General features: G+C 48.5%; 4 protein-coding genes and 1 pseudogene across 5 annotated transcripts; 3 read left to right on the top strand and 2 right to left on the bottom strand.

Annotated features, from left to right (window-relative positions):
- Positions 1-1,474: 1,474 nt before the first annotated feature.
- Positions 1,475-20,570, bottom strand: SDE2 (SDE2 telomere maintenance homolog). The gene is made up of 7 exons (XM_062210472.1): positions 20,382-20,570; positions 13,856-13,973; positions 12,677-12,788; positions 11,573-11,742; positions 9,308-9,422; positions 5,038-5,512; positions 1,475-1,810 (listed from the first exon to the last, which is right to left on the bottom strand). Exons 1-7 carry the CDS (start codon positions 20,499-20,501, stop codon positions 1,589-1,591), a joined length of 1,332 nt encoding a protein of 443 aa, XP_062066456.1. The 5' UTR covers positions 20,502-20,570; the 3' UTR covers positions 1,475-1,588.
- A 16,144-nt stretch (positions 20,571-36,714) lies between these two features.
- LOC133773751 (small ribosomal subunit protein uS17-like) lies at positions 36,715-37,246 on the bottom strand. Its single transcript, XM_062211337.1, has one exon. It carries the CDS (start codon positions 37,228-37,230, stop codon positions 36,754-36,756), a length of 477 nt encoding a protein of 158 aa, XP_062067321.1. The 5' UTR covers positions 37,231-37,246; the 3' UTR covers positions 36,715-36,753.
- A 31,328-nt stretch (positions 37,247-68,574) lies between these two features.
- On the top strand, positions 68,575-91,494 carry LOC133773249 (histone H3.3A). Of its 2 annotated transcripts, none has more exons than XM_062210469.1 (4): positions 68,575-68,669; positions 70,186-70,336; positions 71,484-71,637; positions 91,432-91,494. In XM_062210469.1, the coding sequence occupies exons 2-4, from the start codon at positions 70,209-70,211 to the stop codon at positions 91,477-91,479; spliced, it is 330 nt and encodes a 109-aa protein (XP_062066453.1). In that variant the 5' UTR covers positions 68,575-68,669; positions 70,186-70,208; the 3' UTR covers positions 91,480-91,494. The 2 variants fall into 2 exon arrangements, with proteins under 2 accessions (XP_062066453.1, XP_062066452.1); XM_062210468.1 differs by lacking the exon at positions 91,432-91,494 and adding an exon at positions 77,030-77,556 and having other exon boundaries at positions 68,584-68,669.
- A 32,141-nt stretch (positions 91,495-123,635) lies between these two features.
- On the top strand, positions 123,636-133,445 carry LOC133773250 (histone H3.3A). The gene is made up of 4 exons (XM_062210470.1): positions 123,636-123,749; positions 126,135-126,285; positions 127,432-127,585; positions 133,007-133,445. The coding sequence occupies exons 2-4, from the start codon at positions 126,158-126,160 to the stop codon at positions 133,133-133,135; spliced, it is 411 nt and encodes a 136-aa protein (XP_062066454.1). The 5' UTR covers positions 123,636-123,749; positions 126,135-126,157; the 3' UTR covers positions 133,136-133,445.
- Positions 133,446-140,696: 7,251 nt separating this feature from the next.
- LOC133773404 (interferon-related developmental regulator 1-like) overlaps positions 140,697-141,344 on the top strand; it is a 9,779-nt pseudogene continuing 9,131 nt past the window's right edge.

Below are 141,344 nucleotides of genomic sequence, written 5' to 3'. Positions count from 1 at the left end.
GTTAAGTCACCACCTACAATGCCGGCATCCCATATGGGCACAGGTTCAAGTCCTGGCTGCTCCACTTCCAATCCAGCTCTCTGCTATCGCCTGGGAAAGCAATGGAAGATGGCCCAAGTCCTCGGACCCCTGCACCTACCTGTGAGACCCGGAAGAAGCTCCTGGCTTCAGCTTTGTTCAGCCCAGGCTGTTGCAGCCATTTAGAGAGAGAACCAGCAGTGGAAGTTTTTTTTTTTTTTTTGACAGGCAGAGTGGACAGTGAGAGAGAGAAAGGTCATCCTTTTCCATTGGTTCAACCCCAGTGGCTGCTGTGGCCGGTGCACCGTGCTGATCCAAAGCCAGGAGCCAGGGGCTTCTCCTGGTCTCCCATGGGTGCAGGGCCCAAGGACTTGGGCCATCCTCCACTGCCTTCCTGGGCCATAGCAGAGAGCTGGCCTGGAAGAGGAGCAACCGGGACAGAATCTGGCGCCCCAACTGGGACTAGAATCTGGGGTGCCAGCGCTGCAGGTGGAGGATTAGTCTACTGAGCCTGCACCATAGTGCCGGCGCCAGTAAAATGTTAAAAAAAAAAAAAAAAAAAAAAGGTGAGGGCCAGCCCTGTGGCAGTGATTTCCCCTGCAATGCTGGCATCTCTACCAGAGCACCGCAGTCCCAGCTGCTCCACTTCCCATCCAGCTTCCTCATGTGTCTGGGAAGGTAGCAGAATTAGTCCAAGTAATTGGGCCCCTGCCATCTATGTGGGAGACCCAAATGGCTACTGGCTCTGGCCTAGACCAGTCCTGGCCACTGGGTCCATTTGGTGAGTGAATCAGTGGTTGGAAGATGTCAATTACTGCCTTTCAGATAAAGGAATATTTTTTAAAATAGAAGGAAGTTTTCAACACAGCTGTGACAGACATTAGAAGGGTAAGAAGCAATTATTGTGGAGGCCAGCGCTATGGCATTGTGGGTAAAGACACCACCTGCAGTGCCGGCATCCCATATGGGTGCTGGTTCGAGTACCAGCTGGTCCACTTCTGATCCAGCTCTCCGATATGGCCTGGGAAAGCAGCGGAAGATGGCCCAAGTCCTTGGGCCCATGTACCATCATGGGAGATCCAGAGGAAGCTCCTGGCTCCTGGCTTTGGATTGGCACAGCTCCAGCCTCTGTGGCCATCTGGGGAGTGAACCAGCAGATGGAAGACCTCTCTCTCTTTCTGTCTCTGCCTCTCTTTAACTCTGCATTTAAAATAAATAAACTTAAAAAAAAAAAAAAAGTTATTGCTGTGGATAACTCTGTCTACGAACCTGACTACTAGGGGTCAAATGGATAAATTCTTTGAAAATATAACTTACCTAAATGACACAGTATGAAACCAAAAATCTGAATAGCTCTATATTTATTAATATAAAAAACCTCACAAAGAAAACGTCAGGGCCAAATGGTCTCACACACACTAATACCACACATGCAATAACGAAAAGGGAGTTAGAATTGAGTTATTAAAAAGTTAGTTTTATTAACAATAGGAATATTGGCTGAGAGTCCACGTTAGGCAGGTTCTAAGTGACAGACTATAAAAAAACAGGAAGCCAGCTCGGGTCCAGTTCATTTCTTCTTCCCTTTCACAGGTTTGGCAAATAAAGCTGGGTCGATCTGCTCCCTCGCCAGTCCTCTGACAGAGAAGAGCCTCGACGCCCGCTCCTGCAGAGTGCCCCCACATTTCAGTCCCAAGGCCAGCAGTCCACACTTGAGCCTCTCCAAACCCAGCGACTCCAGTTCTGCCACAGAGCTGAAGGCCAATAAATCTATAGTTTCCTGACCAAGAACCTGAGGGAAAAAAAAAAAAAAGAAGACATTTCATTTAATCCGCCACATCTTGCTATGAATTTTAAGAATCATCTAGATCTAATTCCGTATACATTCTTTTTAGTTTTTAAAGATTTATTTATTTGTTTTTTAAAAAGATTTATTTATTTGAGAGGTAGAGTTACAGACACAGTGAGAGGGAGACAGAGAGAAACGTCTTCCATCCATTGGTTCACTCCCCAAATGGCCACAGTGGCTGGAGCTGCACTGATCCAAAGCCAGGAGCCAGAAGCTTCCTTGGGGTCCTCGCACACAGGCACAGGGACCCAAGTACTTGGGCCATCTTTCACTGCTTTCCCAGGCCATAGCAGAGAGCTAGATCAGAAATGGAGCAGCCAGGACTCAAACCGGTGCCCATATGGGATGCTGGCACAGCAGGCGGTGGCTTTACCCTCTATACCACAATGCTGGCCCCATCTGTATACATTCTCAACGCAATTAATAAAATTGTTCATCTATATTTTCAGAAACAAGTATTAAGGATAGTAACAGAAGTTTAGAATCCCTGAACAGATTCTTAGTGTTGCTTTTTCCCTTTTATGATTTTTCCAATAAAAATCCAAACAGTAAAATACAACCACAGAAAAGAACAGGCACCTTTATTAAAAAGCTTAATTTTAATGAGATTCCCATGTCTCTGAATCTATTAATTCCACAATCCTAATGCTTTCTATTCTAATTGAATAATTAAGACTGTCAGAATTCCCACTTATATAATTCAACCAATTCAAATGCTATTCAATAGAAATGCTATTCAACTGTTCTATCCACCAATCCCCTTTATAGACTTTAAGTCAAAATTAATACTTCTGGTGCTGGGGCACGGTAGGTTAAACTTCCGCCTGTGGCTCTGGCATCCTGTGTGAGTGCTGGTCGAGTTGAGTTCCAGCTGCTTCACTTCAGTTCAGTTCCCTGCTGATGGCCTGGGAAAACAGTGGAAGATGGCCCAAGTGCTTGGGCCCCTGCACCCATGTGGGAGACCTGGAAGAAGCTCCTGGTTCTGGATTGGCTCAGCTTTGGCCATTGCAGCCATCTGGGGAGCAAACCAGCGAATGGAAGACCTCTCTCTCTGCCTCTGCCTCTCTGTAAATCTGCCTTTCAAATAAATAAATGAATATTTTTAAAAAAATTAAATACTTCTAATAATGGATGTACTGCAAAGAATGAAAATGTTTACTTCTAATTGTTTTAATGTATTCAAAGAACAGTAACTTTGTTACCTCCAAAAATATTAAAGTGCTTTGAGGACAGACTCACTCTCAAGTTGATCTTTGTTTTTTTAAAAAAGCTATTTTGTTAGATTTCTGGAGTGAACCTTGACTTATTTATGGCCAAAATCTAAAATGTCATGTACATGACTTTGGAGACCTGAACCAGCAGCTCTTAGTACAACACCAAGCCCAAAATTTCCATGAGTAACACTGAAAATCAAATCAGCTGGGGCCGGCACTATTGTGTAGCAGATTAGGTCACCGCCCGCGGCCCCAGCATCCCATATGGGCACCTGTTCCTGTCTCAGTCCCAGCTACTCCACTCCAATTCAGTTGCCTGCTAATGTGCCTGGGAAAGCAGCAGAGGTTGGCCCAGTGTGTGGGTCCCTGCACCCATGCAGGAGACCTGCAAGAAGCTCCTGGCTCCGGCATTGTGGCCATCTGGGGAGAGAACTGGCACATAAAAGATCACTGTCTCCCCCACCCTCTCTGTAACTCTGCTTTTCAAATAAATAAATACAATCTTTTTTAAACAAATCAAACCAGCTTTTATTCTAACTATTCCTTCACTCATTTTTCCAAGACTTGAGTGAAATAAAGCCCTTATCATCTACATCTAAGATAAAAATCACCCCCTTACAACTCCAGAGATGGTGTGAAGATCAAATTAGAGTCCCTAGCAAAAAAAGATCCATATCCTCCCCAGAAAGGGCTATCTATACATTCTGCTGATTCACCAGGGTCAGGGGAAGGTGTTGGTTAAATAAATGGTAGACTTTGTGTTTATCAAAGGAAATCAGGTAGTTTAGGTTTCATCTATTCTCAAAAGTAAACCACGAGATCACACAGTAAAATCTGAAGACTTTTGCTGGCAGTCAGTCCACTGTAAATGGTGAATAATGAACTCTTTCAGGAAAGTGTGTACAATGAAAATGACCTTTCAAAAAGGCTGAATGTGATACTCAAGATTTAATGATAAGTGAAAAAGGAGCAGCTCCTCTTCTATAGGAAAGACCTTTACATCCAACTATATCTCAAATGAGAAGACAGAACTGAGCAGCGAGTTAGTGACAGGGAAAACGAGGACATTTCTTCATCAAATCTAAGATGCCACCACGGTAATATGCTACAACAATGAAATTTTTTTTTAAACTTATTTGAAAGGTGGAGAGAGAAATCTCCCATCTCATAGTTTACTCCCTAAAAGTCCACAACAGCTGGGGCTGGGCCAGACCAAAGCCAGGAATTGGAACTCAATCCAGGTCTTGCACACGAGTAGCAGGGGCCCAACGAGCGGAGCCATTACCTGCTGCCTCGCACAGTGCACATCAGCAGGAAGCTGGACCTGGGAGCAGAGCCAAGACTTGAACCCAGCACTCTCACAGGTGATTCGAATCCCCCAAGAGGTAGCTTAACCACCAAGCCAATGCCTACCCTCCACCCATCCATTACTGAATGTGTTAGGAAAGAATAAACAATACCAATTAAGCTCTAATATGAGCTATACATCTAATTTCAGGAAAGCTAAAATGTGATGAAATACAGAACAAAGGACACCACCTAGTAGCAAAATAGTATAAATTCCAGAGTCAAAAAGAAAAAGCTTTCTACTAACACACATCTGGGAGGAAGCAGATGGCTCAAGCACGTAAGTCCCTGACACCCACACGGAGGCCTGGATTGAGTTCCTGGCTCCTGGCTTTAGCCTGGCTCAGCCCTGGTTGTTGTAGGCATTTCAGGAGTGAACCAGAAGACAGCAGATTTTTCTCTTTCTCTCTTTCAAAGAAAAAAAGAAAAAAACAAAACAAAACAAAACAAAAAAACACCCTTTTTGAGGGGACAATCATTATCTGTATTTCTTAGTGTTAAGCCATTCATTAAGCAATTGATGGGAAAGGCATATTTCCATTTTAATGACTTACTGGAGAGATTAAATTGATTCAGTTCCATTGACATCAACCCCTGAGAAGTACTCACTGTGTTTGCCGACTGGCTTTCCTCCAGCTTGGCAATGTTGGCAATGGAAACGCCGCCCGTGTCTTCTCCAGATGCCACCTTGGCAGCTCTGTCCCCTTCAGTCATTTCTTTTGTCCCAGCTGCTTCTCCTTCTGCGGGTTCTTGATTCTCTGCCTTCCTTCGCTCTTCCTCCTCTGACTCAACAGCCATCTCCCCTTCCACGTGCTCCTGGACAGACTTCTCTCCCAGCTTAGCTCGCAAGTCTTCTGAAACAGCCTTCCCAGAGTCAGGCACTGGGACCTGCAGTTCCTCTGGCGTACTCAACACCCTCGCCCTCTGAGAATCACTGGGAAACGCGGCCGCCACCTCAACACCATCACTGCTCTCTTTTGGAGCACAGGAGCTCATTCCTGAAGTACTGGGTCCTTCTTCACTGTCATCATCTGAGCTCTCAGAGCTGGACCCCTCTGCGGTCTCTAGCCCCTCCATGCCCAACCTGTCAGAAGCAACAGAAGGGTTTAACACCATTGACAGCTTCTACTTAAACCAGAGTTGCAGTTTGTCCAGGAAATGGACTCTGAATGAAAGTCTCTGCTAACTTCAGATGGAGGATGGGTAAATTACAAAGATATTCCAGGGACCAGCACTGCGGCATAGTGGGTTAAGCTGCCACCTGCACCCTGGCATCCCATATGGTCATCAGTTCGTGTTCTGGCTGCTCTACTTCCAATCCAGCTCCCTTCTAATGGCCTAGGAAAGCAGGGAAGATGTCTCAAGTGCTTGGCCCCTGCACCCACGTGGGATACCTGCAAGAAGTTCCTGGCTCCTGGCTTCAACCTGGCCCAGCCTTGGCTGTTGCAGCTATTTGGGAAGTGAATCAGGATACGGAAGATTTTTCTCTCTCTCTTCCTCCCTCCCTCTCTGTAACTCTGCCTTTCAGATACATAAATAAATCTTTATATAAAAAAAAAAGTTTCAAAGGCATCAATTTAACAAGAAAAAAATTTCAAAGACACTGGAACTCACCATTGCAAAGATCCAAGAGGAACTCTTTTTTTTTTTTTTTTTTAAGATCTATTTATTTGAAAGGCAGTGGTACAAAGAGGCAGAGAGAGGAAGAGAGAGAGAACGAAAAAAAGAGAAATGTCTTCCATCTGCTTACTCCCCAGATGGCTGCAATGGCTGGAGCTGAGCTAATCCAAAGCCAGGAGCTAGAAGCTTCCTCTAGTCTTCCACGTGGGTGCACAGGCCTAAGGACCTGGGCCATCTCCAGCAGAGTGCTGGATCAGAAGTGGACCAGAGAAGCCGGTGCTGTGGTGTAGCGGGTAAGACCACTGCCTGCAGTGTCGGCATCCCATATGGGTGCCAGTTCGTGTCCCGGCTGCTCCACTTCCTATCCAGTTCATTGCTACGGCCTGGGAAAGCAGTAGAAGATGGCCCAAGTGCTTGGGCCCCTGCACCCGCATGGGAGACCTGGAAGAAGCTCCTGGCTCCTGGCTTTGGATTGGTGCAGCTCCGGCCATTGCAGCCAACTGGGAAGTGAACCAGTGAATGGAAGACCTCTCTCTCTCTCTGCCTCTCCTTTTCTCTGTAACTCTTTCAAGTAAATAAATAAATCCTTTAAAAAAAAAAGGTAGACCAGAAGTGGAGCAGCTGGGACTCTAAATGGCGCCTACATGGGACACCAGCACTGCAGGTGGCAGCTCCATCCACTACACCACAGTGCTGGCCCCGAGGATCTCTTTTTTTTTAAAAGTTTTTAAAGTTGAGGCCAGTGTTGTGGCATAGAAGGTTAAGTCACTGCTTGCAACACTGGCATCCTGTATGGGCAGTGGTTCAAGACCTAGCTGATCCTTTTTATGTTTTGATTTGTTTTGTTTTTTGTTTTAAAGATTTATTTATTTATTTGAAAGGCACAGTTAGAGAGAGGAAGAGGCAGATCCATCCACTGGTTCATTCCCCAAATGACCTCAATAGCCAGTGCTGGGCTGATCTGAAGCCAGGAGCCAGGAGCTTCTTTCAGGTCTCCCAACACAGGGGCCCAAGGACTTGGGCCATCTTCTACTGCTTGCCAGGCCACAGCAGAGAGCTAGATCAGAAGTGGAGCAGCTGGGGGGCTGGCACTGTAGCACAGTGGGTTAAAGCCCCAGCCTGCAGCATCGGCATCCCATATAGGCACTGGTTCGAGTCCCAGCTGTTCCTCTTCCAATACAGCTCTCTGCTATGGCCTGGGAAAGCAATAGAAGATGGTCCAATTACTTGGGCCCCTGCACCCGTGTGGGAGACCTGGAAGAAGCTCCTGGCTTCAGATCGGTGCAGCTCCGGCCATTGCGGCCAACTGGGGATTGAACCAGCGAATGGAAGACCTCTCTCACTCTCTCTCTCTCTCTCTCTGGCTCTGCTTCTCTCTGTAACTCCTGTCTTTCAAAATAAATAAAATAGTTCTTAAAAATAAAAAATAAAAAATAAAAAAAGGTGGAGCAGCCGGGACTCAAACTGGTGCCCATATGGGATGCCAGCACTGCAGGCTGGGGCTTTAGCTCTCTGTGCCACAGTGCAGGCCCCTGCCACTCATGTGAGACCTGGATGGAGTCCCAGGCTCCTGGCTTCCACCTGTTGTGGCTATTTGGGAAATAACCCAGTAGATGGAAGGTCTCCCTTCCCCACCCCGCCCCATGTGTCCCTCCTCTAACTTTGCTTTTCAAATAAGTAAATAAATCTTAAGGTTAAAAATCTCTTAAAATTGATCTTGTTTAAAGCTTTAATCACCTATATTAATTTCAACTGCTGGGAATTAGAAAAATTAAGAGTCATAAAGAAAATCCCGTTTTTTATTCCTAATATTCAAAACTGGAAACCAATGAATGTGTCTCAAATGGAAAATAAACAAATCGTGATGTACACTATTCGTGACACACCCACACGATGCAATGACACTCAGCGATAACACGGAATGAGCTGGAATCCCACAGATGGCCCCTACTGGTGGAGTGCTAAGTTAAAGGGCCGCACAGAAGGCTCTGTGACTGCCAGGAGACGACCACACTGTTAAGAACAAACGTCACATGGTGGCCAGTGGATGCCAGGGAACGGGGGAGCAGCAGGGGACTAACTACAAGGGACGCACAGAACTATTTAGGCTGACAAAAATACTCCATCTTAACTGTGGTGGCATTTCCGTGACTACAGATTTCTCAAAAACAGAACTGATTAACCAAAAAGTTAGAGTTTCAGCATTTACAAATAATACCACAATAAATATGACTTTTAAAAAAAAACAAGTATTGTCGCTATCTTTTCTCTCAGGAACTTTTTTTTTTGGACAGGCAGAGTTAGACAGGTAGAGTTATAGATAGAGAGAGAGAGAGAGAGAGACAGAAAGAAAGGTCCTCCTTCCGGTTGGTTCACCTCCCAAATGGCTGCTACGGCTGGCACGCTGCGCCAATCTGAAGCAAGAGCCAGGAGCTTCCTCCTGGTCTCCCATGTGGGTGCAGGGCCCAAGCACTTGGGCCATCCTCCACTGCACTCCATGAGCAACCAGGACAGAATCCGGCGCCCCAACCGGGACTAGAACCCAGGGTGCTGGCACCGCAGGCGGAGGATTAGCCTAGTGAGCCGCGGCACTGGCCTTCTCTCAGGAACATTTAATTCCTATTTGTGAAAGCATACACAGAATTCTATGCTGAACTCACAGAGTTCCAAGATCTATGAGTAATAATTATCTTTCTATCCCCAAAGGGGCAGCCAACAGGGAAGCAAGATCCCTTTACTCTTATCACTTTCTAGAACTTGGCCCAACAGAACTGAGCGGGCAACCAGAGCAGCAGCCGCGAGAGGTGAGAGAACTTTCAGAAGAAGGGGTAAGGAAAAGTACAGTTATGCTTTTATCTCCAGAGCAAGAGTGCTGGCAAAGTGACCAAAGACCTCTACCATGCCTGTGAAACCCAGAGAAAACAGAACCACCTGGAAAGTACAGATTCATTTCCACCTAGAATTTTTCAGTTAACTCTTTCAACACCAAAAACAACTCAAACATAAACCTATTTTTATGTGATGTTTAATTGTAAGGAAAAAAAATTACCCTTTAGATTCTATTAATATCACTTCCAGCAGAAACCACTGTGAGTAGGTACTTGTGACAATATGTGAAGCTGGGAGTATGAAGCACTCTGAATTTCCTGAGCTTCCATCAAACTGTACTTAAACAGGTGTTTACGCCAGACAGAAGGAAAATATATCATCTCAGTCCTCAAAGATCAATTTGTAACGAAAATGAAACATATGCACTTACCAAAAGCATTTCCTTTTCTTTGCCCTGGCTCCTCGGTCTGTTTTTGACTGGTTAAACCGTTTCCGATTCTCACTTACTTCTGCTGAAACCAACTTGCTCGAAGCAGCCTGCATACCTAATCAGAAAGTTTAACAACTGTTTGTACTATTAACACTGAGCTTATGGAAACCATAAATAATCTAGATTGCTAAAAGAATTGTAACCTAATGTTCCGGACTTACATTTCTTAAAAGACATCAAAATTTTATATAATTAAAATGGGATTAATCTAAAATGCACAGATTCAAGTAACAAATAGTTCTGGTTCTAGAGCCAGATTTTTTTTTTAAACAAGTAATTCAATTTATTTTAATACAGGTAATAGGAAAAATGTACAATTCACTGCACAGTTATTTCAGGTAAGTGGAAAACTGAACAGCTAAGCACCCATATCTCTCAATGCCATCTAAAGAATAAGCATTATTCAGATCACAATTTAATTCCAGAATCAAGGGTGATCTTGGAAGGCATCAGTAGCTTTGCTGATTTTCAGAGGCTCTTTAAGTCAAAGCAAAAGTATCTTTCCACCAACACAGTTCATTTCAAAAGATACATCAATTAACTTTTTTCTTTTTTTTTTTGACAGGCAGAGTTAGACAGTGAGAAAGAGACAGAGAGAAAGGTCTTCCTTCCGTTGGTTTACCCCCCAAATGGCCACTACGGCTGGCGCACTGCGCTGATCCGAAGCCAGGAGCCAGGTGCTTCACCTGGTCTCCCACGCGGGTGCAGGGCTCAAGCACTTTGGCCATCTTCCACTGCACTCCCGGGCCACAGCAGAGAGCTAGACTGGAAGAGGGGCAACTGGGACAGAATCCGGCGCCCTGACTGGGACTAGAACCCGGTGTGCCGGCACCGCAGGTGGAGGATTAGCCAAGTAAGCCGCAGCGCCGGCCTAATTAACGGTTTTTAAATTTCTCTCTTGTGAATCTTTTTGTCAGCTGAGCCACGGCAGCCTGGATAGAACCAGATTTTTAAAACACTGATGTCCAATATGTAGTTTTAGGCTGACAAATTCACATCTAGCGCTCCTCAAACCTACATATTCATCCTCTCATGTCAGATATCCGCATATATTTGTCTTTCTCATTACATCATAACCTTTTCGACAGAAAAGATTCCTTTGTAATCAACTGCACTCATAGCAAGTCTTACATAATACTTCAGATGCTAAAAAATAATAAAATAAAAATTAATGAGATTCACTCTTAAAAAAACTACCATGGGGCTGGCGCTGTGGCCCAGAAAAGTTAAGCTGCCATAATAATGGTGGCATCCCACATGGTCACCATTGAGTTCTGGCTGCTTCACTTCTGATCCAGTTCCCTGCTAACATGCCTGGTAAAGTCGCACAAGATGGCCCAAGTGCTTGGGCCCCCGCCACCTACATGGGAGACCTGGATGGAAATCCAGGCTCCTAGCTTTGCTCTGGTCCAGGCCTGGCTATTGTAGTCATTTGTAGAGTGAACCAGCAGATGGAAGATCGATCGATCTCTCTATCTCTCCTGCCCCAGCCCGTAACTCTGCCTTTCAAATAATCTTAAAAACCAGCCCGATGGTACAGCAGGTTAAAGCCCCACCTTGCAGAGCTAGCATCCCATATGGAGCCGGTTCAAGCCCCAGCTTCTGCACTTCCAATCCAGCTCCCTGCTAATGCACCTGGGAAAGCAGTGGAGCAGTCTTTGGGCCCCTGTGCCCCCATAGGAGACCCAGAAGAAGCTCCTGCTCTAGGCTTCTGATCAGCTCAGCTCCAGCCGTTGCAGCTATTTGGGGAGTGAACCAGTGGATGGAAGACCTCTCTGTCTACCTCTTTCTGTATCTATGCCATTCAAATAAATAAAATAAATCTTAAAAAAACCAAAACCAAAACAAATAAACAAAATAACCTGACCTAAAGTTGGGAGCAAATACAGTGAGGTCTAGAACTCTGCAGACTTAGCCTATCCCGGAACACAAACACAAACGTGACTTGTACCTGGGGCCCATAGGTCAGTGGAACTCAGGGGTCAAACGTGACAAATGGTGTGTGTGCCTGTGCTGTGATATGTTCAGAAGGGGCAAAGTATACTGCATTCATTTATGAGGGGTGCATTCCCAAGGCTTTCGGAAGCTTCTTGGAAGTCTGTGGCCCAAACTAAGCTTAACTGCTTTCTGTAGGCAGGGTGGAGCCATCTGAAACTGCGGGCTTCAAGGTAGCTGCTGACCACACTACACCATCCTCACTCTCACCTTTGAGGACAGAGTCTTCTAGACGCTCCGCCATCTCATGGCACTGCTGCTGGTAGTCGGGGCTGGCGAAGCAGTGCTTGGGCTCTGCAAGCTTCCGTTGCAGTCGTTCCAGGCGCTTTTGCTCCTTTTCAGCCTCCCGCTCAGCCTGCTGTTTTACCCATTCCGCCATTCTGGGGAAGGGAGAGAAAGAAACATAATTGTGTGGCTATGCCAAACATGTGCCTACACATATGAAATGCCCACCAGACAAACCAATAGATTCTTTTTTTTTTTTATAAAGACTTATTTATTTGAAAGTCAGAGTTACACAGAGGGGAGAGGCAGAGAGGAGTGAGAGGTCTTCCATTTGCTGGTTCGCTCTTCAATTGGCTGCAATGGTCGGAGCTGCGCCAACCCGAAGCCAGGAGGCAGGAGCTTCTTCCAGGTCTCCCACACAGGTGCAGGGGCCCAAGGACTTGGGTCATCTTCTGCTGCTTTCCTAGGCCATAGCAGAGAGCTGGATTGGAAGTGGAGTAGCTGGGACTTAAACTGGCGCCCATATGGGATGCTGGCACTGCAGGTGGTGGCTTTACCACTACGCCACAGCACCAGCCCCAACCAACAGGCTCTTGTTCACAGCATGACATTCCCCCAGAAAAGGGTGCCATGCTTACTACCAGCATACAGTAATAGACATATCTAAAACTCAGACAGTTATCAAAATATGGATAAGATTCAATGTGACAACAGAGAGTATTTCAAGTTTACATGTTTGATATGCAGGGCATCTGTATAATCACTACAGATAAGAAAATCTATTTCTGTCTTAAAAAACAACAACAGGGGGCTAGCATTATGGCAAAGCGGGGTAATCTGCTCTCTGCGATGCCAGTATCCGATATGGGCACCGGTTTGTATCCTGGCTGCTCCATTTCCCATTCAGCTCCCTTTTAATGAGTCTGAGAAAGCATCTGAAGGTGGCCCATGTGCTTGAGCCCCTGCAGCCACATCGAAGACAGCAGCTCCAGGCTTCTGGCTTTGGCCTGGATCTCTCCATCTTTCTCTCTCTCTGATTTTGTCTTTAAAAAAAAAAAAAATCTAAATAAAAGAACAAAAAGAACTTACGCTTTTTCGTGATTCACATCTCGTAATCTCCTTCCACTGAGGTCCCGGCAAGCTTCCCGATTGGTTGTCTTCTCAATCTGAGCACCAAGTGCTCGAAGCATAGATCCAAAACCTGAGCCAATGTGTTTGGAGAAAGCAGATTAAAATGAACTCAAGGATGGCTGAAAGCGAAATCTGTGAAAACAGTCTATTTGACAAGGCTAATAGTCAAAGTAACCTCTACTTTCTTCCTTTTTTCCTAAGGAGATGGACAAGAAAGATGAAAGGACTCATCAACTTGATATTGCTTCATGTCTTTGGCTTCATTTTACATTTCTGAAATATTGTACCTGTACAGCTGGGATACTTAGAGGGCTTTACTCAGTAAAAGAGCCCCCACGATTCCCAAATTCAGAACTTAAAACTTATGGGGCCAGCACTGTGGTGCAACAAGTTAAAGACCCAGTCAGCAGCGCCAGCATCCCATAGGGGTGCCTGTTCGCCCCTGATCCAGCTCCCTGCCACTGTGCCTGGTAAAATTTTTCAATGAGTTTAAAAGGCAATTTTAAGCTGTCACTGGCTGATATGACAAGCTTCATTCGATATGCTTGATACAATTTCAATCAGCAAGGTGGTTACAGTCTTGAGATGTCAGCTCTCTGAAAGCCAAACCGAAACCACTTAGATTTTGAGAAAGCTTAGGGATTACACATTAGCACCTCAGGAGAAATAACAAAAACTACTCATACTGTGGTTTTGCTTTTAGTGTTTTTCTCTCTTGGATGTATCAACACAACCAGGACCTTTATGTACCCGCACTGGTACACAGCTGTGTTTCCTGAGGTGACTTTAAACCTCCCTTGCAACTATAATAATGAGACAAGATCCTGACAGATGCAGAACAGAAGACTGTTTGAAGCTATTTCTTCTATAGTCAGCCCTCTTCATCTAATCTCTCCCCAAGCATTACCCTAGGCTTCCTTAGAGCTATGTGGCCAGATGAAGTGGGCCTTATGTCATACAATTATTTCTTTCTCAAAAAGAATAAAAGAGAAAATATTAACATTAGGCAGGTAAATAACAATTTCATTAGGCAAACCAAGGCTGGCAAACTACTGAGACAAAGCAATTTGTTAATTTAATACATTCTACTCAAAACTATAGATGTGTATCAACTGCGCAATCAACAGTCATGCCTACCTCCTTTTCCACCATGAAGCCTGGGTTCCAAACTATACACAGCTCCATGCTGCACTGTGTCGCCGGCGTTAATGAGGGCTCCGTTGCATTTCACAAAGAAGTATTCCACAGGAATATCCTAGAGACAAGTTTGGGTTTTCTTAATGCCTTTTATGAACCAAGTTTCTTACAGAAGGGACCTAACTTACTATATTTTATTAACACACAGTCACAGCAGACAGTTTGTGTTCAATTAATATCTGTTGAATTCAAAATAAAAAGTACTAAGCCCAGTGTTGTGGTGTAGAAGGTTAAGCCTCCACCTGTGATGCCAGCATCCTATTTGAGCACTGGTTTGATTCCCAGCTACTCCACTTTCTTTTTTTTTTCTTTTTCGACAGAGTTAGACAGTCAGAGAGAGAGAAAGTCTTCCTTTTTCCGTTGGTTCAACCCCCAAGTGGCCACCACAGCTGGCGCGCTGAGGCCAGTGCACCATGCAGATCCAAAGCCAGAAGCCAGGTGCAGGGCCCAAGGACATGGGCCATCCTCCACTGCCTTCCCGGGCCACAGCAGAGAGCTGGCCTGAAAGAGGAGCAACCAGGACAGAATCCTGCGCCCCAACCGGGACTAGAACCCAGTGTGCCGGCACCACAGGTGGAGGATTAGCCTAGTGAGCCGCGGCGCCAGCTTACTCCACTTTCGATCTAGCTCCCTGCTTATGCACCTGGGAAAGCAGCAGAAGATGGCCCACATACTTGAGCCCCTGCACCTACACGGGAGACCCAGAAGAAGCACCGGATCCTGACTTCAGCCTGGCCCAGTCCCACCTGTTACAGCCATTTGGGGAGTGAACCAGCGGACAGAAGCTCCCTCATGTGCGCTTGCTCTCCCTCCTCCTCTCTCTGTAACTCTTTAAAATAAACAAAACAAAAACATTTAAAAAGAAAATGAAAAGTATTAAAAGAGGGGCAGGCATTGTGGTGCAGCGGGTCAAGCCAATGCTTGCAATGGCAGCATCCAAATGGGTGATCCGTTTGGGTTCCAGCTGTTCCACTTCCGGTCCAGCTCCTTGCGAATGGCCTGGGAAAAGCTGTAGAAGATGGCCCCAGTGCTTGGGCTCCTGCCACCCATGTGGGAGATCCAGAAGAAGCTCCTGGCTTCAGCCTGGCCCAGCCCTAGTCACTGTGGCCATCCAAGGAACACACCAGCAGATGGAAAATCTCCCTCCTCTCCCTCAGTGTAACTCTGACTTTCAAATAAATAAATCTTAAGAAAAAAAAAGTACTGAAAGCAAAAGTCATTTCATATGAAGCAGTCTGGGGACAATTTTTTCCTAACGTTGCCTGATAATGATACTTAGAAGGCTCAGTCTTTTCTGGTGAAAACAAAAGTGCTTTTTTTCTCCTTTAATAGTTAATCTGAGTCAAGGCAGCTGGGACCTGAACTAGCACCCCTATGGGATGCAGGCAGCAGCTTCATCTGCTATGTCACAGTGCCAGCCTCTCTGTGACTCTTTCAAATAAATAAAACTTAGAAATAAAAAAAAAATCCATGGAACTAGGAAGTACATAATTCAATCTACATCTAAAATATCAGGAATGCAGAAATCTAAACACCATTAGGAAAGAGAAAATATATTATTGGTGTCTTCCTGAAACAAACACTATTAGCAATTCATTCTGAAGCACACAGCTATTTCAAAGGGAACCATTCATCATTCAGTAACTTTAGTTAAGTACCTATTATTTGCCAGGTAGATTTCAGGTGTTAGTTTATTATAGCAAATAAAACTAAAATCCCTCTGCCTCCTGGAGCTACCATCCCAGTGGGGAAGACAAAGCAAACAAATTACACAGTATGCCAAGCGAGGATAAACAGGATAAGGGATGGGATATGTGGCTGATTGTGGCGGTGATCTATTATTTTATATAACCCATACAGAAACCTTCTCTCATCAAGTGACAGCTGAGCAGAGTAAAATAAAGTGAGGGAACAAGTTATCTAGGGGAACAGCATTCCACATACAGGCAACAGGAAGCAAAGACCTGAAGCAGAAATAAGCTCAGAGTACTCAAGGAACAGCAAAATGGCCACTATGACTGGAATAAAATGAGCACAAGGAGCATGGTAAGGTTCTAAAAGCCAAGGAGTCTGGATTTTACTCTAAATAAACCGATTGTAGGGTTTTGAACAAGTTCTATAATCTGAATGTTTTTAAACGATCACTCTGGCTGTTGAGTTGAAATTAAGACTTCAGGGGGTCGGTGCTGTGGCTTAGGGGGTAAAGCTGCTGCCTGAAGTGCCAGCATCTCATATGGGTGCTAGTTTGAGTCCCAGCTGCTCCACTTCAGATCCAGCTCCCTGCTACAGCCTGGGACAGCAGCAGATGATGGCCCAAGTCCTTGGGTGCCTGTATCCACGTGGGGACTCGGAAGAAGTTCCTGGTTCCTGGCTTTGGATCAGCCCAGCTCCGGCCATTGTGTCCATTTGAGGAATGAGCCAGCGGATGGAAGACCTCTCTCTCTCTCTGCCTTTCAAATAAATAAATAAACCTTAAAAATAAATATTTTTTAAAAAAGATCATAAACCAAAACCCTGGTGACTTGAAGGTTAAGACATTAGGAAGATGAAGAGGAAGCAGCAAGAAGAGACCGGTAAAGCCAGTAAGGAGAAAGAGAACTGAGAGTGATGTCTCCAAGCGAGAAAAGTGTCTCTAGGAGGTTATAGTTGTGCCAAATGAAGCTGACAAGCAAAGCAAGATGAACATAGAAACTGATCACTGGATGTGGCAATCACAAAGATATTAAGCCAGCGCCACGGCTCAATAGGCTAATAATCCTCCGCCTTGCGGCGCCGGCACACCGGGTTCTAGTCCCGGCCGGGGCGCCGGATTCTGTCCTGGTTGCCCCTCTTCCAGGCCAGCTCTCTGCTGTGGCCAGGGAGTGCAGTGGAGGATGGCCCAAGTGCATGGGCCCTGCACCCCATGGGAGACCAGGAGAAGCACCTGGTTCCTGCCTTTGGATCAGCGCTGTGCGCCAGCCACAGTGCGCCGGCCACGGAGGCCATTGGAGGGTGAACCAACGGCAAAAGGAAGACCTTTCTCTCTGTCTCTCTCTCACTGTCCACTCTACCTGTCAAAAAAATAAAAAACAAATAAACAAAAAAACCACAAAGATATTAATGAGCAAGATTAGATCTGCTTTGTTAGAATTATGGGAACAGAAGTCTAACTAGAATGGGTTCTAAAGGAGAAGAGCATTACATTTTAGAATTTTTTTCTGGAGTTGGCGCTGTGGCACAGTGGGTTAAGCCTCCACCTACAGTGTCAGCATCTCACATGTGTGCTGGTTAGAGTCCCAGCTACTCCACTTCAGATCCAGCTCCCTGCTGATGGCCTGGGAAAGCAATGGAAGATGGCCCAGAGGAAGCTCCTGGCTCCTGGCTTCAGATGGGCCCAGCTCCAACAGTTGTGGCCATTTGGGGAGTGAATCAGTGGTTAGCAGACCTTTCTCTCAGTCTTGCCCTCTCTGCCTCATAAATAAATAAAATCTTAAAAAAAAAAGAAAAGAAAAGAAAAATCAATCAATCAATCCAGAGAAAATGAAGTGACAGTTGGAAGGGATGCTGGCTTATATTTCATTCAGGTAGACACAACACTGGAAAATTCAGGGAGAAAGAACAAATGCTAAAATAAGTCCTTTCTAAGGTGAGAGGGTAGAGACCCTGTGCAGAGTCAATGATAATTACAAATCACTACTAAAATAAAAAGGGCAATGCACCATAGCCACGGAAGAGAAGGCTGAATACATGGCAGGCAGTTCGGGGCACTGGTGTGACGACGAAGACATTCTTTGCTTACTGCTTGTACTTCTTCAGAAAGTTCAGGCCTCAGGAGCAAAGGATGGGGAATTTAGAGAAAGAGAACGTCAAATAGTAACCCAGGACAGTGGAAGAATGGTGAACTAAGTTGGACTACCCAATCCCACACCATGGTACACATTACTGTCCCCCCATCTGTCATCCCTGGGGGTACCAGCAAGGCTACTGGAGAGAAGCTGAGGTTCTGTGAAGCTGCATACTCCACGCAGCCGCCCTGAGGGCTACACAGATCAGCATTCAACCCAGTGGAGGCCTGTGCTGGCTGAGGGAAACACAGAACTGCTGAGCAGTGCTATGCCTGCTGGCTGTGCAGTCCCAGTGAGGCTGACACATGTGACTGCAGCCTCCCTACCAGACACTGCCACATGCCTGGGCAGGAGGGATCTGGAGTTGGATGTAAGCGGATGCGCATTTTCCCAAATATGATGGCAGAACCCAGGAGCAAGAAAGTTCAGGCTACCTGCAATGAAGCAATTAACACGAAGGGACTCTTGTTTTATAACATACTGCTTGCCTCAAAGAACTGACATAATAATTAAATGACACAGGTAATGCACCTTGTATTTATTTAATGTTTATAAACTAAAAGTCACTTTGAGTTCTTTTAGTCACTTTATATGTCTAGAGGTTATGGTACTTCTAAAATTTTTAAATAATTTTGAAAGTAATGTGAAGGTAGAATGATTATGCATCATACTTAATTTCCAAAGAGAAGTGCTTTTTAAACAAGATAACTGATAAAAACTACATTTTCTACTTGCTAAGATTCTTAACAATTAAATCACTACTAGGAAAAAAAAAGAGAAAATTTAAAATTAATTTAACTGTTTTAACTATTCCATATCATAAAGCATTTCAACCACAGAGTATTATGCCAGTCTTTGCCCAACCAGCCCAAGGCCAGAGAGAAATAAAGTCAAAAATTTACTGACTCACTGCCAGTGAGGAGGAACTGCACACAAGAGAAACCAAGGGGTATCTCACCAGCGAAAGAAACTGAGACACCGTAGGATTTGAAGCATGGGTAGAGGTTCAAAACAAAGCAGGGCTATGTGTAGGAAGACATCAGGTTTGGACTGTGCTGCAGATTCAGGCTCTTCTTTCCTTGAAAACTACAAATTTCAGACAAATGTGGAATATAGTGTTTAGAAACCCTTCATCTGAAGTTCTGCATGTGCACTGGAAATCAAGGGTGCTTCTCTGTATCAGAGTGACTTAGATATTCAAAGGAAAAGTGCCAGCATCCCATATGGGCATCATTTCTAGCGTTGGCTGCTCCTCTTCCCATCCAGCTCTGCTATGGCCTGGGAAAGCAGAAGAGGACCCAAGTCTTTGGGCTCCTGCACACACATGGGAGACCTGGAAGAAGCTCTTGGCTTCCGATCGGCTCAGCTCCAGCTGTTGGAGCCATCTGGGGAGTGAACCAGTGGATGGAAGACCTTTCTCTCTGTCTCTCCCTCTCACTGTCTATAACTCTACCTCTCAAATAAATAAAGTCTTTAGAAAAAAAATAAAAGCAAGAGTGGGTTATTTCCTTCCTACTGAAATAATTTCAAAGTTGCTTACAGTCCAGTTCTTGAACACCAGGTTTCTCCCTAAGTAACAGTACACTTTCAAGGGGGCCCCAGTGCTATTTCACCATTGCAGCAAGTCCTCGAGGGAAACACTGCTTCCTACAAACCGTACAGTTGGCATTCTCCACGTCTGAGGAAGAGCGGGGCAGATTTTAATTTTTTTTCAGTGGGCGCTAACACTTTTTCAGTTTCATTTTAAACAGCATAGTGTGAAAATGGGCTTTTTTTTTTTTGTCCCTGTCTCTCAACAGATGCCCGTTTTAAAATTGTGTTTCTATTCATATTTGTTATGGTCCTGTTCCTTGAGTAACTGAATCCATTTATATTTTGGCCTCTGGTTTAAAAACTCCAGCATTCCTCATAGTTAGGATCGTTATTTTTTTCTGGTCCCACTTTGGCTCAACTGTCAATAGATCTGAAAACTGTACTCTTGAGATAATACTTATTTACAAAGACATTAAAATCCAACTATTTTGGGAAACATTTCTCGATTCAGATATCAAAAATGGTTCTGCTTAACATTCTTTTTAGACTGGACTGTAAGATTAGGAAGAAAAACGAGGAATCTGAAAAACATCTGTGAACACTTCTTTGTGGGGACGTCCAAGTCTAGCGAAGCTTTGACTTAAGAAGGTAATGCTAACAATGTTAAGCTTACAAAGAACAGAGAAAGAAACAGCACGACGGAGGCGGGGTTAAAAATCGGCTGGAACTAACAGGACTGTGTGATCAGCGCACAAAGCGCACGTCGCCGATCCACAGTCTGAACGGAGGTCTTTCAGGTCATCTGAAAGTCCAACTACCTCATTTACGGATGAACGACCGAAGTGTGGACTAAGCACCTGTGTCTGCAGGGTTTTTGGTTTGCTTTTCAAGTTTTTCTCCTTCTTTGCGAGGCAAAGCAAGACCACCACAACACGAAAGGGAAGGAAGGTATGAGTATCAGTCTGAGCTACCTTAAAACTGAAGAACTCAGTCTCAGAAACTCAAAATCCCAAAGAACAGACGCAGCCTATCCCTCCCCACAGACCCTCCCGGCACGCAGCCCTCCCAATGGTCCGAGTGTTTCCCCTTCCAGGAACCGCGATCCTCACCCGATTTTGGCAAAGTTGATAGATGAAATCCTGTACGGAGCACTGAGTCGAAGTACATCGCACTGCCCTGCACCCGAAGCCGGGGCCACGAACCCACACCAGCCCCGCAGCCTCCGCCATTTCATCTAACCCCGGAACCCGGAGAGGCCCTGAAACACCAGGCGCCACAACTAACTAGCCGGTCGCATGCTGATGACGCAAACCGCTTCCTCCAGCGCCCCGCCCCGCACGTTTCCGCTCACCCCTCCCCTCCCCTGGGGCAAGTCACGTGATGCGGCGTCTGAGCGGCGCTGGCGGGGGGGAGGGGAACAGGAAGGGCCTGGCGGAGGCCGATAAGAGGGCAGAACGCGAGGGCGAGGCGTTGCTAGGAGCAGTTGCTAGGGCGGGGCTCGAGGGACCGGCTATAAAAGGCTAGTGCGGGGTTCGGTTTCGAGCGTTCTGGCTGTGAGCGATAAGGTTGTGGCTAAGCGCCGCCCCGTGCCGCAGGCTTTGGCCCTTTTCCTCACATCTGTGTGGTTATTTTTGGTCGCGGAGAGTCGTGGCCTGAGAAGGCTCTGCTCCCGGGAGTGTGAGGAGACGGGCTGCAGTCCCGGAAGCGGATCGGGGAGGCCTGCTTCCTCCGCCCGGGGGAGCCCGCCCGACCCGAGGGGCAGGGGACGCGACCTCGGGAGGCCCCCCTGCAACAGCCAGCGAGGTTGTTTGGCCCCCAGGTTTCCAGAGCCGCTCTGACCCCTCCAGCGCGGGGCAGCCGCCGGATGTCTGCCCCCTCCGCTCGGCTCATTCTCCCGCCTGTGTGCGTTCTGGGGTTTATCCACTTCAGTTCTGTTTTCAAAACACGTCGTAGGCGAGGCGGCCCTTGCGAAACGCGGCGGCAGGGTGACGTTTGAGTCAACGCTGCTTCGAAACCCTGCTGTAACTTCGCCCGGACACAGGGAAACGCCGGGAATGCGGTGGCACTTCTAAATTCCCCCGCGGTGCCAGAGCCGCGGGTGTGCGAGCGGAGGGGTGTCAGGAGGCGGAATCGCGCTCTCCGCTGTTAGGATGGCGGGCCCACGAAGCACAGTGCTGAGGGACAAACAGCAACAAATGCAGAAGCCGTGTAGCTGTGGCGGCGCGAGCAAAAATAGAGTTGCCAGGGCTGTGAAGTTCAGATTCTGTGGCTGTCACACAGGAGGCAAAGAGAGAAAAAAGGCCTGTGTGGGCTTCTCAGTAGATAAAGAAAAATTACACCAGAAAATAGGGATGCTGTGCCTAGGGAGCAGCACTTTGCAAAGGGGGTGTCTCACCAACTATATACAAGCATCCGCGGACCAGGAAACCACGTCCTGCCCTCTCTTCTGCTCTAAGCCCTCCGGGAATTTGAGCAGTAGAGACCTGAGCCCCAAGTCTTTTCCTTGTTCCTTCATAGTTCTTCCTTCTGGAAGGGCATCAAAATGGCCATTTCAACGGCCTGGGGTCTTTCTTCCAGAGTCAAGTTCAGTTTAGGTCGACACAACATTTCTGTGTCACCATAGTGGTTTCTAGCCAGTGAGGATTAAGCTCGGTCCTTCTAATAAGGCAGGTGCACTCCACTTACTAGCGTTATATCTAGTCCTCCTCAAACCTGAAGTTTGAATGGAATTGTTCACATTTCATCCTTCTGTTGCATTTATTTTTTTAAAGACATTTATTTATTCGAAAGGCAGAGTTACAAAGAGGCAGAGAGGAAAAGGGGTCTTCCATCCTCTGGTCATTCCCCGCATGGCTGCAGCAGCTGGAGCTGTGCCAATCTGAAGCCAAGAGCCAGGATCTTCTCCCAGGTCTCCCATGTGGGTTCAAGGGCCCAAGGACTTAGGCCATCTTCCACTGCTTTCCTAGGCCATAGCAGAGAGCTGGATTGGAAGTGGAGCAGCCGGGACTTGAACAGTTGCCCATATAGGATGCCGGCACTGCAGGTGGTGGCTTTACCCACTATGCCAGTCCTCTTCTGTTGCATTTAAATTCCTGTTACTAAATAGGACCAAGTATCAATTTATAAACATTATCATATATTCACAGTGAGCACATGACACACTCAGGGTAGATGTTACATGAATATTAGTTGGATATTTGATGAATTCCTATGGCAGTAAATCAGATAATTAATTATTCCCAAGGTACCTCTGAAAAAATGTAGTTGCAGTAGTGCAACACATTCTGTCCTAAAGATGCACAATTCAACTTGTATTGCTCACCATTAAATTCATTTAAACAATGGGAAAATTGAGCCACCTAAAGTTAGCATTATGGCCAACAGCACATCAATCTAGAAAGGTGGCTGATAAGCTGGGCATCTGAGGCAGCTGTCTGGTAGACGGTGCTATGTGGCCAGGCTGATCGGTGATTATGGAAATGAAGAGCTAACTGCTGCCACCTCCCGCTCAGGGTGTCAGGTAGGGAAGGGACAGGAAGGTATGTGCATGCTTGTGGCAACTAAATGGTGAGTGGGGGTGGGGAGCGTTCCTCTGTTGTTCCAACAGGGCAGCCATGTTTGGTGTTCTCTCCAGTAAACTGCACTAGTCTTACTATATCTATGTTCCCTAAAAGCATGACTCTAGTTACACATTTGCTTTTTGAAGACTGGCTCAGCCAAGGGAGAGGGACACTGTGAGAGCGTCCTGAGGCGATGTGGAATCGTAGTTCACTGCCAGGAAACGAGAGCACCAGACAGGCAATGTTTGTGTGGCAACATGACAGGGGCTCGGCGGAGCCAAATGTCATGCTGCTCTGCAGGAACAGGCAGCAGAGCGGCGTCCTGGCACGTCCCAGAAACGACAGCGAGGCTACGAGACTAGTGTATCTATAGGCCCCATGCATGTGGGACGTGCCAGTCGCACGCTCAGAGAAGGGGAGAGGTGGGAGCGAACACTGTCTTTGTGACAGGGCTGACTCCTGTGCCAAAATCACAGAACTGCCATAAACTCCCAAACTGGCAGTCGTCTTAGGGATGGCTCCAGCCCCAGGAACAATGAGGTCAGCTCCTCGCATGGAAAAACAGCTTCTGGGTAAGAGATGGTGCGTGGGGTGGGAGGTGGAGCCTGAAGCAAGCCCTAAGATGTCTGGCTGCCAGGGAAGGCACAACTCCACCCTCCTGCCTTTATTGGGTGGAAGAAAACAGGACATGTTAAGGGTGAGGTGGAGCCGAGAGGTAGACAAGGCTTGTATTTAACGCCGATGCGGGAAAGGCAAGGAGGGGGCAGAGAAGAGACTAAGGTACAGAGCAGAAGCAGCTGCACCCGTCGGTGCTGAATATAGAAGCCTACCTCTGCGTAGTCTCAGCTCCAAAGGAGCTTTCTTCAGGGTGCTCTCCATCAATCAATTCCATCACTCCTAATTGCCCTAGCTAGTGCCTTGTTTGCATTATCACAACACGAGTTTACAAAGCCTCATCGATTCTTCTTCTCAGCATCACTATCACACAGTATTGTTTCATTTAAAATGTTAATTTCTGTCATGCTGTTGACTGTACTAGAACTATAAAGCAAGACTAACACCATGCCCGTCTTCCAGAAATTCAGTATCTCAGCACTGGAATTGTTTCAACGTTGAATTTGATTTTTCTCTCGTCAATAAAAATCCATTCTCCTGTAAGAGTTCTGCGAGCCAAGCCTTTCAAAAGAAGATTTTTCTTGCTAGAAAGTGATGGTGTTTGACTTTAGTGTATGTCTACTATATTAGGGTTTTCCAGAGAACCAATTGGATGGATGAACAGAAGGATAGACAGACAGGTAGGTTGGTAGGTAGGTAGATAATAGGATATTGGCTTGTGTGACTATGGAGGCTGCCAAGTCCCGAGATCAAGCTTTGTAGGGTGAATCAGTGAGTTGGAGACCCAGGAGAGCCAATGGTATAATTCTCATGAGAAGGCTGGCAGGGTGGAAACTGAATAAAGTGTTGGTGTTTCAGTTCCAAGTCTTCAAGTTCAAAGTTAGGGAAAAGCTGATGTCTTAATTCAAAAGCAGTCAGGAAGGAGGAATTGTCCTTAATGGAAAGGAGTTCATTCAGGCTTTTTATCACCTGATTGGATGAGGCCCACAATGAGGACAACATTAATTTAAATGTTAATCTCATCCGAAAACACCCCCACAGGAACACCCTGAGTAATCTTTGACCAAATATCAGGTACGCCACAGCCCAGTCCAGTGACAGATAAAATTAACCATCATATCCACGAACTGGATCTTTGATAAAGAAATAACCTTCACTATTTTGTTTACATTTAGCTGTGGGGACCAAAGAGGAAGTGATATTTAGGGGGAAGTTAGATGTTTTTTACTCGTAGGTTTTGCCATGTGAACTCAGGAAACTCTGATGGCCCTACACTTCTGCTTCTGAATGGTTGAAGAACTACAACCACAATCATTACTAGAATGTACTTTTCCACCACTGGGTGTGGTCAAAGTTTATCTTTGAGATTTTCAAGATGAAAGGTGTTTGGCCTTATCAACTAAAGGTTAGGGTTGCTCATTGGCCAACCGGATTAGGATTCAGCTTCGAATCAATAAACACCCTTTCTTTTCTTTTTTTCTTTTAAGATTTATTTATTTATTTGAAAGTCAGAGTTACACAGAGAGAAGGAAAGGCAGAGGAGAGAGAGGTCTTCCATCCGCTGGTTCACTCCCCAGTTGGCCACAGTGGCCGAAGCTGCGCCGAGCTGAAGACAGGAGCCAGGACCTTCTTCTGGGTCTCCCACGTGGGTGCAGGGGCCCAAGGGCTTGGGATATCTTCTACTGCTCTCCCAGGTCATAGCAGAGAGCTGGATCAGAAGTGGAGAATCCAGGTCTTGAACCAGTGCCCATAGAGGATGCGGGCACTGCAGGCGGCGGCTTACCACTATGCCATAGCGCTGGCCCCTACGTTTATTTTCATAACTCACCTATCTGGAACACATTTTTAAAAAATAAAAAGTAAGAAAAAAAAAAAAAAAAAAAGGCCGGCACCGCAGCTCAATAAGCTACTCTGCCTGCGGCGCCGGCACACCGGGTTCCACTCCCTGTTGGCGCGCTGGATTCTGTCCCCGTTGCTCCTCTTCCAGTCCAGCTCTCTGCTGTGGCCCGGGAGTGCAGTGGAGGATGGCCCAGGTCCTTGGGCCCTGCACCCGCATGGGAGACCAGGAGAAGAACCTGGCTCCTAGCTTCAGATCAGCGCGGTGCACCGGGCTCAGCGCACTGGCCACAGCGGCCATTGGGGGCAGGGTGAACCAATGGAAAAGGAAGACCTTTCTCTCTCTCTCTTTCACTGTCTGCTCTGCTTGTCAAAATAAATAAATAAAAAAATAAAAATAAAAAGTAAGAATAAGGCCAAAAGACTCTAAACAGCTAGCTATGCAGTTTTCTCATAGAACCCTCGACTCAGCATAATGCACATTTTAGAAAAAGTCTGCTAAGGGGCTGGTGCTGTGGCATAGCAGGTAAAGCCGCCGCCTGTCCCAGTAATCAAAAAACTCAGCTATCCGGAACAGCATGCTTCCTGGAAGTTCCAGAGGGTGAAGGGTCGCCTCCAGATAACTCTTGCATTCTAATGTATTTCAAATAGAAGACAAGGGCTGGAGCTATGGCATAGCGGGTTAAGCCACCACCTGCAATGCTGGCATCCCATGCGGGTGACAGTTCAAGACCTGACTACTCCTCTTTCAATACAGCTCCCTGCTAATGCGCCTGGGAAAGCAGTGGAAGACAGCCCACGTGCTTGGGCCCTTGCACCCACATGGGAGACCCGGAAGAAGCTTCTGGCTCCTGGCTTCCGCCTAGCCCAGCCCCAGCCATTGCCTCCTTTTGAGGAGTGAACCAGTGGATGGAACACTTCTGTCTCTCTCTGTCCCTCTCTGTAACTCTGCCTTTCAAATAAGAATAATAATATTTTTAAAAATTAAAGAATTTTAAAAATGAATAGAAGGTAAAACAAACTGTCTTACGTTTGAATAAATAATTCCTTGTTGCTATAATATAGCATTGGTTTCAGTACATAAATTCTCTTTTAATTATCTGGAGCCTTGGAAGGCAATCTGTGCTGCTCTAGATAGGAAGATAATGATGGGGGCCGGCGCTGTGGTGTAGCTGCCACCTGCAGTGCCGGTATCCCATATGGGTGCCAGTTCGAGTCCCAGCTGTTCCACTTCCAATCCAGCTCTCTGCTGTGGCCTGGGAAAGCAGTAGAAGATGGCCCAAGTCCTTGGGACCCTGCACCCTCGTGGGAGCCCTGGAAGAAGCTCCTGGCTCCTGGCTTTGGATCGATGCAGCTCTGGCTGTTGCATCCAGTTGGGGAGTGAACCAGCGGATGGAAGACCTCTCTCTCCCTACCTTTCCTTCTCTCTCTGCATAACTCTTTCAAATAAATAAATAATTAAAAAAAAAAAAAGAAAAGAAGGATAGACATGATGGAAAAATTCTCTGACCTTCCACACATGAGTAGAGGGCTTTCTTGTGAATATTTACTGAAAGTCTGTAATTGGTGCACCTGGGCTGTATAAAGGATTCATGAAGAATATGAAATGCACATTTATCCTGCTCACTGTAGAAACCCTCTGTACAGTGGGGGAAAGAAAGGAATTCTGCATGCCATCTACTGCTATTAGGAGATGAAACAAACTCACAGACAGCCTACAGGTGATATTAGATCTAAATTAGAGGGACTGGCATTGTGGCATAGTGGGTTAAGCAACAGCCTGCTCTGCCGGTATTCCAGATGGGCACTGGTTCGAGTCCTGACCGCTCCACTTCCAATCCGGCTCCCTGCTAATGTGCCTGAGAAAGCAGTGGAGAATGACCCAAGAGCTTGGGTCCCTACACCCATGTGGGATGAAACTCCTGGCTTCCTCTTAGCACAGCCCTGACCATTGCGGCCATTTGGGGAGTGAATCAGTGGATGGAAGATCTCTGTGTGTCTCTCCCTCTCTCTCTGTAACTGTTTCAAATAAAATAAATCTTTAAAAAATATTACAGCCGTATTTCCCAAAGCAAATTCTGTGAGTCACTGTGTACCATAAAATGCTGTTATAAAATAATTCCATTTTCAAATAAATTTGGAGACGCTCCTGCCTTAACTTGGTTGCTGTAACAAAATCCCAAAAACTGAGTGGCTTACACAGCAGACACTCCCCACAGCTCCGGAGGCTGGGAAGGCCCAAACCCAGGTGCTGGCTGATCCAGTTCTTGGTAAGGGCCTTTCTCCCGGCTGGCAGATGGCTGCTTTTCCACTACATTCTGGAGAGGGAGAGAGGGAGAGAGGGAGAGAGGGAGAGAGGGAGAGAGGGAGAGAGGGAGAGGGAGAGAGGGAGAGAGGGAGAGGGAGACAGATATCCCGGCTCCTCCTCTTCTCAGGACACTAACCCCATCAGAGCACTCTATCCTCGTGACCTTGGCTGACCCTCCTCCCTCACAAAGGCCACTTCCTCTGACATCCTCACACTGGGGGACACAGACACTCAGGCTGTGACAATTCCTTCACCAGGTGCTCCCTTTTAGAGGCTTTGGGAGTTCATTAACGTAATAAAAGCCCTGAGAAATCTCTGTTTAATCCAATAGTTCACAAATTTATTTAACTGTGGAACTTCAAGTTTTGCCTGGTAACCTGTTTCAGATTAGCACAATATTCAAAACAGTCTCAGGCTGAGGCGTGAAACTGTAGGTCAACTATAGGGTTTCTCAATGAAAAAACAGAGACGCCGACCAGCAAGGCGCTGACCAGCTGGCCCTCCCTCAAGGCCTCATGAAGCTCAGTTCATTTGACTTCATAAAAACATATACATTTTTTTCTCCGCACATCCTCAAAACCCCTTTACCATATCTGGTCTTTCAGCTGTTAGGACCGGCGCTGGGGAGCTGAGTCTTTCTTCTCTCTGCCACCCGGAGGATAAAGCAATCACGGCACACAGGCCTCATATTCCTGTGTGGAGTCAACAACCACAAAGGAATTTGCTGTGTGAAGATGAAGCTGTCACATCACAGCTCACGCCAAAGGTTTAGCGACCTGCAGTACAGGTGGTTGTTCAATTCCATTTCACGGCCATTTGTCCCTTACCTCTGAAGTGCAGGAACAGAGTTGGGTGAGAGGGAGCAGGACCAGGCCGAGATACCAGGATGGAAAAAGGAAAGGGCCCACTCCACGTGCTTTGAGATCATAGCAAATGAAAAAGCATCCTTAAAACTTCACAGACCAGGAAATGTTCTGATAGACACATGTACATGCAAACTGCATCTGAAAGGCATGGGAGAGGAAGGGGGGTGTGTGTGTGTGCATGTGTGCGTGCTGGGGTTTTGAGTGAGTATGGCTTGCACAGACTGGTTAGGTAAAAGAAGCACATTCGCAACACACACAGATAAATAGACACATTCGGTGGAAAGGCACAGATGAGGTGAGCAGAGTTTGTTCAGGGCCCAGAGTTTGTAGAAGTCTGCTGTTACTGTAGCAGGCTGGGCAGAGGGCAAGGGTGGAAGCCACAGGAGACGATGGCTCTTAGCACCAGGCTGTGGTGCGCACACCTCATTCCATCGAGGAGGAACAGCAAGTTTTTGTTTTTTTTTTTTTCTTTTTAAGATTTTATTTATTTATTTGAGAGGTAGAGTTACAGAGAGAGGGAGGGACAAAGAGAGAGGTCTTCCATCCACTGGTTCACTCCCCAAATGACCACAATGGCCAGAGCTGAGCTGATCAGAAGCCAGGAGCCAGGAGCTTCTTCCAGGTCTCCCACATGGGTGCAGAGGTCCAAGGACTTGAGCCATTTTCTACTGCTTTCCCAGGCCATAGCAGAGAGCTAGATTAGAAGTGGAGCAGCCAGGACTTGAACCGGCATCCATATGGGATGCCGGTGCCACAGGCAGAGGTTTAGCCCACTATGCCACAGTGCCAGTCTTGAACAGCAGGTTTTGAATACAGGAAAAAGAAAAAAAAAAGACAGCTCTGTTTTAGAAAAATATCCCTGAGGAGAGATTGGAAGCTTAAACAGCACAATGTTAGCCACCACTTGCCGAGTAGCTGTCTCTATCTCACAGGTACGGGAACAGAACAGACAAGTTGAGGGATTTGACCTAGGTCACACAGCAGTAAGGCATCAGAGCCAGCATTTAGAGTCAGGTCTGATGCCACAGCTAAAGACCAATCAGGCTACTGCCGAGGTCCAGCGGTGATGCAGGCCTGTAGGCAAGGGCAGCAAACAGAGAAGACTCACCAGAGACATGAGAGCAGAGGGCTGGGTGATTCCCTGCCTGCCTGGGGTGACCTGGTGTCCTCAGAGGGAAAGCTCCTCAGAGGCCAGAGCCCTGCAGGGAGAAGCAAGCAGACATTTGGGCAAGCTGCCTGAGCATCTTCTTCCTGCCGGAAACTCTCCAAGCTCTGTTGAGTAGGGGCAGGGGAGACTCAGCCCGGAACGTTCCTGCTGTCTCTGCTTCCCATGTCCCTCTTGCTAGGTCCCTTTATACAGCCCGTTTCCATGTGCAGCCCGCCAGTGTCTGTGTCATGAATTTATAATGATATTCTGATATTATCTGCATGAATCTGGAAAATGCTTGCACGTTTGCGTCACAGCTGCTGTGTAAACAGAGAAGCCCAATGAGAGGGGCTGGCTGCTGGTACGATGCTAATGGGATGCAGATGAAGACATTGGGCCTGCGCCTGCCATTCTAAGTTACCTTCCTTTGTGCGATTGTTGTGACTTGGGATATATACCTGGTGTGTGCATCAAAATTGTTGCTTGCTGTCGATGAAGCAAGAGAGGTTGTGTGAAATGTTTACACTGTCTAGGATGCATTTTATGCTAAGAATGACTCCATGGAGATATCATTCCCTTTTGTTTAAAACTTCAGCATCCACAAGATGTTAGAAAGATGGATCCCTATGTCAGATATTTTCAAATACATAGCATTTCCACTAGCTGTTTTTTCCACAGTTGAGATACATATCTATGTGTACATGTCTTAAACTTAAAAAAAAAAAAACTTCCTCAACTCCACATCCTTCTTCTTTAAAAAAAAAAATTATTTATTTATTTATTTGAAAGAGTTACACAGAGAGAGAAGGAAAGGCAGAGAGAGGGGTCCTCCATCCACTGGTTCACTCCCCAGATGGCTGCAATGGCCAGTCTGAAGCCAAGAGCCAGGAGCTTCCTCAGGGTCTCCCAAGTGGGTGCACGGGCCAAAGGACTTGGGCCATCTTCTGCTGCTTTCCCAGGCCATAGCAGAGCGCTGGATAGGAAGTGGAGCAGCTAGGACTCGAACTGACGTGCATATGGGAATGCCGGCACTGCAGGTGGCAGCTTTACCACAGACCCGGTCCCTCCACATCCTTCTTCCACTTCTCTCAATCCTCTCCATCCTTACTGGGGTCTTCACGTGTTTCTCTGAGGTTGTCCTGCCCTCTCTTCTTCACCTCAGCTCCTTGGCATGCCACACTGGGCCTCTAGCACTGCTCTTCGTCATTTGGATGTCCCTTGTCTATCTAAAGATTATTTCCCCCTCAGCCGGTGCCGTGGCTCAATAGGCTAATCCTCCGCCTGCGCTGCCGGCACTCCAGGTTCAAGTCCCGGTCAGGGCGCCGGATTCTGTCTGGTTGCCCCTCTTCCAGTCCAGCTCTCTGCTGTGGCCCGGGAGTGCAGTGGAGGATGGCCCAAGTCCTTGGACCCTGCACCCACACGGGAAACCAGGAGAAGCACCTGGCTCCTGGCTTCGGATCAGCGTGGTACGCCAGCCGCAGCATGCTGGCTGCATTGGCCATTGGGGGATGAACCAACGGTAAAGGAAGACCTTTCTCTCTGTTTCTCTCTTTCACCATCTCTTTTCCTAGGGATCATTTTTTAAAAAGATTTATTTACTTATTTGAAAGGCAAAGTTACAGAGAGGCAGAGGCAGAGAGAGAGAGAGACTTCCATCTTCTGGTTCACTCCCCAGATGACTGTAATGACTGAAGCTGTGCCGATCCAATGCCAGGAGCCAGGAGCTTCTTCTGGGTCTCCCATGTGGGTGCAAGGGATCATTTTTTTAAAAAGCTTTTATTTTATTTATTTCAAAGGCTGAGAAATAGAAAGAGGGAGAGTCAGAGACAGATCTTCCTTCTGCTGGTTCCGACTCCCCAAATGGCCTCAAGGACGGGCTGGGCCAGGCTACAACCAGGAACTTGGAACTCCATCCAGGTCTTCTACATGGGTAGCAGGGCCCCGAGTGGACTATCATGCACTAATTTCCCAGGCACATTAGCAGGAAGCTGGATCAAAAGCGGAGCAGCCGGGACTCTAACTGGCTCTCTGGTATGAGGTGATGTTGTTCTAAGTATCTGCACCACAATGCCAACCCCAGCACTGTTTTTTAATTCCATTTTCCCACAAACTGTTTGAAGCACTCTGGTGAACACCAGAGCCTGTGCAGTCTAGAAACAGTGATGAGGGTCCAATGCCGTGGCTCACTTGGTTAATCCTCCACCTGCGGCACTGGCATCCCACATGGGCGCTGGGTTCTAGTCCCGGTTGCTCCTGTTCCAGTCCAGCTCTCTGCTGTGGCCCGGGAAGGCAATGGAGGATGGCCCAAGTGTAAGGGCCCTTGTACCTGCGTGGGAAACCAGGAGGAGGCACCTGGCTCCTGGCTTCAGATCGGTGCAGCACCGGCCGTGGTGGCCATTTGGGGAGTGAACCAACAGAAGGAAGATCTTTCTTTTCTGTCTGTCTCTCTGTCTCTCTCTCTATCTATAACTCTGTCAAATAAAAAGAAAGAAAGAAAGAAAAGAAACAGTGATGAGAGAGAAAGGCTAAAATCTTCTGAGGGCAAAGAGAAGTAGGACATAATCCCCATGCAAAAATAAAAATTTGACATTACCAAAGAAGCTAATGAAAACTAACTTTCCTCTATCAAATATTTATTGAGCACCAGCTGTCTTTCAGATACTGTGCTGGAATCTAGAAAGACCACAATAAATGACACGCAGTCCGTGTCCTTGGAAGACCACGACCTGTCACAGGTAGACAGGGGGCTAATAGGGTAGCAGGTGTTCTTGGCACTGTCGGAGTTATCCACGGCACCCAGCAAGGTATGAAGGCAGGGATGGGCAATGCTATCAGGAAGGCAGGGAAAGTTGGAGAAAAGCAGGCATAGGAGAAGCACGAAAGGTACAAGGTGAGCAGACAAGAAAGTGTGAGTAACCAGTGGATACAGGCGAGCACGGGCAGTCAGTGTGGCTGAAACACAGGGTCTGAGGGAGGCCCAGTGAGCACTGAGACACAGTGGCTGGTTTGGGTGTTGAAACTTTCCCCTAGAAATGCAGAGTTCCTGTTAGGAGTTTCAAGCAGAGGAGCGACATCATGAAACTCGGGTTCAGGGAGGCTACCCTGGGAGCAGGGTGAGTACAGGCGGAAGGGTGTGAGGACGGTGCAGGGAGCTCACCCAGGCAGAGGCCATGACAGATGAAGCGTGGCCTTAACACTGGAGCAGGGAGGGCTGGGAGACAGGAGTGAAGGACATGGACACTGCCTAGGCTGGGGAGTGGCAAAGCGTGGGGGTCTAGGAGGAGTCTCTGTTTCTGTTTGGTTTTTTTTTTTAAAGATTTTTTTTTTATTTGAAAGTCAGAGTTATGCAGAGAGAGAGAGAAAGAGAGAGAGAGTCTTCCATCCTCTGTTTCACTCCCCAGTTGGCCACAACGGCCTGAGCGGCACCAATTTGAAGCCAGGAGCTTCTTCTGCATTTCCCATGCGGGTGCAGGGGCCCAAGGATTTAGGCCATCTTCTACTGCTTTCCTAGGACACAGCAGAGAGCCGGATTGGAAATGCAGCAGCCGGGACTTGAATTGGTGCCCATATGGGATGCCAGCACTGCAGGTGGAGGATTAACCTACTGCACTACAGTGCTGGTCCCCATAATAGGTTTTGTTATCAAGAAAGTTCTTTGTTCCTTGCTGATCTTTCACATCATCCCATCATCCGTTCACAGTAAACAAGCAACAACAACAACAACAAAAAGCTCAAAACAAAAAACAACCAACAAAAAACAACCCAAATGCCTATCAAGGCAAGAGTTGCTGGCTAAGTTGTGGAGGTCCTACGACAGAATGAGACTCAGCAACTGAAGCAAATGACTATGTGTGGCCAGGCGGACGAATCTCAGCAGGAAGACAGGCAGTGGGGTGCAGGCCCTTGCCCCAAGCACTCCCAGTTGAATTTGTATAAGGCGGATAGCCAAGCAGGTAAATGTCACCCACATGGAATAAGTCCTCACTCTGTGCCTTTCTCTGAAAGGACCTAGAGCCCTGGGGCCGGCCCCGCCCTGCCATTGGTTCTGATAACAGCCCGTGGGTGGATAACGTTTGCTCTTGCCCTCAGCTCTCCTGAGCACCAGGTGTTTCCTGAACAGGTGGCTCCCCACAAGGACCAGGCAGGACCTCTTCCCTCTCGGCGGCAGCCAGGCCTTCACAGCCCTGACCTCAGCTTGCGCAGGCTGCTTCCGAATCACATGGGAACCCCTTATCTTGGTGACCACCACGCCTGAGAGGCCTGGTGCTGGCAGGAGCGCTTTCTCTCAGCAGAACCTTGGCTCTGTCATGGATGAGAGACAGGTAGAGGGTGCGGAACTACGATGTGGGCCGCCAACTCTTGAGAAGAGGGCAAAACGAGGTCATTTCTGCTTTTCACATGCAAAGACAGGGTTGCAAAATGGGCCCCGAGTGGCCATTTACACGGATAATAAGTGCATTAAAGCCTCCATACCTGTGCCGTTCTCAAACCCAGCAGCACCAAAAGCAATTGCTAGGGTGCAGTGCTGGGACCCATCCCCAGAATTCCTGCTCCTCAGTGAGGCCCGATAATCTGTACTAAAAAAAAATTGTTTATTTGAAAGGCAGAGATAGAGATAGAGATAGAGAATAGAGATAGAGATGGAAGGAGAGAGAGAGAGAGAGAAAAAGAGAGAGAGAAAGAGGCTGGTACTGTGGCTAGGCCTACACCTGTGGCGCCAGCATCCCATATTGGCACCAATTCAAGTCCTGGCTGCTCCACTTCCAATCCAGCTCTCTGCTACAGCCTGGGAAAGCAGTAGAAAATGGCCCAGGTCCTTGGGGCCCTGTACCCATGTGGGAGACCCCGAAGAAGCTCCTGGCTCCTGGCTTCAGATCAGTGCAACTCTGGCTGTTGCAGCCATCTGGGGAGTGAACCAGCAGATGGAAGACTTCTTTCTCTCTGCCTCTGCCTCTCAAATAAAAATAAAATAAACCTTCAAAGGGGAGGAGGTGCACATTAGCCAGAGCTGGATCGAAAGTGGAATAGCCAGGACTTGAACTGGTGCCCGTGTGGGATGCTGGTGTTGGAGGCGTGGCTTAACCTGCTAAGCTGCATGCCGACCCTGAGAATCTTCACTTCTCACAAGCTCGCGGGCGATGCTGTTGCACCAGATGGTCAGGGTCACACTGAGAGAACACTGACTGTGAGCAGTTTAGTTGTGAGGAGGAATCCTTGGTCCCCGCACCTTGGAGCACTCCAATGGAAGGCATAAGGCAGTCTGGAATCCGACTGCATGATCTCCAAAGTCCCTTCCAGAGTCAGATCCTGGGGTGTGGACACACAGTCAGCAATTTCCTGGGGGATTTTTATTCCAAAGGTAATAAATAAGCCAGGAAGCATTTTCCTACCAAAAAAAAAAAAAGTTATAAATGGTGGTTGGGAGGTGGGGAGGATCCCAGTCCACGCACAAAAAAGCCTTTTAGTTCATGGCTTACCTGAATTAGTAATATTATTTCAAGTGCAAGTTTGCTTATTTTCCTAATATCTGAGCTGGGAGTCAAGGGCTGACCGCACAGATGCCCCGGTGCAGGTATCAATGGCAACAAGGAGCCTATGAGGCCAGTGCCAGGCGCTGTGGGGCTGGAGCACTTAATTGACAGCAGACCCAGATGCAAAACCTACATCTTCTAATTAGGGTCTGGGATGAAGTCTCTTTATGTGGTTTTGTTGTTGTTGTTTTAACTAACCTGCACACTTTCTTGGCAAGCTGGTCATAGTAATATGAGGACTTCTAATCTCACACATTAGCCTAACCTAAGTTGCCCCTTGCAGATCAGGAAATGGTTTGATTTGATCTGCTAAGGAGGGAATTAGCATTTGGGGTGTAATATAACCCCGGCTCTTAATACACTGGATTTTTCATTCCTGGAAATACAAGCCAGGGGTGGCTTTATGATCATACCAGGAATAAGTCCTGTCTGTTAAGCTTGCCTGGCCTTTTTTTTTTTTTTCTTTCCTGCTGGCAGGTGAGGACATTCAACATTTTCCAGCACATTGAGGCATGCTCAAACAGCATCGTGTTATGATTTACTGCTTAATTGTTCTGTTTCCATGTCTGCCTGGGCCTGCAAAGCCACTGGAGCTTGTTTCTTTCCATCTGACATAGGCAGTCACAGGAACAGTCTCAGGAAAGATGTTTTTATGGTTAATGAATTACTGCTAAAGTGGTACCAATCCAGGTCACCCAAAACAAGGATGCAGGCATAAAGCAAAGAGGAAATGGAGGTAAACAATTAACAAGGAAAACAGAGGCTAGAGAAAATGAAAGCTTGCCTGTTGAAAAAAACATCTTCCACTTTGGATCCCAAACAATTTTCAACTGCTAATTGAGAGATTACTTGAGGGGCTGGTGCTGTGGCGTAGCAGGTAAAGCTGCCACCTGCAGCGCTGGCATCCCATATGCGCACGGGTTCAAGTCCCGGCTGCTCCACTTCCAATTCGGCTCTCTGCTATGGCCTGGGAAAGCAGTAGAAGATGGCCTAAGTCCTTGGGCCCCTGCACCCACCTGGGAGATCTGGGAGAAGCTCCTAGCTCCTGGCTTCAGATTGGCCCAGCTCCAGCCTTTGTGGCCATTTAGGGAGGGAATCAGCAGATGGAAGACTCTCCCTCTGTCTCTGCCTCTGTAACCCTTCCTTTCAAATAAATAAATAAATCAGAGAGAGAGAGAGATTACTTGAGCTATTATGTGTGAGACAGAAATAAAGACAGAAAGGGGTCGGCACTGTGGCAGAGAGGGTTAAGCCGCCACCTGCGACATCCACATCCTATATGGGCACTGGTTCAATTCCCAGCTGATCTACCTCCATTCCAGCTCCCTGCTAATAGCCTAGGAAAGCAGCATAAGGTGGCCCAAATGCTTTGGCTCCTGCACTTACATAGGAGATCCGGATAAATCTCCTGGCTCCTGGCTTCGGCCTGGGTCATCGCGGCCATTGCGGCCATTTGGGGAGTGAACCTGTGGATGGAAGATCTCTCTTGTGTTTCTCCTCTCTCTCTCTCTCTCTCTCCCTGTAACTCTTTTTTTTTTTTTTTTTTTTTTTTTTTTTTTTTTTTTTTAGCGAATGGGAAAATCGCTTTATTTCTCTGGGGAGTGGGCGGGCGCGGGCCTCAGAACTTCTGGAACTGCTTCTTGGTGCCGGCGGCCTTGGTGACCTTGAGCACGGTGAAGCGCACGGTCTTGCTGAGCGGCCGGCACTCGCCCACTGTGACTATGTCGCCGATCTGGATGTCCCGGAAGCAGGGCGACAGGTGCACCGACACGTTCTTGTGGCGCTTCTCAAAGCGGTTGTACTTGCGGATGTAGTGCAGGTAGTCGCGGCGGATGACGATGGTTCTCTGCATCTTCATCTTGGTCACCATGCCAGACAGGATTCTGCCCCGGATGGAGACGTCTCCGGTGAACGGGCATTTCTTATCCGTGTAGGTGCCCTCCATAGCCTCCTTGGGCGTCTTGAAGCCCAGCCCAATGTTCTTGTAGTAGCGCGGGAGCTTCTCCTTGCCCGACTCCCCCAGCAGGACCCTCTTCTTGTTCTGGAAGATGGTCGGCTGCTTCTGGTAGGCGCGCTCGGTTTGGATAGCCGCCATCTTGCCGGCCACCTGAAAAAAAGGAGAGCGATCTTTTTTTTTGGGGTGGGGGCGGATAGGCAGAGTTAGTGAGAGAGGCAGAGAGAAAGTCTTCCTCTTTCCGTTGGTTCACCCCCCCAAATGACCACTAGGGCCGGCGCTGATCCCAAGCCAGGAGCCAGGTGCTTCCTCCTGGTCTCCCATGCCGGTGCAGGGGCCCTTACACTTGGGCCATCCTCCACTGCTTTCCTGGGCCACAGAAGAGAGCTGGCCTGGAAGAGGAGCAACTGACACAGAACCGGCTCCCCAACTGGGACTAGAACCCGCGGTGCCGACGCCACAGGTGGAGGATTAGCCTATTGAGCCGTGGCACCAGCAGTAACTCTGCTTTTCAAATAAAATAAATAATCTTTTTTTAAACAAAAGAAATAGAGACAGAAAAGAGAGAGAAAGAACTATACTACTTCCTGAAGAGCAGAACTTGGACCAATGCTTTCATATTCAGATAAAAGTCTCTTTGAGTTGCAATAACTGGAACATGAAGTTTCTGGTTCTGGTAACTGCAGAATCTGGTTTCTACAGAGCCTGAGGGTGTGACCAGCAAAGGCATGGGACCAGATGTGAGAGGCAAATAACTGGCTCCAGAGCAGGGCACCTCCCTGTGGGGACCACGGAGAGCTTCTTGGTTTTACCTTTGCTCAAGAAGCCAAGAGTTTGTTTTGTTGGAATTTTTAAATTTGTGGTCTAAACTTTCTTTCTTTTTTAAGATTTATTTGAAAGTCAGAGTTACACAGAGAGAGAAGCAGAGGCAGAGAGAGAGAGAGCGAGAGAGCGAGAGATGTCTTCCATCGCTGATTCACTGCCCAATTGGCCGCAACAGCTGGAGCTGCGCCGATCTGAAGCCAGGAGCTTGGAGCTTCTTCAGAGTTTCCCAGGTGGGTGCAGGGGCCCAAGGACTTTCAGAGTTTCCCAGGTGGGTGCAGGGGCCCAAGGACTTGGGCCATCTTGTATTGCTTTCCCAGGTCATAGCAGAGAGCTGAATCAGAAGAGCTGGATCAGAAGTGGAGCAGCCAGGACTCGAACCGGCGCCCACATGGGATGCCAGCATTGCAGGCGGCAGCTTTAACCACTACACCACAGCCCCGGCCCTGCCATTATGCCTCTTTTGCTACAGCATGCATCTCTTCTCCTGCATGGGCCCAGGGGTCCAGGGACTTGGACCATCTTCTGCTGCTTTCCCAGGCATATTAGCAGGGAGCTGGTTGGAAGTGGGTCAGCCTGGAACTCTACCTGGGACTCTACCAGCACCAGCCCCAAGAAAAAACTTTTACAGTAAAATTTAAGACTAATGCCAGTAACTCAAAAAGGATGGTTATCTTCTACCTGTAAATAATCAGTCTCTAGGGCCAGCACTGTGGCAGGTAGAGGTTTAGCCCATTACACCACAGCATAGGCCATTTCTTTCTCTTTTTTTAATTAATTAATTATTTATTTATTTATATTTGAAAGGCAAAGTGACATAGAGAAAGAGATGGGGTGGGGGATAGGCAGCGGGGAGAGAGATCAATCTTCCATCCAGTGGTTCACTCCAGAAATGCCCTTAACAGCCAGGGCTGGCCAGGTGGAAAACAGGAGCCAGGGCTGGCGCCGTGGCTTAACAGGCTAATCCTCTGCCTTGCGGCGCCGGCACACCGGGTTCTAGTCCCAGTTGGGGCGCTGGATTCTATCCCGGTTGCCCCTCTTCCAGGCCAGCTCTCTGCTATGGCCAGGGAAGGCAGTGGAGGATGGCCCAGGTGCTGGGCCCCCTGCACCCACGTGGGAGACCTGGAAGAAGTACCTGGCTTCTGGCTTCAGATCAGCTCTGGCCATTGTGGTCATTTGGGGAGTGAACCAGCGGAATGGATTTGGCATGGACTTGGAATGGACTCTCTCTCTGCCTCTGCATCTCTGTAACTTTGCCTTTCAAATAAATAAATAAATAAAAAATTTAGAGTGAGAAAGGGAGAGACACAGAGAATGAGATCTTTCATCCACAGGTTCACTTCCCAGACGGCTAAAGTCCAGGGCTGGGCCTGGTCAAAGCTAGGAACCAGGAGCTTCTTTGCATGGCAAGAAGCAGAGAGCTGGATTGGAAGAGGAGCAGCCAGGACTAGAACCCGGTGCCCATATGGGATGCCAGTGCCGCAGGCGTAGGATTAGCCAAGTGAGCCACAGCGCTGGCCCCTCCTGAATTGTTTTTTAAACCTAGAAAGTTTTTCAATTCACGCTTACATATTTCAGTATGCGTCTCTTAAAAGTACATAATTTTCCTATGTGTCCATAATGTTAATATCACAATGACAGCATTAGCAGTTTAATTCATTTCTCCTAATACCCAGACTATAATCACGTTTCTCTAGTCACTTAAGTGCAGTATATTTATTAATTCTATCGTGGCTGGCTATTTTCTATAATATCTCCCTTAAACAATAACATTTAGAAGGATATTGACTGTGATAGAAACAATTTTAGACATCTTTCTTCATGGAATAGCTCTTAAAAAGAATCCTTCTTCTAGATATGAATAAGTTCATAAGTATTGAGGTGGAGACGTCTTTTTTTTTAAAGATTTACTTATTTGGAAGGAAGAGTCACAGAGAGAAGGAGAGAGAGAGAGAGGGATCTTCCTTCTACTGCTCTATACCCCAGATGTCTATGACAGCCCATACTGGGCTGAAGTTGAAGCCAGGCACCAGGGACTCATTCAGGTATCCCATTAGAGTGGCAGGAACCCAACTGCCTGAGCCATCACTGCCTACCAGAGTCTGCAATAGCAGCAATCCGGAGTCAGGAGCCAGGAACTGGAGCCAGGCATTGAACCCATGTACTCCACTGTGGGAGGCAGGCTTCCTAACTGGCATCTTTTTTTTTTTTTAAGATTTATTTATTTGGAGGGTAGAGTGACAGAGAGACAGGCAGAGAAAGAGATCGTCTATGCTGGTTCACTCTTGAAATGGCTGCAATTGCTGAAGGCAGGAGCCAGGAACTCCACCCGTGTTTCCCACGTGAGTGGCAGGGGCCCAAGTACTCAGGCCATCTTCTGCTTTCCCACGCTCAGGTATCACAGGCAGCAGCTTAGCCCACTGCCCCATGACGCCGGCTCAGCCCAACAGGCATCCTAACCACCAGGCCAATGCCCACCCCTAGACTCTGGTTTTAATTACTCTGTTTGCTTCCTTACTCTTTTTGGAGAGCAGAGGTGGTCTCCTCCTTGCTCCTGTTCTCATCACCGGCTTCTCTTCTTCTGTCTGTTTCTACCCTACCTCTCCCTAGGCCATTTCACAAAGTCTCGTTTTATGATGTTTCATTTAGATTGATTGATAAGGTTGGAAATACTGTAAACAAGTTGATAAAGTGTAGAGTAGATTCTATTGGCGATAAGAACAATTCCAAAAATAGTTGTCTGCCTCTCTGTTTTTGTTCTCCCAGTGATGAAGCTCAGTGCCTTTAATTATAGTTTGAGACACTGTGTTGAAATAGTTAATCTCTGACTAATGACTGGATTTTAGTTTCCTAATTGGCATCTGTGTGGTTAGCATTTCTGCCAAAGCTTGACTCTGAGTGCACAACCCAAGATGTGGACTATACTTCTCTGTAAGCCACTTCTGATTCCTGTCACCTTAGCTCCAGGCGACAGAACAAGGGAAGGCTAAATACTGACTCTTTTACAATTCCCTGTATTTGTTAACGCCTGACCAGCAATCTGTTAAGGGTCACAAGTCAAATCAAAGGCCCCCTGTGAGACCAGCACAGAGTGAAGTATAATCGTTGCCCCACAGAAGCCCTTGGCCTGGGGAATGCACCTTGCTCGTTCTCGAATGGTGTTTCAAGTACCTGGGAGTAGTTCCCAGTAGATAATACTCCACCCACAACTGGGCGACCTATTTAAAACCTTGTGAAACCAGCTTGAAAGGACTGAGCGAATAGGGGAGGTGGAGAAGTTCCCAGCTTTAACTCTGTCCACAGAGATTTCTTTGCGTTTTCCTGGGTGGAGAATCCAATGGAGTGCCACTTGGGGGCATCTTCCCCCATTACTGCAAGCTTCTTCATGTTGGAAATAAGACACCACTCATCATTTGCAACACAGCTCTTTGGTGAGTCTGTGACACACACTGTGGGCGTGGGCCTGCAAGCTCTCATTCCCTGAATAATGCATGTTTGCTTTGACAGTGTTTGTCCAGCCTAAAGTTACACCTAGGTAAAGGTGGAGCAAGTGGTGGATTACAGAACCCGGCTGTCTGTGCCCATGGAGAACGCTCCTGGGATGGGAGGCTCTGTAGGCAGGCAGACAGAGCTGCTCTTTCAGGTGTGTGTGTGTATAGAGAGAGGAGAGAGAAAGGAGAGAGAGAGAGAGAGAGAGACTCAGCTGGACTCAGCTGATAATGGGAGACAAACCTCCTGTGCATCTGACAGCAGTGTCAGGTCCTGAGCAGGAACCCAGGACGGGGATAACCTGCCATGTTAGGAGCCCCACTGTCATCTCGAGGCCCTGGCACCCCAGTTCCTCTGAAAATGAAAACTGTTCTCCTTGAGAACGTGATGAATGCTGTGTGGGACTGAGACTGGAGCTGCGATGCAGGCAGTGACCGACCATGGGAGGCCACTCCAAACTCTGAGCATCACACACCGGGGGCTTATTTAACAGATCAAAGCCTGGGCAGTGCTCCCTGTGGCTGCCCCACAGGCCCCCTGGTGACCGCGGAGCCTGTGGACCACATGCACCTGCAGGGCGCCTGCAGCTGATCCTCACATCACATTCGTCTTTTCCAGGCACAGCCCAGAGCCAGAGCTTCTGTTTTCTACAAATTCAAGGGAGAGAATCCAGTTATGTCCCAGTCACCATGCTCAGTGCTCCCACTGGACTCTCGCCACGACTCATGAGAAGGGAATTTTCTGGTATTGTGGAAGAGGAAACCAAAGCTCAGAAGGCTGATGTAGCACCTGGCAGGAACCAGGACAGGAACACCAGGACAGCACCAGGACAGGAACCCAGCTTTGTCTGACTCCAGAGGTCACGTTCTACCTACTTTCTCATTTTTCCACCAAAAAAAATGGGAATGCGGGAAGCTTTGGGTTAAGGGCCTCCAAGTGCCTCTAAGTCTGACCACAGAATTAATAATTATTATTAATAATAATATATGTACCAATTTTATAACAATCACTGTTGTGCATCCAAACTTGCTTTAGGCTCTAAATGTCACTGTAATGGAGTTCATAGGACCCAACTGGATTTAGGTAAACATAATGAGTCTACACAAGGTCATAAGATCCCTCACCTCTTTTTTTTTTTTTTTGACAGGCAGAGTGGACAGTGAGAGAGAGAGAGAGAGAGAGAGAGAGAAAGGTCTTTCTTTGCCGTTGGTTCACCCTCCAATGGCCGCCGCGGCGGGCGCTCTGGCTGGCGCACCGCGCTGATCTGAAGGCAGGAGCCAGGTGCTTCTCCTGGTCTCCCATGGGTGCAGGGCCCAAGCACTTGGGCCATCCTCCACTGCACTCCCGGGCCATAGCAGAGAGCTGGCCTGGAAGAGGGGCAACTGAGATAGAATCCGGCGCTGCAACCGGGACTAGAACCTGGTGTGCCGGCGCCGCAAGGTAGAGGATTAGCCTGTTGAGCCACGGTGGCGGCCACCTCTTAAAAATCAATAACAGGGGCTGACATGGCGCAGCGGGTTAAGATGTCGCTTGTGATGCCAGCATTCCATGCTGGAGTACTACTAGTTCAAGCACTGGATGCTCCACTTCCTAGCCAGCTTCCTGCTAACGTGCCTGGGAGGGCAGCAGAGGATGCCTAAGTATTTAGGTCCCTGCCACCCATGTGGGAGATCAGAATGGAGTTCCTGGCTACTGGCTTCAGCCTGGCCTAGACCTTCTCTCTCTCTCTCTCTCTCTCTCTGTGTGTGTGTGTGTGTGTGTCTGTGTCCTTCTGTCTTTTAAATAAAATAAGTATTTCCTTAAAAAATAGATAGCTTTATTCACAGCCAAAGATGCTGAGTTGACAACGTTCCTGGGACCCTTTGTTATGGCAAGGGTCCCCATCTGGAGTAGACAGACTGGCTGGCATAATCACTTCCCTTTTATGCGCTCCCTCTGTATCAGGAAGCAGCTAACCTGAATTTTGTTTAGCTGTATCCTTTGTAACAACTGAAGAAGGGAAGGCCTCAGGCATTTGCACACCCTTATTAATTCTGTGGTCAGACTTAGAGGCACTTGGAGGCCCTTAACCCAAAGCTTCCCGCATTCCCATAACAAGCCTCCAGCAGCAGGGCTGTGTGGCCAACAGAAGTGGAGAGAGCACAGCACCATGTCTCCAGGACCAGGTGGGCTCTGGAACCCAAGGCCAGCTGTTTGCCTGCTGTAGTTTTTAAAGATTTATTTCGTTATTTGAAAGGCAGAGAGAGAGAGAGAGAGAGAGAGAACGCAAGAACTTGAGCTGGCATCTGCCGCCTCCCACGTGCATTAATTGGAAGCTGGATTAGAAGCAGAGCAGCCAGGACTCAAACTGGCACTCCGATGTGGATGCCAGTGTTGCAGGCAATAGCTTAACCCGCTGTGCTACACCGTCAGCCCGTTATTGTTGTTGCTGTTTTTAACCCTAAGGGCTGGGGTAGGTGTTATGATTCCAACAGGTGAGCCTGTGGATGCCAGAGTGTGTCTATTGTTGGCCCCAGGTTTCCTCTGGCACTTAGGAGACAATGGGAGAAGTGAGTGCTCTTGTTGCTGTTTCTCTACAATGAGACAGAACACAAACTCCCTGTGGTCTACCTAAGGAACAAGATATCCTTGGCTTGAATAAGATCAAAGTGGTTTAAATAAACAATAATGATGTCTGCTTTTGGAAACTCTAGGGATAGAAGTCCCACTTTTAGAGTAACAAGGTTGCTTTTATTAACAAATATATATTGAGAACTTACTTGTGCCAAGCACTATGGCAGGTGAGAAAATACATTGGATTATATTCTTGCAGAGCTTACAATCAAGTGGGAGGGAGATATCCATCTCTCTCTCTCTCCTTCTCTCTCTGTATCTCTGCCTTTCAAATAAATAAATAAATCTTAAAAAAAATAAAGTGGAAGAGAGAAACACCAAATAATAACACAAATGAAGGTGCAATTTAATTTGATGAGACAGTGTTAATTTCTATAATTTCTAAAATAATAGGAATACAACCACTGGTTTTTAAAAACACATTAATTAAAAGTATAACAATATGAGTGGGAAATAGATGATGATATAGTTTTTTAAGAAAACACATTATTTATTTATTTAAAAGGCAAAGTGATAGAGAAGAGGGTGGTAGAGACAGAGTGAGCTATTTCATCCATTCACTCCCCAAATGGCTGCAACAGCTGGGCTGGGCCAGGCTGAAGCCAGCAGCCAGGAACTCCCACGTTGGCGGCAGAGACTCAAGTTCTTGGGCCATCTTCTGCGGCCTACACGTGTGCATTAGCAAGGAACTGGATCTGAAGCGGAGCATCCAGGACTTGAGCTGGCACTAGGATATGAGATCCCTGTGTCTTAGGCAATGGCCACAATTCCTGTCTCAATAATAAAACTTTTATTTTAAAATTTCTTATTTTAAGATTTTTAAAAAGATTTATTTATTTATTTGAAAGGCATATTTACAGAAAGGCAGAGGCAGAGGCAGAGGCAGAGAGAGAGAGAGAGAGAGAGAGTGAGTCTTCCAGGCACTGGTTCACTCCTCAAATGGCTGCAACAGCCATGGCTGCACTGATCCAAAGCCAGGAGCTAGCAGCTTCTGCTGGGTCTCCCACACAGGTGCAGGGGCACAAGGACTTGGGCCATCTTCTACTGCTTTCCCAGGCCATAGCAGAGAGCTGGATTGGAAGTGGAGCAGCTGGGACTCAAAACAGTGCCCTTATGGGATGCTGCCACTGCAGGCAGTGGCTTTACTTGCTATATCACAGCACCGGCCCCTTAAGTTTTTTTTTTTTTTTTTTTTTTTTGTCAGGCAGAGTGGACAGTGAGAGAGAGAGACAGAGAGAAAGGTCTTCCTTATGACGTTGGTTCATCCTCCAATGGCCGCCGCGGCTGGCGCGCTGCGGCCGGCACACTGTGCTGATCCGAAGCCAGGAGCCAGGTGCTTCTCCTGGTCTCCCATGGGGTGCAGGGCCCAAGCACTTGGGCCATCCTCCACTGCACTCCCGGGCCATAGCAGAGAGCTGGACAGGAAGAGGGGCAACCGAGACAGAATCCAGCACCCCGACCGGGACTAGAACCTGGTGTGCCGGCGCCGCTAGGCGGAAGATTAGCCTGTTGAGCCATGGCGCCGGCAAGATTTTTTTAAAAATTTATTTGAAAGGCAGTTACAGAGAGGGGGGGAGATAGAGAGGGAACGAGAGAGAGAGAGAGAGATCTTCCATCTGGGGGTTCACTACCCAAATGGCCACAATGGCCTAGGGCTGGGCCAAACTGAAGCCAGGAGCCAGGAGCTTCTTCTGAGTCTCTCATGTGGTGCTGGGGCCCAAACACTTAGGCCATCCTTTGCTGTTTTCCCAGGCACATTAGCAGGAAGATGAATCTGAAGTAGAGCAGCCAGGACTCAAACTAGTGCTCATACGGGATGCCGTGTCGTAGGTGGTGGCTCTACCTGCTATGCCACAGTGTGGGCTCTGACAATTAAATCCTTGATGCCAGAAGATGGAAAATTTCTCTTGGTATCTTTGTCTCTCCTTCTCTGTAGCTCTACCTTTCAAATAAACAAACAAACAAACCTTTTTTTAAAAGAATCATTAGCTAATATCATCGACTTTGAATTTTGAGGACATAGATGCTTGATATCTTTGTTCTGGGGATGGGGAGGGATAGGGATGGGGAGCCTTCAAAAAATTTGAACAAAGTGAAATTAAAAAAAATTATTTTGGTGGAAAAATTTTTCCACCAAAGTTTTTTCATGATATACATTAAAAAAAAAAAAAGATTTATTTTATGTATTTGAAAGGTAAAGTAACAGAGAGAGAGAGAAAGAGCTTTCATTCATTGGCTCACTCCCCAAATCACCACAACAGCCAGCCCTGGGCCAGGCTGAAGCCAGAAGCTTGGAACTCCATCCGGGTCTCTCCCATGGGTGCAGAAGTGCAGGGGCCCAGGGACTTGGACCATCTTCCACTGTTTTCCCAGGCTTATTAACAAGGAGCTAGATCAGAAGTGGATCAACTGAGACTTGAACTGGCATTCACATGGGATGCTGGCACTGTAGGTGGTGGCTTAACCTGCTGAACCACAGCGCCAGCCCCAGATACACATTCTTTTATTCTACTTTCCAGGAATTTTTGAAGCACTCTCCTGTTTCTCTGAATTTAATTTTATCATAATAAATGTATTTAATATTTATGACTATTCTATATTATAAGTTTTATTAAATGTTGGAAGATTTGTGAGAGCCTATATATGATTCCTGGAGCATGCCAACAACACTTCCCTAGGGAAGGTGCTGAGGCCACAGAGCAGCTGACAAGGGTCCTCCACACCCAGGCTGTATTAGGGTTTCCCAGGGACAGAACCAAAAAGGGGGGAAAGAGGGAGGGAGAGAGAGGATCTATTAGGAGAATTGGTTCACATGCGTATGGTGGTTGAGAAATCCCACCGTATACAGTCTGCAGCCTGGAGAACCAGGGATGCCAATAGTCTGGCTCATTTTCAAGGCCAAAGGTCTGGGAAACTGGCGGTGTGAGATCCAAGGTGAGAAGAAGAAAGGTGTCCCAGCTCCGGAAGAGAGAGGGACATTGGCCTTCAGTCTGCGCTGCTGCTCTATCTGGGCCCTTAACAGATGAGCTGCTGCCTGGCCGCACTGGGTGGGGTGGGGCTTCCTCGTTCTGTCCTCTGATTCAAATGCCAGTCTCTTCTAGACACACCAGAACACAAATATTCAGAAATAATGCTTTACCAGCTATCTGGGTATCCCTGGATCCAGCCAAGTTTATATCCACAATTAACCATGACACAGAGTGCTCTGTTAGCGGAAGCTCGGGGCTGGCGTGGACCAGGGCAGGCATAGTGGTGAACACTGCGGGGCTTAAGTCACGTGTTCGGGGGAAGGAAGAGAAGAGAGCCTGGCTGAGGCCTCCCTGCTCGGCTTACACAGAGGCACGAGCAGTGGTGCTGCCATCTTGAGCTATGAAATACTAAAAGAAGCCCAAGTTCAGCAAGGAGACGTGTGGAACTGATTTTGGACTTAATGATTTTGAGGTAAATTTTGAGAAAGTCAGGGAAAGCCAGGGTACAATTAACAAAGAAGTGACGGCCGGTGGCGCGGCTCACTAGGCTAATCCTCTGCCAGCGGCGCTGGCACTCTAGGTTCTAGTCCCGGTTGCTCCTCTTCCAGTCCAGCTCTCTGCTATGGCCCAGGAAGACAGTGGAGGATGGCCCAAGTCCTTGGGTCCCTGCACCGGCATGGGAGACCAGGAAGAAGCACTTGGCTCCTGGCTTCAGATCGGCGCAGCTTCGGCCGTGGCGGCCATTTGGGGGGTAAACCAACAGAAGGAAGACCTTTCTCTGTCTCTCTCTCTCACTGTCTAACTCTGCCTGTCAAGAAACTTTAAAAATATAAATAAATAACATTAAAAAAAAAAACAAACAAGGAAGTGGCAGTAGATGACGGTCACCCCAAAAACTACTTGTCACTTCCACTTGCCTAGTCACCGGGGGCCCGGAGCCTGGCCGACTTCTTGTTGCCTTTCCTCTATGATGTGTCTGAACCATCACACTCAGGGTCAGTGGTGAAGGCTGCAAACCCAGCTTCTTACACGGTGAGGACTCTTAGGATGGAATTTTTCTATAGCTGAGAAACAGTAATTCCCAGCTCAGCCACAATTGCCTAACTCATTTACATTTATGTCTGATTTTTTCCATTTCCTTCTTTTCTACCCCAGTCCTGCTAGGCCCCTTCCCTAATTTCTGGTCCTGGCTGATTTCAGATTCCTTTTGGTTGGATTCTGAGAATGAATAACCCCCTAAATTCAGCTTGTAAGCTTTTTTTTTCTGCTACCCAAAATTAATAGTGACTCCCACAACTTACTATCTTGGATTTGGTTGTCCCAGAATCAGCTCTTAAGGCAGGATTTGAATGCAACTAATTTCATTTTGTTTTGTTCTGATTTTTTTACTGCGGTGAAATGTGTGAAAATTAACCACTTTTAAGTGTACAGTTCAGTGGCATTAAATATGTTCATAATACACAACTATTAACACCATCCATCTCCTTAATGCTGTTCATCTTGTAACTCTTGCACAGTAACCTCCATTCTCCCCTACCCCAGTTCCTAGCAACAATTCTACCTTCTGTCTGTATGATTGATTCAACCAGTTTCTTTCAGAGGTGATCCCAGGAAGACCAGGAATGGGCAAGGGAGGCAGGAAAGAGAAGAAAGCCAAGAAAAGAACATTATTAAGCAAGTTACGCTGTGTGACTGCCACGGGGCTCCGCCCAGCCAGGGACTCTGGGGGACAGGGCAGAACATGCTTGAGTTTTCCTACCCAGGAGGCGAGGAAGCTGAAGAGCTTCCCATCCATCACTGGCTGACACCTGCTCCTAGGGACATTAACTCTCAAGCACGTCTGGCTGTCAGAGGGAGAATCACAAGTCTTAGCATGAAGACAACCCCTGGAGTGTGCTGGAATTCTGAGTGATGGTGGACATGGATCCCACAAGAATTTTTTGAGCTCCCAGTAGGGGACAGGCGTTAGGGTGGTTCCCAGGATCTCTACCTCCAAGCACTCACACCCTGTGTAATCCCCTCCCCTGAGTGTGGGTGGGTCCTCTGACTGCTTTTTTTTTTTTTTTTTAAGATTTATTTAGTTATTTGAAAGGCAGAGTTACAGAGAGGCAGAGAGAGACACAGAGACAGACACACACACACACACAGAGAGAGAGAGAGAGAGAGAGAGAGAGGTCTTCCATCCACTGGTTCACTCCCTAGGTGGCCTCAACGGCCAGAGCTGTGCCCATCTGAAGCCAGGAGCCAAGAGCTTCTTCTGGGTCTCCCATGCGGGTGCAGGGGCCCAGGGACATGGGCCATCTTCTACTGGTTCTCCACGCCATAGTAGAGAGCTGGATCAGAAGTGGAGCAGCCAGGACTTCAACTGGCACCCATATGGGATGCCAGCACTGAAGGCAGTGGCTTTACCTGCTATGCCACAGCATTAGCCCCCTGACTGCTTCTAATCAATAGAATATGCTTGGGGGGTAGTCCATGTGTGATTAGCTTATGCGATGGAAGATTCCATCATGCTGGCTCCTTCTCTCTTCCTGGTATTGAGGAATTGAGCTACCATTTTTTAAGAGAAACTCCAGAGCAGCGGTGTGGCACAGAACTCTGAGAGCCTCTTGGAGCTCCAGTGGCTTCCAGCCAACAGTCAGCAGAAAACCCTTGTTCCTACAGCAGCATGGAACCGGATTCTGCCAGCACCCTGAGTGAGTGTGTAGGCAGATGGGCCACTAATCTAGCTTCCTAACGGAACTGATGACAGCTTTGCAAGGGGTCACGCTTACCCCTCAGGTTGTGACATAACAAATGGGTGTTGTGTGAAGCCACTAAGTTTGTGGTAGTTTGTTATGCAGCATGGAAACCAAATATACTCCCTTATTTTGTAAGCCTTCAGTCTGGGCAGGGTGGGCGCAGCTCTGCATTTGTTTTAATAGATTAACAAGCATTTTGTTGTTGTTGTTTTAATTTCGGGGGGTGAGTGGGGAAAAAGATCTTACATCCACTGGTCTCCAAATGGCCTCAACAGCCAGGACTGGGCCAGGCTGAAGCCAGGAGCCAGGAATTTCTTCTGAGTTTCCCACATGGGTGCAGGGGTCCAGGACTTGGGCCATCTTCCATTGCTTTCTCAGGCTCATTAGCAGGGAGCTGGGTCAGAAGTGGAGCAGCAGGGACTTGAACCGGCACCTACATGGGATGCCAGGGTTGTAGATGGCGTTTTAACCCGCTAAGTCACAGCACTCACCCTAGTCTTTTCTTATAAAACTTTACTTCATGTCTACTGGTCGACAACTCTCATGGTGTACATAATGTACTGCTTTACAAAAGTAAGACATATCCATGGTAAAACATATAAAGTAGATGCAAGCAAAATGAAACTAATGGTCTTCACCCAACTTTTTTTGGGTAAATTTAATCTTTCTTCTGCATAGCACTCTGTCTTTAATTTCTGTAACTTATTCTATTTTATCTCTGCTCTGGAAGAACCTGTACTCAGATATAAATCTGTAATTAGAAAAGACTGTATTCACATGGTTGTTCTTGAACTTTTCCAAAGAGACACACAATGAAAATACCCATATAACTTATTCCCGGAGGGAGAAATTCCCAGGGACACAGGATGCCATTGTCCAACCCCTGCTGGGACAGATTCTCCCTCTACCCAGGGAGGAGAGAGGTGCCAAGTGTCTGAGGAAGTTGATCGCCAACATCTTTTCAACAAATCAAGGGCTTCTGAGTCGAGAATTCAGGTGCTGGATGGAGCAAAGGAGACCCAGCAGACACAGAGTCCTCTGCATTGTGCCTCTGCCTTCTTCCTTCCCTTCCTTCCCCGCTCCTGGGCTGCAGGGAATCTCCTGACTCTCCCCCAGGGCCTCTCCCCCCTCCCTGCCCCCTTCTAACTCTCCCTCTGTCTGCTGCTCATGAAGTGGTGTAGCTTCCACAAGACCACCTGCCAAGCAGGCGAAGCTCCCCGCCTTCCAGTGCACTACGTTCCTTACGGGGCGGCACTGGGCACTTTGGTTTCACGTGCACATTCCTCAAGTGACTGCTGTGTGCCAGGCACCGTGGCGTGTAGTGGATGCTGATTAAGGGGTTTGGCTCTTGTAGGGGAGCCAAGCATGTGTGGAGGTACACGCTGTGTGCTCTGATAGCTGTTTACACGCACACGCGACCTGGGGGCCAAACAGAAGACAGTTGGGCACAGGAGCTGGAGTGCGGGAGGAATGAGGATGGAAGGAAAGAGAAGTCTGGGGGCCGGCGCCGTGGCTCACTTGGTTACTCCTCCGCCTGTGGCGCCGGCATCCCATCTGGGCACCGAGTTCTAGTCCCGGTTGCTCCTCTTCCAGTCCAGCTCTCTGCTGTGGCCCGGGAAGGCAGTGGAGGATGGTCCAAGTGCTTGGGCCCTGCACCCGCATGGGAGACCAGGGGAAGCACCTGGCTCCTGGCTTCGGATCGGCGCAGTGCCAGCCGTAGCAGCTATTTGGGGAGTGAACCAATGGAAGGAAGACCTTTCTTTCTGTCTCTGTCTATAACTCTACCTGTCAAATAAAAAAAAAAAATAAAAAAAAAAAGGAAAGAGAAATATTTACAAAGAAGAAGACTCACAGGTTAAATACTGAATATAAAGTTCCAAGAGGTAAGACAATTTTACAGAAGAAGAAGGAGAAATTAAAGACCCACATATCTCTCAGTAAGGAAATATCTAACTATACTATGATATATTCATACAGTGGAATATTATGCTGTCACTAAAAAGAATAATACAGGTTTCTACAGACTGGCACACATAGATGTGCAAATATTCTGCTAAGTTAAAAATAAAACAAGGGGTAGGTGTTTGTGTGTGTTCAAGTCCTGATTCTGCTTCCAATTCCAGCTTCCTACTAACATGCACCCTGGGAAACAGTGATGGCTCAAGGGCTTGGGTCACTGCCACCCACATGGGAGACCTGGATGGAGTTCTGGGCTCCTGGCTTCAGCCTGGCCCAGCCCTGACTAATGTAGACATTTGGGGAATGAACAAGTCAATAGGAGGTCTCTTCGCTCCTCTCTATTCTACCCCATATGTCTCTCTGCCTTTCAAATAATAAATACATTTTTTAAAAGAATTTTTAAAAAGATAACATATGTTCGCTCAAATCATGTACCATGTATATAAACATTCACAGAACATATTCATAATAGCCAAAAAGTAGAAACAACCCAAATGTTCATCAACTTCTGAGTGCATAAACAAAATGTAGAAGTATAGCCACACACTGAAATATCAGTTGGCCATAAATATAAAGCATTGACACATACTACAACACACATGAATCTAAAAAACCTTATGTGAAATGAAAGAAGCCAGATATAAAAGACCACATATTGTATGATATCATGTGTATGAAATATCTACAATAGGCAAATCCACAGAGGCTGTCAATTAGTGGTTGCCAGGAGCTGGAGGGATGGAGAAGTGGATATGGAATTTCCTTGGGGGTGATGAAACTGTTGTGGGGGCCAGTGCTGTGGTGAATGGGCTAAGCCTTTGCCTGCAGTGCCGGCATCCATATGGGTGCAGGTTGAAGTCCCTGCTGTTCCACTTCCAATCCAGCTCCCTGCTAATGACCTGGGAAAGCAGTGGTGGGTGACCCAAGTGCTTGGGCCCATGTGGGAGACCCAGAAAAACCTCCTGGCTCCTGGCTTCAGTCTCGCTCAGCTCCAGCCATTGTGGCCACTTAGGGAGTGAACCAGCAGATGGAAGCTCTCTTTGTCTCTCCCTCTCTGTATGTAACTCCTTCTCAATTAAATAAATAAACTTTAAAATAAGTAAATAAACAAAAATGTTCTAAAAATAAACAGTGGTGAGGTTGCATAACTCTTGTGACTATTCTAGAAACCACTGAATCATGCCCATTCAAATCTTTGGGGCAGTGGGATAAGCCACGGCTTGGGATACCTGCATCCCATATTGAAGTACCTGGTTTGAGTCCTGGCTGCTCCACTTCTGATTCAACTTCCTGTTAATGTGCCTGGAAAGCAGCAGATGATGGCTCAAGTACTTGGCTTTCTGCCACCCACATGGGAGATCCAGATGGAGTTCCTGGCCCCTGGTTTCAGCCTGGCCAGCCCCCAGCTGTTGCCACTTGGGGAGTGAACCAGTGGATGAAAGATCTCTTTTTTTCTCTGTCTCTCTGTCACTCTACCTTCCACATAAGCAAGTATTAAAAAAAAAAAAAAAGTCAATCTGGGACCAGCATGTGGTGTAGTGGGTTAAGCCTGCAGTGCTGGTATCCCATTCAGGCACTGTTCAGAGTTCCAGCCACCCCACTTCCCATCCAGCTCCCTGCTGATGGCCTACTGATGGATGGGAAAGCAGTAAAAGATAGCCCAAGTCCTTGGGCCCCTGCACCCTTGTGGGAGGTCTGGAAGAAGCTCCTGGCTCCTGGCTTCGGATCGGCCCAGCTGTGGCTTTTGTAGCCATCTGGGGAGTGAACTAGTGGGTGGAAGATCTCTCAGTCTCTGTCTATCCCTCTCTCTCTGTAACTCTACCTTTCAAATAAAAAAGTAAATCTTATGGTATGTGAATTATATTGCAATTAAAGTTATTTAAAAAAGAAGTAATACAGAGAGATCCTGTGTAGTCTTCTCCCATTTTCCCCCAGTGCTAACAGCTTGTGTGACTATAGTACAACATTGCAACCAGGAAACCGATGTTGATATAATCCATCAACCTTATTCCAAGGTCAGCAGTTTTACATATGTCATTCACATATGTATATGTTTCATTCTTTTCTCCCCTTAAGTTTGTTTACCGATTTTTACTTATTTGAAAGCCAAAGCAAGAGAGTTCCCATCTGCTGATTGACCCCGCAAATGCCCACAACAGCCAGGGCTGGGCCAGGCCAAAGCCAGGAGCCCAGAACTCCATCCGGGTCCCCGATGTGAGTGACAGGGACTCAAGTTCTTCAGCCATCACCTGCTGCTTCCCAGGATGCACATTAGCAAGAAGCTGGATCAGAGGCGGACTGGAGTCCAGGCACTTTGATATGGAAGGCAGGTATCCCAAGGGGCAGCTTAACCTGCTGTGCCATCACACCTGGCCCTGTATCTTAAGCAACTATAGCACATGTATGCCCCAGAGTCCGCTGCAGAACAGTCTCATCACACAGATCCTTGCACAGCTTTTATTAAGGCCAAAGTCAACTCCTCCCTCTCTTCTATCTGACATCTGATCTGTTTTCTACCTCGATAAATTTATCATTTTGAGAACATTATCTAAATGGAGTCAGATGGGATATAACCATGGGAGACTGGCTTTTTTCACCCAGCACCATTTTCTGGAGATCCACTCAGGTTGTTATGTGTTATCAATATTTCCTTCTTTTTTCCTGCTGAGTAGCATTCCATGCTGTGGGTGTCCCATAGTTTATGGAAAGACATTTGGGTTTTGAGTTTGGGACAAATATAAATCAAGCAGCTGTGCTCTTTTAAATGCTGGTTTTGGTGTGATTGTAACTTTTCATGTCTCTGAGACAGACGCTCAGGAGTACACTTGCTACATCACATGTTGAGTGCATATTTAATATTCTAAGACATGGCCACACTCTTTTCTAGAATGTCCACATCATTTTCCCCCCCAACCAGCAGTGTGTGAGTGACCTAATTTCTCCATACCCTTGCCAGTTAGTTGGCATCACTGTATTTATTTTAGCCATTCCGATCATACACATGCTTTTTTTCAAAGCAGGCAAAACATACACCAAGCTCTTGACAGTGGTTGTTTTCAGTGCATGGCTTCCTTTTAGGGGAGACTTTTACTTTCTATATTTTATATATTTGGTGGGTCTGAATTTTGTATAACTTACTGTATTTGTAATTCAAAATGCAATAAGGGCTTTTAAAGGAGTTAACAGGTAATAAGAAAGTAAAGCCAATAATTATAAATTATTATTCAGAGAAGTTTATTTCTGCAAGGAAGGGGAGGGGGCAAGAAGGGAGGGAAAGATAATGTAGGGGAATTCTCTCTCTCTGTCTCTGTCTCTCTCTCTCTCTCTCTATTTGAGAGGCAGAAAGACAGAAAGAGCAAGAGCGAACATGCTGTCATCTGCTGGTTCATTTCCCAAATGCCTGCAACGAATCTGAGTCAGGAAGGCAGTTTCAAAGCCATTCCTGACTAACTGACGCTCGCTTGCCAGTGGCCACCTTGGCATGGCCTTCTCATTCCACTACATTACATTGTAGAGAATTCAACGGCTACAAGGAACTCCCTCAATCCAGGTTTCCTACCTGGTGGCAGGAACCCAATTACTTGAGCCACCAATCACCACTGCCTCCCAGGGTCTGCACTGCTCGGAAGCCGGAGTCAGGAATTGAACCCAGGTAGTCAGTCCAGTGTAAAATGCAGGGGTCCTAGTGGGTAGTTGAACCACTAGACCAAACACCTGCCTCGAATTTTCTCTCTCTCTCTCTCTCTCTCTCTCTCTCTCTCTCTTTTTGACAGGCAGAGTTAGATAGTAAGAGAGAGAGAGAGACAGAGAGAAAGGTCTTCCTGTCCGTTGGCTCACCCCCCAAAATGGCTGCTACGGCCGGCTTGCTGCGCCAATCTGAAGCCAGGAGCCAGGTGCTTCCTCCTGGTCTCCCATGCAGGTGCAGGGCCCAAGGACTTGGGCCATCCTCCACTGCCTTCCCAGGCTACAGCAGAGAGCTGGACTGGAAGAGGAGCAACCAGGACAGAATCCAGCACCCGAATTTTCTCTTTAATAAAGCTGTGGAAAGAAACCAAAGAAGGGGGAGAAGCTGATTCCACAGTGGGAAGGAGCTGCCCTGCAACCAATAGTCTCTGTCCATCACAGACCGACCTCCCTTTCTGCCCTGCTCCGTGCACCAGGAAATGCTGTCAGCCAGGTTCCTGCCCAAGGGCTCTGCACCACCTGTGGGCAGGAGGAGAGAGGCAAGGCCAATTGTCCTCAAACACAGCTCCCCTCCACTTCTCTTTCAGGGCCCATTCTCCGTGGTGCCTGTTGTCCCCAGCCCCAGGGTCACCACTGACTGAAGCCACGGCTCCCTGCTGTCCCTGGACCCAGTACCCAGCCCAGCCCCATGCCACCCAAACCCTGCGGACGTACCCTTCATCAAAACTCCCCCAGTGAAACTCTGGTGCTGCCCAGCAGCCTCATGTCTGACCACATCCCCTCTCTTCTGGCAGGTGCATCTAATGCAAGAGTCGTCCAGGAGGCGTCCCACAGCTGCTGTAAGAGGAGGCCCACTGCGAGACGGAAGCAGGCAAGGGGCTGATGGAGACACCTGGTGGGAGCAGTGAGTAGAATTCACACCTGAGGGGCTGGCGTTGTGGCACAGCAGCTTAAACAGCAGCTTGCAACACAGGCATCCCATGTCTCAATGCCTGGTTCAAGTCCCAGCGACTCTACTTCTTACCCAGCTCCCTGCTAATGCACCTAGGAAAGTGGCAGAAGACAGTCCAAAAGCTTGGGTCCCTTCCACCCACTTGGGAAACCTGGAGGGAGTTCCAGGCTCCTGGTTTCAGCCTGGCCCAGCCCTGGCTGTTGTGGGCACTTTGGGGAATGAACCAGTGGAAGGAGGATCTCTCTAAGATCTCTCCCTGTCTCTGTAAGTCTGCCTTTCAAATAAAATAAAATCTTTAAAAAAATAAAAATTTTTGCACTCTTATTTAGGCTACTGAGCACTGCTGGGTTTTATTATCACACAACTTAATAAGGGGTTAAGGATGTTGGCTCTGGAGCCAGCCTGCCCAGTTTGAATCCTCATTATCACTCGCTGTGACCTTGGATGAGCAGCTTCAGATCCTTGCCTCAGCTTTCTCATCTGAGAACAGGAATGATAATAACAGGACCTGCTTCCAGACTCGGGGCCATCAAAGGCACACACCCGTGTAACACACTGGGCACCTGGCCCACGGTAGCCCTGGGGAGGGAAGGGCTGTGCACCCTAACCGGCAAGAGAGGGAGAGCTGGGGCAGCTGAGAGAAAGCAGAAGCTGCTTCAAGCGCCCAGCTGAGCTCGTTCATCCGAACACCACCTTGGAGCGGATCGCACCTAGGGGCCGGCACCACGCCACAAGCCAGGCAGAGTTAGAGCCCACCCGGCTGGAGGCGTCCAGTCTTCCGGCAGGCGTTCCCCAGGGGTCGCCGCCCAGGCAAAGATGCTGCTGCAGGCAAGGTGATCCGGGCCACTGGATTCCAACAGCAGGAAACAGCGCAACAGATGGAGACTTTGCCCCCCTCCGCACACCGGGGTGGAACAGGAAGGGAGGCTCCGCTCCGCTCTCCGGCACTTCCCTTCCTCAGCCCCGCCCCTCGCCCCAGCCGCAGTCCTGCGGCCCTACAGCCCCGGGGAACTGGGCACAGCACCCAGTTCTCAGTCCAGCTGGGGCACTGCCCGGCCTCAGGGCAGACCCTCAGCCCTGGTCCCTCAGCACGGGACGGGGATGCATTTTGGCACACTTTTAAAAGTTTGTATTTCTTGTAAATGGGTTTGCACTGCCACTCTCATGTTCTAGGGTCAAAGGCAAAACAGAAACTACGGGTGATTTCATTGGGGTTTTTCTTCACCAGAGCTTCCTCTGGCCGCACAGGAACTGAATGAGGGATCCAAGTGGGGAACCTGCGCTGTCTCCTTTCCAGGTCTATGTCTGTCATCTTCCATTTCCACCCTTCCCGGAGCCTTTTTCCTACCTCTGTTTCAAAATTGTTTCATCTTTTTGAATTCTCTCCTGACTTCCCTCATGTCTCTGCCTTGGATTTTTTCTTCTTCACCCTCAAAACTTGAATGAAGATTTTAGCTTAAAGAAATGTATAAGAGTAGCAAAGGGACTGGTGTTGTGGCATAGTGAGCACAGCCACCACCTGCAACACCAGCATCCCTCATGGGTGCTGGTTCATCCAGGCTGCTCCGCTTCTGGTCCAGCTCCCTCTGAGTGGTCTGGGAAAAGCAGTGGAAGATGGCCGAGTCTCCCATGTGGGAGACCTGGATGAAGCTTCTGTCTCCTGGCTTTGCCTGACTCAGTATTGGTGTTGTGGCCATCTAGAGAGCAAACCAGCGGATGGAAGATCTCTCCTTCTCTGTCTTTCCCTCCCTAACACTGACTTTCAAATAAATAAATAAATCTTACAAAAAAAAAAAAAAAGCAAAGCCAGCAATTCCCCTTTGCCTTATTTGTTCTCTCATATCATTATCACACCTATTAAAATTACCAATAGTCCATGTTATCTTAGTCCTGTTGGTGCTGCTGTTACAGAATACCACCAACTGGGTAATTGACAAAGAACTGAAATGTATTGTTCACAGTTCCGGAGGCTGGGAGTGCAGGATCAACGCACCAGCACCTCCTTGTCTGACGAAGGCTGCAGCCTGGCAAGGGGAGGGCTGCTGTGTCCTCACATGGTGGAAGGCAGAAGGGCCAGAGAACCAGCTGCCAAGGGCCTTGATCCCGCTGGTAAGAAGGAGCCCTCCAAGACCCAGTCACATCTTGAAGGCCCCGTCTCTTACTACCGCCACATTGTCAATACCCGAATTTCGTTGGAGACACATTCAAGCCATACTACATGCTAATATCCAGCTCACAGTCAAATTCTCCCAATTGTCTGTCCTAGCTGTTCAACTCCCTGTTCCTAAATTCCCACCTCTGAACTCTGTTCCAATACTTACAAATTCTCTTAGAAGGAACCAAGGAATGTTCAGTTAACTACAAGATAAGGCCAAAGGACTCTGGGACAAAATGTCCTGTCTGTATCTCCCAATGTTCTGCTTTGGGAAAGGAAAAGTCACTCCATTTCTTTGATGCTCTCTCTTCCTTCTCCATTTGTCACTCTCTGGAGAGTTCCTTGTGTGCAGGTCTACAAATGACTTGACCCTGCCCAGAGGAAGTTCCGATGAGGCATAGTCTTGACAAGCTTCTATACTGGAATTGAACCAGGTAGTCAACTGGGTTGGAGCATTTCTATGGAAGGCTAATCTCAACAATTTCCCTAAGTTCATTCTCAAAGCCTTTGCTTCACCCAGCCGTGGGAGTGTCTTCAAGTAGAGCTTATGTGCCCCCCAGAGCACCAGCCTGGCATGCCAGGAAGGTGTGAAGAGTGTTAGTAATAGGATATTGGAATTACAGGTGCACTTTTCTTTTCTTGACCTATTCTCTATTTACTTACTTTCTTTTTCAAAGATTTTATTTATTTATTTATTTGAAAGACACAGCTGAGACAGAGAGAGAGGCAATGACTGGGGCTGGGCCGATCTGCAGCCAGGAGCTTCTTTCTGGTCTCCCTTATGGGTGCAGGGGTCAGAGTACTTGGGCCATTTTCTACTGCTTTCCCAGGTGCATTAGCAGGAAGCTGGATCAGAAGTGGAGCAGCCAGGACTTGAACCATTGCTCATATGGGATGTAGGCACTGCAGGCGGTGGCTTAACCTGCTACAGCACAGTGCTGGTGCCCATGCTTTATTTTCTAATGCTTTGTGAGGTGGGAATGTTCCTTTCATAATTAAAATTTCTCACTGTAAAGGTTTTGGACTGAGTAGGAGGGGCCAAGTTGTTGATACTCACTTCTGGAAGGTCTGAGGCCTTCCTTTCACCCGTTCGGTCCCAGCACCTCCAGCCCTTGAACACTTGGGAGAGGCAGAGTCAGCAGGGGTCTGGGGACCATGCCTTGGGGTGTTTGCTTTACCCAGCTGATCCATTCCAGGTCGGGCTTTTTAAATTGAGTACCTCAGGGACCAGCTCTGAGTCAGAGCGGGTAAAGCTGCCACCTGTGATGCCAGCATCCCATGTGGGCGCTGGTTTGTGTCCCAGCTGCTCCACTTCCAATCCAGCTCCCTGGGAAAGCAGTGGAGAATTCCCCAAGTGCTTGGGCCCTACACCCACATGGCAGACCCAGAAGAGGCTCCTGGCTCCTGGCTTTGGATCAGCCAGCTCCAGCCATTGCAGCCTTTTGGGGAGTGAACCAGTGGATGGAAGATCTCTCTCTCTCTCTCTCTCTCTCTCTCTCTCTCTCTCTCTGTAACTCTGCCTTTCACATAAATAGATAAATCTTTACCCATGATGTAATTTCTCATGCACTGCCATGGAGGAAGCTCAGAGTTTGCTTTATAGGAAGAAAAAGAGTAAAAATGGATTTCCCAGGCCTAGCCATCCCCTCTCCCCTTACCATGCTAATCCATTTGGCCAGAATGGAGAGGGGAAAAAGACCACGTAGCTTAGACCATCCTGTAGGCCAGTGAGGCATAGACTTAGTAGACAAAGAAGTCCTCTGCAGTATTTCAAGCCCCTGGTAGGGAAAGAAGCAATTAGCCACACCTGTTGACCCTAAGAATTTTGTTTTCAAGTTCAACATTTAGGAATTCACTCAGACTGACTCTTGGCAAACATCAAATTCCAGGCATCAAAGAAAGCTGCTCAACAAATTCCTAGGAAGCCTCCCGGGCAGGTGGCCATGAACGCATTACTATTAGCGGAACCACTCAGAGGAGACCAACCTCCACAGGTGGATGCAGGGAGGAAAAGCAGCAGCCCCCCTGATCCCTCGCCTGAGAGACACTTGAGCAAAACCATCGGCGTGTGGCACCCATCCTCAGCGTCTCCTCCTTCCTTTCTGAACGTCCCACTCAGTTGGCGGCCAAAGTCAAACCACAGGGAGTAGACCTGACAGGACTCCGGGGCCCCTCCCCTTCCTCATCCGAGCTCTACTCCCTAGGGAGCCTGTGGCCCACCTCACCCAGCTCGCCAGACCCTAAGGACACAGATCACCCCACCCACTTCCCCAGCACAGCACTGAAGATACTTGGGCTGCTGTCCTCTGTGAGCCTGACTTAGCCCAGAAGCCGGGAGAAGAGACGGTGTCTTTCTGTGGTCTTTTAAAAATTTTATTTTAATTTTATTTTAATTTTTACTTGAAAAGCAGAGAAACAGAGAGAAAGAACCTTTCATCTGCTGGTTCACACCAAAATGCCCACAAGAGCCAAGACAAGGACACTGAGCCAGGCCAAAGCCAGGACCCTAGAACTCAGTCTGGGTCTCCAGGCTCAAAATATGAATATGCTTTTGATTCTAGATGCCTATCATAAATTGTTTTTCAAAAAGGTTTTACCAATGTACAAAGCCATCAACAACATCTCAAGGAGTCTATCTCACACCATCACCAACAACAAGCCAAAGTGTTGAAAACAAGTTTGGCAATGATTCCCATGAGAATTTCCCAGACCCGTGCCCTGCTGCATTAGTTGGGAAAGCGTAGGCACAACACGGATAATAGACAGGTGCCATGCTGAGGACGACAACAAGGGGAGTGGTGTCATTTAAATCAGGGGAGGATGAAAAACACTTACGTGATGCTTTGAGCCAGTTTCCCAGAATGTATCTGTGGTCCACTCAGAAGCAGACACTGGCGTGTGAGCAAACTGACACGTGCAATCACAAGCAGGGGCCTTTTCCAGAAGAAAAGCCTTTGGCAGATTTGAGTCTTGGGTCAAACTCCAATCACCTGCAGGCACACCGCCTTACAGGACACGTCTGCTCCTGTGTAAGTGCCACGGAAGCTTTGTTGCCACACGTGCATCTTGAAAATTCTTCTCAAATTGGCAATAATGACTCATCTTAATCTAGTAAAAGTATGTGCAGGCAACAGAGCATGGGATCTCAAGCCAATGCAGGGGATGGAACTGCAGCTCTGCCACTTGCTAGCCTGGATCATTAACATGACTTCCTCAGCCCAGTTCCTCATCTGTAAATGAGGGAGCATAATAGATACTTGTTACTACTCTCAAGAAAAGGGATAATAAATATTAGCCATGCTTTTTATTGTTATTGCTAGTCCATCAGATAGGTGAAAAATGCCCAGGATAATCAGAGATGCTTAAGTCTGTTAGAATTTGATAGAATCATTCCATTAGGCCATCTTTGCTGAAAAGCTGATTAAATAAGTTAATTAGAAATTGAAAATGACTATTCCTTTATGCATAAGAAAGATGCATTCTTTCTGTTTCCTCATGAGTTTCTCAGTCTTCAGTCTTAACCTCCTACCCCAAACACACCACCCGCCCTGCTGCCAACATCGCATTCACACAAGAAAACTGAATCCTGTCCTTCCCCTCCGAAGATGCCTCCCCTCCCCCAGCCCAGGCCTCCAGCCCGACAGACAAGGCCATGCAGGACCATGTTTCGGACATTCTCCAGGGTCCTCTCTAGAGTTCCTGCCTTTCCATACGTGTCCTGGTGATACAGAGGTGCTGGCCTCCACGCTGTATTCCTGCTGTTCCCTTTGCCTCGCACCTAATCCGGCTCATCTTTCGAGGTTCAGGTAAATTCCTATTTTTGGAAACTCACCCAAAGAAGAATTTGTGTGTTGATATCATGTTTATGCATGTTGGAAAGAAGTCAAATATCTGAATATCATATATTAGAAATATAGCCTATATTGGAAAGAAGTGAAAATATATAACTCAAAGTGTTAGAAGTGGTTATCTAGAATTCCTTGTGACAAGAAGAAAAATAAGGGGTGGGCATTTGGCCCAGCAGTTAAACTGCTGCTTGGGATGCCTGCACCTCAAAATGGAGTGGCTGGGTTTGAGTCCCAGCTCCACTCTCAATTCCAGCCTCCTGCTAATGTGCACCCTGGGAAGTGGCAGATGACGGCTCATGTACTTGGGGTCCTGACATCCACATGGGAGACCTGGATTGCATTCCCAGCTCCCAGCTTCAGCCTTGGCCCAGCCTTGATCATTGCAAGAATTTAGGGGAGTGACCAGCAGATAGGAACTCTTTTTGTGGAAAGAAAAGATGAGAAGAGGTGAGACCTTGGAGCACCAATAAGGTTCATTATGAGTTACAGGGGAGCCAGGAGGTAGGATTTCCTCAACTGGAGGGAGCAGTACTCCTGGTTGGGAACAGCTCTGACTAGGGCTCCTTGGAGGGCAGTTTGGGCATAGTGGGCCTAACCTGTGCCACTCAGTCTCCACAGTGCTGAGCAGATAAGCGGCACCCACCACTCACAGCTCCATGTGAGCCAGAGAGCACAGCGGAGGAGGTACCCTGTCCCCCGAACAACACTTTCGCTCTACAGGTCACAGAGCACTGTCTTTGTGGTCAAGGAGCCTGAGGGATGCCTGTGCCAGGTGCCCAGGGGGCACTGCAGCCCCACATGCAGCAGTCAGGACATCACACAGGGCTTTGGATTCCTGTCTTCTTGTCAGGGGCTTCCCTCCATTTGTGATGCATAGGATAGGCCCTTCTGGTGGTGCCCAGGGCAGCCGCAGGCTGACTGCCTAGTGGCACATGTGTATTCTGCAATTTGAGCTACCTTTTAGGTACTTACCCTTTAAAAAGTTTAATTGGATTTGAAATCTACTCACAAGAAATTTCAAGATTGCATTTACCAGTGAAAAAAAGGAAAGAATTTTAAATATATAACTTCAACTGTTAACAAACACATTTTGAATAATTGAAAAATGATTTTGAATTTTTTTCGGGCTGGTGCTGTGGTATAATAGGTTGAACTTCTGCCTGCAGCACCAGCATCTCAAATGGGCACCAAGTTCACATCCCAGCTGCTCCTCTTCTGCTCCAGCTCTCTGCTCACAGCCTGTGAGAGCAGAGGAAGATGGCCCAAATGCTTGGGCCTCTGCACCCATGTGGCAGACCCAGAAGAAGCTCCTGTTTCCTGGCTTTGGATCAGCCCAGCTCCAGCCACTGCTGGGGAGAGAACCAGCGGATGGAAGACCTCTCTTTCCTTCTCTCTGTTTGTAACTGTGCCTCTCAAATAAATAAATCTTAAAAAAAAAAAAAAAGGCACTGTTTCCACTTATCTCCCAAAAAAGACTTTTTTTCATCTACTTGTGTGCATGAAGTCTTTCAACAATGGGATTATTGAGCATTAGAAAAGATTTTTATTATAAAGTCTTGGTCAGGAATTACACATGGCCATTTCAAGCATAAAACCTGACATGGGCCTGGTCTTGTGGCGTAGTGGGTTAAGCTGCCACCTGCAATGCCAGCATTCCACATGGACATGGGTCCTGGCAGCTCTACTTCCAATCCAGCTCCCTGCTAATGCACCTGGGAAAAGCAGTAAAGATGACTCAAGTGCTTGGGCCCAACCCAAGTGGGAGACCCAGATGAAGCTCCTGGCTCCCTCTTCAGCCTCGCCCAGCCCTGGCTGTTGCAGACATTTGGAGAGTGAACCAACAGATGGAAGCTCTCACTCTCCCTCTCTTTCTAACTCTGCCTTTCAAATAAATAAATAAATCTTTAAAAAACAAAACAAAACAAAACACAGACCTGACATAAATAGGAAGCAAGCTCTCATTAAAAACTTTGAAAATGTCTTGTTTGGGAGTTTTATATAAGCTTGACATTTCATATATTCCCTAAAAGCTAGTATTTTCCTTACAGCAATTACATAAAATATAATGAAGTTTCATTTTTAAAAAATGTTTATTTGCTTATTTTCATCTACTTGAAAGGCAGAGTGATAGAGGGAGATTGTCTATCCACTGGTTCACTCCCCAAGTGGCCACAACAGAACTCCACCTGGGTCTCCCACCTGGGTGGTCAGGATGCATTAGCAGGGAACTGGATTGAAGGCAGAGGTGCCAGGATTAACTGGCACTGTGATATGGATAAAGGCAGCCTAAGTAGCGGCTCAACTTGCTACACCTCAGTGCCCTCCCCTCTGAGGAACAGTTAACTCTCCAAATCCCTTTCACTGTTCCTCGGGGTACCTTACAGATGTGATCACTTTCTCAGAATAAGTTTGCATAGGGGAGGTCGGAAGTGTTGCTTCAGAAGATGGTGAGCCAGTCCTGTGACAGCTAGGGGGGAGCACAGAAGCCTGAGAGAGCAAGTTCAATGCCCCTCAGGCAGGGAAGGACTTGATGGGCTATAGGCGGCTCCTCTGCAGCACAGTGCTCTGGAGGAGGGGTGTGGCGTTTAGCCCAGAGCCACGAGAGGCCACTGAGCAGATGTAAGCAATGGTGAGGCCTAATCTGATTCAGGTGCTATACTGCCCATCTGGGTATGCCAAGCAGAACTGGAACACAGAGCTACTGACCAGAGAAAGGTCGCACAGGAAGTTTCTGTGGGAGGCTAGGAGACGACTGGTTCATCAGAGAACATTTCAGAGTCAGGACTAAAGAGATTGGCCACGGAGGTAAAAGCAAAGCTCAGTGCTCAAGGAGGATGTCTGTAAATTCGAGTTTGAGCAGTGGAGTAAGCACAGTGCCATGTCCCCAGGCAAGACTGAAGAGAGGGAGTTTTGGAGACAGGATTGGGATCTGAGCCTCAGGACAAATGCAAATACAACAAAGTGCACATACAGATGGCTCCTGGACTTAAGATGGATTGATTTGCGATTTTTCCATTTTACACTGATGCAAAAGGGATAGGCTTTCAGTAGAAACTGTACTTTGAATTTTGAATTTTTTCCTGAGCAAGCAATGCAACGTGTCTTGGAGTGCTGGGTAGCAGCAGGAAGCTGCAGCTCGGAGTCAGCCCCTCCATCATGAGGGTGAACAACTGACGCTCTGGTGGTCCACAGGTAAGGTGGGTTAGATGTACTTCTGACTTACATTTTCAATTTATGATGGGTTCAATCAGGACATAACCCATTGTAAGTCTGTGCAGAGGAAAAAATCTGTATATTATGAGAGGTAAGAGGCGCATCAATCGTTTATTTGGCTTCTATGATACACACTGGGAGATCTAAAAACACAATGATGTAGTCCGGGATTTGCTTCAAATAATTCAAGTGGGGGAAGTGGGAGTAATGTGTAGAAACGTAGAGGGATGAAGCTTGAAGCTGAGTGATGGGGACAAGGGGGCTTGTTACAGTGTTCTCTCTACTGAGGTATATGATGGCCTCCCTGGAACTAAACATACAGTACTTGGGGACAGATGTGTGCATGTGGAGGGGGTGGGCAGGCAGCAGGGCTAGGCCACCAGAAAGAAGCCCACAGCTGTCCTGGAGTAGACATCCTTTGGAGAGGAATCAGACCACAAGCAAGTGATGGACTCAACCTATGTGCCAAAGAGGAAGGACCCTGTGGTGCAGTGTGCATGGCGAGAACACGAGAGTGGCCGGAAACGTCTCCGTGCGGCAGAAACCTTCGTACTTGGCAGAGAGGAGCCAAGTGGGTATGGAGAGGGATGCTTTTAAAATCCTTCCCAGCCTACTCATTCACTTTCACTTATAAACAAATCTAAATTAGTGGCTGCAAGCATTCTATTCCAGGGAAAACATTTTAACTTAAAAGCTTTTGCTCCCCTCCTTCCCCCTCCCCCCCCTTTAAACTCCGAATGCTGAGGCCATCACTAGCCCAAGAGTTCTAGAAGCAGAGCAGACGTGTGGCCTCGGGGACTCGTGGCCCTGCAGCTCTTCTTCCCCACTACCCGGACTCTACAACCCCCGCCTCCATCCTAAGCACAGCTTTTGCCATGCTAGGGACACCCGTTCCCCTCCTTCCCCTCCTTCCCACAGGCACTACTTCCCTGTGCATGCAGGGACCCCAGAGACCAGAAGCCCCAGGGGCCTGGAGCATCCCTGGTGTTGTTCACTGCAGAGATCCCAGCACCGAGAACTGTGCTGAACACAGAGCCGGCACTCAGTGCTCAATGAGAAAACTCCCCAGAGCCACCAGGCGGGTGCTCAGCCACCTACCCAGGTGCTTAATACTCTACCCTACAGCTACTTCTTGGGGCCTACCTTCCCACAAGTCTTTACTACCTCCTTGTGATAGACAGACAGCTGAGTTGGTTCAGACAATCCGAGAACAGAAGCATTTCACCTGAAATAGTCTTTCCCTACCTTAAAATATTTTTTTAAAGCTGTAAGAAGTAGTTATGGAAAAATCTAGCATACCAAGAAAACATTACCCACGTCATTCAACATTTTTTGAGGATACAATGAATTTAACTGATGTAGAATAGTCTTCCTGAATAAATCTAACTACAAATATTTTGGTTTCCTGAAAACAAAGAACAAACAAACAAACCCTTCTGGGCTCAAATGATAGGAATCCCCTGCTGGTGGCTCAGCCTAGGCTTTTCTGCTTTTGGGATCGGATCTCAGATTGCATGTGTTCTACGCAGCAGCCACGGACACTTAACATTCATTAAATAGTAATGAAACAGGAGGGCTGGATTTTTGTTTGTTTGTTTCTCCAGGTTGTGTTCCACACTTAGGTGACCTTGGACAAATCCATCCCTTCCCTCCTATCTGATTTCCACATATCTGTTTCAGGATAATGTTTATGACTAAGATGCTCTGTGAGATCTTCAGACAGACATAGTGGTTAGCATCCTTGTAGCTTCTTCTCTGTCTTTTGGGACTTCTGCATGACACCGCCACAGAAAACCTTCACACGCACTTGGGGAGCGTTGCCCGTGCCCCCTCGGGATGGGTCCTATGCGCAAAGCCCGTCACTGACAGCAGGGATAACAAGGGATAACTCACAGTCTGTTTCCCGTGCTGCTGAGAATGAGGAAACTGGTAAACCTAACAATCCCGAGGCCACTTACTGGCACCACTTACTTATGCCGTTTCCAGCCGCTTCTAAACTATGCAGAAGCTGCTGACAACACTTGACTACGCTCTGTCTGGCAACTCCTTTCCGCAGCAATCAGCCGAACCCTGAGAGGTCCCAAGGCCCGCGCTGGCGGGCGGGCAGGACGAGCTGCCGAGCCCTGCTCCAGGTGGCTGTGTATTCCAATGTTTCAGACGCTTTCAAAATACAGCCATCTTGCATCGGGCACCGTGGCCCAGGGAGAGGACGAGCCCGGTCCCAGGTGACTGCCACCTGGCAAGGGGCTGACCGCCTGACCGGCCGCCCGCGGCGCTCTCGCCGGAGGCCCACCCCGGCCGGGGCCGGAGTCTGAGCGGCTTAAGTGGACGGCGGGCGGACTCGGGCCCGAGCCGCGAGCCCCGCGCGCGCGGGTTCCCAGGCTTCAGCCGGAGGAGGGCCGCCCTCCAGCTGCGGCGGCGGCCCTACCCGCGAGCAGGGGCGGGACGCCGTCCGCTCCCGAGCTTCCCGGCGGGGACTGAGCTCCACCGGGGCGCCGCGACCCAGCCGGCCGCGTCCTTTCCCCCGCCCCCACGCCGCCAGGGGCACCTCGGGGGCGCGCGCCGGGGACCGCGCGGGAGTGGGGCCGGGCCCTGCCCCTCCCGCCGCGGCCCCAGGCGCCCGCAGGACGGGCGTTGATCCGGGCCGCTGCCTCGTGCCCTCCCCTCCCCTCCCCCACGCTCCCCTCTACGCCCCAAACCCGGGCCTGGGGGGCTCGAGGACGTGTGCGCGCAGAGCAGGGTCGGGGGCTGCGGGGCCGGGGCGGGCGGCGGGCGGCGGGAGCCGGCGGCCCCTCGGCGTGTCTTTTGTGTTTGTACACACACGGCGCGAGGCAGCCGGGAGGAGCGAGCGGGCGGCGCGCGGGGGAGGAGCGAGCGCGCTCCAGCGAACGGGCGCGCGGGGGGAGGGGCGGGGGCGGGGCGCGAGCGGGGGCGCGGGGGCGGAGCCGAGCCTTCCCTCCATTGTGTGTGATTGGCTGGCGCGCGGCGCGGGGGCGGGGCGGCGTGTGTTGGGGGATAGCCTCGGTGTCAGCCATCTTTCAATTGTGTTCGCAGCCGCCGCCGCGCCGCCGTCGCTCTCTAACGCCAGCGCCGCCTCTCGCTCGCCGAGCTCCAGCCGAAGGAGAAGGGGGGTAAGTTTCCCCGTCTGCCCGCCTCCCCGGAACCGAGCCCCGCTCGCCGTCAGCCCCGAGCCGGGCCCTGGCGGCGCCGAGAGGGGACCCTCGGCCCCTCCGGCTTAGCCCACAAACTTTTTGGCCCAGAAATGGAGGTGAAGAGCGAGTTTGCCTCTTACCTCAGGCGGCGGCGGCGGCTCCCCCGTCTCTCGCCGCCTCAGCCCAACAGCAGCAACCGCCGCGGCGCCGAGCCTGCTCTCCCTCCTCCTCTCCGCGCCCCCAGCTCCTCTTTCTTCGGTGAAATCCCGCCCGCCGTCCCTTCCCCGGACCCCAAACCTTCACCACGACCCGCGCGGGCCTCTCCCCTACCGCCCCCGGGCCCCGGGCCCCAGTTTTCGGGCGGGAAAGGGGTGGAAATCGCCGCCGCTTCCCACCCCGGGGTAACTCGCTTTTTGCTGCCTCCCCACAGTTGTTGCTAAGCTTCACCATCTTGTCTCTCTTCTCTGGTCACCGACCATATTTTTTCCCCCGTTTCTCTCTTCCCCATTTTGAAAAGGAGGAAAAAAATTTTAAAAGAGGGACATTTTTTTCCTTTTTTGGAGAGGCGGAAACTTGATGCATTTGAAATGCAAAAAAAACTTTTGCATTTTGGAGGGCGGCACGTGGCAGGGGATTGGGGTATTTTCGAGCGATTTGGTGTTTTGTCTCTTCGCAAGGCAATCGGATACGTTTTGCGATTGTTTCCATTTTGTTCTGGTCTGGGAGCCGAGTTGGTGGCTGCGCGAGGCGCTGGGAGCGAGGCGGGCAGACTGGGGGACCCAGTGCCGGGGCCTCGGAGGAGGCAAAACCAAAAGTTTGTGTGGGGCTGGGGTGGACGGTCGGCGGTGTCGGGCGTTAATTAGAGCCCAGGTGCGGGCGCTTTTGATTGCACTGCGAAGCCGCGAGGAGCTGCTTTGTGGAAGGCTCGCCGGCGGTAGCTGCTGCTGCTGCTGCTCTTGTTTTTCTAGACGGCTTTTTGTAACATAAGTGGTAAAGATGCAACACCAAGAATGTTTTTAGATATTTACAGCAGTCCATCGACTGCCAGACGAATTTGGGGGTCGGGGGGGGGGCTGAAACCTTTTTTCCCCTGTAATTTGACTCGACTTTTCTGTGGCTTGTGGCTTCGGTCTTTTGACTTGTTTGTGGCTCGGATGTTTACAGACATTTCTAATTTCTACTTGAATTAGAGAAATTGGATGCAAGGCTTCAGGGGTCTTTTTGTTTTGCCGTTTGCCGCTCACATTGGCGTTTTGAGACGATTGGTATTTTGCTGGCGATTTTCTAGTACTACAGTTTGTTTCGTGGAGTCATATTTGGGTGGTAGATGAAATCTGCACCCGTTCAAATTATATAACATTACGGACATTTTAAAAATACATAAACTGATCATTTCCAGATTTTGGCGGGGTGGGGGAGGTGACAGTGGCAGGAAAACTTTAATGTTGCATATGGTTATTCTTTTTTTCTTTCTTTTTTTTTTTTTTAAACGCTGGTAGGTAAGTAAGGAGGTCTTTATACCATGGCTCGTACAAAGCAGACTGCCCGCAAATCGACTGGTGGTAAAGCACCCAGGAAGCAACTGGCTACAAAAGCCGCTCGCAAGAGTGCGCCCTCTACTGGAGGGGTGAAGAAACCTCATCGTTACAGGTATTAAAGGGAAAAATTGGACAAAGTCTCTCGTGCTATATCCATATAATTTAACAAAAGAGATGGCTAATAGCCAAACTTTATGCTTTCGGGAAGCTGAGATTTCTCCTTTTTACTATTTGCTGTTGCTTGAAGAGAACAATAAATAGTGTTAGGTTTTATCGAAAATGTATTTGATTTTGAAGCAGTGGTCTGACCTAGAGGCCTTAGAGGACTTAATAGAGCATCAACGTTGATGGACTAGATTAACCTCGAATTAGCTATTAGTAATTCTTTTTAAAAATAGTAAAATGCTTTTTCAGTTTCTGAGAATATCCTTCCTTGTTTTAAGCAAGATTAGGTTTTTGTTTTTCGTGAACTCCTTGTTCCTCGTTTGCTTGATTGGTTTCTTTCGTTCTGTATTAGCTCATTTGGTTTTGAAATGCTAAGCAGTGTTGTTAAGGGCATGTGCCATTAGAGGGCAGAAGTTAACCATGCTTAAGTAGCCTCTGCGAATTTTACAGTGAACCTAAAATAAAACCCCATACAGTGGAAGCAGAAAGTCAGAATTAGAGGGAAATTTCTTGTTGACTGTTTTTAAAAAGTATTCAACAAGAAATTTGCCTCTAAAGTGGATGAACCACCACACAATCAAGAGTATTCAAATTATTCTTGAAATATGAGCAGAAGACAAAGTAAAGATATTCTGAGGAACTCAAAATACCACAATGTTGTTTTTAGGTGAAGTTCATTGGTTGTGTTGGTAAACTGGTAAAGGCTTTGAGATGGTCAAGGATATAGGTGGGAATGAGAGTGGTGCTCAATTGAAGCCTCTGGGGGCCATACCTTATTTATTAACTTGATTTATACCATCCCATGCTCTAGTGTATGTTTGTACATGTTTTAAAATGAAAATGAACAGGGCTTTGATAAAGTGCATGCCAGGATTGTACCTTAATCCCGTGCTGTCTACTTGAAGGGTACTGTTACTCTTAGTCGACTTGAATGTTTGGATCCTAAGTGGACCCGTGAAGTTTCATCCTGAAGATGAAGACTAGTTGGCTGATTTACTTTTTGAAACAGTATGGCATTTCTTTAAAGCTGGCCGCTTATCCTCTGTGTTGTTTGCATCTTTAATGACAGTTTCTTTAATGTTAATTTCTTAAAGGCCCGGTACTGTGGCACTTCGTGAAATCAGACGTTATCAGAAGTCCACTGAGCTTCTGATCCGCAAACTCCCCTTCCAGCGTCTGGTGCGAGAAATCGCTCAGGACTTCAAAACAGATCTGCGCTTCCAGAGCGCAGCTATTGGTGCTTTGCAGGTAAAATGGTGAATGGGACGGGGCGATACTTGGGTGGGTGTCCCTGCTGTTTAGCGAGAACAGCAGTGACTCGGAATGCACTTTATAACTTAGTTCTCTCCACATCTGAAGTCGTTTACAGTGTTAGTTCACTGGTGAGGAGGCTTAAGGAAACTTCAGTTCCTCAAGGTCATGTGTATAGGAGATGGAAGTCATAACTTCAACCCATTTGATTTCAAAGCCTAATGCATATCCCATTATGCCATTTAAAAATGTTGACATTGCACTGAAAGCAAATGTGAAAAGACAACTCGGGGTTAATGGATGCTTTGGAATGTTAAGATGGTACAAGACCAGAGAGGTCTATGGTGTTTTGTAAGTCACTGTTTCAGACAGCCGTGACTAGTATACATGGGTTGTTTGAATGTCCTTTGGACCTGAAGAGACAGGTACAGGCGGAGAGAGCCTAGCATGGAGTAGACAGCATTAAGGAATGATGCATGAAGGTAAAAGCATAAAGGTCAAAGTGAGTGGTGGTTAGGATTGGATCTATGATAGGGACAAATGGTGCTTGAAAATGATACGGAACATGTAAAAGGACAGGGATTTGAAGATTTGTGGTTTGCTAAAGGGGACTTTGAACTTTATTTAAATGGGGAGCATGTTGAATTTCATCTTGGCTCCAGAGTGTCAGGAATTTGAGAAATGTCATTCTAGAGGTGGTTATATGGTTGAAGTATTTGTGGCGTATGTCAAGATTGAAACTTGAAATCCCCTTGCGTAAGGTATTTGATTCAGTGTGTGGGTGTAATTGTTACTGTCTCTTGCTTAGGGTAATCTATATTGTATTGGCATTCTTTATATCCCTGTATCTGATGAAAATGTGATTAAGACCACCACCTCCATTAGAATCACAGGGTTGGGGGAGGTGGTTCAAATTATGAGGCACCGTTGCATAGCTGGAACAATCTCTTTGGAGAGGGTCTAAAATTTGCACACACCCATTGGAGGATTTTCAAGGCTGCTGTTGCTGTGCCGGGCTTTTGCTTTATATGGGAGAACGATTTGATAGGTGGATTCTACCCTGCTGTATAATTGGTCGAGCTGTTTCTATGGTTAGTCTAAACTTCATTTGATTGGTGAATTTCAGGAGTAGGTATCCATTAAATTCCCAGTGGATTGAAATTACTGAAATTTCTACTACTAAAATCTTCCCATGTTGTCACTTAAAACTTTTTCAGTTTTAACAGCTAATTATCTTCAGTTCCCATTTCTCTGTTTTAAAGATAGAAAAGATTCCCAAACATTGCTACAAAACTGCTAATTAGGTTTTCTAGTTATTGCTGGGGTTGTGCTTAAAGAACACCACACTATAAAAAGCCCAGCATATTTTTAGCTTAAATGTAGGTAAACTAGCCTTGTAAATTAAAATTACTAAATAATTTGGGTGGTGGACTCTTTAAGATTAATTGTATGTATCAACTTCCACTGTTGCTGTTTCCGGGTTATATATTTATTGAGCATGGCTGTGCTGGTTTTGAGCAAAGTGTTCATATCTGCTGCCTCCAGATCTCTTGGCATCAGATAGCTCTGTCCTTTATTGATGAAAAGATTTTTTACAAGCTTTTTGTTGTATGTATTTTATGCATACCTTAGTTCTCAATATACACATGATTTGGGTATGGAAATAGGGTGGTAGCCATTGAAATAGAATTCCAAAAGTTGTTCCATGTTTGGTTTTTACAGTTAACAACTTTTCTAATATGGTAGTTTCCCCTTGACCGTGGGAAGAATAGTAGTACCAGGACCCTCAGCACTGAATCTCATGTACAAGGGTACTTCAAAAAAGTTGTAGGAAAATGGAATTTTCAAGTAAATTTTAGTGTGAAAAACTTGAAATCCTTGTAAGTACCCTCATACTGTTCTGTTATGTATATCTTACTAAAGAGTTTTATTTCTGGAATTTCCATGTAATATTTTGGACCATGAAAAACAAAACAAAAACAGGGAGGGAGTATTGGCTACTGTACACTAAAGGGGGGGAGTCCAGTGAGAATGGTACAGGATTTTTGCATCTGCCATGATTGTGTATTAACCTAGAGCTTAGTCTTTGTCATGTCTAGACTTTGAACTAAAGTAACTTTGTATTAAAAATAGACACTGGAGTTTTGAAATAGGTAAGAGTCAGACATTGAATAGACTCAGTGTTGGAAATTTGTCCCCTAGTTGTAAGATGTGTTTTCTTTTTCTGTTATCTTAAAATTGTGTTCATTGGGTCTTCAATTAATATGGTGGACTTTGATTCTCTGAATGTACAGCCTTAGTGTTTGAGGAACTGTAGGATATTTGCAGAGGAACTGGAAATGTATGGGTTACGGTCAGACCCTCTCTGAGTATTGAATCTTCCCAGAGCTGACCAGACAGGACCCTTGTAAGCTGTGTTCATCACTGAGAGCCCTAGCAGCCATAGGCCTATCTGAGTGATCCCAGACAAGCCCACAGGTGATCCCAGATTGTGGTCTCAGACCCATGGTACCTGTTGGCTTGTCCACATCAGCTTGTGCTGCATTTCACAAAAGCACTCTGGTTTGCATAATCCTAAAGTGCTGGATATAACAAAAGTAAACTGGCTTATTGCCTGGAGAATTTCAATTCTAGTTCAATTGTGCACTGTGAACCTCTATAAAGAGTAGGCTATAAAACGCAGTGGTATCCAGACTTCTTTACACACTTTTAGACTAACCTGAGAGTGAATCCCTGAATAATGAGGACTTTGGCTTTTGACAGCTCTGGAATAGAAAACAGGGACTAATACATAGAGTAGGTATTTTAAAATTAGGGTGGGGGCCGGCACTGTGGCCTAGCAGGTAAAGCCGTTGCCTGCAGAGCTGGCATCCCATATGGGTGCCCGTTCAAGGCCCTGCTGCTCCACTTCCAATCCAGCTCTCTGCTATGGCCTGAGAGAGCAGTGGAAGATGGCCCAAATCCATGGGCCCCTGCACCTGCCTGGGAGACCTGGGGAAGGCTCCTGGCTCCTGGCTTGGCTTCGGATCAGCGCAGTTCCGGGCATTCTTTTCAATTGGGGCGTGAACCAGCAGATGGAGGACCTCTCCGTGTGTAACTTTAAAATAAAAAAATAAATAAATCTTTTTAAAAAAATTCGTGTAAGATCTCAAACATACTAGCAAATAGTGGAGGTTTGAGAGCAAGGCATTGTGAGTGAAATGAGACCTCTGATCAGATAATTTGAGGGCGTTAAAAGAAAGCTGGTACACTACAAGGTCAGTGTGAGTGCCAAGGAATTAGGGCTTCTAGGTTCCCTTCATTGGAGACAGGGGCAAGGGGAGTGCTTTCTTTGTCCTTCATGGAATAGACAGGTTGAGCTAGGCCTTAACAGGTAGGTAAGTAAGACTCAGACATTGATAAATAATAAAAGTTTGTAGGGGCAGTAATATGTGAATGGAACAATTTTTTTTTTTTTTTTTTTTTTTGACAGGCAGAGTGGATAGAGAGACGGAGAGAAAGGTCTTCCTTTGCCATTGGTTCACCCTCCAATGGCCGCCGTGGCCGGTGCACTGCACTGATCCGAAGGCAGGAGCCACGTGCTTCTCCTGGTCTCCCATGGGGTGCAGGGCCCAAGCACTTGGGCCATCCTCCACTGCCTTCCTGGGCCACAGCAGAGAGCTGGCCTGGAAGAGGGGCAACCGGGACAGAATCCGGCGCCCTGACCGGGACTAAAACCCGGTGTGCCGGTGACACAAGGGGTAGGATTAGCCTATTGAGCCGCTGCGCCAGCCAAATGGAACAAATTTTTATAGAAAAGTCATAAGGCCAAAAAGCATGAAGGTGTAAATGTGAATGAAAGAATATAAACAGTTTGGAGTTAATCAAATGTTGGTGGTTTTAAAGCAGAATCTCAACAGTCTTATTTTATTGCCAAGTCAGTGGGATTTTTTATATTGTTTTTGTAGAAAGCATATCTGTATTGCTTCCAGATTCCAAAGTGGATTTTTTTAAATAATGTCTTTTTTTCAAAATGAGTAAATAGATGTTTACCTTTTCTGAAAAGTTTATACTACTATAAGATACGCTGACAGTTTGCCTTGTTAGTTTTTAAGGGAAGCTCTTCTTTCCTTAACATGCCAAATGCTTTTGAATGATTCGTGCAGCCAGCAGTGTTTGGTAGGTATAAGAAGATGCCTTGAAAGAATCTCATCATCAAATGGGAAAAACTAAAGGGACTGGTGTTAGTTCTAGGGGACAACAAGTGCTCTTAGAGACTGAAGTACATAAATGGAAGGGACTGAGTAGGGAACAAGGGCACATCTAGGAATATCAGATTACAGTATCAAAGAGACTGATGTGTGATGTTTTGGGACCTATATGTACTCTTGTGATAAAACAAGTGTAAAAGGAAAGGTAGTGGGAACAATATAGTAGAAACCAGTTGTCAGCCATACTGCACTACTTGGTGAGGCAAAGGTTCAAGAGGATATTGGTGTGTGAGTGGGTTGCAGAGTAAGACAGGGTAGAGTAGGCTAATTGGATTTGATGCAATTCCCGCCCCCCCTTTTTTTTTTAATTTTTAGAGATTTATTTATTTGAAAGAGCTTGAGAGAGACCTTCCATCCACCAGTTCACTCCCCAAATTACAGTAATGCCAGGGCTGGGCCAGACCGAAGTCAGGAGCTAGGAGCCTCATCCAGTTCTCCCATGTGGGTGTCAGGGGCCCAGATACCTGGACCATCCTCTCCTGCCCTCCCTTGCAGGAGCAATTGGAACACAAACTGGAGCCCATATGGAATAGTGGTGGTTTTACCCGCTATGCCAAAGCAACAGCTCCTACAATTCCGTTTATAAATTTATATGCGTGATAATGTTAGAAGAGCTTAAAGTGGACTGCTTGTTTTGTTCAAGACATTTCACTTTACTAGAAATCATATATTAACACCAGAAAAATTAAAAGCTTCCAGGTGTGTTTGTTTTGTTTTGTTTTGTTTTAACCTATTTGTTTGAAAGAGGTATAGATCTTCCATCACTGGTTTGCTCCCCAGATGCCCCACAACGGCTGGGGCTGGGCCAGGACAAAGCCAGGGACTTCCTCCAGGTCTCCCACGTGGTGGGTGCCAAGGCCCAAGCATTTGGGCCATCCTGCTCTGCTCTCTCGGGCACAGCAGTAGGGAGCTGGATTGGAAGCTTTACTACCACGGTGCCAGTTTCAAGTAACTTGACTTGTGTGTCTTGATAAGATTTACAGGTTTGAGCTTTTGACTTTTCGTAGTCTGCCTTCAGAGTTCTGTCCCACAGATGTTAAAATTTAAACATTTGGGATAATTTAGCATGATTCATATACGTGTGTCTTCAACTATTGAAAATAAGATGATTAATCACTTTTTCTTCCTTCTGGTTGCAGGAGGCAAGTGAGGCCTATCTGGTTGGCCTTTTTGAAGACACCAACCTGTGTGCTATCCATGCCAAACGTGTAACAATTATGCCAAAAGACATCCAGCTAGCACGCCGCATACGTGGAGAACGTGCTTAAGAATCCACTATGACGGGAAACATTTCATTCTCAAAAATTTTTTTTTCTCTTCTTCCTGTTATTGGTAGTTCTGAACGTTAGATATTTTTTTCCATGGGGTCAAAAGGTACCTAAGTATATGATTGCGAGTGGAAAATAGGGGACAGAAATCAGGTATTGGCAGTTTTTCCATTTTCATTTGTGTGTGGATTTTTAATATAAATGCGGGGACGTAAAGCATTAATGCAAGTCAAAATGTTTCAGTGAACAAGTTTCAGCAGTTCAACTTTATAACAATTATAAATAAACCTGTTAAATTTTTCTGGACAATGCCAGCATTTGGATTTTTTTAAAACAAGTAAATTTCTTATTGACGGCAACTAAATGGTGTTTGTAGCATTTTTATCATACAGTAGATTCCATCCATTCACTATACTTTTCTAACTGAGTTGTCCTACATGCAAGTACATGTTTTTAATGTTGTCTGTCTTCTGTGCTGTTCCTGTAAGTTTGCTATTAAAATACATTAAACTATACCTGCTTTTGGTCTTTATTATCAACCTTACCTATGTGGTTCACTCATTGTCATATTCAGGATAATCTTAGTACCATGTGCTTTGACTGTCACCTGCTATCTGAGACATAAGTCTGTATTTGAGGGATGCGGAAAGGATAAGCGTGGTGTGGAAAGGAAAGAAGCTGCTGCTGGTCTTTTCTAATTGTTCAAAGCATGCAGAGAGTAAATCTGTTTGCAGAAACCATATCTTAACTCTGGATATGTTGTGTTGTGAAGCTAATTCTCAAACCTAGCTAGTCAACAGGATCACCTCAAAATACTTAATTGAATTTATAAGTAGTGAAAGTACGTTTATAACCAAATACTACATTATTAACATTAGATGTTAACAGGCTCATCATTGTTTTGGAGACTGGCTAGTTTAAGATGCTGTGTGTTTGTTAACACTGAAGTTACTGAATCACTACTAGTTACTTCTTAGCCCTGTTTATTTACCACTGGAATGATTGATGTTGAGGATAATGAACCTTTTAAGATGTGCTATGCATTCCTAATATACTGATGTTTGTAACATTTGGGTGTTTGTAATTTTGCTCTATAAATAATGTGAAATGCTAAGCATCAATAGGCTAAGAACTGACTCGTGTCAGTAAGACACAACAGTTAGTCCTTTGCATATGGTTTTATAGGCAAACACTGATATTCTTAGGGTTTTTAGGCAAGAGCATCTATTTTATTTATTCACTGTTTAGTATTTTCTCAATACAAGCTACTAAAAGCCAGTAGTTGCTGTTGGATGTCCCTGTGTGGTCCAGTTTTGGTTGTGCGAAGGGATAAATGGTAAGACTTCATGAAAAACACTTTTTGAAATGGTTTCTTAAACATTTCGTTTGAAAGGCAGAATGACAAAAGGAGAGACAGACACTTGCTGGCTCAAATGTGTTGAACCAATCTGAAGCCAGAAGCCAGAAATCCTATGGTGTCCCATGTAGGCAGTACAGACCCAACTATTGGGCCTTTATTCCCAGTCTTGGGAGCATTATTGCAGGGAGCAGAAGCAGGATGCTGCCATCTCATGTGACAGCCTAACGTGCTGTACCACAATGCCCAATCCAAAAAAAAAAACCAAAACTTTAAAGATTGATTTATTTGAATGGTAGCTACAGAGAGGCAGAGAGAGAGGTTTTCCATCTGTTGGTTCACTCCCCACTTGTCCACAATGGCTGGAGCGGAGCCAATTAAAGCCAGGAGCCTCTTATGGGTCTCCCACACACAGGTGCAGGGGCCTGAGGTTTTGGACCATCTTCACTGCTTTCCCAGGTCATAGCAGAGCTTGATCAGAAGTGGAGCGGCTAGGGCTCGAACTGGCGTCCATGTGGGATGTTGGCACTGCAGGCAGTGGATTTATCCGCTATGCCACAGTGCTGCCCCCCAAAAAACTTTTTAAAAGGCTTATTTATTTGAAAGTCAGAATTACAGAAAGAGAAAAGACAGAGATTACATCTACTGGTTGACTTCCCAAGTGGCTGCAATGGCCAGGGCTGGGCCAGGCTAAAGCAATAGCTGCTTCTGGGTCTCCTGTGTGGGTATATGGGCCCAAACACTTGTGGGCCGTCTTCCATTGCTTTCCCAGCTGCATTAGCAGGAAGCTGGATCGAAAGGGGAGCAGCCAGCACTTGAACTAGCATCCCTAGTGGATTCTTGTTCTGCCGGCAGTGGCTTTACCTGCTACACACGACACCAACTCCCGAAAAAACTCTTCAGAAGGGAAAATGAATGTCTCAGGTAGAGGAGAAGACGATGTTACCTGTGCAATCTGATGGAGACTGGTTTTCTTGTTATTTGAGAGTTAAAGGGAGAACAGGTCTTGCATCCACTGGTTCACTCCCCAAATGGCCACAGATGGCTGGAGCTGGGTCTCTCCAAAGCCAGGGTCCAAGAGCTTCTTCAGGTCTCCCACATGGGTGCAGGGGCCTAAGCACTTGGGCCATCTACTGCTTTCCCAGGCCCTAGCAGAGAGCTGGATAGGAAGTGGAGCTGCCAGAACACTAACCGGTGCCCATATAGGATGCTGACGCTGCAGGCGGAGGCTTGGTCTACTACACCACAGCACTGGCCCTGGAGGTTGATTATTTACAGGTAGAAACTAACCATCCTTAGAGTTACTGCCATTAGTCTCAAACTTTACTGCAGAAGTTTCTTCTCGGGGCTGGTGCTGTGTGGCAGGTACAGTGCTAGCATCCGATACTGGCTCGAGTCCCATCTGCACTACTGATCCAGCTCCCTGCTAATATCCCTGGGAAGGCAGCAGAAGCTGGCCCAAGTGCTTGGGCCCCTGTGCCGACGTGGGGGACCTGGCAGAAGCTCCTGTCTCCTGCTTTTGGACCAGCACTGCTCTGGCCATTTCAGCCATTCTGGAGGGTGAACCAGTGGATGGAAGGTTTTTGCCTTTCTATAACTCTGCTTTTCAAATTTTTAAAATTTTTTGTTCGTTTGTTTGTGCTGTGGCTTAGTGGGTAAAAGCTGCTGCCTGCGGTGCCAGTATCCCATATGGGCTGCTCCACTTCCAATCCAGCTCTGCTATGATGGCCTGGGGAGGCAGAAGATGATGACCAAGTCCTTGAGCCCCTGCCACCCTCATGGGAGACCTGTAAGAAGCTCCTGGCTTTGGCTTGGCTCCAGCCTTTGCAGTCATTTGGGGAGTGAACCAGCAGATGGATGACCTCTCTCCTCCTTTCTGCCTCTGCCTCTCTAACTCTGCTTTCAGATAAATAAATACCTCTTTTTTAAAAAAGATTTACATATTTTTTTGAAAGAGTTACAAAGCGGAGAGGCAGAGAGAGGTCTTCCATCCGATTTTCAAGGTTCAGCTTTTCAAAGATGAAAAACCTTAGAAAATTGTAAGAAGAATTTTAGGTGAATACAAGTGCACTTGAAGGTAGTGGAAAGATGGAATTAAATGATAAGTTTGGTGCAAAATAGTTTGAAGTCTTTTCATAACATCTTCAAAAGTTCATGAAAAATGTGTTTTAGGAAAAAATTATAGATTTCCAGTTTTCGCACCAAGATTTATTTTAAAATTCCATTTTCCATGAACTTTTGAGGTATCCTCATATGTCCTAGAAAAATCAGAGGAATATTTGTAAGATTTTTAGGGGGGATTTGGAATTGTCATTTCCTAAATTGAGGGAAAACTCAAATTACCTATTCCAGAAAGGTGAGCACGTGGACAGTATTCAAGCTCTTGCTCTTATCTGGACAGTATAGAATCTGAGAAACTAAATTCAAATTTCAAGTATGCGGCAGGCCTGGTAAGTGTGAAGGATGCAAAGGCATGGTCCAACTCGAATTCTCAGCGACTCTAGGAGGTGAGCATTATTAGATGTCGGAGAGGTGATAAAACTTGCTCCAGGTTACACAGGAAATGGAGGAAGGTGGACTAAGTCCACAACTATGCTGAAGTGTGATACATGCAAAAATACGAGAGCAGTTAGCTTTGCCAGGGATTATACAAGTCTTATACAAGCATTAGTAGAAACGAATAAGGAAAAGGGACAAAATCGGGAATGAGGGTGCCAGATTTCAGAAACCACAAGGAAGGCCTGTGTGCAATCAAACCCAGGCTGCTCACCCACTGCTCAGTCCCGTGCTCCCCTCTTCAGTTTCCCCTTCTCACCTTCATTTCTCTTGGCTGTTCCTCCAAAAGTGCATCCAGAACTTTGCCCTTATTGCTTCTACCATCCTGGTCTGACCTGCTAGGGAATAGTTAGCATATCTGCAACCCTCTATCCATCTATCCATCCCCTCAAGTTTCTTCCACACAGTCCCCAGGAAAATGATTCTAAAATAGGAATTGTTTCCGGTCATCTCCCCACTGAACAATATTCAGCAGTCTCTCTCACAAACTGAATAAAATCCAAAACAGTCACTGGCTCGTGAGGCCCTGATGTGATCTGGCCTTGCCACTCTGCTCTTTCAACAACTTGTGCAGCCAAATGGCTTCTCTGAAGCCCACAACTTTATTTCCTTAGTATGCATTTGTCAGGATCTGAATTTACCTCGTAATTTTTTTTTTTTTTGGGGGGGGGGACATAGTGGATACTGAGAGAGAGACAGAAAGGTCTTCCTTTTTGCTGTTGGTTCACCCTCCAATGGCCGCTGTGGCTGGCGCATCGTTCTGATCCGAAGCCAGGAGCCAGGCGCTTCTCCTGGTCTCCCATGCGGGTGCAGGGCCCAAGCACTTGGGCCATCCTCCACTGCCTTCCTGGGCCATAGCAGAGAGCTGGCCTGGAAGAGGGGCAACTGGTTAGAATCCGGTGCCCCAACCAGGACGATGCCCCAACCAGCGAGATGCGCCGGCCGCAGCGGCCATTGAAGGGTGAAGAACCAACAGCAAAAAGGAAGACCTTTCTCTCTGTCCTTCTCTCTCTCACTGTCTACTGTGCCTGTCAAAAAAAAAAAAAAAAACCAAAAAACAAAAAACCTCCATCACCTTAATGTGTGCTAACTTATTTTGAGGAGTAAATGTAGATACATATAAAAACAAGCCCAGTAATAATTGCTATATAAGAATCTAAAATTGTTGGGCCGGCGCCGCGGCTTACTAGGCTAATCCTCCACCTTGTGGCGCCGGCACACCGGGTTCTAGTCCCGGTCGGGGCACCGATCCTGTCCCGGATGCCCCTCTTCCAGGCCAGCTCTCTGCTGTGGCCAGGGAGTGCAGTGGAGGATGGCCCAAGTGCTTGGGCCCTGCACCCCATGGGAGACCAGGAGAAGCACCTGGCTCCTGCCAACGGATCAGCGTGGTGCGCCGGCCGCAGCGCGCTACCGCAGCGGCCATTGGAGGGTGAACCAACGACAAAGGAAGACCTTTCTCTCTGTCTCTTTCTCACTGTCCACTCTGCCTGTCAAAAATTAAAAAAAAAAAAAGAATCTAAAATTGTTAAAAGCAAACCAACATACCTATTGTTCCTTGCAAAATTGTAAGGAAAAATCTGACTGCAAAATTGCAATATTTCCAAGTAGGATCCCTGCTGAACAACTCTTGCTCTTGCTGTTGAGCACTGGTCTCACAATGAAATAGGACTAGGTGGGTACATGTGGTAACAAGTGAGTGGGATTAAGAAACCTCAAGTAAGTTGTGAATACTTTTCCACTGTTATTATTAAACACTTTGGATATTTCTGGTCTATGAGGAAATAAATGTGTTTTTAAAGGAAATGTTTATTTGCAGTATATCTTCACAGTTAGCAATTCAGCCCTTAGAGCCCAACTGCCACTCCTACACCCAGCATCCCATGCCTCCTACATTCAGTAAGTATTTATGGAGCACCTTCTGTGTATCAGGCACTGTTATGGGGATACAGAAGTGAACCAATGTCCCCAAAAAGGCACATTCTATTGATAAAAGGAAGCAAATACAATATATAGATTATTAGTCGTAAGTGCTAAAGAGAAAAGTAAAGAAAGGATAAGTGTGATGCAAGGGAGGTGGGTGTTGGAAGTTAGGGTGGTGGTGGGGAACCACTGAGTGTTTCAAGTAAACTGAAGAAAATGAGTGGGTAAGCCACCAGGATGAAATGGTCTCAACTTCTGTTTGAACAAAATCACTTAATCTGCCGTGTGGAGAATAATAGACTGAGGGCAGTAAGGATGGGGTAGGAAGGAAAACCAGTTGGGAAGCCTTTGCAGTAACCTAAACATGACTTGGGTGGTGGCATTCTGGGTAGGTTACCTAGGACTTGCTGATGGATGTGGGCATAAGAGAAGGGTTCACAGTGCCACATCTGGGGCCCAGGAAACTGTAAGAATAAAGTTGTTATTGCTTGAGATAGAGAAGACTGAGGGGAGTCGTTTTGGAGGAATACAAGACACTCATTTTGGACAAGATTGAGATGCTTCATTGGACTTCCCATTGGAGATTTCCCATAGCTGTTGAATATGAGCTTGGGGCTTAGGAAAGAGGTTTGGTGATAAAAATTTGGGAGTCATGGCCGGCGCCGCGGCTCACTAGGCTAATCCTCCGCCTTGCGGCGCCGGCACACCGGGTTCTAGTCCCGGTCGGAGCACTGGATTCTGTCCCAGTTGCCCCTCTTCCAGGCCAGCTCTCTGCTGTGGCCAGGGAGTGCAGTGGAGGATGGCCCAAGTGCTTGGGTCCTGCACCCATGGGAGACCAGGATAAGCCCCTGGCTCCTGCCATCGGATCAGCGCGGTGCGCCGGCCGCAGCACGCCAACCGCGGCGGCCATTGGAGGGTGAACCAATGGCAAAGGAAGACCTTTCTCTCTGTCTTTGGGAGTCATCAGCACATATACAGACTTATCGCCAAGAAGGTAGATGAGATTACCAAGGAAAGTAGGGAAGAGGTCCAATGACTGAGGAACTCAATATTCGGACGGGAGGTGCAGAGACAAGTGAGTAGTGTGAGAAAGAGAACCAGGCACGTGTGATCTGAAGAAGTTGCTCCAAGGAGAAGTGGAAGTGCTCTACAGTGTCAAATGCCATGGATCAGTATGGTCAGATCTGGGAGCCGTCCAAAGCATTTGACAGCATGGAGGTAAGTGGGGATTCTATTAACAGTTGTGGTGAGATAGAGGAAACAAAACTGACTTAAATGAATTCGAGATTGGGACTGTAATAATTTCATACCGTCAATAATAAGGCAAACTGGTGTTACACTTAGGACACAACATAGCCTAAATATTGAATAAAAAAAATTGTTTTTATAAAGAGAAGGGGAGAGAGAAAAAGCTGGAACTGGAAGCTGTGCCCATATGGGATGCCAGCATTGCAGGCAGAGGCTTAACCTACACTATAGCACTGGCCCCTTAACCAAAATGTTTAATCTGAATGTAATCATGAGATTCCAGATAAAACCAAAATGTAAGACATTCTACAAAACAGTTGGCCTAGACTCTTCAAAAGTATAAGATAATATGGGGGGGAGGGGCAGCACTGTGGCGTAGCAGGTAAAGCTGCAACCTGCAGTGCTGACATCCCATATGAGCGCTGGTTCTAGTCCCAGCTGCTCCTCTTCTGATCTAGCTCTCTGCTATGGTCTGGGATAGCAGTAGAAGATGGCCCAAGTCCTTGGGCCCCTGCACCTGCGTGGGAGACCCAGAGGAAGTTCCTGGCTCCTGGCTTTGGATCGGCGCAACTCTGGCTGTTGCAGTGAATTGGGGAGTGAACCAACAGATGGAACACCCCTCTCTCTGTCCTCTCTCTCTTTTCCTCCCTTTCTCTCAGTGTAACTCTAACTTTCAAATAAACAAATAGATCTTTAAAAAAAAAAAAAAAACAATATGGGTGAATATGTTAAACAACCCATTGGAGCCCAAGTTTGTTTTTTTGAAGTCTGTTAAAAGGAAGTTATTAGGATAATTAGGGCAATTTCAATATGGGCTATGTATTAATGTATAAATTTCAAGTTTCTTAAGGGCATAATGATGGTATTTATGATGTAAAGGAGAATGTCCTTTTTTTGAAGAGTTGCATGCTTAAGTGTAAGAGTCATGATGGCAGGGCTGGCGCTGTGGCATAGCGGGTAAAACCACTGCCTGCAGTGCTGGCATCCCACATGGGTGCTGGTTTGAGTCCTGGCTGCTCCTCTCCTGATCCAGCTCTCTGCTATGGCCTGGGAAAGCAGTGGAATATGGCCCAAGTCCTCAGGCACCTGCACCCATGTGGGAGACCAGAATAAGCTCCTGGTACCTTGCTTTAGATCTGCTGCTCAGTTCCAGCCCTTGTGGCCATCTGGGGTGTCTCTCTCTCTCTCTTCTTGCCTCTCTGTAACTCATCCTTCAAATAAATGTCTTTTTTTTTTTAAGTCATAATGGTGTCAGTTTAAAGTATGTATTTAAAAAACAAATGAAAAATGTTAATAATTGGTAATTTACATGAAAAAATATTTAACTTTTTTTTTTTTTTAAGAAAGTTGCTTATTTGAAAGCCACAGTGACACAGAAAGAGGGAGAGAAAGAGAAAGAGATCTTCCACCTGCTGGTTCACCCCCTAAATGGCTGCACCAGACAGGTCTGGGCCAGCTGGAGCTAGGAGCCAGGGGCTCCATCCTGGTCTTCCACAAGGGTTGCAGAGGCCCAAGCACTTGAGCCATCCTCCACTGCTTCTCAGGTGCATTAGCAGGAGCGGCCAGGACTGGAATGGCATTCTGATACGGGATCCTGGTGTCATGAAAGCGAATTAACCCACTGTGTCTCAATTTAACAGAATTTTTAATGGAACTTGAAAAATTCATTCTGAAGTTCATCTGCAAAAGAAAATAGGCAATGGCCAAGATATTGTAGAAAAGGAGAAAAGATTTTCTTTAAACAGATGTCAAAATGTATTGTAAAAGTGCAAATCTTGGGGCCAGCATAGTGGGTTAAACCACTGGCTGTGATGCTGACATCCCATACGGGCACTGGTTCATGTCCTGGCTGCTCCACTTCCAATCCAGCACTTTGCTAATGTGCCTGGAAAAGCAGTGGAAGATGGCCCAAGAACCTGGGTAACTTTCCCCACATGGGAGACCTGGATGAAGCTCCTGACTCCTGGCTTCCTGGCTCTGGTCTGGACCAGATCCAGCTGTTGCAGCCATTTGAGGAGTAAACCAGTGGATGGATGATCTCTCTCTCCCTCTCCATCTCCATAATTCTGCCTTTCAAATAAATAAATCTTTATTTAAAAAAAACACAATATTTAATATTTATATAAGATATTAGTGAATCAGTGGAACCAGATAAATGGTCAAGAAACAAATCCAAGAATACAAGGGCATCTAAGATATGGTAAAAATTGTGTTAAAAATTATCAGCGGCTAGCATTGTGGCATAATGGGTTAAGCTGCTGCTTGAGATGTTGGCATCTCATATCAGAGCACTGATTCAAGTCCCAGCAGCTCACTTTGCTTCTTATCCAACTTTCTGCTAATGTGCCTGGGAAGACAGCAGAGGATGGTCCAGATATTGGGCCCTTGCCACCTATGTAGGAGACCAAGATGGGATTCTAGGCTCCTGGCTTCAGTCTGGCCCAGGCTTGGCTGTTAGAGCCACTTGGGATGTGAACCTGTAGATCTCTATTGTCTCTGTCTCTATTGTCTCTCTCAAATAAAAACTTAAAAAACAAACAAACAAACAAAAAAAACCAAAAGAAATATGTGGGTTTGAGTCTCAACTCTGCTCCTGATTCCTGTTTCCTGCTAATGGGAGAGGGTAGGTGATGGCTCAAGTTATTGTGTCCCTGCCACTCAGGCAGGAAACCTGGATTGAGTTCCTGGCTTCCAGTTTCAGCCGGGCCCGACCCCAGTTGTTACAGGTATTTAGGGAGTGAACTGGTAGATCTGAGCTCCGTCTCTCTGCCTCTCAAATAAATAAAAATAATTTTTAAAAAACTTTAAATTATCAGTGAACTATGAAATTTTTAGAAAATGAGATATTTGCACTTTATTGAGGGGGTAATTATATTACTATTTCACAACCCCAAAATGAATTTAAATTTACTTAAAAGGCTAACTATCAAAGATAAGGTTAATATAGTGACTACAAAGGAAATAAGAGAGTGGCTTAATCATTTCCTTCAAAAGCTCCACTTAACCTATCCCCTAAAAATGCAGATATACAATGGTAAACATAAATATTACAAAAGTAATATTGTAAAAGTGAGAAATTTAACACCTCAGATGTCCATCAGTAAAGCAATGTCAAAGTTGAATCTTATGGAGTGATATTAAGTAATATATGGATCAGGCTTTGAGCCTTGTGGTTAAGACACTCATATCCCATATATCCAGCTTCCTGCCAATGCAGACCCTGGGAAGCAGTGGTGATGGCTCAAATAGTTCGGTTCCTGACACTCACGTGGAAGACCTGGATTGAATTTCTGGTTCCTGGCTCTGGACCTGGCCCAACCCTGGCAGCTGTGGGCATTTGGGGAGCAAACCAGAAGGTGGGAACTCTGTCTCTCCTGTTCTCTGCCTCTCAAATACATAAAGCATTTTAGGGAAGAAATCTTGTGCTGAGGCAGGCCTTGTGGCACAGTGGGTTAGACTGCATCCCATGTCAAGTTCTGGTTTGAGTGCTGGCTACCTTGTTTCTGATGCAGCTTCCTGCTAACCTGCCTGAGGCAGAGGATGATAGCACAAGTACTTGGGTTTCTGTCACTCATGTAGGAGACTCAGATGGAAATCCTAGCTTCTGGCTTCCCATATTGTAAGCATTTAGGGAGTGAACCAGGGAACGGAAGATTCTCTCTCTCTTCTCTCTGTGTGTGTGTCTTCCTGTCACTCTGCCTTTCATATATATATGGTTTTTAAACAATCTTGTAGCTGTTAAGAATGAGGCAGAGAGACCTACCTATACATCCTGATATGGAAGATTTCCAAGCTCTGTTGTTAAATTTCAAAAGCAAAATGGAGAGGGGCTGGTGCTGTGGTGCAGCCAGTTAAGTCACCGTCTGCAACACTGACATTCCATATTGAGCTCCGATTCGAGTCCCAGCTGCCAGGAGCCAGGAGCCCAGAGCTTCTTCCAGGTCTCCAACATGAATGCAGGGGCCCAAGGACCTGCACCATCTTCTGCTTTCCCAGGCCATGGCAGAGAGCTGGATTGGAAGTGGAGCAGCCAGATCTCGAACCGGCGCCCATGTGGGATGCCAGCGCTTCAGGCAAGGGTGTTAACCCACTGCGCCACAGTGCAGGCCCCTCAAATAAATCTTAAAGAAGCAAGCTGTAGAATACATAGAGCAATTTCCTTTCTATGAATTTAACAACATTAAGTATGGATCTATATGTAGTTCTTATCTACAGATACTCTATACACAGCATAGGGGAGGTCTGGATACACATCACATTGGTAACAGCAGTAGCCTATGGGGACCAGCATTTGTGGAACCTCGGATATTCTGGCAAAGAAGCCACCCACAGGCATGGCCCTCAGAGCACTAGCAGTGCTTTTCTAAGATATTAATTTAAATAAATATTTATTTATTTAAAACTCAGACTTACAGAGAGCGGGGGGAGACAGAGAGAGAGGAGTCTTCCATCTGCTAGTTCACTCCCCAAATGACCACAACAGCCAGGGCTGGGCCAGGCCAAAGCAAGGAGCCAGGAGCTTCTTCCAGGTCTCCCACATATATAGCAGGGGCCCATCTTGGGCTTTCCCAGGCCATAGCAGAGAGCTGAATCAGAAGTGGAGCAGCTGGGACTTGAACCGGCGTCCATATGGGATACTGGCACTGGAGGTGGCAGCTTTATCCATTATGCCACAGAGCCGTCCCGTATACCAGTCTTTAAACAGCAACCACTGGTGGAACGTGAGCGCATTTCAGATGGCTTATCAGTGAACATTTTGAAGATTTATATAGTAAATGATCTAGTCAAACAAGCATCGCCCATCAAACCTGTGTTTCTAAGTTTAGAATTTGAGTCGGGCTACAAACAGGAATTAGCAGTTGAGTTTTACAGGTAGTGCTGCAAAGGCAAAGCCAATGAACGGCTGGGGCTCCCAGGAGAGGACGTATGGAAAATGCCTGGCACAGAGCCCGGCACACACAGTGAGGGTCGGCTCATCTTTGGCCATCATCCTCGCTGAAACGAGCAGCTCTGATTCCGAGTGTTGGCGAGGGAGACGGAGTGCAGAGAGTGTGGGTGGTGGATGTCACCAGCCTCGGATATTCTCAGTGCACGCCAGGTCCGGGCTTAGCCGGTGGCTTCACTGCCAGCAGAGCGAGGGCAACGTCGCTGGCTCCAGACTGGACAGCAGATGGCCACACATCAGGTCCTTCCTGCCAGTCCCGGGCGTGTCCAACTCAGTGGCCGCAGCGGCCGGCCAAGGACAGCCTCCTGAGGAGCGCTGCCCCCAGTCTCGTGGACGAGGAGAAAAGGCTGCCCCTCCAACCCCTCCTCCGGAGCATGGTCACGGTTGGGGCCTGGAGAACTGAGGGTTCGGGGCCGTTCAGGACCCCTACCCTTGGCCCCGGGAGGGCGTATCCTACCCATCCTCTGCGCCTCCCTCGCTGGTGTCGCTCGAGAGCGGGTTTTTCCTTTTTCATGAGTTTCTGAAGTTGCCTCCTAACCTGGGCGTTCTCCCTCGGGCTCGCCCTCCTCACCCCGAGGGGCCAGAAACAACTTTCCGCAACGCTAACCCGAGTCGTCGAGCCACACACTTCCGCCGCGGCCACGTGACGCAGCCCCGCCCCTGCGCCCACTGACACGCCCCCACGGAGTCTGTCACGCCCAGCAAAGCCCCGCCCACCGTCGGCTTCCTTCAGCGGCGCTGAACGCCAGCTGTCCAGACGTTACCGAGCCCACGCCGCCAGGGTTCCCCTCTCGACCCAGCACCCCCACACACACACACACCGTCCTGCCCGCCGTGACGCCCGCTCCTGGGCCTCGGCCTCGTCTGGAGTAGGGCCTGAAGCCGCCGCGGGCCCTCGCGCCGTGCGGCCTCTTCCTTCAGGTGAGGGCCGCCGGCGCTGACCTCCGGCCCGGCCGCGTGGCCGCCTCAAGCCCGCGCGCAGGAGCTGCGGCCCCACAGGTGCCGCTCCGCCTCCCAAGCCGGCGGGTGGACGTGCAGTTTGCCAGCGCGGAGACCGTGAGCCTGGGTCAGAGTCTCTCCAAGCGGCGCAGGGAGCTGCGGTCCCCCGCAGCCAGGAGCAGGCGATCGTCTTTAAACCGCCTGGCCTCGCGCCGCCTGGATCGGGCGGAAGCGGCGGGAAGCAGCTGTCGGAGGATCGGCCCGGGATGCGCACAGCCCCCGCTGCCCAGCTCGCCCCGGGGCGTCCTGAAATCAGCTTTGGGGTTCCCGGAGCTCGCTTTTGCTTCAGGCGCCTGGCTGGGAGCTGGGAGAAGGGATGGCCCGGCCTTGTCTGGGAGGGAGGCCCAGGAGCGGGGCTCGGCCTGAGACCCGTGTCCCGCGCCGGGGGAAGGGGTAGGCGGACGGGCAGCCGGCCAGCCGGCCAGGGTTACCTTCAGTAGGGCAGCTGTTAGGACGCGGGACTTCCACAGCTCGGGACCAGGGACCAGGTGGCTTCAGGATTGGCTTTTACTCAGGAGTCAGCCACATAAAAGTGGGGCAAAGTAGTCAAATAGGTGGTCCCTGTTGCCTTGTGGAAGAGGGAATCCTAAATCCTAGAGGAACTGGTCTTGGGGACCCCCAGAGGGGGAAGGGTAGCAGCTCTGGAGGGGGGACTGCTTCACAGGGCTTCTGAGAGGCCCTGCCCAGTCTCTGTGGGCTCTGAGAGGAAAGGCCTGAGGGAGGGGACCCTAAGGGCAAAGAGCACCGCACAGCAGCCTGGCCCTGGAAGCTGTAACGGACTGTTTTATACACCTGAGACCTTCACCTCCCAGCATGGAGCCCCTGACAATGAGTACTAGAGAAAGAGCAGATCCAGACTTTGGGGTATTCTCTCAAGGGTGGGGTACAGGGAGAGAGAGAGGTTGCATCCCCCTGGTGGGGAGTTCAGCTACCTTCCCCAGCCATCAGGGATCTCCCCAGAGCCTGCCTTCTGCTCTGCGAGGTGGGAGGTGGCGGCGTGGCAGACTTCCAGGGCCCGCTCTTGGGAAATAAAGAACAATGGCACAGCCTAAAAGATTTCCAGGGACTCTGAAGCTTAATATTGAAAATCATTCACAAACCATTCAAAGAGGGGTGTTTGGCTTCATCTTTAGGGTGAGCAGATGTTTTTGAATATTTTCTCCGCCGTGTGCCAAGCACCACAGTAAGCCTGCATTCTCACACCACCTCAGCAACCCCGAGCAGTAAGTATTATTTTCTCTGTTTTAGAGACACCGAAGCTGGAGCCCAGAGCAAGGAAATGACAGGCTCCAATAATACAGCTATTACACAGCGGAGGCACACTTCTAAAGCAAGTCTTGACTTCAGTCTTGGTAAGAGAAGGACTTTACATAATTTAGATGTATAAGAGGGGCTAGTGTTTAGTGCAGTGGTTAAAATGCCACTTGGGATGCGTGTCTGGGTTTGAGTCCTGGCTGCATATCTGATTCCAGCTTCCTGCTAATGCAGATCTGGGGAGTCAGCGGGTGATGGCTTAAGTACTTGGGCCCCTGCCACACAATTGAGAGACCTGGATTGAGTTCCAGGTTTCTGGCCTGGCCCTGGCTGTTGTGGGCATTTGGAGAGTAAAATAATGCATGACATCTCTCTCTCTCTCTCTCTCTCTCCCCTCCTCCCTTTTTGCTTTTCAAATTACATAAAAAATAATTTTTTAAAAAGTAAATGAAATAGGGGCTGGCACTGTGCCACAGTGAGCCTAGCTGCCATGGCGTCCCCTATCAGAGCCCTGATTTGAGTCCTGGCTGCTCCACTTCTGATCCAGCTCCCTGCTAATGTGCCTGGGAAAGCAGTGGAGGATTACTGGAGTGTTTGGGCCCTTGCTGCACATGCAGGAGACCCAGATGGAGCTCCTGGCTCTTGGATATTGCGGCTCTTTGGGGAGTGAACCGGCAGATAGAAGATCTCTTTCTCTCTCTGTCAATATAAAATTTTTTTTTTTTTTTTGGACAGGCAGAGTGGACAGTGAGAGAGACAGACAGAGAGAAAGGTCTTCCTTTGCCGTTGGTTCACCCTCCACTGGCCACCGCGGCCGGCGCGCTGCAGCCAGCACACCGCGCTGATCCGAAGCCAGGAGCCAGGTGCTTCTCCTGGTCTCCCATGGGGTGCAGGGCCCAAGCACTTGGGCCATCCTCCACTGCACTCCCTGCCCACAGCAGAGAGCTGGACTGGAAGACGAGCAACCGGGACAGAATCCGGCGCCCCGACCGGGTCTAGAACCTGGTGTGCCAGCACCGCAAGGCAGAGGATTAGCCTGTTGAGCCACAGTGCCAGCCAGATTTCTTTTTTTAAAGTGTATTAAATATTTCTTAGGTTTTTTTTTTTTTTTTTTTTTTTGACAGGCAGAGTGGATAGTGAGAGAGAGAGACAGAGAGAAAGGTCTTCCTTTGCCGTTGGTTCACCCTCCAATGGCCGCCGCGGTAGGCGCGCTGCCGCCGGCGCACCGCGCTGATCCGATGGCAGGAGCCAGGTGCTTCTCCTGGTCTCCCATGGGGTGCAGGGCCCAAGGACTTGGGCCATCCTCCACTGCACTCCCTGGCCACAGCAGAGAGCTGGCCTGGAAGAGGGGCAACCGGGACAGGATCGGTGCCTTGTGATCTTTGCTGTATCTGTGGATTGGCCTGTGCCAGTTCCATTTCCTGCCTTTTTTTTTTTTTTTTTTTTTTTGAGACTGGGAGGGAGGGGACTTACTTTTCACCATCTCTACACTGTACCGCCCCCCTCCTCCCCGCCTTTTAAAGATTTGTTTACTTAATTTGAAACACAGAACAACAGAGAGAGAGGGAAAATGAGAGAGATCTTCCATTCCTTGGTTCATTCCCCAAATGGCCACAATGACTGGGGCTCAGCCTGGCCAAAGGCAGGAGCCTGGAATTCCATCCAAACTTCCCGCATGGGTGCCAAGGGCCCAACCATTTGGGCCGTTTCCATTGCTTTCCTAGGCATATTAAGAGGGGCTGGGTCAGAAGCAGAACAGCTGAGAATTGAACTGGTGCTCTGGTATGGGATGCCGGCATCGCAAGTAGTATCTTAACTTGCTGTGCCACAATGCCAGCCCCCTTAACAATTCTTTATATTACATTTTTCTCTGTAAAAACAACTGTTATGGTTTCTGTCTCCAGACTGGACTTTGTTACAGAAACCAGGGGGTTATAGGGTGTGATAATACTGAAGGGAGCTACTCCACCCTTAGATTCCCAGGTCTGCGTATTGTGACTAACAGGGAAATACAACATGTAATAATTATCATTTCAAAGCATCTCCAGTATCCTGTAAGACAGAACTTCTTCCCTCAAAGCATTGACCCCCAACAGAAACTGTGTCCCTTGGTCATTCCACATCTCTGTAAGGTCAACTGCTTCTGGGCCTTCAGGTATGTTATTAACCACATGTCCCAATTGTTCCTGGGGCTTCAGGCTGTTACTGCTCCACTTTTGATGAGAAGCAACTTCCTTGAGCAGAAGCAGTGTTGTGTGGAATATTAGGACAATGAGTAAGGCTGTCTGTAAACCCATGCGTGGTGTTGCTGCTAGAAACATGAGCAAGGAAGGCAAATCCATATCAAGACTGCGATTTGCTAAGGACTAATCCTTGGCCTTTTCTTGATGGAAAGAGAATAGTGTAACTCCCTTGTTACAGGGTGACTGGCTGGGTCTCCATCAGGCCACATCGAAGGCTCCGCACTGGTCTCTGCTGTTGGCAGATTAGGTACTTGGTAGGTGGCCAAGTCAGCCTGGGTGGAGGAAGCCCATATTGTTGAACTCATGCATGGCCTCCAACCTGACCAACATGACCACTTTGTTCCCTGGGCCTACTGAGCAAGTGGCTGGGGTGACGGAAAAGAGGCTGCTTGACCTCTCTAGAACTTGTTTTGTTCATGTGCTTGTCAAGAATCTCCTTTACAGTGGGATCCTTTGGTGAGCATTCACCTGGCACACAATTACCTTCACATTCCATGCTCACTTGGAGAGATCCATAAACATCCTGTCTCCCAGGCCTCCTTGTCTGCAATCTTCCAATCACATTCCTTCTATCTCCCTGCCGATGCATCCATGCAGAGCCCTGCTTCTGGCCTGTTCTCATTCCAGACAAAGTGGATAGACAGATGTGCCCACTAGGAGAATTTTTCTGTTACCACTGTGCTTCAGGGCCACCTGGAGTGGGGCTGCAGGGCTGCAGCTGTCCACCTTCTGTTGAGGCTGGCATATCACACGGAGCCATCTGAAAACCAAGCCTGATTTTTTTTTCTTCCTCAGTCAACTGATCATAAGGAACTTTCTATTGAAGGAGAAGAAGCAATGAAGCAGGCGCCATGGAGGAGGGCGCCTGAGCCACTGCTCGCACAATTGACGGTGCCTCTGACCCTGCCCAGCCCAGGCTCTCAGCCGCAATATGCATCTTATCAGTGCCACGGCTTGGTGGGTGAGAGAACACACAGTGTGGGGCGGCATTTAGCCCACAGTGAAGACATTGCTCAGGACATTTGCATCCAGTATCAGAATGCTTTGGACACGAATCAGTGCCCACACGGGATGCTGGCATCGCAGGAGATGGCTTTATCTGCTGTGCCACAATGCAGGCTCTGAAATGCTTGAGTCTTGCCTCCGCTTCCAATCCAGCTTCCTGCTAACCCACACCCTGGGACGCAACAGGTGATGATTTAGGTATTTGAGTCCCTACCACCCATGTGGAAAATCTAAATTGAATCTTGGGCTTGTGGCTTCAGCCTGGTCCAGCCCTGGCTGTTGTGGGCATTTGGGAAGTGAACTAGCAGATGGAAGATCTTTCTTTGTCTCTGTCTCTGTCTCTCAGCTTCCCAATAAAATGGGAGGGGGGAGGAACACACAATGGTATGTTATGTTTCTTCCAGGTACCAGCAGCAAGCCCCAAAGCAGTTATCTGTGGAACAAGCTGTGGATCTGCTCCAAATCCCCGGAGGCCTGTGCTTTGATTCCCCTGCCAGTGCCTGCCAGAGGCTCCATACTGCACCTCATTTGCCAAAGACACTTCACATGTTGTTGGAGCTGCTGGGTCATAAGGGCCGAGTGCAAGAGCAGCTTGCACTGCAGTCTGGACTTGCTACAGAGAATTCTGTTGCTCTAGTCCACAATCAAAATTATTTATATAGCATGTTTCTTTAATTTGACTTTCTACTTTTTACCTAATTAAATTTAACCCTGTCCTAGGCTATTGCGCCTGTAATGAGCTGATTATATTTTTTTCATATGCATAAATAAAATACTTAAGACTTAAGGTCAAAACCTTTCATCCAAGTATGACCTACATAAGCCTGAGTACTACTGGTAGCACATAGTTCACCCTTTATGAAACACTTGCTACGACAGGAAAAAGATATTAACAACAAACCAGGACTGGCACAGATAAGTTCATGGTACATTGCATGATGCCACTTAAAATTTATTTTTATTTACTTAAGAGGCAGACACACACACACACACACACAGAAAAGAGAGAGAGTTACAGACATACCAGTTACAATCCACTGGTTCATTCCTCAAAGGCTTGCAAGGGCCTAGACTAGGGCCAGAACCCAGAGCCCAGAACTCAGTGCATGTTCCCCATGTGGGTGGCAAGGACCCAGTCACTTTGAACCATCACTTCTGCTTTCTAGTATATTAGCAGGAGACTAGAATTGGAAGTGAAGCCAAGACTTGAACCCATGTACTCTCATATGGAATGTGGGTGTCCCAAACAGGGACTACTGGGTCAAATATTCTTGAATTTTTTAAAAATCAGTTTGCAGAGGCTGGTGCTGTGGCATAGAAGGTTAAGCCTCCGCCTGCAAGAGCCAGCATCCTATATGGGTGCCGGTTTGAGTCCCAGCAGCTCTACTTCTGATCCAGCTCCTTGCTAATATGCCTGGGAAAGCAGCAGAAGATGGTCCAAGTGCTTGGGAACCCTGCACCCACTTGGGAGACCCGGAAGAAGCTCCTGGCTCCTGGCTTCAGCCTGGCCCAGCCCTGGCTGTTGTAGCCATTTGAGGAATAAAACAGCAGATGAAAGATCTCTCTTTCCCTCCCTCCTTTCACTCTCTCTCCCTCTCCCTCTCTCCCTGTCTCCTTTCCTTCTCCCCATCCCCACCTCCCCCTCCCCCTCTCTCCTCCTGCCCCCTGTATCTGCCTTTCAAATAAATAAATAAATAAATCTTTTTTAAAAAAAAAATCCATTTCCAAGGACTTTGAGCCCTTGACCACCAATCTGGGAAGGAAACAAACAAACATTTTTTTTTCTTCTATTTTTACAAATTATTCTGTTTTATTTGAAAGGCAAAGAGAGTGCCTGTCTGTTGGGTCACTCACAAATGCCCTCAACAGCTGAGGCTGAGCAGGGCCAAGACAGGAGCCTGGACCTTTACTGGAATCCCCCATGCTGGGAGGAGATTTAATTTCGGCAGTGTTTAGAGTACTGCAGCAATTCTGCCATCCCATGTTTGCTTCTAGAACCATGCCACTCAAGAATCCTGCTGCCATCCCCTCTGGATGGGCCTGTGCCACTAGCAGAATGCACAGTGGTGATGCTCTGTGCAGCTTCCAGCTTGTGAGCTGCAGTCCAGAGCCTGCAAACAGGAAGTCTGGCTGCTCAGAGAGGCCCTGGGTGGACAGTCCATGGCCTGCCTGAGTCTTTGGTTTCCCCAGTCCAGGGAAAGGGCATGAGAGTGACTGAGGCTCAAGTGATTCCAGCCCCTAGCTGGGGGTCACCAGTAACCTGCAAGTCTTCTCAACAGAGGCCCCAGATGCCCTGAAGTGGAAGCAAACTCCCCATTGGTTTTTTCCTAAAGTCCTGACCCACAGAAGCATCAATATTAAAAAATGCTTGTTTGTGCCACCAAAATTAAAGTGGAGTTTTATAGCAACAGGTATAGTAGAGCCTCATGGAGACCATTGTGGTCCTTTTCTCAGAATACATCCTCCCTTCCTGTTGTATCTGCCCAGGTTTTTAAGATGTTTTAATAAAATTTTAAGATTTTATTTAAATGAGAGAGAGTTACAGACAGTGAGAGGGAGAGATAGAGAGAAAGGTCTTCCATCCACCCCCAAATGGCCGCAATGGCTGGAGTTGCACCGATCTGAAGCCAGGAGCCAGGAGCTTCTTCCTGGTCTCCCACGTGGGTGCAAGGGCCCAAGGACTTGGGTCATCTTCTTCTGCTTTCCCAGGCCATAGCAGAGAGCTGGATTGGAAGAGGAGCAGCTGGGACTTGAACTGGTGCCCAAATGGGATGCCGGCGCCACAGACAGGATTAACTCATTGTGCCACAGTGCCAGCCTCTGTCTGCCCCAGTTTTTATTGGATGCCATTCATTTCCCTGTAGTTCAAGTGCTTTGAAAAGCTGGTTTCTCTCTAGGTTCTCAAGGTGGACAGTGTGGCTTAGGACGAAGGTTGACCCATAATTCACTTGTCAGGACATGATCATTGGCTCAGGGGAAGACATTAGATAGGGATGCATAGGGAAAAGTAAATTTTTCTCCCTTCTGAGACAGCTCCCAAAGACCTTCTGTGTGTACACACACACACTCCACCTGCATGGCTGAAGAAGAATAGGGCCACAGCAGTTATTTTGTGACCATGATTAGGATCTAACTTCTAGACAAAAGTTGAATCTATGGAAATCAGATTAGAGGCAGAAAAACAAAAAGCAGGACTCAGAATGAGAGTTGAGCCAACCCTGAATCCCTCTCTCCATGACCCTAGGCCAAGCTGATAGGTAAATTCTCTTAACCCCAAAGAATGGTTCAGGAGTAAGGCCTTTAAACTGAACAGGTCTAATAAGAAAAGAATCTCAGAATTTTTTTCAAGTGTTAGGATAAAAAAGTTATTTCTCTTGGACCTGGAGCTGTGGCACAGAAGGTTAAGTCGCCACTTGCAGTTTTGGCATCCCACGTCAGATACCGGTCCCAGTCCTGACTTTCTGTTTCTTTTCTTTCTTTTAAGGGTTATTTATTTATTTATTTATTTGAAAGGTAGAGTTACAGAGAGAGGGAGAGACACAGAGAGAAAGATCCTCCTTTTGCGGGGTCACTCCCCAAATGGCTACAATGGCTGGGCCAGGCCAATTCCAGGGACCTGGAACTCCATCTGGATCTCCCACAAGCACTTGGACCATCTTTCACTGCATTCTCAGGTGCATTAGCAGGGAGCTAGTGCTCATACGGGATGCCGTCATCACAGGAGGCAGCTTCACCCGCTGTGCCAAAATTTTGATCCAGCTTCCTGCTGATGAGCCTGGGAAGGCAATGGAGAATGGCCCAAGTCCATGGGCCCCTGGTGTGGGAGACCAGGGTGGAGTTCCTGGATCCTACCTTTGACCTGACCCAGAACTGGCCTTTAGGGCTATTTAAGTATAACCAGTACATGGAAAGTCTTTCTCTCTGTGTCTCACCCCCTCTTTCTATCTATTGTTCTGCCTTCCAAATAAATAAATACATCTTTTTTTTTTTTTAAAAAAAGATGTCTTTCTCCATCAAGATGGTGTTGACTACAGGTGTGAGACCTGAACTGTGATAGCCCCTCTTAACCGAGGAAATCACATGTGATTGAAACTGACAGACATATGTGGCAAGAGCCAAAACAGAAAGTAGCCCCAGCACTAATGACATCACTCTTGCAGGAGTCTGTGGTTCTAGTCATTCTGGTTTGTGTCCCGTGACTAAGAATGAGGTGTGGGGGCCGGCGCTGTGGCATAGCGGGTAAAGCCGCGCCTGCAATGTTGGCCTCCCATATGGACGAGTCCCGGCTGCTCCACTTCTGATCCAGCTCTCTGCTGTGGTCTGGGATAGCAGTAGAAGATGGCCCAAGTCTTTGGGCCCTTACGCCCATGTGGGAGACCTGGAAGACGCTCCTGGCTCCTGGCTTTGGATTGTCCCAGCTCCTAACGCTGTGGCCATTTGGGGAGTGAATCAGTAGATGGAAGACCTCTCTCTTTCTCTCTCTCTCTGCCTCTGTAACTCTGCCTTTCAAGTAAATAAACAAATCTTAAAAAAGAAAAGAAAAGAAAGAAAAAGGCTTTAAGAAAAAAAGAAAGAAAGGCACAGAGGTAATGGAGGGTGAACAGGAAGAACAGGAAGGAAGGTTTATTAAGCCAAAAGAGAAAGCAAAGTTTTATTGAAGCACAGGAAAGCTCCCACAGTGAGAGGAGCTCCTGGGCAAAAGTCGGTTAGGGGAAGTTGCCAGGTTTATATCACTTGGGCCAGGGGAAGTTGGTAGAGTTTAGCAAATGTGTCAGTTAGTCACCAGCGACCTTCTCATTGCTGGGGAGTTGGTTTCTGGAGCTGGATGGGGCCAGGTGGCTGGGCAGGTCCAGGTGTAGCTGCATCCTGTTTTGCTGTGAATTTTTCTATCTTGTTTTTGAGTAGTGGGGGCGTTTTGTTCCAGGTATGTTCTTTTGTACGCCAGGCTTGAGTCACTTGAGCCCTTTGTCCCTGGCCACCTTTCCCAGCCCTCAGCTAACCATGTTCTATCTCTGTTGTCACGAGCATTGGGGAACTTGCTCCACCTCTGCATTGTTCGGTTACTGGGTCAATAAATTGTCATAATTTTTTTTTCTTTTCTTTTTTTTTTTTTTTTTTTGACAGGCAGAGTGGACAGTGAGAGAGAGAGACAGAGAGAAAGGTCTTCCTTTTCCGTTGGTTCACCCCTCAAATGGTCACCAGTGCTGGCGCACTGCGTTGATCCGAAGCCAGGAGTCAGGCGCTTCCTTCTGGACTCCCATGTGGGTGCAGGGCCCAAGGACTTGGGCCATCCTCCACTGCACTCCCGGGCCACAGCAGAGAGCTAGACTGGAAGAGGAGCAACTGGGACAGAATCCGGCGCCCCAACCGGGACTAGAACCCGGGGTGCCAGCACTGCAGGCCGATGATTAGCCAAGTGAGCTGCAGCGCCGGCCATGGCTGCTCTACTTCTAATGCAGCTCTCTGCTATGGCCTGCGAAAGCAGTAGAAGATGGCCCAAGTCCCTGGGCCCCTGCACCTGCGTGGGAGGCTTCTTCCAGAAGCCCCTGGCTCCTGGCTTCGGGTTGGCGCAGCTCTGGCCATTGCAGCCAATTAGGGAGTGAACCAGTGGATGGAAGACCTCTCTCTTTCTCTGCCTCTGCCTCTCTGTAACTCTGCCTTTCAAATAAATAAATTTTTAAAAGAAGAAGAAAGAAGTGGCACAACATTTTAAAAAAATCCCAAAATCATAAGCAAATGGGTAGAGCATAAAGGCTTGATCCAATTATGGTGTCTGATGGTGGAGCCTTTAAGAAGTGAGTGTATTGGACTAAGTTGCTAGGGTGGGGCCCCCATAATCAAATCGTGATGGCTTTATTAGGAGAGACCACAGAGAGGGTAGATGTTCATAGTGTTCCTGTCTCTGCTTCCTGGCTGCCATGTGACCCTTTCTCTGTACATGTTCCACCATTCAGTGCTCTCACATGGCCACCCAGTCTTGGACTGTGAATCTCCCAAACCACAAAGTGAAATAAACCTTTTTTTTGTTTTTAAATATTTATTATTTATCTGAAAGGCAGAGTTACAGAGAGGGAGAGGCAGAAACAGAAAGAGATCTTCTATCTACTGGATCATTCCCCAAATGACCGCAACAGCCAGGGCTGGGCCAGGCCGAAGCCAGGAGCCAAGAGCTTCATCTGGGTCTCTCACTTTCCCAGGTGCATTAGCAGGGAGCTGGATTGGAAGTGGAGCAGCCGGTACTCAAACCAGTGCCCATATGGGATGCCAGCACTGCAGGGGACAGCGTTACCTACCATGCCATAGTGCTAGCTAGCCCCTAAACCTTTTTTAAAGTAGTTCTCAGATATTTTAGTTATAGTGACAGAAAGCTGAGTAATACAAACACTGGCCCCCTCTTCCCTTTTAACTGAACTCTCTTCCCAAATTCTAACCTTGGTAGTAACATTCTGTTCTCTATCCTTACAGTTCTACCTTTCCCACAGGCCCTAGCAATGGGATCATACAATATGGAACCTTCTGACACTGGCATATCTCTCTCTCTTGAAGCTTGCTCTTTTTTTTTTTTTTTAAGATTTATTTATTTTATTTGAAAGGCAGAGTTACAGAGAGAGGGAGAAAGAGAGAGAGAGAGAGAAATCTTCCACCCTCTGGTTCATTCCCTAAATGGCCGCAGTGGCCCAAGCTGAACTAATCCGAAGCCAGGAGCCAGCAGCTTCTTCTAGAACTCCCACATGAATGCAGGGGCCCAATTTCCTGGGACATCCTCAGCTGCTTTCCCAGGGGCACCAGCAGAGAGCTGGATCGGAAGTGGAGCAGCCAGGACCAGAACCGGCACTCAAAGGACGCTGGCACTGCAGGTCCAGCCTTACCCACTATGCCACAGTGCCAGCCCCTCGAAGCTGGAATGTGGAGCAGAGGCAGGACTCAATCAGGCTTTCTGATATGAGCTGTGGACATCACAAGCCGGGTCTTAACCACTGTACCAAACACACACCCATGTTAAAAGGTCTTTCCTGGGGGCCGGCACTATGGTGCAGTGGGTTAATGCCCTGGCCTGAAGTGCCGGCATCCCATGTGGGTGCTGGTTCGAGGCCTGGCTGCTCCACTTCTGATCCAGCTCTCTGTCATAGCCTGGGAAAGCAGTAGAAGATGGTCCAGCCGGTGCCGTGGCTCAACAGGCTAATCCTCTGCCTTGCGGCGCCAGCACACCGGGTTCTAGTCCCGGTCAGGGCGCCGGATTCTGTCCTGGTTGCCCCTCTTTCAGGCCAGCTCTCTGCTGTGGCCCAGGAGTGCAGTGGAGGATGGCCCAAGTGCTTGGGCCCTGCACCCCATGGGAGACCAGGAGAAGCACCTGGCTCCTGGCTTCGGATCAGCATGGTGCGCTGGCTGCAGCGTGCCGGCCGTGGCGGCCATTGGAGGGTGAACCAACGGCAAAGGAAGACCTTTCTCTCTGTCTCTCTCTCTCACTGTCCACTCTGCCTGTCAAAAAAAAAAAGGAAGAAGATGGTCCAGGTCCTTGGGCCCCTGCACCCACATGAGAGACCAGGAAGAAGCTCCTGGCTCCTGGCTTCGGATCAGTGCAGCTCCAGCCATTGCGGCCATTTGAGGAGTGAACCATCAGATGGAAGACCTCTTTCTCTCTCTCTCTCTGCCTCTCCTTTCTCTATGTAACTCTTTCAAATAAATAAATAAATCTTAAAAAAAAAAAAAAAAAAAAAAAAAAAAGGTCTTTTCTGATGTATGCCATATAACTGGTCCTAGCAAGAGGGCCGTGGGAATCCAGAAGAGGAGAAAGTGCTTTCAGATGGCATATTAGGGGAGACTCTGCCGAGACAATGGTGTTAAATTGAGGGTAGCATCTGGATACAAGGAAAGGGGAGGGAGGGATTCAAACAAAGGGAAACTGAGCACAGAGGTGGAGGCTGGAAGGAACCAGATTTTTTGGGAGGGCACAGAAGAGACATTAAACGATTTGAAGCCAGAGCTAAATGCAAGCCCATACTTTGGGGCTTAAATTCAACATGGTAATTTCACAGGTTTATTCTCCTAAAAGCTTTTTCATGTTTCTATTAAAGAACTGTCTGCAAACAAATCTTTACTTGATGAGAAGTTTAAACATAATTACATCTAGTATATTACATGCATATTTCAGTGCTTTATTAAATCCTTCAAAGAACATAGTTTTTAGAGGTATAATTAACCTCTTTAGAATATTACCTCACAACACAGTAAAAAACCATAGGGTTTGGATCCAGATCTTCTTTCCAAAGACCACCTTGGTTTTCCATGTTTTTGTGACAGTTAAGTGCTGCCACATTTTAGGGCCTCAAGGGCCTGGTGGTGTTCGCCACCCATCTCCTACCCCACTTCTGATAACAGGTTTTCTGGTCACAGGGAAGCACATGTCAGTAGGACTGGACCACCATGGTAACCCTTTCCCTAGTCCATGGTGATTGGACAGAGATAGGCATGTGATCCAAGCTGTGCCAATCAGAATCTTCCCTGGGACTGATGCACAGAGGTAGTAAGAGCTATCTTCTAGGCTGTTTTACTCCCAGGGATATTAGGTTGGTGTTGCCCCATGGAGGGAGAGAGTGTTTTGGCAAAGATGAGCAGAGATAAAAGATGGACTGAGATCTAACACAGCTGGTCCCCCTTTTAGAGCTTCTGCAATGTCTTTCCAGGATCCTTCCCAATGACTGAGCCAATCAGTTTCTTTTGAGTTGAATTACTGCCACTTGCAACCAAGAGTCCTAACACAAGGGTGAACTCTAAGGGAGGATCAGACACTTGACACCAGCTTTCATCAAATGTAAGATGCCTTTGATAATAAGATATACTATTATTTATGTACTATAGAGAGGGGGAAATGCTGCCAAATAAGCCATGACAAGCCATTGAGTACAAGATGGATCCCAGCTTCAGAAACACAAAAGCGTTGAGAAACTGTGCTTCCTCGACCTGCTGAAATGTGGTAGGTAGCCCCACGCCCTTGGGTGAGTTACTTGATCACTGTGACTCTCAGTTTCTTGTCTGAAAAGTGGGAATGCTCAGAGAGCAATAGACAAAATGGTGTAAGGCATGTGATGGAATACTACTGAGCAACAAAAAGGAATACTAATACATGCTGTGCCAGAGGTGAGCCTCCAAGACACTATCTAAGTAAGAGAAGCCAGACCAAAGCACCTTTTTTCATCCCATCTACATGAAATGTTCAGAAAAGATAAATGGAGGCCGGCGCTGTGGCGTAGTAGCTAAAGCTGCCTCCTGCAGTGCCAGCGTCTTATATGGGTGCCAGTTCAAGTCCCGGCTGCTCCACTTCCGATCCAACTCTCTGTTATGGCCTGGGAAAGCAGTAGAAGATGGCCCATGTCCTTGGGTCCCTGTACCCACGTGGGAGACCCGGAAGAAGCTCCTGGCTGTTGTGGCCAACTGGGGAGTGAACCAATGGATGGAAGACCCCCCCACACACACACCTCTCCTTCTTTGTGTAACTCAAATAAATAAATCTTTTTTTTTAAAAAAAAAGAAAAGGCAAATGAATATACAGGCACAAAATATATTGCTGTTGCCTGGAATAGGGGCAAAATGAGGATGAATAGTAAATGGACATGAGGGACCTTATTGGAGTAATGGGAATATTCCAGAACTGATCTGTGGTGATGGTTGCACAACTTAGTAAATTGCCTAGGAATTCATTGGACTATGCACATGAAACAAGTGAATTACACATACGTGAAATATACTTTAATTAAGGTAATAAAAACACAGATGTCAAGGTCTAGATGGGCTTCTCAGCATGGTAGGTGCTTAAGAGATGGTGCCCTCTCTGATCTGCTTGTGGCTCGGATTCATGAATCCACAAAACTGCCCTTTCCTGGTCTCCAGGAAGGGGAGGGGGCATTTTCTCACTTCTTCCCTCCTCCTCCTCCTCGGGGACCTCTGTGGAAGTGCTAAGAGGAAGCACTGTTCTAGAAACTATTCTGGCTGGGCAAGCCGTCCAGGGCCCAGCAGGGAGGCAGCAGGAGAGGAACCATGGTCTGTCTGCCAGAAACATAGGGTCTTGCTGAGGCTGGGAACCCTCCACACACCCTCCACCCACCAGCATCCCACACCCAAACTAGGAGCTCATTGACCTGCAATTTGCCAGATCCGTCCTGGAGTCAAGAAGCAGTTCCAGAAACCTAAAGCCAGGTGGCTGACTGCTCCCCAGGGAGCCTGGCCTCCTCACCTCAGCCTCTCTTCACCCTCTGCAGGTCATAAGCCTGGAGCATTAGAGACCAGAATGGGGACCTTGGGCAGCATGGCAGGATGCTCAGACATTGCCTAGAGTATTGACCACAGTCCCAGAAAGGCACTTCCAAGCAGGCTGCAACAAGGGGCTTAGAAAGCCCCAACCACCTCCTGGGAGCTGGTTGGCCCTGGCCTCCCCCTCCCACCTCACCAGACCATTGCATGTACAGAGGGCTGGGTAGAAATGTGGGTTTTGGGGTCAGTGAGCCCTGTGTTCCAACTCCAGCTCCCCATGCACCTGCCGTGTGACCTTGGCTGTGTTTCTGAACTTCAGGAGCCACAGTGCACTCAGCAAGGCAGTTGGAGCAGCCATCAACCCTACCTCTGCAGAGGCTGCTGTGGGCCACTGGAGCATCATGGGTGACCACATTGGCAATGGTGGGCACTCCACAAAGGCAGGTTCATGCCCTTGGCTCCTTCCTGGAGCTCACTGGGCTGCAATTGGGCCTTGCTGCTTTGCATTTATTGGAACGTAATGACAGAAATTACATCGTCAGCAGGTCATTAGGCCTGAGTGACTGCCTGACCCCTTTACACTTTTACTTTCTTTGAGGTGCTGGTAGACACACTGGACCGGCAGCAAAACAGGCTGATGCCGGTTGGTCATTTACAGCTCAGCACTGCGTGGCCTTCCGTCACCAGTGCAGAGGCCCAGGGCTCCTGGGGACCAGCTTGGTCCTAGGGCCATGGCTTCTTCCACTGCATAATTCCCAGCCTAGCAGGGAGAAAAGCCATGAGGCAGGAAAGGATCAGCCTCCTGCCCAGTCAGGGCCACACGGCACAAGCCTGGCTCCTGGTTCCTGTGGAGCAGAGAGGGCAGGACAAGCTCCAGGCCATGACCACTTGCTGGCTGGTGACCTGGAGTAGGTCTCCTAACCTCTTTCAGCCTCTGCCACTTGGTCTGTAAAATGGGCATGGCCACATCTGTCTCCCAGGGTTGGTGGGGACTGAACAAGGCACTTGCTACATCCCTGGCACATATACCTGCCATAGTGAAGGCAGGGAAGTTGGGGTCTGGGAGAACAGAATAAGAGAAAGAGAAAAACAAGAAAGGGAGATGCAGGAGAATGGGGAGCCTTTGAGTTTTGGGGGCTTTTGCAGCTTCAATTTATTATCTCACCTTCAGAGCAGACTCTGGCCTATTCTCTTCCCTCTTACTGCTAAAACACTCCCATGCCCTGTTGGCAAGGCTGCCTCACCCGGAGGAGACTATAGTTTAAAAGCCACCTCCTTGGGGCCCACATTTGGCACAGCAGTTAAGATGCTGCTTGTGGGGCCGGTGTTGTGGCATAGTGAGTAAAACCTACACCTGTGGTGCCAGCATCCCATATGGGCACCGGTTGCAGTCCTGGCTGCTCCACCTCCAATCCAGCTCCCTGCTAATGGCCTGGGAAAGCAGTGGAAGATGACCCAAGTGCTTTGGGCCCTGCCACCTACGTGGGAGACCCAGAAGAAGCTCCTGGCTCCTGGCTTCGGCCTGGCCCATCCCTGACTATTGCAGTCATTTGGGGAGTGAACCAGCAGATGGAAGACCTCTCTGTCTCCCTCTCACTCTGTAACTGTGACTTTCAAATAAATAAATAAACTTAAAAAAAAAAAAAAAGATTCCTGGGACACCAACATCCAATCCTTGGTTCAAGTCCTGGCTCAGCTTATGAGCACAGTTTCCTGCTGATCTGCACCCTGGGAAGGCAGCAGGTGGTAACTCAAGTACTTGGGTCTCTGCCACCCACTAAGACACCTGGAGTGAGATCCAGATTCCTGGCTTCAGCCTGGCCCAGCCCTGGCTATTGTGGGCATTTGGGGAGTAAACTAACTCTGGGCGGGCAATCAGCCCCAGACTTTAGTGACTTCACATGACAACCATGTCATATGCCCAGTGCAGTGGGAGAAGCAGGATGCAAGGGGCAGGGCTCTGCTTCATCTGGTGTCTCGGGGGCCCAGGCTGCCAGAAGAACCACCATCCGGCCAATCACCGGTCACCGTGGCAAGGGGAGAGGGGCCTAGTGAACTTATACCTTCCATCCAGAAGTGACACAGGCCACTTCCAGCTGCAGCCAGTTGGCCAGCACTAGTCCATAGCCCAGTGGCCAGGGCTCTGGAAAGGTGAGAGAGCACACGGGCTCTCAGCGGGCAGTGAGTGTCTTTCCTGCATGGTGAGCAGCAGGTTGGAGACCAGCCTGGCTCCTGCCTGGATGTAGGAAGACGGACATCAAAGGATGCAGGAGAGAGGCATGGGCTCCTTTCCAGTCGCCTCCACCCACTCCCTGATGCCCGCGGCACAGCTCAGACAACACAAGCCCGCCTCTTCCTGCCCCTCCCTACAGACTCAGTCCCCACCCTCTCAGGCCTCAGCATAGCCCAGCCTCCTCTCCCTGCACTCCCCCTCCCGCTCCCCACACAAGCTCCTGGTCCAGCCCTGCAGCCTCCCTGCTGTCGCACAAACATCTGCCTTGCTGCCCTGGCATCCCACCCATATGTCGCCCACGGAGACCCCTACCACAGACTGCCTCCACGGGCTCCCGCAAGTGACACGGCCAGTCCCTGGCCCCAGCAGAACCTGTGAGGTGAGGCCTGGTGAGGAAGGTTGAGCTAGGCCCAGAAGCAGGGGGAAAAGGGGCTGGCAGAATGCAGTGAGGTGCCCTGAAGGGGCCCTGGCCAAGTGGGGCGGGCACGCCGAAGAGTCAGGAGCGAAAGGAGGGAGGCCAGACCGAGGGAGGCGGCAGCTGGGAGTGTATGAGAAGCAAGCACCCAGGAGAGGCTTCACCCCTCCTCACCTGAGCGGGCCCAGGGAAGGCGGCTGTGCAGCACCCAGCACAGCTGTGTTGCTGGGGCTGCTGTGTGAAATAACTGGGCAAGGGGGAAAGCAACCCAAGGAGGCAGGCTCCCTGGGCGGGCAGAGTGTGGTCTAACTGTGCCGTCCTCCTCCTGAGCTGCGAAGGACTCTGGCTGCCCTCTTAGCCCTGGGCTCCAGAGATACCCAGAACCAGAGGCCGAGAGGCCGGCAGGTCCGCAGAGCTACCATGGCCGCATACCGTCATTACACTGTTGCCTCGGGAGCACATGACCCAGCCTCAGCATCCTGGTGGTAGGGCAGGCACCTGGCACAGCGGTGAGATGCTGCTTGGGACACCTGCATCCTGTACCCCAGTGTCTGGGTTCCAGTCTTGGCTCCACTTCTGATTCTGAATTCCTGCTGATTCCCACCCTGGGAGGCAGCAGGTGATGGCTCAAGCACTTGGGTCCCTGCCACCCATGTGGGAGATCTGGACTGAATTCTCCCTGGCTCCTGGCTCCAAGCAGTTCTGGAGACTCAAATCCAACGTGCTTCCCCATGGTGACAGCCTGCTTCCTGACAGATAGCCCCTTCTCACTCAGTCCTCACATGGGGGCAGGATACCTAGCCCTCTGGGGTCTCTTATAAGCACACTAATCCCCACCACGAGGGCTCTACTCCCAAAGGGCCCCCTTTGTAATGCCACCCTCTGGGGGTTAAGAGTTCAATATATGGATTTGGGCAGGGGGACACAGATATTTAGACCACAGCATTATCCAACCCTGGAGTTCCTGCCTCTGGATTTGTTAAGAAACAGGCATACACAACTGGAGTCAAGCTGCCTTTGTTTCACACAACAAGTGTCCTCCTTTAAGTCTATTTGTCACAGGCTGGCATGGTAGCACAGTGGACAAAGCCACCATCTACAATTCTGGCATCCCATATGGGTGCTGGTTCAAGTCCTGGCTGCTCCACTTCCAATCCAACTCCCTGCTAACGGCCTGAGAAAGCAGCAGAAGATAGCCTAAGTGTTTGGGACTCTGCCCCCATGTGAGAGACCTGGAAGTAACTCCTGCCTCCTGGCCTCTATCTGGCTGGGTCCTGTCTATCAGGGCCATCTGGGGAGTGAACTAGCAGATGGAAGATTTCTCTCTCTGTCTCTCCCTCTTCCTGTGTAAATCTTTCAAAAATAAATAAATCTTTTTTAAAAATATATTTATTAAATAATATTTTTGTTCATTAAGTTCTATACTGAGGGAGGATGCTGAATTCTAAACAATTTTTGCCTGAGATTCTGGGCAAACCAGACTTCTACCAACCAGCCAATCATTGTTCCACATTGATTCCCACTCCTCCTCTTTTTAAGATTCATTTATTTATTTGAAAGGCAGAGTTACAGAGAGGCAGAGGCAGAGAGAGAGAGATCTCCCATCTGCTGGTTCACTCTCCAAATGGCCACAGAGGCCAGGTCTGGGCCAGGCCAAAGCCAGGAACCAGGAGCTTCTTTTTTGGGCCTCCCACATGGGTGCAGGGGCCCAAGTGCTTGAGCCATCTTCCGCTGCTTTCCCAGGTGCATTAGCAGGGAGTTGGATCGGAAGTGGAGCAGCTGGGACTTGAATCAGTGCCCATATGGGATCCTGGTGCTGCTGTGGCAGCTTTACAGCTAGGCCACAGCACTGGCCCCTGATTTCCCTTTTGAACTTTAGAGATGCCTTTGATATTCAATACTGAGTGATAGTGAGGCCTACTCAGGGGTATTTTAAGTTTTTCCTTCCACAGTTATTTGGCTAGTGACTAGTAAACAACACTTAAAAGTCCCACAGAGGGGTAGGTGTGGCACAGCAGGTTAAGCAGGGTCCATATCAGAGCACCTGGTCAAGTCCCACCTCCACTTCCCAGCCGGCCTCCTGCTAAGGCACGCCCTGGAGGCAGTAAATGGTGACTCACGTGCCTGGGTCCCTGCCAGCAGGAGTTCCTGGCTCCTGACTTCATCCTGGTTCAGCCCAGGTGTTTGTGGACATTTGGGGAGTGAACCAGCAGATGGAAGATATCTCGCTCGCTCTCTCAGGCGCTCTGCCTTTCAAATAAATTTTCTTAAAAGGTAAATAAAAAGTGGAATTAAAAGATAACCTTATGCTTGTATCTATTTATGTATTTATTTACAAAAACAGCCCCAAAGAGCTGCTTGGAGAGAAGACTGCTTTTGGAAGATCACGGTAATATCCACCCCATGTTTTCTCACTCTCATGTCTTAGGACAGTGGCTACGAAAGCAGCCCAGGGTGGAGGGAGAGGAGAGTGCCCTGGACAGAGATGGCGGCAGACACGGGCCCTGCTGGCCAAGAACCCAGACTGAGCAGCCAGACCAGAGTGTGCGCCTTCAACGGCTGCCAGGAGTTTCTACGAGGGTAAGCATCTAGTACATTTTGCAAAATACCCCCACAGCCTGGGCTGTTGTAAGAGCACGCTGATTTTAAAAGGGTTCCAGGTGAAAGCCGTTTAGGGAAAGTGCCCAAGCAGCTCTCGCAGCTGCAACCCTCCCCCATGCCTAATTCCCACCACTAAGGGCCCCTGGGTGGGTGCACGCCCCTCTGAACACTCTTAGATCCAGGCCGGGTATCACTTTAGACCCCCAGGGCCCTGTGTTGGGCTTGGGGCAGTGGGCAGGAAGCAGCTTTGGGCCCAGTCCTCTGGGACCCTAGTTTTAGAAAGAAGGTGGCAAGGATGGGGTCGGCACAAATCCGAGTCCTTGGCACCACCAGTGAGAGAGCCCTGTGCTGGGAGTGTCTCACCTGTAAGCGCCCCACCCGCATGGGCAAGGGGCAGGAGTTCGCCTGTGTTGGAGGGGGAGAGGAGGAACTGATCCTAGAGGGGGAAAGAGAAGGAACCAGCCCTGCCAGGGCCCCGGGCACACAGGGAGCAGCAGAGATGGCACAGTCCTCCCCGAACATCGGTTCTGCTAGAGTGATGGGCGACAGGTAATTGGGCATCGGGCACCCCGTCTGGAGCATATCCGACAGGCTAAATGAGAGCCTTCAGAAGGGAGGGCAGGGGCCGAGGGCTGTGCTGTGGTTAAGGCGCCTCGGGAATCCGCACCCCAGATCAGAGCGCCCGGACTGCTCCTGACTGCAGCTTCCGGTTAATGCAGCATGGAATTCCTGGTTTCTGCCCAGCCATGGACCACATCTGGGGCAGGAACCAATGGCTGGCATATCTGTCACTCTCCGTGTCTCTGTCTTTTGAATAGATACAGAAGAGAACTTCCAGGAGCTAACACCATCTCCTCACTCTCCTCACAGCACCTGGGCCCAGGATCTCTGCCTTCCCTCGGCCCAGGAAGGATGAGCTGCCCCACCCTGAAGAGGCCCCTGTACTCCTGTGCATCCTGCCCGGCTCCTGGCCACCCCCAGCTTTGCTCTCCTTCCCCGGTGGGAAGGGCCTTTCTGTCTTACCTCCTCCCTCTCCAGCCTGCTTAGCACAACCTTAGCCACTAACGCGCTGTCCATCTGTGCCCGCCCACTCTCTCCTGTGCCTGCTCCAGTCAGTGACCTCCCTGGTGCTGACCTGGTGGCGGCACCATCTGACCAAACCATCACTCCTCCCTCTGCTAACGCCCCGTTCTAGGGGCGCCTGGGACCCCAGACCGGCCTGGTTCTCTCTGCCTCCCCGACTGCCCACTCCCGGGCTTTCCGCCAGTCCTTCACCATCTCGTCAGCGTCTACAAGCCTGGGGCTGTCTCCGTGAACCCCTTCTCTATCCACACCCCCTCGCTCATTTGGCACTAATAGAAATTTAATGTGATCCACATGTGTAATAGAAACTTCTCTAGTTGTCACATTTAAAAAATGTATTTACTTAATTTATTCAAGAGGCAGAGAGAGAGACAGAGCTCCCATCCACTGTTTCATTCCCTAGATGCCCGCAATGGCCACGATGGTGCCAGGCCAAAGCTGGGGGCCAGGGACTCAGTCCAAGGCCCTCACAAAGGTGGCAGGGACCCAACTTCTTGAGCCGTCACCACCACCTCCCCGTGTGCACTAGCTGGGGGCCAGGGACTCAATCCAAGGCTCTCACAAAGGTGGCAGGGACCCAACTTCTTGAGCCATCACCACTGCCTCCCCGTGTGCACTAGCAGGAAGCTGGGTTGGGAGTCAGGGCCAGGAAGCAAACCCAAGCATTCGGATATGGAACAAGGGCATCTTAGTGGCTAAGCCAAATGCCTGCCACTAGTGCCACAGCGTTAAAAAATATAATCAAAACAGGTAAAAATTAACAATTTTTTTTCTTTCTAATTAATTTATTAGGGAGAGAGAGAGAGGCCTTCCATCCACTGGTTCACTCCCCAAATGGCCTCCATAGCCAGGGTTGGGCCAGGCCAAAGCCAAGCCTCCAGGTCTCCCACATAAGTGGCAGGGGGCCAAGCACAGTGTTGGTCCCCAAATCAGTAAATTTTAATAAGATTTTACTGAACTCAACAGAGCCATTAGATCATTTACACATACAATCACATATAAAAATTATTGAGATATCCTATATACTATATACCAAATCTTCAAAATCCAGTGTGTACATTTCAATTTGGACACTAACTTTTCATTAGGAGTTTTTTTAGGCCGGCCCCGTGGCTCAGTTGGCTAATCCTCCCCTTGTGGCACCGGCACCCTGGGTTCTAGTCCTGGTTGGGGCACCAGGTACTAGTCCCGGTTGCTCCTCTTCCAGTCCTGGGAGGGCAGCGGAGGATGGCCCAAGTGCTTGGGTCCCTGCATGTGGGGAAATTAGTTACATGAGGTAATTCAAAGATGGCGCCCAAAACGAAGTAAGGTGGGTGGAATCCAAAGTTGTTTACCACTAAAACTAATTGGCTACGCAACATCAGGGGAGGTAACAAAACTAGTAACAAGTGTATAGACATATGGCTAGTCCTATAGAAATCCCCCCGTAAGGTGATTTTTTAAGTGATTGGTTGGTCCTTAGTCCTGCCCCAATGACTCTGCAGTTTTGTGCTATAAAAGGCTCTGTTATGTGTGAAATAAACGAGTTCTTGCTAGACTTGGCTCCCCGCTGCATCTGATTGTCTCCGGGATCAGAGGCTGGGGAACAGGCAAGCAGCGCACTTACCTTTCCTCGGACCCAGTCCATCCTGTACGGGTGGAGGGTGGAGTAAGACCCTGCATCGGAGGATGGTCCAAGTGCTTGGGTCCCTGCACCCGCATGGGAGACCAGGAGGAAGCACCCAGCTCCTGGCTTCGGATCAGCACAGTGCTGGCTGTAGCGGCCACCAGAGGAGTGAACCAACGGAAGGAAGACCTTTCTCTCTGTCTCGCTCTCTCTGTCTCTCTTACTGTCTAACTCTGTCCAAAAAAAAAAAAAAAGTTTTTTTAAAAAAAATTTATTTATTTATTTGAAAGGCAGAGTTACAGAGAGAAGAAGAGACAGAGATCTTCCATCTGCTGGTTCATCCCAGAGATGGCTGTAATGGCCAGGCTGGGCCAGGCCAAAGCCAGGAACTTCATTCAGGTCTCCCATGAGATTGCAGGGGCCCAAGAACTTGGGCCATTCTCCTTTGCTTTCCCAGGTGCATTAGCAAGGAGCTGGATCAGAAGTGGAGCAGCCAGGACATGAGCTGGTACCCATATAGGAAGCCGGCATTGCAGGGGGCACTTAACTCACCATGCCACAATGCCAGCCCCTCACTGAAAATTCTTGATTAATATTTTGGTTTCACAAACTCTTCAATTAGAAAAAGTAAATTTATATATCTGAGTCATTCCAAACATAATTAAGATTTTTCCAGTAACTAAATCAGATATATTATTAAATTTAAATAAAAATTTGGTTCTTCATTTGCACAATACGGACTAAGTTCCAGTGCTCCTTTGCCACATGAGGTCAGAGGCTACCACACTGAACAGGGCAGAGCTGGACTGTCTCAGAGCTGTGGCTTCCAACACCAGCAGGTGTGGCGGTTCCTGGGCACTTCGCTCCAGCCTGCACGATCCCCCAGCGCTGCCGGCCTGTCTTGCGAGCATCCATGCGCCCTCCACTCCAATGTCTTGTGGGTGGCTCAAGCCTTACCTGTTCAGAGCCATGCTTCTCAGACTCCCACGCCTGCCACCAGGCTTGCAAGGCCAGTTTCCTCTGCCTCAACCCCTCCTCTGCTGTGCCCCACCCGGCTCATCTGGCCTGGCCATGTGTCCTGTCAGCCTTGCCTTCAAAATACTTCCAGAATCCCATCCCTTCCTGTCACTTTCGCAGCCCACCAGCCTGGCCCCATTATCCTCCTGGGATTGCGGCTGGAGCTCCGGCCAGCCTGCCTACTCTGTCCCTGACCTGCAGTCTGGAAGTCGGCCAGAGCCCCTCTTCCGGGCTGAACCCGGCAGCGGCTTCCCTGTCTCACCCGGCATAGCAGGCCAAGTCCCTAAAGTGGCCCATAAGGCTCTCTCCAAGATCTGGTCCCCACCTCCATTCAACAACCATCCCCTCCTCACTCTTCTCAGGCCCACTCCCCTCCTGCAGCTCCTGGGACATGTACTTACATGGCTCACCTGGTCCTTCGGACTTGTTAAACTTTTTATTTCTTTGATAGGTAGGTAGGTAGGGAGAGAGAGAGAGAGAGAGAGAGAGGTCTTCCATCCACTGGTTCACTTCCCGAATGCCCACAAGAGCCAGGGCTGGTCCAGGCTGAAGCTAGGAGCCAGGAACACATGGGTCTCCCATGTGGGTGACAGGGACCCATCACCTGCTGCCTCCCAGGGTGCCCATTAGCAGGGAGCTAGAATCAGGAGGAACGCTGAGACTTGAACTCTGAAACGGAACGTGGGTGTCCCAAGCAGTCTGGCCTCTGCTGCACAAGCCAGTCCCTTCTCTCTGGCCTTTATCCACAAATGGCCGTTGCCTTCTGCCGGGGCACCCCGTACAAAATGTAAGCGCTTCGCCCCGCATTTTCTCACCCTTTCTCCCCGTTCCCCGTATCTCTCCAGGCTGGCGATGGAAGCTCCAGGGGCTCGGGGACTGTGTTTCCCTGCTGTGCCCCCAGGCCCATGACAATTCCTGGGATCTGCAGGGCGCTGTACAAATATTGTGCATGAGCGAATGGGTGACTTCCAGGCAGAGAAGAGCTGCAGCAAATCCACTGGCGGCTGCAGCCTTCATGGAAGTTGGGGAGCGCAGGCTGGCGCGGGGACGCGGAACCCCTCTCCCGTCCACCTCCCCCCCCCCCCTCCCGGGAGCTTCGCCCTCTGCAAGACCGGAGCGGGTGCTGCGGCCGAGCCTTCCCTGAACGGTGGGTACAGCCGCCTCGCGGCCCGGGCAATCCTGGGAGCGCGAACGAAAAGCGAGGGGAGGGCCCTAAGCGAGGAGAGGCCGGCGCGGACGAGCGCGGGCCGGGCTTTGTCCGGAGGAGGAGCCGCTCGCACCGCTCGCACCGCGCCCCCGCGCGGCGGCAAGGCCGGGCCGCGTCACCGAGGGGAGCGCCACTCGCCGGGGCCCCGGCCCTCGAGCTGTCCTTTATTTATTTATTTCTGTGGAAGAGGCGGAGCTATCTCTTGAAAACGAAAATCTTTCCAGGAAGTTTGTACCTATTAATATTTCCGTTCCTGGCAGCTGCTTTGAAGTGCTGGGGGCAGGGAGAGGGCCAAGTTCAAGGCTGCAGGAGAGGGAGGAACCTGCAGCTGCCGCCCACAGCCGACTGTCCTCGGCTGGCCTTGGGCGGCGGGGCCTCGGGGCAGCCCCGGGGCTTTCTAGCCACACCCGGACCCCACGGCCTGCGCCAGGAGGACCTGCCCGGCCTCGCGCGGCGGAGGAAGGAGCCGGCGCCAGCGGTGGGGCCCCGGAGCAGCCCCGGCCCGGCTCCAGCCACACAAGCGGAGGCCGCTGCGGCAGGCACTTGTCTGCCCCCGCCAGCCTCCTCGCAAGGTTATCGGTATCTCCAACCTTCTCAAGCGGAAATGGAAGCTGAGAGAAGTGACCGGGTCGCGGCCACAGCTCGCAAGAAAGGGCGCCTTGGGACCGCGAGCAACTGTGTTGTCTCCGTCGCGGCAGCCGATGGGGGCCTGGGCAGGTGACCCTCCAGACGGGCAGGGAGCTGGCCAGATTCAGAATCCCCTGCAGGCCCTACCGATCACATCTGGAGACTAGTCATGTTGCCAAGGAAAATGTGTTTGCCGCGCTCCAGGTGCATGCTTAGATAAAGGCATGGGAAGGGCTGACAGCCGTCCCCAGAGGGGCTCCTGGGAACACGGAGGAGCTGGTCCCGCGGTGGGAACTGAAGTCTTGGAGCACACCGCAGACACCCGCTGTGCCTTCCCCAGCCTGCTGGAGACACCCTGGCGCACTTCCTGCTAGGGATTATCAGCCCCACTCTGCTCAGGAACTCTGTCCAGCTCTGCACGGTAGTCACGGGCACCAGGTCGCAGTTTGGGAAGGTTGAGGGAAAGCTATCCCATGCAACTTCTCCCTGCAGCCAGGTCCCCTCCTGTTCTTGGACTCTCCTTGTACCTGCTGATCCCCTCCCCAAGCACAGGCGTTCCCCCCAGGACATGTCCTGAACCCCAAGGGCAGACTGTGACATTAAGGTGGGACTTGCCAACCACATAGTCTCCCCTGACCCCCTCACCTAGGAAGAATGTGCCAAGGAAGGCCCCTGCAGGGGGGTGGGGCCCCTGGCAGTGGCATCATCTCCCTGGCTTGGTGGTCCGGCACAGGAACCTCAGCCTTCCACTGGCTGCCGTCAGTGGGGAAGGCCAGTCCACCAGCATGGCTGCGGCCTCTGAGCTTTTCCAGCTCTGAGCCATGCCTCAAAGCTGCCTGCTGCAGTTTGCTTTCATGCCCACGAGTGTTCAGCGAGGCAGTTCGTAAAGTGAATGCCCTCTCCTCAGCTTGGGTGGGCCAGGGCCTGCCAGCTGCCTGCACTTTGGCTGCAGAATGCCTGCCAGGCTGCAGTGTGCAGGGGCCTGGAACAATGACTGGTAGCATCAGCTATTTTAATGCAGAGTTAGGCACACAATCCTTGCTAAAAATAAATACAAAGGAAAACCCCAAAGTAGCTAAGCCTATTTTAATACCTTTTATTTTTCTTGTTCCTGGTTCTTTTGTCTTCCTCTGGCTCCTTTGGAGCTGTATTTCACACAGGGCCCACCCTGGGCGCTGTCAGGGCTCCCATCCGTATCCCGGACACATAGACCCATCTGGATCATTGGCAGAAACCGAGTCAGAGGGAAGAAAAGGGAAGAAGCTCCAACAGCCATGTGCAATTTATAGTAGAGGGAAGGGCGGCCCCACCCCTGAGACTTGATAACTATAAAGGAGCTTAGGAGTGGTGGGCCTGCTTCCCACCACCCCACCCATCCCACTGTGTACACTGGAGCCCTCTCCACCCAGAAGGGATGTTTGCAGTGCACCAGCCTGAGTGATGGCCAGCAGGTGCTGTGTGTCCTCCTCCCCATGGTAGGGAACAGATCTGAGTGTTTTTGGGCCCCTGGGGCTCACTACTTTTCAGAAAAGAAGCAAGGGTGACAGAGACCTTTGGGTATCCACACAGACTGGACCAGCAGCCCCTCTTGTCCCTGGACACTGATCTTCACATAGCTGTGGTCCAAGAGGAAGCTTCCACCTGCTATGGGTTCACAGGATTTCTCTGCCTGCCCCATCCCTATCCCTCCTCCCCACAGTGGATTGGCTCAGGGTGGACACCTGGCCCATCAGAACCCCTACCCAGGAAACTGGAACAAGACAAAGAAGGAAGAAAAGAGGACCAAGCCCAACATCTGGGACCTCTCAGTGAGTTCCTGTCAATGCTTTTTTCCAGAGCATGGGCCTCACTTTCCAATTTTCATGTCTTGTAATTTTTTGTGTAAAAAGAGGCATTTTAGATCCAGTGCTGGATTGCAACCCCCTCCCCCACGAAGGGCTTGCTTGGATTAATTCTGTGGAGTCTTCTCCTCTCCACCACAGTGCAAAGCTGCTGCTACCGCTGCCTCTTCTCAGGCTTTTTATTTTTGTTTTCCTTTTTAAGCTTGCCTTTCTGGGGGTTGTCCCTGCAAGTGGGTGGCCACTCAGAGGCTGCATCCAAACATTCTGAGCCTGTCAGGCTTGTGCCCTTTGCTAACGGATCTGTGTGTGGATTATGGGAAACCCATCCAAATTCCAGGCAGTTCTCCAAGTCTAACCCCACTTCTACTCTCTGCCAGGCTTTTTTGTGTATCTTCGGCAGGTATGCAAGGCCAAGGATCACGTTCAGCCACGGACCAGTGACTGAGGCCCTCTCTGGGCTCTCCTGAGTGCGATGGCCACTGGCACATGTGTGCACCCTTCCAGACCACTGGTGAGAGTGCAAGGTCATTGACAATCGGGGTGAGGTTCCTCATTGCTATGGCAAAGTTCCAGCCTCAGGCACAGGCAGGGGCGTTTGGCTCAGCAGTTAAGATGCTGCCTGGGATACCAGCATCCCATATTGCAGCGCCTGGTTCTGTAAGGCCACAGCCAAACACACCAAACACCCGAGTAAAGGAAAGGGTTTATTGTCGGGTGGCTGAAGCCCGACAGGCTGGGGGGAGAGGATAAGAGAGTAAGAGACAGAGTTCAAGAGAGAACACGTGTTCCAGAACAAGTCCTGTTGAACCTTTGGGGAGGGGGCAGGCAGGAAGGTAGGAACAGTGAATCCCATTAGGGTTGGGGTGGAGCTGACGCCGGTGGTTGGGCCATGGGGCTTAGGACAGAAGCCTAGTGTGCAAGGAGGCTTTGAGGGTCAGAGCCTAAGATAGCATCTGGGCATAGATGGCGCCACAGGATCAGCCCTGGCTCTGCTTCCAATTCCAGCTTCCAGCTAATGTGCACCCTGGGAGACAGTGATGGCTCCAGTACTTGGGTCCCTGACACCTGCATGGGAGACCTGAATCTGTGTTCCAGGCTCCTGGCTTTGGTCTGGTCCAACCCAGGCTGTTGCAGGCATATGGGGGAGTGAACCAGCAGATACAACATCTGTCTGTCTCTGTTTCTCTACCTTTAAGGTGGGAGAAAAAGAAATTGTAAAAAATGTTTTTAATGACTCAGTCACAGCACAGCTGAGCACCCCAGCTGTGACAGGGAGGGGTAGTGGGGTCATCCTGCCTCACTGAGAAATGATTTGTGCTTACAGGGACACTTCTCCTCCTCCTCACCAATGTCCCTGGCAAAGGCATTGGGGAGAGAAGCGACAAAGACGTGGGTCAGGTATGGGGAGCTGGGCTGAGGGCGGAGAGGCAAGATCAACTCTGACCAAATCCCAGGTGTGGAAAGAAGGACAGGAGGTTAGTGGGGACCACAGCTCTCAACCTGGGGTGGGGGTGTGTAAGTGGGCAGAGACCAGACACCCCAGCTTCCTCCTGTGGATCCCCCAATTCTGCTGCCAGTGAGCCTGTGACTGGCCCACACAGAATCCTGTCTGGATCATGTTTGGTTCTTTTGTTGGTGGATCTCCTATTAAATAATTTATCTATCTGTTCATTTATTTAAAAGAAAGACAGAGGTCTTCCATCCTCTGGTTCACTCCCCAAAATGCCCACAGTAGCCTGGGCTGGATCAGAGAAAGCCAAGAGTGTGGTGCTCCATCCGGGTCTCCCACGTGGATGGCAGGGACCCAAGTACTTGAGCCATCACTGCTGCCTCCCGAGACCTGCACCTGTAGGAAGCTGGAGGCAGGAGCCAGCTGGGTACCGAAGCCAGGCCCTCCAGATACGGAGGGGATGGCCCACCAGCGTCTCCACCACCAGGCCCAACACCCAGCCCTCACGGGTGAATTTCCTCTCTCCCTCCCTTCCTTCATTTGTAGGGTTACAGACAGAAGGAGAAACAGAGAGAGGTCTTCTATCCACTGATTCACGGGATGTTGGCACTGCAGGCAGAGGCTTAGCCTGCTACGCCATAGTGCCGGCCGGGGTGGGTTTTCTGAAACCTTTGAGGGGGGTTCTGTTGTGATTCTTTTCTGCCCCTTTGGCTGCCTCTCTTTTTATAAATACTTTATTCCTGTACTTGTTGGGTAGGTGAGACATTCACATCACACAATATTTAAAAGGCTCAAAAGGGCATTCAGGGACAAAGCCTCCCCTTCCCTGACCCCAGTGCCCTGGCTGCCATCTGTTCTGGGTTCCAGCTGGAAGGGCTCAGCTCCCAGGTATGCAGCAAACACTTCCCTGCAGGGAGTGTGATGGGGCCACCTGCCTGGAGCACCTCCTGCCCCCCCCCCCGCCCTGGGGGCGGGACTTCCTTCTGGGCTCTGGCTTGATGGGTGCAGATGACAGTGACAGCCAGGGCCAGAGCTGGGCTGAGCCTGGGAGAGGAGTGGAGCTAACAGTACCCAGAGCGGACAGGTGTTGGTGGACTGCGGGAGCCGGGGGCAAGGGTGCCCGTTTTGCGATTTGCAGGGGGAGCAAATGCCACTTGTGCACTGGGGGCCAGGGGACTCTTGTTATTTGTGGGAAGCAGGTCAGGAGGGAAGCTGGGCCAGGACTCTCCCACCAGGGGTGGGTGGGAGCTGCAGCGTCAGCTCGAAGGCTCATTTTAGTGTACGTGCTTCTGAAGCGAGCACATGTCCAAGGCTCATTAAAGGAGCCCCCGACCCTGGCAGAAGCAGGACCAACGCTGAGGACGCCCGGGGGCAGGGTGAAGTGAGCCACACAGCTCCCCGGTGCTGCCCACTCAAGTGATGGGGTGGCCGCTGTCTAGGTTCATCCAGGGGATTACAGCTGCAGGGGGGGCCCACTCCCCACTGAGTGGAGCAGGGGAGAGCAGAAGCGAGGCAGATTCCTGAGGTCAGGGGCCCCGGCTCCTGCGTGGGTGGGAGGTCCAAGGCCAGTTTGACCCTCTCTGTGTGAGTGTGAAAGGGCCTTTTCCGGGGGCAGAGGCGTGTCTGGATGAAGTATAACCCACACCATCTTCCCCCGCCACTGTCCCCACAGCTGCCCACAGGGAGGCTGAGAGACGTTGTCCCACAGGCCCCCGTGCGCTGGGCTGAAGCTCCCTGGAGGAGGTCACACAGGGCAAGTGACAGAGTCAGGACACAGATGGGGTGTCCTGACGTGGGTGGCACTTGGGGGACACCTGCCCCTGTCCCAGACCAGAGTCCTCAGTGGTCCTCCGTGTTCTACCAGCTACAAACTGACAGCAGGGAGGAGCCCCCAGTGGGTGAGGGGAGATGGCAGAGAGGCCCAGCGGTGCCAGAGAGGAGTGTCTAGGCCATGCCTGCAGCCCCTAGAACCCCTAGAGCCCCAGGCCCTAACTTTCTGGTGTGACCATACAGAGATCCCCTGGAACTCCTCATGGCTTCATGGACAAAACTCGCAGCAGCGGGGTCGGGGCTGTGGCGCAGCAGGTTAAGCTGCCATCTGCAGCGCCTGGCATCCCATATGGGCACTGGTTCGAGTCCCTGCTGCTTCACTTCTGATCCCGCTCCCTGCTAATGTGTCTGGGAAAGCAGTGGGGGATAGCCCAAGTGCTCGGGCCCCTGCGTCCACATAGGAGATCTGGAGAAAGCTCCTGACTTCAGCCTGACCCAGCTCCAGTGTGAACCAGCGGATGACGATCTCTCTCCCTCTCTCTCTCCTTTCTCTCTCTCCCTGTAACTAAAAAAAAAAAAAAAAAAAAAAAAAAAGACTCACAGTGGAGGTCTCTGCACTAGGCACTAGGCACCCATGGCCCCACTTCTAGATGAGGAAACTGTCTCAGAGAGGTTGAGTGACTGGCCCCAGACCACACAGCTTCCGGCTTGTGAGGCCAGTGGTCCTTACCCAGTATTAGGAGGTGCACAGATCTTACAGACAAGTGTCTTCCTGTCCCCTCTCCCCAACTGGAGAGCCCCATTCCAGAGAAGTGGCAGGAGCTGTGGGTAGGCCATTGAAGGAGGAATGGACAGAAAATGAGGTGCTGGTTCGAGTCCCTGCTGCTCCACTTCCAATCCAGTTCTCTGCTATGGGCTGGGAAAGCAAGAGAGGATGGCCCAAATCCTTGGGCTCCTGCACCCACGTGGGAGACCGAGAAGAAGCACCTGGCTCCTGGCTTCAGATTGGCCCAGCTCCAGCCATTGCAACCATTAGGGGAGTCAACCAGCAGATGGAAGACCTCTCTCTCTCTCTGCCTCTGCCTCTCTGTAATCCTGCCTTTCAAATAAATAAATCTTAAAAAAAAAGAAAATGTTGAATGAAGGCTGCCGCGTGAGGTGCCTTCTATCGGTGTGGCACAGGGGACGTAGTCCATCTCCCCTGGGTGGGCCCAAGTCCCCGCAAGGGGCAGGGGCCTGGGGCATGGGCACAGGAGGGGCTGTGGTGAAGACAGCCGGGTGGTTCATTCAGGCCAGAGTCCCTCCCCACCAGCTTCATAGGGTCCCACCGTCACCCTCTGCCACGGTGCGCCCAGCCTGACCCCAGCTCTGGCTTCTGCCTCTTCCTCAGGTGAGGGGGGTGGCATGGGTGTCCGCCCAGTTTTCAGGCTGCATGAAAAATTCACAAGGTTCACATCAGATGGAAGACCTCTGTCCCTCTGCCTCTCCTCTCTCTGTGTAACTCTGACTTTCAAATAAATAAATAAATCTTAAAAAAAAATTCACAAGGTTCAGGAGAAGTAAAAGCAGCCAATGTGCGGCGGTTTCCTGCCCAGCACCAAAGGGCCCAGGGAAGGGCGGTCAATCCCTGACTGCGGATGGGGCTGGGGCTGGCGGGCCGGATGTGGGTTCACATGGAGTCCTGGAGCCCAGGGTGCCACCCTCCAGTGCCCAGAGCTGCCCTGCTCAGGAGATGAGTACTGCAATGCCAAGGGCACGGGCACGGGGGGTGGTGGTGTGTGGCTACAGGATGAGTGGGAGTCCCTGAGCCTGGCAGGACAGACCAGAGGAGAACCCCTTGGGGCAGAGTCCCAGCCCTGGAGGCCCTGCTCAGCATACCTGGGATGACTGGCCAGGAGGGTGCCCTTCAGATGAGCCATGCAGAGCACCCAACCTACCCTAGGAGGTGGGGTCGCAGGAGGGGAAACTGAGGCAGGAAGGGGGCCCAGCTACAGGACCCCCAGGCCAGGTGGCACAGTCTCGACTCCCTGCTGGGGTGGCTGTAGAGGGAATGAGAGAGAACAAGGCTTGGAGTGCCTGTAGGAAGGGGAGCCAGGGTTCCCGGCAGGTCACGTGAGCCCAGAGGGCGTGGCTGTCATTGGTCCGACAGCCACTTTTATCCAGGAAGTGTTTATTTTACAAAAGATTCCTTTCCCCTGCCTCCCTCCTCCTCTCCCCAGTATTTATTTACAAGGGTGATTTGCCTACAACTTACTACTGGGAGAAGCGCATTGCGAGCCTGTCGCCCGGGTGGGATAGAGCCTACAGCGGGCAGGGGTCTGCTGAGTCCCGGGCGCGCAGGGAGCAGTGACAAAGTCACAGCCGCACAGGCACCGGGGGAGCAGGTACACCAGGAAGTGGAGATCCTGGCTCCCGCCTCCTAAAACAACAACAAAGCCGCTGGCATGACGTCATCCCCGCCCGCGCCAGGAAAGTCCCCACGCGGGGCCGCCAGGGGTGACCTCCTCCGCCACGGCCGCCCCAGGGCAGCCTCGGCATGCGCCCCAGGGCGCCGGTGGGGCGCGCTCGCTCCTCACAGCCGCGACCCGGGACACTGGGAGGGCACACGGCGACCCGACGCGGTTCTCCGGCTGCTGGCCTCTGTGGGCGCGGGCCGGGACAGGGCCTGCGAGCTCGCGCCCCGACCCCGCCCGCAGCGCCCCGCAGCCCCCCAGGGCCCGAGGGCGCCGCCCCAGGCCTGGGCCCCGCGCTCCGAGGGGTCGCCGAGGGCCCGGGCGCGGGGACGGCGCCGGGCGCCCTCTGGTGGCCGCCGCGAGCGTGGCGTCCCGGGGCCGGCGAGCCGGTGGGGTGACCGCGGCCTGGAGTCCCCGCGCGTGGAGGTGGCCAGGCCTTGCGCCCCCTTGTTTTGCAAAAGAAGAGCACACACTTGTGGCCACACCCGGCTTCGGTGGAACTGGACCCCCGGAGTACGACACCAGCGAGGGCACCTCGCGCCGGGCCCTGGCGGGGAGGAGGGGCGGAGCCGGCCTAGCGGAAATGGTGGCTGCTGTGGCTCCGTGCCGCGCCCGGGGAGCCGGCCCGGGGCGCGGCCGCGAGAGGCAGGTGGCCCCCGGCCCGGCCCCGCGCCCCCAGGCGGTGCCCGCTTCCCTGGGTCGGGCGGTGGGGAGCCGGCCCCGCGGCCCCGCCGAGGGCAGCGCGCGGGCGTCCGTGGGCTCAGCGGGGCCTGGTGCGCCCGGCCGGCGTCCTCGAGGCGGGCGGGAGCTGGGGCGACCCCGCGGCCCGCCCGGGCTTCGCCTGCCGCCGGCCCCCTCCGACGGCCCCTGGGAGGCGGAGGGGCCGCCCCAGGGCGTGAGGGGCACCCGGGCAGCCCTCGGCCGACCGAGCCCGCGCCTTGGCGCCGCGCCCGACGGTGGAGCCAGGGCGGCGGGAAGTTCCCTGCGCGCCCCGGGCGACAGTCCCAGCCCCGCGGGCCGGGAGGGTCGGGCCTCGCTCCGAGGCAGGGGCGCGGGCAGTCGGCCAAGGTCTGGCCCCGTGCTGCGGGCAAGCAGGCGAGGGATCTGCGCCTCCACCTGCCAGGCTCTGGGCACGTGGTGCGGCTCAGGCTGGGCAGAGAGGAGCTGGGGACATCTTTGTTTATTTATATATTTATTTGAAAGGCAGAGTTAGCAAGAGGAGAGAGATCTCCCATCCACTGGTTCACTCCATTGTTTCCAGGGCTGGGCCAGACCAACCCAGGAGCCAGGGGCTTCTGTCGGGTCTCCCACGTAGGTGCAGGGCCCAAGGACCGGGACCATCTTCAGCCGCTTTCCCAGGGAGCTGGATCAGAAGTGGAGCAGCCCAACGGTGTCCACATGGATGCACAGCAGCTTAACCTGGGCCTGCAAGAGCCCAGGGCCTGTGCAGAGCAGGGAGGCACCCCAGAGAGCCGCTCTGAGTCCTGTGGGGGGCAGGCAGCTTGCCCAGGGGCGGATGTGTCTGGGAGCTGGCAGAGGGTCAGGGTGGGCCTTAGAGTGTGCAGCTGTAACAATTCCACCCTTGGCTTATCAACACAAGCATGTTTACTCACCAAGGCCCGGAAGATCAAGGCCCTGGCTGTCTTGGTGTCTGGTGAGGGCCCGTGTCCGCTTCCTGCAGAGGGGAGAGGCCCTGGAGCGGTGAGCAATCAGCAACTGCTCCTCTTTCTTCGGTGAAATCCCGCCCGCCGTCCCTTCCCCGGACCCCAAACCTTCACCACAACCCGCGTGGGCCCCGGGCCCCAGTTTTCGGGCGGGAAAGGGGTAGAAATCGCCGCCGCTTCCCACCCCGGGGTAACTCGCTTTTTGCTGCCTCCCCACAGTTGTTGCTAAGCTTCACCATCTTGTCTCTCTTCTCTGGTCACCGACCATATTTTTTCCCCCGTTTCTCTCTTCCCCATTTTGAAAAGGAGGAAAAAAATTTTAAAAGAGGGACATTTTTTTCCTTTTTTGGAGAGGCGGAAACTTGATGCATTTGAAATGCAAAAAAAACTTTTGCATTTTGGAGGGCGGCACGTGGCAGGGGATTGGGGTATTTTCGAGCGATTTGGTGTTTTGTCTCTTCGCAAGGCAATCGGATACGTTTTGCGATTGTTTCCATTTTGTTCTGGTCTGGGAGCCGAGTTGGTGGCTGCGCGAGGCGCTGGGAGCGAGGCGGGCAGACTGGGGGACCCAGTGCCGGGGCCCCGGAGGAGGCAAAACCAAAAGTTTGTGTGGGGCTGGGGTGGACGGTCGGCGGTGTCGGGCGTTAATTAGAGCCCAGGTGCGGGCGCTTTTGATTGCACTGCGAAGCCGCGAGGAGCTGCTTTGTGGAAGGCTCGCCGGCGGTAGCTGCTGCTGCTGCTCTTGTTTTTCTAGACGGCTTTTTGTAACATAAGTGGTAAAGATGCAACACCAAGAATGTTTTTAGATATTTACAGCAGTCCATCGACTGCCAGACGAATCTGGGAGGTCGGGAGGGGGGGGGCCTGAAACCTTTTTTTCCCTGTGGCTTCGGTCTTTTGACTTGTTTGTGGCTCGGATGTTTACAGACATTTCTAATTTCTACTTGAATTAGAGAAATTGGATGCAAGGCTTCAGGGGTCTTTTTGTTTTGCCGTTTGCCGCTCACATTGGCGTTTTGAGACGATTGGTATTTTGCTGGCGATTTTCTAGTACTACAGTTTGTTTCGTGGAGACATATTTGGGTGGTAGATGAAATCTGCACCCGTTCAAATTATATAACATTACGGACATTTTAAAAATACATAAACTGATCATTTCCAGATTCTGGCGGGAAAACTTTAATGTTGCATATGGTTATTCTTTTTTTCTTTTTTTTTTTTTTAACGCTGGTAGGTAAGTAAGGAGGTCTTTATACCATGGCTCGTACAAAGCAGACTGCCCGCAAATCGACTGGTGGTAAAGCACCCAGGAAGCAACTGGCTACAAAAGCCGCTCGCAAGAGTGCGCCCTCTACTGGAGGGGTGAAGAAACCTCATCGTTACAGGTATTAAAGGGAAAAATTGGACAAAGTCTCTCGTGCTATATCCATATAATTTAACAAAAGAGATGGCTAATAGCCAAACTTTATGCTTTCGGGAAGCTGAGATTTCTCCTTTTTACTATTTGCTGTTGCTTGAAGAGAAAAATAAATAGTGTTAGGTTTTATCGAAAATGTATTTGATTTTGAAGCAGTGGTCTGACCTAGAGGCCTAAGAGGACTTAACAGAGCATCAACGTTGATGGACTAGATTAACCTCGAATTAGCTATTAGTAATTCTTTTTAAAAATAGTAAAATGCTTTTTCAGTTTCTGAGAATATCCTTCCTTGTTTTAAGCAAGATTGGGTTTTTGTTTTTCGTGAACTCCTTGTTCCTCGTTTGCTTGATTGGTTTCTTTCCTTCTGTATTAGCTCATTTGGTTTTGAAATGCTAAGCAATGTTGTTAAGGGCATGTGCCATTAGAGGGCAGAAGTTAACCATGCTTAGGTAGCCTCTGCGAATTTTACAGTGAACCTAAAATAAAACCCCATACAGTGGAAGCAGAAAGTCAGAATTAGAGGTAAATTTCTTGCTGACTGTTTTAAAAAGTATTCAACAAGAAATTTGCCTCTAAAGTGGATGAACCACCACACAGTCAAGAGTATTCAAATTATTCTTGAAATATGAGCAGAAGACAAAGTAAAGATATTCTGAGGAACTCAAAATACCACAATGTTGTTTTTAGGTGAAGTTCATTGGTTGTGTTGGTAAACTGGTAAAGGCTTTGAGATGGTCAAGGATATAGGTGGGAATGAGAGTGGTGCTCAATTGAAGCCTCTGGGGGCCATAACTTATTTATTAACTTGATTTATACCATCCCATGCTCTAGTGTATGTTTGTACATGTTTTAAAATGAAAATGAACAGGGCTTTGATAAAGTGCATGCCAGGATTGTACCTTAATCCCGTGCTGTCTACTTGAAGGGTACTGTTACTCTTAGTCGACTTGAATGTTTGGATCCTAAGTGGACGCGTGAAGTTTCATCCTGAAGATGAAGACTAGTTGGGTGATTTACTTTTTGAAACAGTATGGCATTTCTTTAAAGCTGGCCGCTTATCCTCTGTGTTGTTTGCATCTTTAATGACAGTTTCTTTAATGTTAATTTCTTAAAGGCCCGGTACTGTGGCACTTCGTGAAATCAGACGTTATCAGAAGTCCACTGAGCTTCTGATCCGCAAACTCCCCTTCCAGCGTCTGGTGCGAGAAATCGCTCAGGACTTCAAAACAGATCTGCGCTTCCAGAGCGCAGCTATTGGTGCTTTGCAGGTAAAATGGTGAATGGGACGGGGCGATACTTGGGTGGGTGTCCCTGCTGTTTAGCGAGAACAGCAGTGACTCGGAATGCACTTTATAACTTAGTTCTCTCCACATCTGAAGTCGTTTACAGTGTTAGTTCACTGGTGAGGAGGCTTAAGGAAACTTAAGTTCCTCAAGGTCATGTGTATAGTAGATGGAAGTCATAACTTCAACCCATTTGATTTCAAAGCCTAATGCATATCCCATTATGCCATTTAAAAATGTTGACATTGCACTGAAAGCAAATGTGAAAAGACAACTCGGGGTTAATGGATGCTTTGGAATGTTAAGATGGTACAAGACCAGAGAGGTCTATGGTGTTTTGTAAGTCACTGTTTCAGACAGCCGTGACTAGTATACATGGGTTGTTTTAATGTCCTTTGGACCTGAAGAGACAGGTACAGGTGGAGAGAGCCTAGCATGGCGTAGACAGCATTAAAGATGATGCATGAAGGTAAAAGCATAAAGGTCAAAGTGAGTGGTGGTTAGGATTGGATCTATGATAGGGACAAATGGTGCTTGAAAATGATACGGAACATGTAAAAGGACAGGGATTTGAAGATTTGTGGTTTGCTGAAGGGGACTTTGAACTTTATTTAAATGGGGAGCATGTTGAATTTCATCTTGGCTCCAGAGTGTCAGGAATTTGAGAAATTTCATTCTAGAGGTGGTTATATGGTTGAAGTATTTGTGGCGTATGTCAAGATTGAAACTTGAAATCCCCTTGCGTAAGGTATTTGATTCAGTGTGTGGGTGTAATTGTTACTGTCTCTTGCTTAGGGTAATCTATATTGTATTGGCATTCTTTATATCCCTGTATCTGATGAAAATGTGATTAAGACCACCACCTCCATTAGAATCACAGGGTTGGGGGAGGTGGTTCAAATTATGAGGCACCGTTGCATAGCTGGAACAATCTCTTTGGAGAGGGTCTAAAATTTGCACACACCCATTGGAGGATTTTCAAGGCTGCTGTTGCTGTGCCGGGCTATTGCTTTATATGGGAGAACGATTTGATAGGTGGATTCTACCCTGCTGTATAATTGGTCGAGCTGTTTCTATGGTTAGTCTAAACTTCATTTGATTGGTGAATTTCAGGAGTAGGTATCCATTAAATTCCCAGTGGATTGAAATTACTGAAATTTCTACTACTAAAATCTTCCCATGTTGTCACTTAAAACTTTTTCAGTTTTAACAGCTAATTATCTTCAGTTCCCATTTCTCTGTTTTAAAGATAGAAAAGATTCCCAAACATTGGTACAAAACTGCTAATTAGGTTTTCTAGTTATTGCTGGGGTTGTGCTTAAAGAACACCACACTATAAAAAGTCCAGCATATTTTTAGCTTAAATGTAGGTAAACTAGCCTTGTAAATTAAAATTACTAAATAATTTGGGTGGTGGACTCTTTAAGATTAATTGTATGTATCAACTTCCACTGTTGCTGTTTCCGGGTTATATATTTATTGAGCATGGCTGTGCTGGTTTTGAGCAAAGTGTTCATATCTGCTGCCTCCAGATCTCTTGGCATCAGATAGCTCTGTCCTTTATTGATGAAAAGATTTTTTACAAGCTTTTTGTTGTATGTATTTTATGCATACCTTAGTTCTCAATATACACATGATTTGGGTATGGAAATAGGGTGGTAGCCATTGAAATAGAATTCCAAAAGTTGTTCCATGTTTGGTTTTTACAGTTAACAACTTTTCTAATATGGTAGTTTCCCCTTGACCGTGGGAAGAATAGTAGTACCAGGACCCTCAGCACTGAATCTCATGTACAAGGGTACTTCAAAAAAGTTGTGGGAAAATGGAATTTTCAAGTAAATTTTAGTGTGAAAAACTTGAAATCCTTCTAAGTACCCTCATACTGTTCTGTTATGTATATCTTACTAAAGAGTTTTATTTCTGGAATTTCCATGTAATATTTTGGACCATGAAAAACAAAACAAAAACAGGGAGGGAGTATTGGCTACTGTACACTAAAGGGGGGGAGTCCAGTGAGAATGGTACAGGATTTTTGCATCTGCCATGATTGTGTATTAACCTAGAGCTTAGTCTTTGTCATGTCTAGACTCTGAACTAAAGTAACTTTGTATTAAAAATAGACACTGGAGTTTTGAAATAGGTAAGAGTCAGACATTGAATAGACTCAGTGTTGGAAATTTGTCCCCTAGTTGTAAGATGTGTTTTCTTTTTCTGTTATCTTAAAATTGTGTTCATTGGGTCTTCAATTAATGTGGTGGACTTTGATTCTCTGAATGTACAGCCTTAGTGTTTGAGGAACTGTAGGATATTTGCAGAGGAACTGGAAATGTATGGGTTATGGTCAGACCCTCTCTGAGTATTGAATCTTCCCAGAGCTGACCAGACAGGACCCTTGTAAGCTGTGTTCATCACTGAGAGCCCTAGCAGCCATAGGCCTATCTGAGTGATCCCAGACAAGCCCACAGGTGATCCCAGATTGTGGTCTCAGACCCATGGTACCTGTTGGCTTGTCCACATCAGCTTGTGCTGCATTTCACAAAAGCACTCTGGTTTGCATAATCCTAAAGTGCTGGATATAACAAAAGTAAACTGGCTTATTGCCTGGAGAATTTCAATTCTAGTTCAATTGTGCACTGTGAACCTCTATAAAGAGCAGGCTATAAAACGCAGTGGTATCCAGATTCCAGACTTCTTTAAACACTTTTAGACTAACCTGAGAATGAATCCCTGAATAATGAGAACTTTGGCTTTTGACAGCTCTGGAATAGAAAACAGGGACTAATACATAGAGTAGGTATTTTAAAATTAGGGTGGGGGCCGGCACTGTGGCCTAGCAGGTAAAGCCGTTGCCTGCAGAGCCGGCATCCCATATGAGTGCCTGTTCAAGGCCCGGCTGCTCTACTTCCAGTCCAGCTCTCTGCTTTGGCCTGGGAGAACAGTGGAAAATGGCCCAAATCCTTGGGCCCCGGATCTGCCTGGGAGACCTGGGGGAGGCTCCTGGCTTGGCTTCAGATCCATGCAGAACCTGCCATTCAGGTCAATTGGGGAGTGAACCAGCAGATGGAGGACCTCTCTGTATCCTCTCTGTGTGTGTAACTCTAACTCTGACTTGAAAATAAATAAATCAATCTTTTTTTTTTTTTTTTTTAGAAAATTCGAGTAAGATCTCAAACATACTAGCAAATAGTGGAGGTTTGAGAGCAAGGCATTGTGAGTGAAATGAGACCTCTGATCAGATAATTTGAGGGCGTTAAAAGAAAGCTGGTACACTACAAGGTCAGTGTGAGTGCCAAGGAATTAGGGCTTCTAGGTTCCCTTCATTGGAGACAGGGGCAAGGGGAGTGCTTTCTTTGTCCTTCATGGAATAGACAGGTTCAGCTAGGCCTTAACAGGTAGGTAAATAAGACTCAGACATTGATAAATAATAAAAGTTTGTAGGGGCAGTAATATGTGAATGGAACAAATTTTTTTTTTTTTTTTTTTTTTGACAGGCAGAGTGGATAGAGAGACGGAGAGAAAGGTCTTCCTTTGCCATTGGTTCACCCTCCAATGGCCGCCATGGCCGGTGCACTGCACTGATCCGAAGGCAGGAGCCAGGTGCTTCTCCTGGTCTCCCATGGGGTGCAGGGCCCAAGCACTTGGGCCATCCTCCACTGCCTTCCTGGGCCACAGCAGAGAGCTGGCCTGGAAGAGGGGCAACCGGGACAGAATCCGGCGCCCTGACCGGGACTAAAACCCAGTGTGCCGGTGACACAAGGGGTAGGATTAGCCTATTGAGCTGCTGCGCCAGCCAAATGGAACAAATTTTTATAGAAAAGTCATAAGGCCAAAAAGCATGAAGGTGTAAATGTGAATGAAAGAATATAAACAGTTTGGAGTTAATCAAATGTTGGTGCTTTTAAAGCAGAATCTCAACAGTCTTATTTTATTGCCAAGTCAGTGGGATTTTTTATATTGTTTTTGGAGAAAGCATATCTATTGCTTCCAGATTCCAAAGTGGATTTTTTTAAATAGTGTCTTTGTTTCAAAATGAGTAAATAGAGGTTTACCTTTTCTGAAAAGTTTATACTACTATAAGATACGCTGACAGTTTGCGTTGTTAGTTTTTAAGGGAAGCTCTGCTTTCCTTAACATGCCAAATGCTTTTGAATGATTCGTGCAGCCAGCAGTGTTTGGTAGGTATAAGAAGATGCCTTGAAAGAATCTCATCATCAAATGGGAAAAACTAAAGGGACTGGTGTTAGTTCTAGGGGACAACAAGTGCTCTTAGAGACTGAAGTACATAAATGGAAGGGACTGAGTAGGGAACAAGGGCACATCTAGGAATATCAGATTACAGTATCAAAGAGACTGATGTGTGATGTTTTGGGACCTATATGTACTCTTGTGATAAAACAAGTGTAAAAGGAAAGGTAGTGGGAACAATATAGTAGAAACTAGTTGTCAGCCATACTGCACTACTTGGTGAGGCAAAGGTTCAAGAGGATATTGGTGTGTGAGTGGGTTGCAGAGTAAGACAGGGTAGAGTAGGCTAATTGGATTTGATGCAATTCCCGCCCCCCCTTTTTTTTTTAATTTTTAGAGATTTATTTATTTGAAAGAGCTTGAGAGAGACCTTCCATCCACCAGTTCACTCCCCAAATTACAGTAATGCCAGGGCTGGGCCAGACCGAAGTCAGGAGCTAGGAGCCTCATCCAGTTCTCCCATGTAGGTGTCAGGGGCCCAGATACCTGGACCATCCTCTCCTGCCCTCCCTTGCAGGAGCAATTGGAACACAAACTGGAGCCCATATGGAATAGTGGTGGTTTTACCCGCTATGCCAAAGCAACAGCCCCTACAATTCCGTTTATAAATTTATATGCGTGATAATGTTAGAAGAGCTTAAAGTGGACTGCTTGTTTTGTTCAAGACATTTCACATTACTAGAAATCATATATTAACACCAGAAAAATTAAAAGCTTCCAGGTGTGTTTGTTTTGTTTTGTTTTGTTTTAACCTATTTGTTTGAAAGAGGTATAGATCTTCCATCACTGGTTTGCTCCCCAGATGCCCCACAACGGCTGGGGCTGGGCCAGGACAAAGCCAGGGACTTCCTCCAGGTCTCCCACGTGGTGGGTGCCAAGGCCCAAGCATTTGGGCCATCCTGCTCTGCTCTCTCGGGCACAGCAGTAGGGAGCTGGATTGGAAGCTTTACTACCACGGTGCCAGTTTCAAGTAACTTGACTTGTGTATCTTGATAAGATTTACAGGTTTGAGCTTTTGACTTTTCGTAGTCTGCCTTCAGAGTTCTGTCCCACAGATGTTAAAATTTAAATATTTGGGATAATTTAGCATGATTCATATACGTGTGTCTTCAACTATTGAAAATAAGATGATTAATCACTTTTTCTTCCTTCTGGTTGCAGGAGGCAAGTGAGGCCTATCTGGTTGGCCTTTTTGAAGACACCAACCTGTGTGCTATCCATGCCAAACGTGTAACAATTATGCCAAAAGACATCCAGCTAGCACGCCGCATACGTGGAGAACGTGCTTAAGAATCCACTATGACGGGAAACATTTCATTCTCAAAAAATTTTTTTTTCTCTTCTTCCTGTTATTGGTAGTTCTGAACGTTAGATATTTTTTTCCATGGGGTCAAAAGGTACCTAAGTATATGATTGCGAGTGGAAAATAGGGGACAGAAATCAGGTATTGGCAGTTTTTCCATTTTCATTTGTGTGTGGATTTTTAATATAAATGCGGGGACGTAAAGCATTAATGCAAGTCAAAATGTTTCAGTGAACAAGTTTCAGCAGTTCAACTTTATAACAATTATAAATAAACCTGTTAAATTTTTCTGGACAATGCCAACATTTGGATTTTTTTAAAACAAGTAAATTTCTTATTGACGGCAACTAAATGGTGTTTGTAGCATTTTTATCATACAGTAGATTCCATCCATTCACTATACTTTTCTAACTGAGTTGTCCTACATGCAAGTACATGTTTTTAATGTTGTCTGTCTTCTGTGCTGTTCCTGTAAGTTTGCTATTAAAATACATTAAACTATACCTGCTTTTGGTCTTTATTATCAACCTTACCTATGTGGTTCACTCATTGTCATATTCAGGATAATCTTAACCATGTGCTTTTTTTTTTTTTTTTTTTTTTTTTACAGGCAGAGTGGATAGTGAGAGAGAGAGTCAGAGAGAAAGGTCTTCCTTTTTGCCGTTGGTTCACCCTCCAGTGGCTGCTGCGGCTGGCGCATTGTGCTGATCCGAAGCCAGGAGCCAGGTGCTTCTCCTGGTCTCCCATGCGGGTTCAGGGCCCAAGGACTTCGGCCATCCTCCACTGCCTTCCCGGGCCATAGCAGAGAGCTGGCCTGGAAGAGGGGCAATCGGGATAGAATCCGGCGCCCCAACCGGGATAGAATCCGGTGCCCCAACCGGGACTAGAACCCAGTGTGCTGGCACCGCAAGGTGGAGGATTAGCCTGTTAAGCCACAGCAAAGGCAAGTACCATGTGCTTTGACTGTCACCTGCTATCTGAGACGTAAGTCTATATTTGAGGGATGAGGAAAGGATGAGCTTGGGTGGAAAGGAAAGAAAGAAGCTGCTGGTCTTTTCTAATTGTTCAAAGCATGCAGAGAGTAAATCTGTTTGCAGACACCAAATCTTAACTCTGGATATGTTGTGTTGTTGTGTTGTTAAGCTAATTCTCTCTTTCTCTCTCTCTCTCTCTTTTTTTTTTTTGACAGGCAGAGTGGACAGTGAGAGAGAGAGAGAGAGGCAGAGAGAAAGGTCTTCCTTTGCCATTGGTTCACCCTCCAATGGCTGCCGCGGCCGGCGCACAGCGCTAATCCGAAGCCAGGAGCCAGGTGCTTCTCCTGGTCTCCCAGGGTGCAGGGCCCAAGCACTTGGGCCATCCTCCACTGCACTCCAAGGCCATAGCAGAGAGCTGGCCTGGAAGAGGGGCAACCGGGACAGAATCCGGCGCCCAGAGTGGGACTAGAACCTGGTGTGCCGGCGAAGCTAGGCGGAGGATTAGCCTGTTGAGCCACGGCGCCGCCTGAAGCTAATTCTCAAACCTAGCTTGTCAACAGAATCACCTGAAAATACTTAATTGAATTTGTAAGTAGTGAAAGTACATTTATAACCAAATACTACATTATTAACATTAGATGTTAACAGGCTCATCATTGTTTTGGAGACTGGCTAGTTTAAGATGCTGTGTGTTTGTTAACACTGTAGTTAGTGAATCACTAATAGTTACTTCTTAGCCCTGTTTATTTACCACTGGAATGATTAATGTTGAGTGAGGATAATGAACCTTTTAAGATGTGCTATGCATTCCTAATATACTGATGTTTGTAACATTTGGGTGTTTGTAATTTTGCTCTATAAATAATGTGAAATGCTAAGCATCAATAGGCTAAGAACTGACTCGTGTCAGTAAGACACAACAGTTAGTCCTTTGCATATGGTTTTATAGGCAAACACTGATATTCTTTGGGTTTTTAGGCAAGAGCATCTATTTTATTTATTCACTGTTTAGTATTTTCTCAATACAAGCTACTAAAAGCCAGTAGTTGCTGTTGGATGTCCCTGTGTGGTCCAGTTTTGGTTGTGCGAAGGGATAAATGGTAAGACTTCATGAAAAACACTTTTTGAAATGGCTTCTTAAACATTTCGTTTGAAAGGCAGAATGACAAAAGGAGAGACAGACACTTGCTGGCGAACCAGTCTGAAGCCAGAAGCCAGAAATCCTATGGTGTCCCATGTGGGCAGTACAGACCCAGCTATTGGGCCTTCATTCCCAGTCTTGGGAGCATTATAGCAGGGAGCAGAAGCAGGATGCTGGCATCTCATGTGATAGCCTAACGTGCTGTACCACAATGCCCAATCCAAAAAAAAAAAAAAAAAACAAAACTTTAAAGATTGATTTATTTGAACGGTAGCTACAGAGAGGCAGAGAGAGAGGTTTTCCATCTGTTGGTTCACTCCCCACTTGTCCACAATGGCTGGAGCGGGGCCAATTGAAGCCAGGAGCCTCTTATGGGTCTCCCACACAGGTGCAGGGGCCTGAGGTTTTGGACCATCTTCACTGCTTTCCCAGGTCATAGCAGAGCTTGATCAGAAGTGGAGCAGCTGGGGCTCAAACTGGCGTCCATATGGGATGTTGGCACTGCAGGCAGTGGATTTACCTGCTGTGCCACAGTGCTGCCCCCCCAAAAAACTTTTTAAAAGGCTTATTTATTTGAAAGTCAGAATTACAGAAAGAGAAAAGACAGAGATTCCATCTACTGGTTGACTTCCCAAGTGGCTACAATGGCCAGGGCTGGGCCAGGCTAAAGCAATAGCTGCTTCTGGGTCTCCCGTGTGGGTATATGGGCCCAAACACTTGTGGGCCGTCTTCCATTGCTTTCCCAGCTGCATTAGCAGGAAGCTGGATCGAAAGGGGAGCAGCCAGCACTTGAACTAGCATCCCTAGTGGATTCTTGTTCTGCCGGCAGTGGCTTTACCTGCTACACACGACACCAACTCCCGAAAAAACTCTTCAGAAGGGAAAATGAATGTCTCAGGTAGAGGAGAAGACGATGTTACCTGTGCAATCTGATGGAGACTGGTTTTCTTGTTATTTGAGAGTTAAAGGGAGAACAGGTCTTGCATCCACTGGTTCACTCCCCAAATGGCCACAGATGGCTGGAGCTGGGTCTCTCCAAAGCCAGGGTCCAAGAGCTTCTTCAGGTCTCCCACATGGGTGCAGGGGCCTAAGCACTTGGGCCATCTACTGCTTTCCCAGACCCTAGCAGAGAGCTGGATAGGAAGTGGAGCTGCCAGAACACTAACTGGTGCCCATATAGGATGCTGACGCTGCAGGCGGAGGCTTGGTCTACTACGCCACAGCACTGGCCCTGGAGGTTGATTATTTACAGGTAGAAACTAACCATCCTTAGAGTTACTGCCATTAGTCTCAAACTTTACTGCAAAAGTTTCTTCTCGGGGCTGGTGCCGTGGTGTGGCAGGTACAGTGCTAGCATCCGATACTGGCTCAAGTCCCATCTGCACTACTGATCCAGCTCCCTGCTAATATCCCTGGGAAGGCAGCTGAAGCTGGCCCAAGTGCTTGGGCCCCTGTGCCGACGTGGGAGACCTGGCAGAAGCTCCTGTCTCCTGCTTTTGGACCAGCACTGCTCTGGCCATTTCAGCCATTCTGGAGGGTGAACCAGTGGATGGAAGGTTTTTGCCTTTCTATAACTCTGCTTTTCAAATTTTTAAAATTTTTTGTTCGTTTGTTTGTGCTGTGGCTTAGTGGGTAAAAGCTGCTGCCTGCGGTGCCAGTATCCCATATGGGCTGTTCCACTTCCAATCCAGCTCTGCTATGGCCTGGGGAGGCAGAAGATGATGACCCAAGTCCTTGAGCCCCTGCCACCCGCATGGGAGACCTGTAGGAAGCTCCTGGCTTTGGCTTGGCTCCAGCCTTTGCAGTCATTTGGGGAGTGAACCAGCAGATGGATGACCTCTCTCCTCCTTTCTGCCTCTGCCTCTCTAACTCTGCTTTCAGATAAATATTTTTTAAAAATATTTATTTATTTTTGAAAGAGTTACACAGAGAGAGGAGAAGCACAGAGGTCAGTCTTCCATCTGATGGTCAAGGTTCAGCTTTTGAATAGCAGTGTAATTCAAAAGGTAAGGAAATAGCCAGTTCACACCTCTTAAGATTCCAGAAAAGGTAACCAAAGCCTAAATTTTTTAAAGATGAAAAACTTTAGAAAATTTTGAGATAGAAGAATTTTGGGTGAATACAAGTGCACTTGAAGGTTGTGGAAAGATGGAATTAAATGATAAGTTTGGTGCAAAATAGTTTGAAGTCTTTTCATAACATCTTCAAAAGTTCATGAAAAATGTGTTTTAGGAAAAAATTATAGATTTCCAGTTTTCGCACCAAGATTTATTTTAAAATTCCATTTTCCATGAACTTTTGAGGTATCCTCATATGTCCTAGAAAAATCAGAGGAGTATTTGTAAGATTTTTAGGGGGGATTTGGAATTGTCATTTCCTAAATTGAGGGAAAACTCAAATTACCTATTCCAGAAAGGTGAGCACGTGGACAGTATTCAAGCTCTTGCTCTTATCTGGACAGTATAGAATCTGAGAAACTAAATTCAAATTTCAAGTATGCGGCAGGCCTGGTAAGTGTGAAGGATGCAAAGGCATGCTCCAACTCGAATTCTCAGCGACTCTAGGAGGTGAGCATTATTAGATGTCGGAGAGGTGATAAAACTTGCTCCAGGTTACACAGGAAATGGAGGAAGGTGGACTAAGTCCACGACTATGCTGAAGTGTGATACATGCAAAAATACGAGAGCAGTTAGCTTTGCCAGGGATTATACAAGTCTTATACAAGCATTAGTAGAAACGAATAAGGAAAAGGGACAAAATTGGGAATGAGGGTGCCAGATTTCAGAACCCACAAGAAAGGCCTGTGTGCAATCAAACCCAGGCTGCTCACCCGCTGCTCAGTCCCGTGCTCCCCTCTTCAGTTTCCCCTTCTCACCTTCATTTCTCTTGGCTGTTCCTCCAAAAGTGCATCCAGAACTTTGCCCTTATTGCTTCTACCATCCTGGTCTGACCTGCTAGGGAATAGTTAGCATATCTGCAACCCTCTATCCATCTATCCATCCCCTCAAGTTTCTTCCACACAGTCCCCAGGAAAATGATTCTAAAATAGGAATTGTTTCCGGTCATCTCCCCACTGAACAATATTCAGCAGTCTCTCTCACAAACTGAATAAAATCCAAAACAGTCACTGGCTCGTGAGGCCCTGATGTGATCTGGCCTTGCCACTCTGCTCTTTCAACAACTTGTGCAGCCAAATGGCTTCTCTGAAGCCCACAACTTTATTTCCTTAGTATGCATTTATCAGGATCTGAATTTACCTCGTAATTTTGTTTACTTCTTGACTGACTACTTTCTCTCAGATACTGCAGCAGTGGGGGTTTCCTGTTTCCCACTGTTGGTATATAGAATAAAATATTGCTGAATTAATGCTAGAGAGAGTGTTCCTGCTTGCCTTCATGTCTTAACGTTAAGCTCCATGACCTTAATGTGTGCTAACTTATTTTGAGGAGTAAATGTAAACACATATAAAAAAAAGCCCAACAACAAATGCTGCTGTCAGGGAATTTTCCTAAAACCTTGATTTGGTAGTGCTACTCATCTATTGAAAATGCTTCCATGGCTCCCTGTTACTTTACAATTAAAGCTCAAATTTCTTAACATGGACTTCCATGTACTCTGCTTGTCTCTGGACTCATTTCTAACTCCCCCCTGCTCTTAAACCCAATGTTCCAGGTGAACTAACCACAACATCACCTGCTTCATCCCCCAGCTCTTGCCTCTGGGTCTTAACTATGACCACTGTAATTCCAGTCACCAGAATCTTCAACTGACTCTGCACACTTGTTGGACATTATCACCATAGACTGAATAAAATAAAAACTAAACTACTAAAATTCTTGGGCTATATGAATTTGCTATGTTAGGTAAAGAAAAATAGACACTGAAAATGGCACAATCATAAGAAATTTATATTGTCTGAATATTTAATACTGTTCCACTTTAGATCCAGCTCCCTGCTAAAGGCCTAGGGATATCAGTGAAAGATGACTCAACTGTTTGGGCTCCTGCTACCCGTGAGGGAGAACTGCAGGAAGCTCCTGGCTCCTGGCTTAGACCATTGCAGTCATTGGGGAGTGAACCAGTAGATGGAAGATCTCTGCACCCCCTCTGGAACTTTTTCAAATAAATAAATCTTTTTTTTTTTTTTTTGACAGAGTGGATAGTGAGAGAGAGAGAGACAGAGAGAAAGGTCTTCCTTTTTGCCATTGGTTCACCCTCCAATGGCCGCTACAGCCGGCGCATCGCGCTGATCCGAAGCCAGGAGCCAGGAGCCAGGAGCTTCTTCTGGGTCTCCCACGCGGGTGCAGGGGCCCAAGGGCTTGGACCATCTTCTACTGCTATCCCAGGCCGTAGCAGAGAGCTGGATTGGAAGAGGAGCAGCCGAGACTAGAACCGGCGCCCATATGGGATGATGGCACTTCAGGACAGGGCATTAACCCACTGAGCCACAGTGCCGGCCCCAAAGGTAACATCATTCTTAAGAGGGAAACACTACATGCTTTCCCAGCTCCTTTTAAATACCATACTGGTAGTTCTAAGTAGTTCAATAAACCAAGAAAAAGATGTAAACATTACACTGATGGAGAAAGGAGAAATAAAACTGCTTATGGTAATACAGGATAAAATTGCCTATGTAGAAATCAGAGGGAAAAAAACTATAAAAAGAAAACATCCTAGAACTAATGAGTAGTTGTGGGAAGATTCTAGGATACAAGATTAATACATAGAAGCCTACAAATTTCCGATGTTACAGCAGGAAAAAATGTAATTTTTTTTTTTTTTTTGACAGGCAGAGTGGACAGTGAGAGAGAGAGAGACAGAGAGAAAGGTCTTCCTTTTTGCCGTTGGTTCACCCTCCAATGGCCGCCGCGGTAGCGCGCTGCGGCCGGCGCACCGCGCTGTTCCGATGGCAGGAGCCAGGTGCTTCTCCTGGTCTCCCATGGGGTGCAGGACCCAAGGACTTGGGCCATCCTCCACTGCACTCCCTGGCCACAGCAGAGAGCTGGCCTGGAAGAGGGGCAACCGGGACAGGATCGGTGCCCCGACCGGGACTAGAACCCGGTGTGCCGGCGCTGCAAGGCGGAGGATTAGCCTAGTGAACTGCGGCGCCGGCTGAAAAAATGTAATTTTTTAAATTAACACCATAATACCATTTAAATTAGCAATCCCCCAAAATGTCTAACAAGACACATACAAAATTATATGAGGAAAACTACAAAGCTATGATAAAGAGAATTTTTTTTTAAAAACGAAGAGGTATTCCACATTCATGGTCAGGGATAATCAGTGTTGTCAGGATAGCAATTCTTCCCAATTTTATCTTTTGTATTGCGGCAGACAGTCAGAAAGCCGGAGAGGTAGAGAGGGAGAAAGAGATCAATCTCTACCCAGTGATTTGTTCCCTAAATACCCATGACACCTAGGGCTACAGCCATGAACCCAGATGTCAATGTGTCATTTGCCTGGGTTGCAGGTATCCAAGCTCTTGAGCCTTCACCTGCTACCTCTCAGCATGCACATTAGGAGAACGCTGGAATGGGAAGCAGAGTCAGGACTCTGAACACAGGCGCTGTGATACAGGATGCCAGTGTCCCCAGTGGCAGACTGCCGTGCCAAATGCCCACCACAAGACTCTTTACTAGTCAGGGCTGTTAAAAAAAAATGGACATTTACATATAAGTTAACCTACCTAGTTACAGACTTTATATCCATAACAAAAATTAACTCAATAACAGATCTTACACCTACATGTAAAATACCAAATTATATTTAAAAAAAAAAAACAGCTAGAAAATAACATGAGAAAATCTAGATGACCTTTAGTTATCATGAAAACTTGAACACAACACTACAGGCATGAAAGAAATAACTGATGATCTGGACTTCCTCAAATTTAAAAATTGATGACTTGTAAGAGACTATAAAATGAATTAGAAGGCAAATCACAAAATATTGGTAAGGACATTTGAGGAAGACTGTTACTTGAACTGTGAGAGAACTGTTAAATCTCAAAAAGAAGAAAACAACTCATTTAAGATAAGAAAAGATCTAAACAGATACTTATTCAAGGAAGATACACAG

Source organism: Lepus europaeus, chromosome 14 (genome assembly GCF_033115175.1).
Source record: "Lepus europaeus isolate LE1 chromosome 14, mLepTim1.pri, whole genome shotgun sequence".
Lineage (NCBI taxonomy): Eukaryota > Metazoa > Chordata > Mammalia > Lagomorpha > Leporidae > Lepus > Lepus europaeus.
This window is presented reverse-complemented; position numbering and strand designations above follow the sequence as displayed.

Bases quoted from the DNA above. Each gene is read 5' to 3' on its own strand.
- SDE2 (XM_062210472.1), bottom strand. From the start codon at position 20,501: ATGGCGGAGGCTGCGGGGCTGGTGTGGGTTCGTGGCCCCGGCTTCGGG. The intron at 11,743-12,676 runs GTAAGTTCTTTT...TCCCTTCCCCAG, and splicing joins GATGTGAATCACGAAAAAGC to AATGGCGGAATGGGTAAAAC. The intron at 1,811-5,037 runs GTGAGTACTTCT...TTTTTCCCTCAG, and splicing joins AAAGCCAGTCGGCAAACACA to GTTCTTGGTCAGGAAACTAT.
- LOC133773751 (XM_062211337.1), bottom strand. From the start codon at position 37,230: ATGGCGGCTATCCAAACCGAGCGCGCCTACCAGAAGCAGCCGACCATC.
- LOC133773249 (XM_062210468.1), top strand. From the start codon at position 70,209: ATGGCTCGTACAAAGCAGACTGCCCGCAAATCGACTGGTGGTAAAGCA. The intron at 70,337-71,483 runs GTATTAAAGGGA...AATTTCTTAAAG, and splicing joins AAGAAACCTCATCGTTACAG to GCCCGGTACTGTGGCACTTC. The intron at 71,638-77,029 runs GTAAAATGGTGA...TTCTGGTTGCAG, and splicing joins CAGCTATTGGTGCTTTGCAG to GAGGCAAGTGAGGCCTATCT.
- LOC133773250 (XM_062210470.1), top strand. From the start codon at position 126,158: ATGGCTCGTACAAAGCAGACTGCCCGCAAATCGACTGGTGGTAAAGCA. The intron at 126,286-127,431 runs GTATTAAAGGGA...AATTTCTTAAAG, and splicing joins AAGAAACCTCATCGTTACAG to GCCCGGTACTGTGGCACTTC. The intron at 127,586-133,006 runs GTAAAATGGTGA...TTCTGGTTGCAG, and splicing joins CAGCTATTGGTGCTTTGCAG to GAGGCAAGTGAGGCCTATCT.